The 126,493-nt window shown below is 40.6% G+C and overlaps 3 protein-coding genes and 1 non-coding gene across 4 annotated transcripts; 1 reads left to right on the top strand and 3 right to left on the bottom strand.

The window, feature by feature from the left end:
- Positions 1 to 1,387: 1,387 nt before the first annotated feature.
- On the bottom strand, positions 1,388 to 13,035 carry TMEM35A (transmembrane protein 35A). Its single transcript, XM_026483561.4, has 2 exons — positions 12,810 to 13,035; positions 1,388 to 3,052 (listed from the first exon to the last, which is right to left on the bottom strand). Exons 1-2 carry the CDS (start codon positions 12,927 to 12,929, stop codon positions 2,645 to 2,647), a joined length of 528 nt encoding a protein of 175 aa, XP_026339346.1. The 5' UTR covers positions 12,930 to 13,035; the 3' UTR covers positions 1,388 to 2,644.
- Positions 13,036 to 28,276: 15,241 nt separating this feature from the next.
- Positions 28,277 to 91,759, top strand: TRMT2B (tRNA methyltransferase 2 homolog B). The gene is made up of 13 exons (XM_057313099.1): positions 28,277 to 28,512; positions 33,748 to 34,017; positions 34,719 to 34,773; positions 37,249 to 37,383; positions 38,224 to 38,323; positions 39,332 to 39,402; positions 57,831 to 57,977; positions 60,382 to 60,476; positions 60,968 to 61,182; positions 61,327 to 61,428; positions 62,228 to 62,347; positions 62,779 to 62,878; positions 91,563 to 91,759. The coding sequence occupies exons 2-11, from the start codon at positions 33,797 to 33,799 to the stop codon at positions 62,305 to 62,307; spliced, it is 1,221 nt and encodes a 406-aa protein (XP_057169082.1). The 5' UTR covers positions 28,277 to 28,512; positions 33,748 to 33,796; the 3' UTR covers positions 62,308 to 62,347; positions 62,779 to 62,878; positions 91,563 to 91,759.
- LOC113244350 (U6 spliceosomal RNA) lies at positions 52,529 to 52,632 on the bottom strand. Its single transcript, XR_003312365.1, has one exon. It is a non-coding gene; the product is annotated as a U6 spliceosomal RNA (small nuclear RNA).
- Positions 91,760 to 92,125: 366 nt separating the features above from the next.
- On the bottom strand, positions 92,126 to 101,096 carry ARL13A (ADP ribosylation factor like GTPase 13A). The gene is made up of 8 exons (XM_026483614.2): positions 101,038 to 101,096; positions 100,586 to 100,656; positions 96,067 to 96,316; positions 95,085 to 95,190; positions 94,362 to 94,549; positions 93,644 to 93,734; positions 93,369 to 93,549; positions 92,126 to 92,217 (listed from the first exon to the last, which is right to left on the bottom strand). Exons 1-8 carry the CDS (start codon positions 101,094 to 101,096, stop codon positions 92,126 to 92,128), a joined length of 1,038 nt encoding a protein of 345 aa, XP_026339399.1.
- Between the last annotated feature and the right edge of the window lie 25,397 nt (positions 101,097 to 126,493).

Below are 126,493 nucleotides of genomic sequence, written 5' to 3'. Positions count from 1 at the left end.
CTCGACAATTAGTGTCCTGATTGCTGAATTTAACAGGAGTAATTATAGTGATAATTTTGCCCAGACCCGCAAGTCTCGGGACTTTGAATATACAGGAAGCTGCAAACTTCGCAATAAAGGCTGCTTATCCCTTGCTGGACTTAGGTTATTGAGTCTATGACTTAGGAAGCTGTCGCTTTTCCCAGCCGAAGCTCTGGGGTGGGAGGAAAGGACGGCTGGATCCGTCCTCCTTTTACCGAGGGTGGGCATTCATATCTTCCAGGGTTTGCCAAAAACCTGTGTCCTGTGCTAGATGTGGCACCTTGCACGTAACTCGCCAGGCAACACGTAAAGAGTTCTAACTTTGAGGAATCGGTGAGTCTCAAAGAAACTGGCTGAAACAGCAACAAGGGTTTAGTTTGAGACCAGAGCCTAGTCCCTAGTTTAATCTCTTACTAGAGTAGGAATTAAAGAGGAAAGGTAAATTAAATGGCTCTCACTGATTTTTTTGAGGCCAAAACATACCCATAAACTGGGCAAAACTGTAGGAGAAAACTGCAATCTTAGGGAGAAATGAAGAATCAGAGATTAAATCGATATATTTGGGAAAGACTACGCCAGAAATTACTATTTACCACATCTTATATGATTTTCAGAGTACTTTCACGAACTCTTGTTTAATCATGCATGAGAACTCGATGTTTGATATTTTATCTAGTACATAAACTGCTCTTGTCTAGGAAAACTGAAAATTTCTCAAGAGTCATTTTTCATACTCTTAATGATTTCATAGACTCAACTGTGAATTGGAAGGGATTTTAAAGCTTCAATTTCCTTCTCTTTTGTAGATGATGAAACTGGGGCTCCGAGTGGTGAAATAACTTGCCTAACATGACAAGTCTGTGGCACTGGAACTTGTGCCACTTTGTGGATACACACAGTGAGAGAGCATTGGTTCCCTTTTTTCCATAGATCTGCAATTTTCTCTGAACTCATTCTTCCACCTTCCCATGGCATCACCTAGTGAAGCAAAACTCCCCAAATCTGAAAATTGTGTTGATCCTAATTCTATGGTTTCTGTCTTATGTGCTGACTTTACCGAAGTGTGAGGGAACTTAAATGAGACTGGAAAGTTGGTAACCTCGTTAGTATACTAAGTGATTATACTGTTCCTTCCCTTTCTTCTCCCTCATCGGAATCAAAAATAAAAGAGCCTGAATTGCTTCATATGACCCTTTCTTCCCAGATTTTCATTATCTGTCCAGACAGTTTCCTCCAAATTTCAAAAATTTTTATTTTGAAAGAATGAGAGAAATAAGACAGCAGTATCAATTAACAAGAACAATGACACTGAAGAAAATACAATAATTTGTACTCCCCCACACACACAATGCCCCCACCCCTCTCCCCATCCCTGGCACAATAATATTAAAACCATCAAAGCACATCTAACAAGGAGAAACAGCAGTATGGAATGAAGAAAGCAAAGTTTCATACCGCTCGATCCAACCAACCCATATCAAATGTCCTTCCCCCTGCTAAACTCCAGCCACCGTAATGATAAAGAGGTGTAGACGAGACAACCACAGGAGACAAACTTGCATCTCTGCTTACACTAGCAAAGTTCAGTGAAGATTCAGTAGGAGTAATGAATCTGTTTGGCAGGGAAACACTGGATACAGCTCTTCTGTCAAGTTGCAGATGATTTAAGAGAACAGCTAGAGTTTGAGATTCACAGACCTCTAACGGGACTAATCCCTGCTCCCTCAACCGCAACAGTGGAGCAGCTGCCAAATCCTGGTTAGCTGCTGAGAATAGTAGGAAGTGAGGCAGCTTTTGGCTTAAGAAAATCCAGAAAAAGATGTCTGGTAACAAGTTCACTGCTTCAATTTCAAACTGTGAGCAAAGGAGCTTAGTAGGATGGGTTGGGGCAAAGGCAAGGTGAAACTTCCAATTTTACTTGAAGAATTAGATTATGTGTTGACTGTATATATCCCTTATTTTAATTAAACTTAATATGGAGTATTTAAAATTTCAACAACTGTTACGGTGGAGGCTAACCAGTATAACTCAGTGTCTCAAATTGAAGAAACTTTCTCCTAAAGTGGTAAATTTAAGTTTTCAGCTAAATTTCCCTCATCACACAGGAATACATCACTTGATTTATACCAGAAGTAAGTAGGATTCTCTTTAGAGGAGGTTTATTTTGTCCTGCCCTCACTAGAATCAGTCTATAAAGGGAAGGATACCTGTGCAGGATTAGTTCAAGATCAGAGCCTTCTCCTCGCATCTGCGTGCGTGCACACACACACACACACACACAAACACACACAGACAGTAAATACATTTTCCCACACATAATCTTATAGTCACATGCTTGCTGGAGTACATCTCACAAATACACTTCAACAGTTAGCCATATACATGTACATGCAGCAAGATGTGAGAGTTGCCCCAAAGTGATTAAAGGTGGTGCACATACGTCTATGTGGGGAGGTCATTTTAGGGTATAGGTGTACACAAGCCAATAGGACCATTAACTTGCAGATTATATTTTTCCCTTTCCCTCAAGATAAATAGATCAAATGAAAAACACACACTGACATCATCCTGGGTGTCACGGAGGCAACTGCCTGGCAGGTCCACTTTTTGCACTTCTGATTTCCTATGACAACTTCATTTTGCCCTGAGGGGCCTTCTCATATAAGGAGGGCTGCTCCTCCGTATTCCCGGCATTCCCAGCTTGCCCTGGCGGTGGCAAGGGCTTCTTCGCAGAAGACCGGTCTTCAGGCTTGCGCGCAATCAGCAGGCGGCACGTGAGCAGGATTCCAAACACCAGAGCGTGGGCGTAGCGTTTGAGAGGATCACCGACTAGCTGATGGAAGAAGAGCACAGCCAACACCAGCAAGAGTAGGAAAAAGTTGGCCACATCTTTGGGACGCCCAGGCACAAGGGTCATGACAATGCCGCAGGCCACCTCAAGAGCACCAATGCTTTTGCGGAGGAGAATGGAATTGATCCCCATTTTCTTCAGCAGAGGGAGGGCTCGGACATAGCTCTTGTAAGCACGTTTCTAGAGTGAAATACCACAAGGAATGCCACATTAACCATGATTTTAACATTAGAATGAAGAACACACAAGCAAGGGCCTCCTTCCCCACCATTCCCTTTCTATGTCCCCACCAGGTCCCTTTATTTTATTTTATTTTTTTTTTACTGTGGCCCCTAAATAAAAACCTTGTAATTAAGATAAGAAAAAAACAAGCAATCTTCGGAGATCCCTGTGATTTAAACCTTAGTAACAGCAGGGCGCCTGGGTGGCTCAGTTGGTTGAGGGTTTGACACTTGATTTCAGCTCAGGTCGTGACCTCAGGGCCTCTGGGCTGGGCTCTGCGCTCAGCATGGAGTCTGCTTGCCCCTCTCCCTCTGCTCCTCCCCCCACTTGCGCTCTCTTTCTCTCTCTAAGATAAATAGATAAAATCTTTAAAAATAAATAAATAAAACTTAGTAACAGCACCAAAGAGAATTTAGCTTTATAGTTAAAAATTATTTACTGATTATAAATCATGAACAACACTAAAAGCATTTATAAGAGAATTTATTGGGCCTATAAAATCTGATACAGATTAGCCACATCCACATTTTCTAGTGCCTGCCTCATCCAAACCCAGATGCATAGGAATACCAACAAAAATGAAACAAGACAAGGCACCGTATGATAAAGCCTCACTAATTTGGACTTCCCTAATTTGGAATCTGTGATAATTCAGAAAAAAGCTGAGCAGGAGTTTATATTTGTGGAATCTGTTAAAATTAAAAAGTGAGTACTAAGTAAATAGAAAAATAGAAAAACGTGTCCAAATGTTAGCCCCTTATATATCTTTAGAATACAGTAAGATAAAAATCATTCTCATGGTCAGTGAGATAAATCCCCAGGACTTTACAAGACCCTACTTTGATTCGCCTGATGCAAGGTCATTAATTTTAATCCAACAAGTATGTATTGAACACCTACTATAGATTATGCAATGAAGATAAAAAGGTAAATAAGACAGGGTCAAGAAGTTCTTGGTCTAGTGGGGGGAAACAGATGCACAAAACACCAGTATAAAGCAGCGTGGTTAGTGACACATAATAGACATCTGTACAAGGTCTAATTATAGCCCAAAGGGAGACATCACAGAACAGAGGAGGGAGTCACTGGATATATTACAAAGTAATAAGATTATATTGACCTTAGGGTAATAGATAATCATATTTTTCACTGTATTCAGATGGGCCTGATCCTCATTTTGTAGTAAATCGATGAGATTTTATCAAGTGTATTATTAGGTTGGCCCACTCCTTTGTTTTCAGTAAGTATCCATTAATTCATTCAGTATTTATTAAGTGCTTCCTTGCGCTAGGCACTGTACTAGGTACTTTGGATACAGATATCAGTCATTCAAAGGCCCTGCCTTCCTGAAACTTGAGTTTATATGAAGAAAAGTTATGGGTGCTGAACAAAATTATGCAGTAGATACAGTGGAGGCACACCAGAGTGGTCAAGTCTCCCTAGATGAAAACGGAGAAAAGCTAGAGTGGAATATTTAAAAGAAGAGCAGATGTTTGCAAGATCAATAAGGTAAGCATTGCAGGCAGAGGAAACTGGATGAGCAAAGACCCCGAAGCACAGAACAGACTTGTGTGTTTCAAACACTGTCCCAGTTCAGCACAGGTTGGGAGAGGGAGGGGTGAGACTGAAACATGTGATGGGGAAATAGATATGAATCATGGATCATGAGAACTATATATGTCCTCTTATATATGTCTATATATGTGTCACCATGAGATCATGGAGAACTATATATGTTGTGTTGTGGAGGTGGATTTTATCCTATAAGCCAGGGGGAGCAACATAATTTGCTTTTGAGGAAGGTCCCTCTGGAAATAGTGTGGAGGATGGATTGGGAGAGGAATGCCTGGAAGCAAGGAGACCAAGTAAGAGACCTAGAGTAATGACAGTAGGGATAGAGGGAAGGGGACAGAGTCAAGGATACTTTTAATGCAAAATCAACAGAATTTAGTGTTATATTGGATGTGGACACTGAGGGAAGTCAAGAAAGATTCTCTGGTCTTGAGCTTGGGTACCTGCATAGAGAAGGGTGTTACCATTCTCCAAGTTTAGGCATGCATCTGAAAGAACAGGTTGGGGGTGGGGCAAGGGGTAGGAAGGAGTAAGGGACTCAATTTGGGTTTTTTAGTTGAAGTATCTCTAAGACATCTAAGTGGAGATGTCTGGTAGGCAGCTCAGTAAGAGAGGTCTGGAGTAAAGATACAGAATGGATAGTCATCAGTATCCCAGGTAGAATGTACATATACAGTGGGAAAAATTATGTGACAGACATTTAAGAAATGGAAAGAGGAAGATAGTCCACAAAGTAGACAGAAGACAGTGTGGTCAGAAAAGCAGGGGGAAAACCAAGAGAGACAGGGTCACGGGGGCCAAGGTTTTCAAGAAGAGAATAGTCAAAAGTTCCGAATGAGAGGCAAGTATCATAAGAATCAGGCAGAAAGCCAACTTGACCTCTTAGAAGCATCTGGCACTTAGAATAGTGTTCACACACTCTAGGTTTGGAACAAATGTTAAGTTATTTCTCTCACTTCTGGATAAGTGAATGCACCTTATTTCATGGATTAATTATCATGAGTGGCACAAGATAATCCTCTATGAGGACTGTTAAAAGACCAATGGTTTAGTGAAAAAGAAAACAAGGGTTTTGATTCAAACAGACTTGGCTTTAAATCCCATCTCTGTCACTTTCTAGTTGGGTGTCTGTAGGCAAATTATTTGACCTCTCTCTAAGCCTCATTTTCCTGAGCAAGGTTAAGACTAAAGTGAAATGAGCCAGGCTATTGGCCTTGAATGCAAAATTTAAGAGGGCACCAAAAACATTCCTTGATTAAGGTAAATAATATCATTAATGAGCAAGATATCAAAACTTTATGTAAAGGCAGGATCCAGCTCTGTACTTACACAACCCCGCCTTATCTCTTCCCAATCCTGGCCCTGTCAGATCCTGTCTTTAAAATTCCACCTCACCCTAGTCCCTATCCTGTTCCTGATCATGTAAAGAAACAGAGTGTTAGTCATTCTTCCTCCCTCTTCCCATTTTAGGTTAAATCAGGGACTTTCAGAGAAATTAGGAGAGAGGTTGACTAGTTGGCAGAGTAAAACCCTGGGCTGAACTAAGCCAGACACACATGGAGAAGAGCAGAGATGAGGGTTAGGGCACCTGGTGGTGGGGAGAAGTGTACCCGTTTCTTCTCACTTTTAAACTAGATGCCACCTGCCCACTCTCTCTCCCTCTGTACTCTGGTGACAGTAGCAAGGCAACATTAGGGAAAGAAATCTAGACACAAGAGGCTTCCTTAACACTTTTAAGTGAGGACCATTTCTAATTAACAACACAAAGCTTCCCAAGAGGCAGTTCCTAAGTCCTAAATGTAAGCTTCTGACATGATGAACGCGGGAGGCATGATGAGTTTCTTACAGTCAGTTCAGAGCCAAGACTTGCAGATGCTGGCTGAGTGGCTTCTGGAAACGCTCCTTTTTTGGCTAAGGCTAACCACCCATCATTCAAGAATAGATTCTTAACTATACTATAGTGGAATCCGTAGCCTGGGGCCAAATTCCAGGTCTTTAAATCAAGTTCCTATGACTTCAGTGATCTTTTTTTCTTTACATTTGGTGTAACTCCATATTACTTTTTCAGTTGTTTATCTAACTCCTTAAACTACAGCTGTGGATCTTTTGTGCAGCTGTTGCCTCTTATTCCCCCTTCTTTTCTCCAGAGGAAACTGCACATGGATAAGCCATTTCATCAAATCTTTAGTTCAAAGCTGAGTAGGTACAGATAGCATCTATTTCCAGGACTCCAGACAGGGAATGTTTAATTTGTTAGAAATGGGACCAAGCTTGGATGGAATCTTGATATTATAGGAAGCCCTTTATTCTTTCTCCTGTGGAGTAGGGTGGAGACATCAAAAGAATCCTACTATTGCCAGCGCCATCAATGTTTGGTCTGGGCCACCTCAGTTCTAACAATAGAAGGGTCACGTATCTTGAATCTATAGTGACTAGAGCTCTAAAGACTTTAATTGTTCTGATAGTAAGAATAAAGAGAGTTGACTCAGTCACTCTCCCAAAGGCTCTCACAATTCACTTTGTTAGGTGTGTTTCCCTTCCATTGCAATAACCCAGTAACCATAGTTTCCTTATAGGCCAAGGAAGCAGGGAAGAGGAGTATTTAGTCAAATGTTTCAAATCCCTTTAATCGAAAGCAATCATCCAACAGTATCTTTGGGCTGAGATTCTTAAGATAAGCTAAATTTCAATTTTAGTTTTGCCCCTAAGTTGCTTGGAGAAAATTACTAAGCATTTTATTATCTGGGTTTCCCCTTTTGTAACTTAAATGAACATTTTGGAGATTAAGTAAAAAAAAAAAAAAGTCATAGCATCATGGCATCAAACAAGGGCCACACACACACATTTCATTTTAAATGAACCATACAATGAGAAGTCCATGCGTTTGCAAGCAAGCCATGGTGATTATTTTAATGATAATAGCGGTGAATCAAACAGGTCCATTCTTATGATATGAGAAGATATGATTCAGATATGAGTCAAAAGCATATGGAGCTTTTCTTTAGTCATACTGTTTTTCTTTTTGTTATTTACTCTTCACAATACCCCAGGGTCCATGATCTCATATTAATGACATTTATTTGAAGAGCTCAAAGCTGTCTAATTACATTTATCTTCCTTTGCAATTAATGACTGATCCAAGTCAGCTAACAGGACAAAATGGGTGGTCTGGTCCACTTCAGTACACTTATGCCAGTTAGGTAAAAGAAAAAAAATGGCTAATCTACTGTGAATTCCAGCTATATAAAGTTCAAAAACAGGTAAAACTAACTTATATTGTTAAAAGTAGAAAATAATTATCCTTGGGGGGGTAGTAACTGGAAGGGGCCACGAGGGGGGTTTCTGGGGAGCTGCTGTTCTGTGTTCTTGATATGGGTGCTGGTTACACAGGAGTATTCTGAAAATTCCTTGAGCTGTATATTTATGTTAGATGCACATTTCAGAATGTATGTTACACTTCACTAAAATTTACAGAGAAAAAAAACTATGAAGCCAAAGAGGGCACCGACAAAAATACATTTGGCTAAAATTTTCAGCCTCGTTGCTATCTTAGACCATAAAGGCTACATAACCGCTGCAAAATTTACTGACTCGAGTATGACTTCCCTGCATCTTTGTAGGGGGAAGAAGCCATACGTGAAGTATCGATTATTTCTTAGATGCAGTAAAAGGCCATCACGTGTTTAATTGCCAAATATCCATGTGAACGATAAACATATTTTAAGCAATTCTACTTTCCACTGTCATATAGTACCTACCTACAGAGGAAGCTGGCACACCTGGTCCTACTAACCAAAGTGGATCCTTCCCAGGTTGCATTTTAGGGCAGAAGAGTCTGGCGTCAACTGTTAAGTCAAAGTTAGCTCTGAAACAAGCATAGCTGTTGGCCATTGAGAGGCTACAGGTTCCCTGGCATCAGCTCTAATGGAGATTAGCTTGGGCTGGCTGTATGAACTAAGCAAAGTCACTTCACATCTCAGGGTCAGCTTCCTCTCTGAGGGAATAAACGTACTGTACCACCTCAGAGAGCAGTATAAGCATCAGTGAAATACTATCTTATTACCTAGCTGGAAAGCAATTAATGGCAGTGATCAGAAGCATAAAAGATTACCTAAGGACTTTAAATAAACTGCCCAAACGTATCTGGAGTGTTTCCCCAGGGTAATACAAACGGGAGGGCATTTAACTATAGGTAAGCAAATCAACCAAATCAACAAACCTTCCTTATGAGGGGATGCGAAGAAGCAGAGACTTGCCCTGTTTTCCTTCGGGGCCAAAATCCCTTGGCTTCATTGTGACCAGATTTTGGCATTTTCTCACCATTCTACATGTGGCTCCTTTTGATTACAGAATGGAGGAATCACTGCTGCAAAGAGCTGAATACCAAATTTAGAGCAAGTCAACCATTTGTTTGTTCCCCACCACTGCACAGGAAACTTGTTTAGCAACATTTGTAAGTGCTGTCTCCCAATTTCAAGTGAATTAATGAAGGAATTTAGTCAAGGGAGTGATCGGTCATGTTGAATCCATGTGGGCTCTAGAGTACTCTATAATGACTCTTGCTAAATCTGGAGGAGGTATGGGGCGACACACACCAAATGGGCAATTCAGAGAGACATCTGGAAGTTCTGCATGGGATCCACTGTACATTAACCGGCAGCAAGTGTGGAGTTTTCAAAATTAGCTAATCACATAAAGGTCTGTTCACCAGAGCACATGAAAAAAGCTTCTTGCTCTTCTAAATGCCTGATTTCAATCCCTTAAACTGACCATTCGAATTAGTCAGGAAGCCACTGCATAATGTAGAATCAGTTATCACCATCACTTCACCCAGAGCATTTCTTGAACAACTGCTATATGTAAACACTGTACCAGATGCTTCCATATACAATCTCAATTAATATTTACAACAACCTTCTAAGGGAAGAATTATTGTCCTTATTTTACCAATGAGGAAACTGAGGCACTAGGAATGTCAGGACTCAAGCACAAACCTATACGACTGAAAGCCTGTGCTCTCTCCATTAACCATTCCTGGCTTCTGCAGTATACAGGAAAGAAGTTAATAGTCATTTGTCTGCTTGGATTTTAGCAATGATTCTTCGTGGAGGGGACAACACCTAAGCATAATACTAATAGTTTTAGAACAAGGAAAAAATATATAGTGGCAGAAAAGAAAAAGACCAAAAATCTAAATTTGGAAATGGTTTCAAAGTAAAAGTATGGATTGGTGTAGTTGAAGTGTTACGAAAAAGAAGCAGGAATGTGCCAGATATTTTCGAGAATCAGTTGCAAGTTCTGACATCCAAAAAGGCAGTTGTAATCATTAATGACTCCCCTACTGAGAATATTGAGTCATGGACTTGGTTTCCAATCTCTGCTCCCACAACAGCTTACCCTATGATATTGGATCAGTTTGATCCATCAGTAAAATGAGAATAACTGATAAAATGAATTTACTTCAGTGATATGTTTTTTAAAGAACATACAATCTTTAAACAACAACACTTGGAGATCTTGTAAGAAAAGCTACTGCAGGCAATGCATGACTGTCAATGCAGAGGAATCACTCCTAAATGGAAAACAGAAAATCCCAGATAATCAGCCTAGCTGATCTAGAGTTGGGGTCCTAAGGAGCCATACCCCCTTCTAAGAGCAAGAAATGACTCCTGAACTGCATAATCAAGATCCAGCCAGAGAACTCTGAAGGGTGGTGACCAGCCAAGACAATGCTCCAATGACTCATTCATTCAGGCATCCATTCAACAAATATAAATTGAGCCCCTTCTTTGCACTAGAACTGAATTTTTCCCATTTCCTATGGACTTAAGAATAAAGCTGGGCCAGCCCAGGATTGGTGCCATGGGTCCTGTGCTGGACAGCCATCCCCAGCCTGGGGCCAATGTTCAATGCAGGAGGGGACCCTGGAAAAGGCAATCTGAAAATCCTCCTCAACCTTCATACTACTGTGAAGTCTACCTCCCAGCTAGATATAGTTCTTCCATTCCCTCCAGATGCCCCTGAACACATAAGCACAGAATTGTGTGTGCACACACACACGCGCGCACACACACGCACACACATGCATGCACTATGGTTCTATACTGTTGTATTAGCTTATACCTATTTAAATATGGTCCTTTGTATGATATGAAATCTTGATATTGGTTTCTTCTGCCTTTCAGTAGACTGTAATAGACAGCTCCACTCCCTAGGAAGAAACCTACTGTAAACCCATTTGTGGCTGGTCCTCCTTGTGAGCTCCTGCCAAGCTGGTAGGAAGCTTCCCGGTGACTCCATCTTAGTTGGATTGTCTGCAGAGCCTAACATTGTACTGAGGGTTCAGTTTGGGGGGGTGCTCTAAAACAGCTGAGGAGGGCTTGGGGGCCAGGGAGTATACTGAAGAAGGATACTATGTCCTAAGGAAAAGGAAAACTCAAAAATACCTAAGGTACACACACAAACATATTAATACATGTATACATGAAAAGTAAAGAAAAGCAATAACATATTCATTTACTTGTAATCTAACACTAAACTACTACCACCACGACAAAAATATAGTGGCATTTCACCTCCACCCTGTCCCTCTGCCTTTGGTGGCTCTGCTACCCCACCTCCCCTCCCCTCCGCTCCCCAGTGCAGGCTGCCTTGGATACTCATTTTGACCTGATTTCAATTCCATCTGGTCAAACATGCTGGGAGGAGGGGAAGGGAGAAGGAGAAATACATTAGTATTTGCCACTGGGGCTCGACCCAGGCCCTTGAATCCCAGCCACCCTCCCCCACCCCAGGGTGATCCCGTGGTGAGAGAGACATAGAAAGCACCAGCTCAAACCCTGAGGCAGAAGCCAGAGCTGCCTGCAAACATTTTCTGAGCATCTACAATTTGCCAGTCTCCATCTATTTGCAGCTCACGTTGAGGGGCTCTGGAAGGCTCCGCAGTGGGCTCCAGGAGAGCGCTATTTATTCCTGTCAATGTGTGGAGCTATTCCTCCTCGCCTCGGCCCTAACGGGGAGACCCTTTTGCCTCTTTTCTCTCCCCCGTCCTGTTCCTCCCCTAAGCTCCTTTCCTTCTTGACCTTGAGAGCCCAGTAATGGGTTCCCTCCCATTACTGGCAGTCAGGCAAAGGCAGTGAAAAGCTGGTTCTCTTCAGCTGGGGCGGGGAAATGAAGAGGCAAAGTGACAGGGGGAGAGATGCGAGACCGAAAGTGCTGGAAACATCCCCTGCCATCTCCTCACACTCTATAGCGTAGGAACAAGTCCTCTTCACGCCCAACTGGGGAGAGCAGCCCAGCCCCCAGGTTGCAGAGGAAATGTTTTGGCCAGTCACCTTCGGTGATTCCAACTCTGCAGAGCGGAAAACCTGCAAAGGACCTGACCCGGGCATCCGTAGGAGGCAAGGTGGGGATTAATTTTGCAGGAGAGAAGAGGCGGACTTTGCAGATTTTGCAGATTAGCCCACAAACAAAACAAAACAGAACAAAACAAAACAAAACAAAACACCCAGGTCTCCCTTGAGAGAAGGGGAAGAAGCTGGCGCTCAGTGACCTTTATTTGGGCCAAGACTGCTTTGTCTCAAGGATACAGACACACACGCCCAGGCGACCAGGTGATCAGCCGTCCGCCAGGGATGAGGAATACCTTTCCCGCCCCTAAGAACTGCTTGTTTTAGTAGCCCACTCTCCCCCAGCTCTTTCCCTCCTTCCCCTTTGTTCTTCCCTAAGATAAATAAACTCTCCAGCTTGCTAAACTCTTAGCTCCAAGGGAAGGAATCAGACTTGCAGACTGGTTGCCCGGACTTCGGGTGTGCTAGAAAGACGGAAGGATTCCTGCCAATGACAGGTGTTACGCAGGTCTCAGCCTTCAGGTTTACTTGGAGATGGGGGTGTACTCGCTGGGCAACCCCTCCCCCAACTGGCATCCAGTGGCTCCAAAACAGGTGCTCTCAGCATAGCCCACAAATGAAATCGCTCTTGTCCAGCTGCTCCTTTGGAGCTGCAAAGTTGTTGGGGAGAAGGTATGGTCCAGGGTGGGGGTAGGGGTTAAGGGGATGGGACCATGGACTGGGAAGGAAAGAAGGGGAGAGGTACTCGCAATCCCTTGGGGGTGCGTCCCTCGTCACCCGTTTGCTTCACTTACCATCTCAGTGTAGGCATCCTTACTGAGCCTGGGGGTCAACTTGATAGTTCCCATGAAAACAAAGAAGAGTCCCAGGGCCACTGAGAGGGCCACGACAGTTACGGTTCTGGGGGATGCCATGGGGTCACCAAGGCAGGTCCCAACTAGTCCTTCCGCTTTGCGCACCCCGTCTGTCTAAGGCGCAGGCAGTTAGCACAGAGAGAGCTAGAGGGACGCTGCGGAGGCAGCAGGCAGCTAGAATGACAAAGGGAGAGGAGGGAGCTCGAGAGAAAAATTGAGAGATCGAGATTCAACCTCTCTCACTACAACAATCTCTGGGTCCTAATGCCCTACGCTTACTCCTGGCCAAAAGCACAGTCTGGAAGTTAAAGAAGACCAAAACTGAGGTGGAAACTTCGTCTTAAAACGGGGGGAAAGTAGGTTATGCTTCGAATTCAGTCCCTGGGCGCTCTCTGGAATGAGGAATCAGGGAAGACCTCCTTCCCACCACTTCCCACCAGGCGCACTCTTCATCTCTACGGTCCTCCAGTTATTCATTCCCTTTTGGCAACCTCCCTCCTTCTCTCCCCTTTTCCTTTCCCTCAGTCGAAACAGTAGTCCTCAGTTTGCTTGTTTCTGCAGTGGGTAACACTCAAGAATAAAACTGTGAAGTTGTCAGGCTCCATTGCTACTGAAGAAAGCTTTATCTTTCTCTTCCTGGAAAACCTTTCATGGCTCCCATAGCCCAGTGGTTAACTCCAGCGGTTTAAAATTGGCATTTTGACCTCTGCCTCTCTGGAAGTTTATCTTCCAATAGCTCCCATGCCACCCCTCCTCCTATTTACTCAGGGCCCCATGCAACCTGAGCTTTCCCACCTCCCCTACATTCCCTTTTCCTACACCATCACTTTTCCTTAACATTCAACCTTTTCTTCAATGTCATCCCCTCCATAAAGCCTTTCCTTATCCATTCCCAGCTGGATATGGTTTCTCCCTCCTCTGATTCCCTGAAATAATAACCAGTATCTGTTTACTAAGTTTACTAAGTGCTAGACAACCACCCTTTACTTGTATTAACTCATTCAATCTTTACAGCAACACTGTGAGCTAGGTATGAGCTCCCACTTTATGGATGGACCATTGAGGCACAGGAAAATAAGTAACTTGCCCAAGAGTATATGCTAGTAAGTGGAGAGCCAGAATTCAAACCTAGGCAGCCTTAACCTGGGTTAAAAGCCCAGGTTCTTAATCATTGCTCTACTGCCTCTCCATATACTTCATACTTTGCATAGTAAGTATGGCAGTGACCTGATTCTGCTTTGCACTGTAATTACACACACACACACACACACACACACACACACACACAAACACCTTTTTGATGAGGCAGTGTTCATTAAGAGAGATAATAGTCTGGAGTCAGGTCCAGACAGTCCAGGGTTTAAATGCCAGCTCTGCCACTAACTCTATGAACTTGTCACTTAACCTCTCAGTGCCTCTGTTTCCACATTTATAAAATGTCTATGAAAATTCTGCCTCAAACGTTTCTTGTAAGAATTCGATATAAGTAAATTGCCTAGCACAGTGTCTAACATACAATGATGTAGTTCCCTTTTTGCTTCTTTTGCCTTCCTAATCTACTCCACAGTTAGTTTAGCTTATAAGCATTTCAAAGGTAGGAACAACTTCTATATATCCCCCATAGTACCTAAAACTTTAGCCTTTTGTGCACCAGATCCCAATAAATTTTCCTTGATGGGTGTGTGGGGGAGGGGGGGGACCTGATGAATTTAAATGCACATATTATCCCTGGGAGAGGTAACACTTTAAGGTTTAGCAATCATTTACATCTTATTGTGGAAGAATTTCAGTCTTTCATGATTACAATCACTGAGTTCTACAATGCGCATACAAGTGAATTAGGCACTATAGGAATTATATACCATTTTGCTTTCAAATTACATGATAATGGGAATAATAATGTTCATTATAAAACGTACACAATACTGAATAATAATAATACTAATAAGGAATATAAGGAAAAAATAACTCATGATCCCAACATGCAGAGATGAACATTGTTATTCTGATTGGTCAATATTCTAATTAACCTTTTTCTTAAATATTTTTCTATGGACGAAATATATATAAATTAGTTTTTCAAAATTTGATCCTACTATAGAGTCAGTTTTATACCCTGCTTTTTTTTCACTTGTTAGCATTTTTCCGTATCATTAAACTGTCATCAAAAACACAATCTTTCTGGGTGCCTAGGTGGCTCAGTGGGTTAAGTGTCTGTCTTCAGCTCAGGTCATGATCCCAGGGTCCTGGGATCCAGTCCCAGATCAGGCTCCCTCCCTACTCAGTGGGGGAGTCTGCTTCTCCCTCTGCCCTGCCCCTCCACTTGCTCAGCTCTGGCTCCCACTCCTTCTCTCTCTCTCTCTCTCTCTCAAAAATAAATAAATAAAATCTTTAAAGAAAGCAAGCTTTCCAAAATGATTGTATAATGCTTCAACATCATTTGAATGTACTATATGTAAGTCGTTTCACTATTCTCCTATTGCTAGGTATTGTTGTTTTCATGGTTTTTGCTTTTGCAAATCAGGGTGCAATGAACACCCTTGTATATCAATCTTTCTCTAAATTCCTGAACTTTCCCTTAGGGTAAATTTCTAGAAGCTGGATGGGTCAAAATTATGAACTTTTCATTTTTATATGTATATATTTAATAATAGCTAACATTTACTTATCACCTAGAGGATGCCAGACACTATGCTAAGTGATTTTCCTGTATTGAGAGAGATTAGTACTATTAATTCCCTTCATTTTACTTTATTTTATTTATTTTTAATTTTTTTAAAGGTTTCATTTATTTATTTGACAGAGAGACAGTGAGAGAGGGAACACAGCAGGGGGAGTGGGAGAGGGAGAAGCAGGCTTCCCGCCGAGCAGGGAGCCCCATGCGGGGCTGGACTGGGGGGAGGGGGCTGGACGCGGGGCTCGATGCGGGGCTCGATCCCGGGCTCGATCCCAGGACCCTGGGATCATGACCTGAGCCGAAGGCAGACCCCTGACGACTGAGCCACTCAGGCACCCCTTCCCTTCATTTTATGAATGAGAAAACAGAGCAAGGAGTGAAGCAGCTCCCCAAGTCCAGAGCAGGGCCGCCACCTATTGGGGTATTCAACTTAAATTCCTCCATTTGCTGTTGCTGCTCCTTTAAATCATTTAAAGATATGAATGTTTAAAAGACTCTTTATACATATTACTAATGGGCTTTCCAAAAAGGAAATTTACCTTCCCATCAGCAGTACAGAAGTCTGTATGCATCACCTCATCTGATCTGCATTGAGGATTTCAGTGTTTTTCATCTTCACCAATTTCATTTATAAAAATTTGTATTTTGTGGATTATTAGTGTTAGAACATTTTCTCATATATTTGGTGGTCATATGTACACCTTCTGTTTATGTCCTTTTCCATTTTTATTTTGAGTGTTGGTGTTTTTTGATCGATTCATAAGAGCTCTTTATACCATACTTACATCAATTATGTTTTAAATATCTTTCCCAGGAGTTCCTGGGTGGTTCAGTTGTTAAGCATCTGCCTTAGGCTCAGGTCATGATCCCAGAGTCCTGGGATTCAGCCCCTTCAGGCTTCCTGCAGGGAGCCTGCTTCTCCCTTTCCCATTCCCCCTCCTTGTGTTCCCTCTCTCACTGTCTCTCTGTGTCAAATAAATAAATACATAAATAAATAAATACATAACTTCCCCAGTTTGTGTTTGCCAGTAAATTTAGCGGAGTCAAGTCTAGCAATACTTTTATGACTTTGCCATTGCTTTTTTGCTTAGAAAATTCTTCCCAATCTCAAAATTTAACATTTGCTTATACTTTTTAAAGCTGTTTTATGCTTTCTTCTTTTTTTTTTTTTTTAGATTTCATATGTTGATGAATTCTGTCCTTGTTGGTTTGTGATGCTTCCTTTATTGTATATTGGGTTCTTACCTTTTTATTAGGTCAGTCTCAAGGCTTCTAGCCCATTGATTTGTTTGTTGATTCTTGTGACAATACTATAATGTTTTAAATATTATAACTTACATATACATTTTAATATCTTATAAGCCAAATACCCATCATTATTATTCTTTTTTTGAAAATTTCTTTGCTATTCTCCCTATTTCTTTAGGTGAACTTAGAATCATTTTATCATTGTAAATAACTTTGAATCTTGACTGGATTGAATTAAACATATAATTAATTTTTAAAAGCTATCATCTTACAAAATTTAGCTTTCCCATTCAGAAATATGGCATCAATTTCCATTTATTCAAATCCTAGTTGCTGAGAGATATACAAATATCCTTGCTTACTTTGCGTCCAGCATATGCCTTTTAAAAAAATGATTTCTAGGGGTGCCTGGGTAGCTCAGGGCTGGGCATCTGCCTTCAACTCAGGTCATGATCCCAGTGTCCTGGAATCGAGCCCCATGTTGGGCTCTCTGCTCAGCAGGAGCCTGCTTCTCCCTCTCCCTGCTGCTCCCCCTGCTTGTACTCTCTCTCTCTGCCAAATAAATAAATAAAATCTTTAAAAAAGTTATTTCTGGGGATTCTGTGCTATTTTTTGTCGTCATCACAAATGGATTTTTTTTTCTCCATTATATCTCCATTATATCTTCTAACTGGTTATTGCTGGTTTACAGGAAAACTATTTTTTTTAAAGATTTTATTTATTTATTCAACAGAGATAGAGACAGCCAGCAAGAGAGGGAACACAAGCAGGGGGAGTGGGAGAGGAAGAAGCAGGCTTCCAGCGGAGGAGCCTGATGTGGGGCTTGATCCCATAACGCCGGGATCACGCCCTGAGCCAAAGGCAGACGCTTAACCGCTGTGCCACCCAGGCGCCCCTACAGGAAAACTATTGATTGTTATTCAGCCACTTTGTCAAACTCTTTCCTGAACTCTCTTTTCTGAGTTAAATCTGAGTGTTTCAATTGATTCCCTTGGGTGTTCTCTGGAGCGACAATCGAATCAGCTACAAATAATGATGATTTTTGTTTCCTTTCCAATAGTTATACCTCATTCCTTTTTCACATCTTACTGTGTTAGCTACAGGCCAGCTTCTAACATTTGCCTGGCCTGGGGCAAGAGTACAAATGGAGACCCACTTACCACATGTCAAGGAACCATGAATTGGAACACAAAGAGAAGCCAGAAAGCCAATGCTTGTTACTACTGGGAAACAATCATTGTTATGGAAGAATCTATTGCTATTGAGAGAGGAAGGACTTGACAAGTTGATTTATCTTTTCTCTTACTAAGCACTTCTGCTGCTCAAGTTCTCCCTGAACACTAAAGCAGTGTCTGATATCAGCAGCAGCATAACTCCCAAACCTTCATGGCATTCGAATGTGTTTGCCTTTTGTTTCAAGTACACAGGGCAAGCAATATGAAGCATTCCCCTTGCATTTGAATGATGTTAGTTATGAGAGCAGAGGGTTAGGGTTATGTGTTATGCCACACTGAGCACTGGATCCTGAGTGACACAGATGCCTCTGTCTTCTTTAATAAATTTATTTTTATGTATTTGTAATACGAGGGATCCTCTAAACTGTGGGTGTCAGAGCGGAAGCCCCTCTTGCCCAGGTCTAAGAATAGTACTGGTTACTCAGAACATTTCTAAGTACTTTTAAATGGCAGCAGCCTAGCTTTGTCTTCAATCTTAGTAAGAATGCTTTTAGAAATAGGGAGTTATCATTTACTGAGGGGTTACTATGTGTCAAATGCCATCATAAGTGCTTTACATACATTATCTCATTCATTCCTTACGACAACGCCCCAAAATAGGAACTATCATTACTGGGCTTTGTTTGGCTAAGTAACTTACTCAAAGTCACATGTCTGTATGTTTACTGAGCTGGGATTTGAAACCTAGGTATGACTGAAAAAAGTCCATTTTATTAATGGCTACATTATGCTGAGTTCTATTTAATCATTTGTCATAATGTTAGCTGTTGGTTTGAGATGATTCTTTATCTTTACTTGGCTCTAGAAGCAAAATAGAATACTGGATTTTTAAACTTGAACTTGAAATTGAACTGAGATCCAGTGCCTGGTTCCTACAAAGAGGTGGCCCTCCTTGCTGTCTATTAGGGCATGAGAAATCCTATTCTTTTTTAAAGATTTATTTATTTATTTTTAGAGAGAGAGAGGAGGGGCAGAGGGAGAGGGAGAGAGTGAATCTCCAGCAGACTCCCTGCTGAGCATGGAGCCCAATATGGGTCTCGATCCCAGGGTCCTGAGATCATGACCTGAGCTGAAACCAAGAGTCAGATGTTCAACTGACTGAGCCACCCAGGTGCCCCGAGAAATTCTATTCTTGATCCGTACCAGTCCTTACATCTTATCATTTGCATATTTGTAGGGTTTTGCTCCACCTGTAGAGGTCTCTGGGCAGTGACTACACCAGGGGTCATGAACTCACATGCTTATGGAGGGTGAAGAGTTCATGTAGATATGTAAATCCCATGAGACATTAGGCAACAGATACTCAGTTTTTTTATATGGTGATCCCTGAATGCTCTGAAAATTCTGGGGTAACTGCAAATGAGGCCATTAGTTATGTACACTACAGATCATCCTGCATTCTTTTGGTGATTTTCAGTGTGGTCTGATATCCTCAAGTGGTCTATTATTTCCTGGAAGTACTCTGTGGGCTTGTCTCTTAGAGTATCAATGTTACCTTGTTTCTGGCTTGCTTTTACTTGGTATCTTATCCAAAGAAGCATCATTTCCCTCATGTGTTATGGGAGAGGTTTGCTGTGACATGTACAGGGTAGATGTTCTGCAGACGTATCATTTGCCTTGTCATAGTGGTCCCAAATAAAAGACTGTGAGATCCTCAATAGAGTGGGTACAACCACCCACATCTTTCATAGGGTCTCAACCTCAGGAGTTGCTCTGTAGGTTTTGGTAAGATACCTTAATTTTATCACTAGCTATCACATATGGAGCAATCACTCTGTGCTAGGCATTGTATAATTACAGTGCATTACGTATATCAGTCATTCAATCCTCAAGACAGCCCTGTGAAACAAATCCAATGAGTTCTATTCTCAGGCCAATTTGTACAGATGGGGAAACTGAGGCTCAAAGAGGTTACGCCATTTGCCCAAGATCATCTTCTCATGGGTGGCAGAGCTAGAAATAGAGTATGCCTAACAGCAGAGCCTATTTTTTGGACCATTACTGGTTTTTAACCTTGACTGGCCTTAGAATCACCTGGAAATTTCTTTTTAAGGCACATAAGCAGGGCCCATCTGCAGAGATTCCGATTTAATTGGTCCGGGGTGGGGTCCCCAGCACTGGTATTTTTAAAAAGCTTTCCAACTGATTCTAATGTGCGACCACACTAATGAACACTGGAATCTGTTGCCTCGAAACTCAGCGACCTCAGCAGTATCTCAGGGAAACACAAGGCACATGGTGGGAAAAGGGTGAAAAGTGAGAAGAGAAACAAGGTTATGGTGGGGTGAGTGTCTCTGCCTACTGTAGGCAACATATGTTCTTTATAAGGTAGGTGTGAACAACAAGCTCTGAGGACAGTTTGCACAGTAATGGATCTTTCCTCAGCTTCACAAGTAGTGCTAATCGAGACCCTCTACAGCATTGGACTGAATGTGTCAGTTATATCAAAACCCCAACTGACAGGTGGCTATACTCGGCAAATACTGCTCTTCGATTTTAACTCTTTGAGTTACTTCCACAAGAGAACCAGCTGTCAGGACCAAGTTAGAAACTGAGCCTAACCCAGGATGTGTCCATTTCCAGCAATATGTGTGTTCTGTGAGCACTGCCCCTGCGCTGTGCTCTCCCCAAGGGTGGAATCTCTTGTCTGGTCTTGCTGGAGAGGCAGAGGCAGTGACTGGAACCTGTAGTTCAGAACATTCCCAGGGTCCCTGCACATTGAGGTATGAGGAGAGGGCAAGCTTTCTGCATGTCCTTACAGCCAGAGGCTCTCCTGCCCTTGATGGAAGGCAATAGAGTACAGAGTACTGGTCCTCCGCTCCAGCAACAACAGCATCACTGGGGAACTTGTTAGAAATGCAAATTTTCTGGCCCTACCCTATTCCCACTGAATCAGAAACTCTGGAAAGGGGCCCCAGCAATCTGTTCTATCAAGTCCTCCAGGGAATTCTGATGCACATTAAAATTTGAGAACCACCGATGAAAAGCTAAAAGATTAAAAGTGGAGATGCAGGCATCAGACGGCTGAATTCAAGTTCTGGTTCCACCACTTATTGTGTGACCTTCGGCAAGTTCTTGATCCCTCACTAAATGTCAGTTACCTCATCTGTAAAATACAGCTAATTGTCTTATCTGTAAAATAGGTACCTACATGGGATAATGCACAAAGAACACCAAGCACAGAGTGAGGCACAGGATAAAGATTCATGTTGAATACTTATTAATAAGTATTAATAAGACACATGTTGAATACTTCTTATTCTTATTCTTCCTGTTATTATTAGGGCTGTTCTGGATAATAATTTTTATTTCCAACATAACTGGATTCCTTTGGAAAAGATCTTAATTACAAGATCAGAAACCAAACAAAGTATCTTAAACAACTCAGTGGGGATGGGGCAGAAAGTGTTTCATTTAAGTTTCTTCACAGAATCATGGAACATAAAAGCATAAGGGGGCATCTTAAAAACAATCTAGTCCTACCATTCCATTCAACTTGATAATGACTCTTAAAAGAAATCCAAGTGTATAGCATCAGGAAAAGAAAGTAGAAATGAATGTCATTATTATTGAAGATTTGCTGGGGATGGTGATTTGGAGAGGATGGAAATTGCAGCCTCTAAGTTGTTGTAGAATTTGTGCGCTTGGGCTGAGTCCCAGGCATGAAGCCAAGGTTCATGTACTGATGGCATTCCTATGTGGAGCAGAACATGGGAGAAGAAGCTCCATGTTATTTCTCTACATCTAGCTCTGAGGGAAGAGATGCCAGTATTGGAATGCTATTAATACTGAATTACAAATTGCAACACTATAAAAAGCAAAGGGTTGGGACCTTATTAAGTGAGAAATGAACATCAACACCAGCCATGTAAATGCAAGGTAGTAAATACCTGTGTTACCTTAGAAACCAGAACATAAAGGTAGGTAGGTAGTTTGGTGACAGTTTCCAGGATAATTCCTCCCGCGTACAACATGAGAGCTTTCCTATTATGTTAACTCTTTCTCTACAAGGCCACTGGACCCTCACTCAATGTTCCACTATCATCTGTCTCTCTCTCTCAAAAAACTCCCTTTCTGACTTCCCTATTTTTGTAAGTGCCAATGCCATTCTCCTAAGTACTCTCTTCAAAAACCCTTGATGTTTATCAGGGAACTGAAGGGCCCCAAAAGTAATATGTATCTCCAAACCTAAGAGATACGGTTTAGAAAAAAAATTAGAAACATAAATCAAGAAATGATAGACTCTTCAATTGAAAAAAAATTTTTTAAAAAAGCTCACAGTGAATGAAACTAGCCATCTGTGACTCTTCCCTGAAGCAACTTCTTGTAAATATAATTTGTAGATATACTGCAGATGAGATTAAGATGCTTCCAATATCTCACCTGGGAGCAACCAACCCCGAATGTAATTCATGTAAAATGAGCTGTTACCTTGGCAACTGTGACATGAGGATAGGAGGCAGGTAATATTGTAATGACAGAAAATTCTGGTAAGTAGTTAGAGGTGATGGAAAAAAGAACAGTTGGAGAGTCGGTGTTTATCCAACACTCTTCAAGTAACAGGAACGCTGGTCTGGAAATCATGTTACAATTAACCCAAAGACCTCTCTCAAAACCATTCATCTCTGCCTGTTTAAATTGCAAGTGACCTTCTGATTGCTAGTTTGGTTTCTCCAGTACATAGATAGCTGGTAGGTATAACCCTAGATAGAAGATAAGAATATTTCAGGCACTAGAAACTGGCTTGTAAGCCAGTATCCTATAAATCTGCTTCATGTAAGTTAGTCCCTCAGAGTCTAAATCATTTTCACAGGAACTGATAAAATCTGGCTCTCAGGTTCACAGTCTGGACTATGGGGGCTTTACGAAGATGTGTCAATTCACTTTTTTTTCTCTGATATTTTACTATTTTTCCTTATTATCAATGTAATGCCTGTCCATTGTAAAAAAAAAGTTTGAAAATACCGAAATCAAAAAGAAGCTGACATGATTCATTTCTAAGCCTGCTATCTAGAGGCAACAACTGTAAAGAGTTGGTGTATTGCCTTCAATTCATTTTTTGCTTTATACATACCGGATCATACTGAATGCGTAATTCTTTATCCTGCCTTTTTCATTTAAAGTTGCATTCTACACGCATTTCCATGTCATTACAAACTTTTCAAAGACACAATTTTAAGTTAAAATTTTCCTAAAGTATAACATAATACAGAAAAGTGCCCATATCAAGACTACAGATTGATCTATTTTTGCAAAGTGAACACACCTCTATAACCAGCACCCAGATAAAGAAATAGAATATTATCAGCACCTCAGAAGCCCCCTCATTCCCCCTGCCAGCCCCTCCCCACACCCTAAAGGTAGCGTAATGCTATTCTGACTTCTAACACCATACCATGAGTGTCATTTTTAGTGTCTCTGCAATAGTCTGTGGATAGACCATATTTTATGTAATCATTCCCTATTTTTCTAATATTGGACCTTAAAGATGCTTATTTATTTATATTTTATTTTATTTTATTTTATTTTATTTTATTTTATCTTATTTTATTTTATTTGAGAGAGAGAGAGAGAGAGACAGAGATAGCAAGAGAGAACACAAGCGGAGAGGAGAGGGAGAGCAGGCTGGAAGCCCCACATGGGGCTTGATCTCAGGACCCTAGGATCATGACCTGAGCCAAAGGCAGATGCTTAACCAACTGAGCCACCCAGGTGCCTGATGCTTTTTTATTTTTAACTGTAAGACCCTTTGGGCATATATCTTCATTCACATGTCTATCTTCTCAGAATAGATTCCCAGAGGTGGAATTTCGGGGGCAAATGGTGTGATATTTTAAAATATTCTTGATTCTAATTGCTTTCCAGGAACTTTATATCAATTTACAATCCCACTGGCAACGTGCAAGAGCATCTGATTCACTGTCCATGGTCTACTTTGAGGAATAACAGATCTTTTTAAATCTTTGCCGATCTAAATATTTTGCATGTTCTGTCATTACTAGTGAGGTAGAACAAAGCACTATTTGACCAATTATATTTCTTTTCCTGTAAATTATCTTTTCAAACCTTTGCCAAGGTCTCTATTAGGGTCACTGTGTTTTTCTTATCTGTTTATATAAGTTCTCTATACAATAAAGATAATGACCCTTTGCCATACTTGTATATCTTTCTCTGTTGTGTATTATTTAATTTGTTAATTATATCTTTGTCATATAGAAATTCTTAAGGTTTATGTAGTAAACTCACCTATTTGGTGTTTTTTTTCCTACTGGTATTCAGTTTAGAAAGTCCTTTTACGTCTACATTTCAGATGCGTAATTATCATATTCTATTTTAGGGCTTTTTTTATTTGATTTTTTTGAATTTTCAACTAATCATCTAGTATTTCAGTTGATGCATGGTGGTATGTCTCAAATTTTAATGGGCGTCACTATCAGTGCTTGTTAAAAACCCAAATATTTCTGAGCTCTATTCCTCTGAGATTTTGATTCTGTAGGTATGGGGTGGGGCTCACAAACCCGCATTTGTTACAATCACCCCAGCTGATTACATTGCAGGTGGACCCTGGTTCACATTTTGAGAAACTCTTTTTTTTTTTTTAAGACTTTATTTAGGGGTGCCTGGTTGGCTCAGTTGGTTGGGTGTCTGCCTTAGGCTCGGGTTGTGATCCTGGGTCCTGGGATGGAGCCCCGAGTGGGGCTCCCTGCTCGGTGGGGAGCCTGCTTCTCCTTCTCCCTCTCCCTCTGCCGCTCTCTGTGCTTGTGCTGTCTCTCTCAAATAAATAAATGAATAAAATCTTTTAAAAAATATTTTATTTATTTGTTTGAGAGAGAGTGTACGTGCAAGCAGGAGTGGGAGGGAGGGGCAGAAGGAAAGGGAGAAGCAGACTCCCCGCTAAGCAGGGAGCCCAAAGCAGGGCTTGGTCCCAGGACCCGGGGATCATGACCTGAGCAGAAGACAGATGCTTAACCGACTGAGCCACCCATGCAACCCGCACATTTTGAGAAATTCTTACAGAATGCAATGTAACCTGCCTTAGTACAGAGACTTAGTGCCTCCCATCTGGATGACTGCAGTAGTCTCCCTCAGCTTCCAGGCCACTATACCCTGAAATCTATCTTACACACAGCATCTAGAGTTCTGTTCCAGAAACAACTGATGAAAAACTCTTCATTAGCTGCCTACTATTAGGGAAACTAGATCAAACCCCTCATCCAGCACTCCAGAACCTTCGTTATCTTTCCTGACCTAGTGACCTAGCCGGAAGGCTAATGACTTCAGCACAACCCTCGCATCTAGCCTGGCCTGCCTCCTCCTGGGCCTTAGACACAAATTGCTCATTCTCGTTTTCCTGCTGCAGCTTTTACCTCTTCTCAGGTTATTCAAATCCTAGCATTCAACTCAATTCTCGCATTGTTTTCCTTCCCTCACTATCCGGATGATCCACTGCTTTGCTAAAATTACCAAAGCCCATTGTTGTGTATTCTTTCCCTGTGAGTCTCCCCAGCCGGTAGCGCAATTTAGAGGGCGTGGTCTGTGCGTCTATTCCTCTCAGCCTCTAACACAGTCACACCTGAAGAATGTGGTTAATGGAAGTGACTCTAATACATGTTACTTCTGAAAGCTAATGCGGTAGCCTCTCAGAAGTCTCCTTGGGACCAAAGTGAGAATGACAAATTTCTAGAAACTTCACGTTGTTGTGATTTGGTTTGCTGATAACCGAGTTAAGCAAAGGTTATCTTGGCTTCAGCTCTTATTTAATTTAACAATATTGCTTGTCACCTACGACATATCCATTTATTGACTTTTCCAGTTGAAGAGTCTAACCTTTTCTATAATGTGGGCTATTTCTTTCCCCTCTTACAAATGTGATGATTTCTCTTTTATGGAAGAACATGCTTTATCAGATTAAATAGATATTAAAGGGTTAATGGCTAAACAATTACATTATAGCTTCCTTAATTTCTTTTTTCTCTTTACCCCTCAGGGTTCTGCCTTCTCAAATGACAGACTTGCTTTAAAGGAGTTCACTTGGATGCTCAGAACAGGTGGGGGTGGGGGTGAGGGTGAGTGAAAATATGCCCTTTTCCTTTCAAGCAGACAAGGGGAGGATTCAATTCAATTCATCAAATATTCATTGAGCTCCTATTAGGACACCCTGCTCTGTGCTAGGCACAACAATGAATGCCAAGATGAGAAATGATAATGGAGCAGAAGGGCACTGGACGGAGAAGAAAAGGAAGAAGAGGTGAAGAAAGGAATAGAGCTGGCTATCTGCATAAAAGGGGACTGAAAGAAGAGAAAGGGAGAAGAGAACCAAAGGCACATTCTCCAGCCTGGTCTCAATTGATAGCAGTGTGTAAGTCTAGAAACCTGGAGCAATGGTTTGAGTTCAAATAGTGCTTAAGTACCATTAGAGGGGCGCCTGGGGGCCCAGTCATTAAGCGTCTGCCTTCGGCTCAGGTCATGATCCCGGGGTCCTGGATGGAGCCCCATGTCAGGCTCCCTGCTCAGCGGGGAGTCTGCTTCTCCCTCTGCTCCTCACCCTGCTTGTGCGCGCTCTCTCTCTAATAAATAAAATCTTTTTTAAAAAAACTATTACAGTGGTTAGGGAAGGCCATAGATTGAGTCAAGCCTTTATCGGCTCAAGCCTTTGGAACGGGGAGTAAAAGATCTCTCTCTTTTTTTAACGGGTATATATGCATGTGTGTGCATGTATGTATACATATACGGTACTTAAATTATTTTTGGATGATAATAGCTAACACTTAACGAGTGTGTACTTACTCTGTTCTAAGTACTTTACATATAGTAACTTATTTACTCCTTATCACAACCCTGTGAGGTAGGTGCAATTATTATGGACATTTTTTCAGATGAGGAAAGTGAGGCACTAAGCAATTAAGTAACTTGCCCAAGTTCACACAGCTTATAACTGATAGGTCTGGGCTTTGAACTTTGGTCTAGCTGACTTTATTTTTGCTGTTATTTGAGGTACTTGGCCATGTTTAACTCACTGCTGTACTCACTAGGGCTAATGCATTGCCTTGCGCGTAACAGGCATGTTATGCTTTGAATAAATAAATAACTGAAATGTTGGCTATAAAGTGCTTTCCACTAAAGCCCAATTACTATTAAATTTAAAAATCAAGTGTCATTAAATGTAGATTTACTTTGCTGTACATTTTAATTTTATTAAAAACTTTTTTTTTTTAACAACACACACATGTATGCATACTTCAACGTTCTCTTACTCATTTGGCTGGACTCCTGACCTCTCTAAAAATTTGAGGAATCACTGAATCGTAGTCCAAGAGCTGGTAAGTGAGTTAGTGGTATCTGATGTATTTTTGGAGTAGTGTTGGTGTGTTGTGGGTTCCCAAGTTGATGGCCAAGATTCTTGAGACATCTTCAGTGCAAAAGGTGGTTTTAGCAGAGCACAGGGACAGGACCCGTGGGCAGAAAGAGCTGCTGATGTCTCAGGACTGTGAGGAGAAACTGATTACATACTTTGGGGTTGGGGGAAGTAAAGATAAGGGAAGTTCCACAAGGATTTTCATTTGCTAAAGAAGACTACTGGAGGCCTCGCTATTGCCAAACTAAGGCCGTTCTTCCCTCTAGCGAGGCATTAACATTAAGACACTTGGGAGCTTCCTGGAGAAGGGTTATACTCCGCCTGCCTCAAGTATTTGTCAACGGACTGCAGGTTATAGGACATTTAATTTTATCTACATTTCCTTCTGTCTTTGTTTCCCACATCAGTATCTAGCCTCCTTCTGTCTTTTGAAGTTGAAAAATAATTCTTGCCCTGAGGATTTAGTAGCCCTGCGTGGGATCCACTTAAGAAACCAGGTTTACCTTGTCATAAGAATGTAACACTTTTCTGAAGCAATATAACATAAAGGGAGAACGAATGCCTGAAAAACCCTAGGGTCCCAGATAAGGCCGACTTTTACAAAAAGTTGCCATTTGAAGAAACCACCCTACCCTTCATCTCCCAATCTTCCAACCAACCCATCATGGATCTGAGCCTATAATTTTCGTTGAGTTAAATCGCAAGCACCCCTGCAAAGGGCAGCACTATTCACACTGTAGTTCAAATTTGTCTCTGATTTTTGAGGCTTTTCCAGATCCACCAATGGGACGGGGAGAGCAGGCGGTGGGCGGGGTCGCCAGGAGGGGAGGAGAGGGGACCTTGGGGAGAAACCGTGGTGGGGGGAAGGGGGGCAATAGGGCGTTGAGTGATTTTGAGGAAGGTCTCTAGAGAAGCGCCCCGTTAAGGTAGGTCGGCCGGCTCCCCGAAACGGGCTTCCCGGGGCAGGGCCGGCTGACCTGCGCCTGGGAGGAGCCCCGCGTCCCGTCGCGCCTGCCTCTGGCTGGCTGCGTGTGCGTCGGGAGTCGAGCCGCCGTGCGCACCAGGAAGTGACTCTCCCCAGCCGCAGCGATCCAGGCGGTCCTCTGGCTTTTTCGTTTGCCGCCTCAGGTTTGTAAGAGGATTTATTGGTTGCAAAGGTATGGGGGGTACGTGGAGAGCTCGGACAGCCCGATTGAACCCTTACTGTGGAGAGAACTGCTCAGCGGGCCAATCTGCCCGTGGGGCGGGGAATTGAGGAGGCCGCGGAGGTGGGGACGCGGACTGGACCTATGCCGGCGGTCCCAGGTTGCGGCCAGCCCCGCGGCCGCCTGTGCTGTGACCTCAGCCCTCCCTTGGCCCAAATTCAGTGATGGTCTTTCCTACACACACGGTGGGTAGAACTTGCCCGAAGAAGAGGGGAATGGAGGGGCTGGTGAAGGGGTCTGGTGGGGGAAGGACCTATTCGAGCGTGCACTGCAGTGAGGACTCAGCAACACACCCTGACATCCATCTCTTTCAGCCGAGAACCGTGTCGGGGGTCAGGCCAGCTGAAGGAAGGATAAACAGAGAGTGTCAGCCAGACCCTTGTCTGTGGGTAAACATTTTGCTCCAAGAAGCTCCTTGGCCCCACACGGATCAGACATACCACATAGTCTCAGATTGGAACCTCTCTGAGCATTTCAGCCCTGGAGACTTTAGTCTACCTTCCTATCTGGCAGCTCTGGACCTTGAGTCTCTTTCCAATTAATTCTTGTAGGAGAAACTGAGCAGATGTCACACACTTTTTTTTTAAACCCAAGCATTTATTTAAAACCGAAAAAACTCTGAAAAGAAACTAGTCTTTTCTGTGGGCAGATGCCCCTCCGACATCAAGAAACAAACATAATTCACTTTGGTATTATTATGCTGCCTTGAAAAATATATTTCACTACAGAAAATACTAAAATTCGCTAAAAAAAAAAGTGACGAAAGGGTCTTTACCAGGAGAGGTGAATGGTTGGCAGTAGTCGGGGCCTATTTTAGACCATATCTGGTGATTTGGAGGAAGAAACCTAGATGCACAAGATACAGGGCAAGTGGAGCTCAGTGGTCCAGGCATTCACCAGTGAGAGGACCCACGCACTCCAAGTCTGAATGTTGTGGGGTACAGATAGCTGTCTTCAGTCCTCAGCTCCCCTGTTCCTCCTCTGCCAACCCCTAAATGGGCCTGCAGCACACCCTCCCTCTGCAGTCTGCCCCCACTCTGCCCATTCCTTACTTTTTGTCTCTTACCTCTTCACTCATTTCCTGTCTCTGGCTTTTGCTTTTCTTCATATCAAATACATACTTTTGTCTCACTTTAGAAAAATGTTTATCACAGATCACACACTTTTGATAGTATTAATAGATAGTATTAATAGAGCCGGCCCTAAGCTCACCACACTCCAGCAGGCACTAATGCAGAATGTTATGAAAATTCTTTTGTTTGTGTTTTGTTTTATAAGTTTCCTACATAATTTTACTTATCCTAATGACACTCACATGTTTTATTACATCTTGCCAGTTTTTCAGGTCAGCCACGCTGAGGCATAAAAAAGTTAAGTGATGCACTTTGAAGAATCAGAGCCTAAGGAGGGGGGACAGTGACACATGTCGAATGCCTGCTGTTTTAGGTGCAGTCCTGAGCACTTTGTATATATGAGCTCCTTTATTTCTTTTTTTTAAAGATTTTTATTTATTTATCAGAGAGAGCACACAAGCACAAGCAGGGGGAGCAGCAGGCAGAGGGAGAAGCCTCCCCTCTGAGCAAGGAGCCCAATGTGGGACTCGATCCCAGGACCCTGGGATCATGACCTAAGCCGAAGGCAGACACTTAACCAACTGAGCCACTCAGGCATCCAAGCTGGTTTAATTCTTAGCACAACCCTGAAAGGCAGGTGGTACTAGTCCTATTTTTATAGATGATGACACTGACATTCATAGTGCTTGAGTAACTTGCCCAAAGTCACGTAGCTAGTGAGGAGCAGAGCTGAGATTAGAATACGGCTCCAAAGCCCGTGTTCTTAATAACTTGCCTTTTCCTGGAAGTTGTGTAGAGGGTGCTATCTATTAACACCTCAGCTTGGAGACAGCTTAAATCTGTTTTGTTAGAAATTTGTGACGTTCAACCCCAAATTCTTCCATGTTGTGACAGTTACTTTCTTTAGTATTTTCTAAACACACAAAATGGTATATGGGCTAAATATCATAGCACCCATGTCGGCATCCTTTAAGTTACCTACTGCTCATATCATACTAATTTCGTGGTCATAAGAGGAAGCCACGGAGGAATCTTTGTTAATAAATCTGTTACATACATTGAAGATACGTGTGTGTGTGTGTCTGTGTGTGTGTGTTCGTTCTGAATTAAGGTATGATTTAACATTGGGATGTAATCCAAGGTAGAGGATAAGGGCAAAAAGGTAATTTCACAGCCCATCATTAAGGTCTCCATCCAAGTTCATTCACATGTCCTTGACTCAAACAAGTTACACAGCAATGATCAGGCACCATAAAGTAAATAGGCCACAACACTGAGTCCTGTGCTGGAGGCAAAGGGATTCCTTCCTCCTTCCAAAGTGAGGCCCTCACCTGTTCTAACTCTTGCAGCTTTTGCTTTATAGTTACTTCTGCTTGTCCTTCCCCCTGCTCCCCTTTGTCAGTATTGCCACCCCCACCCAGTCCTGTACTGTCTTTGAGTATCATGACAGTTAACTGAGGTTTTGCCAGGTACTGGGTGCTGTGCTCAGAGCTTTACAAACATCATCTCTATTTTATCTTCTTAGTACTTTTTATTAATTATCTTTTTATTTAACTCTTATAACCACTATATGAGGTAGGTACTATTATTATCTCCATTTTACAGATGAAAAAAAAGGAAAGTCATGGGGAATGATTGACTTGCCAAAGGCCATTTAACTAGTAAGTTGTGGAGTCAGGGGACCACTCAGGTCTACCTGACTCTAGGGTCTATATGCCTAAGATCTCAAACCTTCATTTGTCCCTCCTGTCTGCCACTTACTACTACCTTATTTCCCTTCTTTCTTTGGCCTCAGACTTACTGGATATGTCAGTGCCTTACCTAGGGGCATCTTCCTTGGCCTCTAAGCTCCATGTTCTCCTAGAGCATCTTTTCTTGTTCTCTAGAAATTTCCTTTCCCCCAGGTGTAGTCATTGGTCTTTTGCTCTTCTCTTTACTGAAAGCTCTTTTTTTTTTAATCTTATAGCTTGTACTTATAGACACTCCACCAAATCTCTAACCCTGACTTCTCTCATGACTCGTAGTACTGCTTCTCTACTTGTTGAATGTTTCCATTTGGTTATTTTCCTTACCATTGCAAACACATGCCTCAAACATGAATTTGCTTTTTTAAAATGATTTATTTATTTATTTGAGAGAGAGAGATAGTGAGCGAGAGCATGTATGAGCAGGGGGAGAAGCAGAGGGACAAAATCTTCAAGCAGTTTCCCCACAGAGTGCAGAGCCCAACGCAGGGCCTGATCCCATGACCCATGAGATCATGACCTGAGCCAAAACCAAGAGTCAGATGCCCAACACAGTGAGCCACCCAGGCACCCCTGAACTTGCTTTTTTTCCTCTTTTTTATTTTTATTTTTTAATTAAATTCTTGATTTAGAATTGGTTTAGAATTAGATTAGAATAATAGAATTTTATTAAATTCTTGATTTAAATTCTTTATATGTTCAATTTAATTAACATATACTGTATTATTAGTTTTAGGGGTAGAATTTAGTGATTCATCAGTTGCATATCACACCCAGTGCTCATTACTTCAAGTGCCCTCCTTAATGCCCATCACCCAATTACCTGTTCCCACCACCCACCTTCCCTCCAGCAACTCTCTATTTGTTTCCTAGAATTAAGCATCTATTAAGGTTTGCCTCACTCTCTATTTTCATCTTATTTTATTTTTCCTTCCCTTCCCCTGTGTTCATCTGTTTTGTTTCTTAAATTCCACATACGAGTGAAATCATATGGAATTTGTCTTTCTCTGATTGAGTTATTTTGCTTAGCATAATACCCTCTAGTTCCATCTATGTCATTGCAAATGTTAAGATTTCATTCTTTTTGATGGCTGAGTAATACTCCGTTGTGTGTGTGTGTGTGTGTGTGTGTGTGTGTGTGTATGTATACCACATCTTCTTTATCCATTCATCTCTTGATGGACATCTGGGCTCTTTCCATAGTTTGGCTATTGTGGAACATTGCTGCTATAAACACTGGGGTGTGTGTACCCCTTCGGATCACTATGTTTGTATTCTTTGGATAAATACCTAGTAATACAATTGCTGGGTCATAGGGTAGCTCTATTTTAAACTTTTTGAGAAAACTGCATACTGTTTTCCAAAGTGGCTGCACCAGCTTGCCTTCCCACCAACAGTGTAAGAGGGTCCCCTTTCTCTGCATCCTTGCCAACATCTGTTGTTTCCTGACTTGTTAATTGTAACCATTCTGGCTGGTGTGAGGTTTTATCTTACTGTGGTTTTGATTTGTATTTTCCTTATGTGGAGTGATGTGGAGCATTTTTTCATGTGTCCATTGGCCATTTGTATGTCTTCTTTGGAGAAATGTCTGTTAGTGTCCTCTGCCCATTTCTTGACTGTATTTTTTGGGTTGTTTGGGTGTTGAGTTTGATAAGTGCTTTATAGATTATGGATACTAGCCCTTTATCTGATAAGAAATTTGCGAATATCTTTTCCCATTCTGAAGGTTGCCTTTTAGTTTTGTTTACTGTTTCCTTAGCTGTGCGAAAGCTTTTTATCTTGGTCAAGTCCCAATAGTTCATTTTCAATTTTGTTTCTCTTGCCTTTGGAGACATGTCTAGCAAGAAGTCGCTGTGGCCAAAGTCAAAGAGGTTGCTGCCTGTGTTCTCTAGGATTTTGATGGATTCTTGTCTTGCATTTAGGTCTTTCACCCACTTTAAGTCTGTTTTTGTGTATGGTGTAAGAGAGTGGTCCAGTTTCATTCTTTTGCATGTGGCTGTGCAATTTTCCCAACATCACTTGCTGAAGAGAACTGTCTTTCTTATTTTATTTTATTTTATTTATTTATGGAGAGGGACTAGCCATGGAAGTGTGTTCAGAGTTGAACTCTTCCCTAGAGGACAAAGAGTACATTTTCCTCATCTTTTTATTTTGGAAACCTAAGCAGTACCTGACACGCAGTAATTCAGTTCCATTCAGCAGGCCTGCTTTTACCAAGTGTTGACTCTGTGCCCGGCACGGTGCTGGGTGCTGACCTTCCATAAGGGTTTATAAATGCATGAAGGGGGTTGGGAGTTGTGTTTCTGCTTCCCAACTTCTGTTTGTTCACCTTCCATTCAGGGGAACTTCAGTGTTTCTGTGGTTGGCAAGGATTAAGAGAAGAGTCCCAATGCATAGCCCGAGGTGTTTCCTCTCTAGGGTGGGGCTCACCTCCAAACCAGGATTGCTCCCCTGGTGTGCCACAAAACCTCCAGGTTGGTCACAGCTCTTTTTGGGCTCAGCATGTGAGGGAAACTTCACTGGCATGATAGCCAAGAAGCGTCAAAGAGGACAGAAAAGTCAGAAGAAACCAAGCCATGTTGGACCACTTGATGGTTCCTGGCAGGAAAGGTAAGGCCCAGGCGGATATCCTTTCCCATTAGCAAGTCTGAATCTCTGGGCCTACTAAAATCTGTATTCCTGATGTAACTAACATGGCATTGCAAGGGTTCAAGGGGGCGCCTAAGGTAGGATACCCAGGGCTAATTTGAAGACACCTGAAGAATGTTGGTGGAAATGCTTTGTGATGGCAGAAAATATTCTCCTTGCCTTTAAGTATGTTTTTCACAGAAATGAGATATTAAACTGGTACCTTGTCTGTATAAACGTCCAGGACGGGTACACCGAAGATTAGGAATCCAGAGAGGGATCAGATGGCTTACAAATGAATAGTCCCGTTGCAGCCATGCAAACACAAATATACCTCATTTTATGCAACAAATGTATTTTCTAAATCAAATTATATTTTAAAAGCATTAGGGAGGTGAGCTATTTAAAGGAACCCAACAGTGAAGCCTTTTGTAATATGATTAATTACCTCCTGATAAATCTGGATTTTTCTTATATTAAGTTTGCCCATCTGTTCTGTGTTGTTAAGTAGACAGCACCAAAATGGGCTCTTCTCCCAGACTGTATCTCCCCAGGGGCATGAGAGTTAGGTTTTCTGAACAAGTAAAACGCCAGAGAAAATGGTGGCAGGAAGTACTTATGCATAGTAGGTGCTTAGTACATATTTATAGAATGAATGAAGTGCCTGAATTATTTTTTTTCAGGCTGGCTGATGTTGTGACACCACTCTGGAGGCTAAGCTATGAGGACCAGCTCAAGGTTGGTACCTAGCTTATGTTTTCACTCCCCAGTTCCATCAGAGTGAATGGTGCCAGACTTGTAGGAAGTTTGAGTGGACAGCTTTATCCGGATGACCCAACAGGTGCTTAAAATCAATATTCTAATGAATCTGAAAAGTTTTTTTCAAATGTATTTCTTTCTTTATATTAGCATACACTGTATTAGTAGTTTTAATGGTAGAATTTAGCGATTCATCTGTTGCGAACAACACCCAGTGCTCATTACTTCAAGTGCCCTCCTTAATGCCCATCACCCAGTTACCCCATCCCCCCACCCACCTCCCCTCCAGCAATCTTCAGTTTATTTCTGATAGTTAAGAGTCTCTTATGGTTTGCCTCCCTCTGTTTTCATCTTATTTTATTTTTCCTTCCCTTCCCCTCTGTTCATCTGTTTTGTTTCTTAAATTCCACATGTGAGTGAAGTCATATGGTATTTGTCTTTCTCTGACTGACTTATTTTGCTTAGCATAATACCCTCTAGTTCCATCCACATCATTGCAAATGGCAAAATTTCGTTCTTTTTGGTGGCTAAGTAATATGAATCTGAAATTTTAACTTTGCACCTATTACGTCTTCCAAACTCGGGAGCCATATTGGGAAATGCCTGTGTCCTTTTTTTTTTTTTAAAGATTTTATTTTATTTATTTGACAGAGACAGCCAGCGAGAGAGGGAACACAAGCAGGGGGAGTGGGAGAGGAAGAAGCAGGCTTATAGCAGAGGAGCCTGATGTGGGGCTCGATCCCAGAACGCTGGGATCACGCCCTGAGCCAAAGGCAGATGCTTAACGACTGCGCCACCCAGGCGCCCCTGTGTCCTTTCTCCCTTGCTTTTTTGTTATTCTCTGTATGTGTGAGTAGCAAGTACTTTTGCTGCTTTATACATAGCTGCACTTTCCAACCCAGTAGCCACTAGCTACATGTGGCTGTTTGATTTTAAACACAGTCAATTCTGCAGTAATGCTTGTTTTAAAAACATAAATTTGTTCCAAGAGATTGATAGATTAAGGCACAACTTGAACATAATGCAAATTTCGCATTGGTTTAGGAGTGATGGTTTTTTTTGTCCTCGAGAAACACCAGATGAAAGAAGCAAACTGTACCCAGCAGAACTGAGCTGCATAAGAATACATAAAATGAACACGCACACATGCCTCAAACATGTACGGATTCCCGCAGTTTACTTAATGTGGTATGAGCCACACTCATCCACGTCTGCTGCTAGATCTTTGTGTGACACATAACCCTCCTTTCACCACTTCATGAAAATTCACAAGTGGACAGCCACTTTGTCAGGGAAAAGTGCCTTCCTTATTGTGGTATGTATCCGTTTCTTAATGATTTATTTTTTTTAAGATTTTATGTATTTATTTGTCAGAGAGAGAGAGAACACACACAAGCAGGGGGAACAGCAGGCAGAGGGAGAAGCAGGCTCCCCGCTGAGCCAGGAGCCTCATGTGGGACTTGATCCCAGGACCATGGGATCATGACCTGAGCCAAAGGCAGCCGCTTAACCACAACTGAGCTGCTCAGGCGTCCCTATTTTTTAATTTTTATTATTTTTAAGATTTTATTTATTTATTCGAGAGAGAGTGTACAAGCAGGGGAGGGGCGGAGGGAGAAGCAGACTCCCCACTGGTCAGGGAGCCTGATACAGGGCCCGATCCCAGGACCCTGAGATCATGACCTGAGCCAAAGGCAGACGCTTAACCAACTAAACCATCCAGGTGCCCCATTTCTTAACCATTTAACGTGGAAAACTGTATTACCCTTTTTGTTAGGTTGCTATCCTTTTTATGTGCGTTACTGATAAAGTTTTGGAATGTGTGTGCCTAACCCCATTTTTCCCATGAGCCCTGTGATTTCTTTTTTTTTAATTTTAATTAATACTAATACATACAGTATTAGTTTTCAGTGTACAGTATAGTGATTCAGCAATTCTATACATTCATGCTCATCAAGATAAGTGTACTCTTAATGCCCTGTGATTTTTTGTGTGTGATTTTGCATAGCATAGTGTAGAAATGCTTATGTCCTGTTATAGCAGAGGTGACTGACTGTATACCTTAACTAAAATTAAATGAGATTAAAAACTCAGTTCCTCAGTCACATGAGCCTCATTTCAGGTGCTCATTAGCCACATGTGGCTAGTGGTTACCATATTATATAGCACATAATACCAACATAAAACATTTCCATTATCACAGCACTGACCTATAGCTTGAGTGTTCATTCTGAAAGGTTGGTTAAAATGAAGAGCTTACACAAAAGCTCACTCTTGACCTTTCTCCCAGTACCGTCCTTGGTCTGTTTGCTGTCCCATCATTGTGGGTTCCTTATCTGCTAAGACCATGACCCAGGAATCTGTGGGATAGCTTTCTCTTTTCTTCTTTGTTTTCCATTCTTTGAGGTTATACTGCATAAGTCTTTTTGTTTCACTTCATACATTCTTTTGCAGGTGAAATTTGAAGCTCAGAAAAAAATTTTACGGAGACTGGAGTCTTACCTCCAAAAGCTCAATGGAGTCAATGTGACAACATCTGCACCCAGAGCTGAGGGGCTCGCTTGTCTTCTCCATCCTATTATACCCTCTGTAAGCCACCACTTCCCTATCCTTTATCTACTAAGTCCCCTTAATAGCTAATAATATCAGCCAGTACTTACTGGGCACTTTCTGGGAACCAGGCCCTGTGCTAAGTGATTAGGCTGCATCATTGTCTAGCACATTGTCTGTACTACGTGATTAGCATGCATCATCAGTGACTGTTATAGTCACCCTGAGGGGTAGGCAGTATCGTTTTATAGATGAAGATGTTGAGGTTCAGAGAGATTAAGTAATTTGCCCAAGGACACACATCTAGAAAGTGTCAGAGCTGAGGTTTACACTCAGGTCTATTTGATGCAAAGCTCACTTTCTCCAACCACTACAGTATTACCTCTGTAGAAAGATTTCAGACTTTGAAAACTTAATGAGGCCTCAGAGAGACAGAACTTAATTTAAGGCAGAGGTTGGCAAACTATGGCCCTTAGGCCATATCTGTCCCCCACCCTTGCTTTATTTTGTAAAGCTTTATTGGAACACAGCGGAGCTTGCTTGTTTATGGATTGTTCCTGGCTGCTCTTGCACTGCATGGCAGAGTTAAGTAGTTGTGACAAGGACCATATGACTTGCAAAGCCTAAAATAACTTGTTATCTGGCCCTGCACTGAGAAAGTTTGCTGACCCCTGCTTCACGGCAAGATTGAAACTGCTTTCCGCTATGGAGTGTCTGTGGAGTGTCCTGACCTCAGCTATGGACTTTCACATACGCCATACCTTCCAAGCAAGCACCATTTATTTGTCCTCATCCAGAGAACATTCTTACATTCCTTTTATTGTTGTTCTCTTTGATTTCATTTGTCCTATTGTTCTTCTCGTGCCCTGCCTTCTCCAGCCTGTCATCAATGGCTACCGAAATAAGTCTACCTTCTCTGTGAACCGAGGTCCAGATGGCAATCCAAAGACTGTGGGTTACTACCTGGGAACTTGGAGAGGTCAGTTGAAGGCCATAACTAGTACAAATAGCAAACCAAGGGCTGAGAGGAGAGGGAAGGTGCAGGAACGGTGTCAGTGGGGGTGGAGAGGAGTGGAAAATATGGCAGCCTTGAAGGAGAAGGATGAAGTCTTTGATGCAGAACATGATCACAAAGTTATTTTTGGATGCTTTTTGGTGGGTAGTCATTGTCACTTAGTACTAGGAATCACCACCTTTACCCTTTCTTCCTCTAAAAGTCATATGCCTGAGCCCCAGTTATCACTTAGTAAATGTTAATGTTGTTGCCACTGCCCACTCACCATTGTCATCATCATCATTTTATGCTCCTTTTCCAAACTGGGAGCAGTCTCCTCTTTATTAGAGAGTCACCTTTTCTATTTCATATCTCCATATCCCTGAAAGCTGGAGCCTTCTGTGATAAATCTGCCTTAAAGTAACTGGTAGAGGGGGTGAGTAGTGGTGGGGGAGATCACAGTGGCATATTTCTGAGACTTAATTCCAGTACCCATTCCCGGATTCCATTCCTGAACTTTCCATTTGCCCATTTTCAATAAATCCACTTGAAACACCATCATTTTATATTAGTCACACTGTTTAATACCCATATGCCTTAAACTAGAGTTCATTAGGGCAGGCACTTGGCTTTCCCCCCGCTTGTGTGCTGAATAAAATGACTATATGACATCAGTGTTCTATTATTCGGTAACAAAAACAAAACCCATTACATTTTATTTCCCTCTTGAAATCTGAACAGAAAACAGACCTTGTCATATTGGTGCATTTGTGGCATGAGAGAAAATATTGCAGACTAGCTCTATTAAGCATCAACTTCATAATGGCTAGACCAGGAAACAGGTTATCTCTGTAAAATGGCCTTGAGCTTGAATTAGGTACTTCTTCAGATCTGCGTATGCCTCTCTGAGGGAGGGGATTTGAATGGCCAGACATTTCTAAATAATCTTTCATCAAGGAAACCATGTAAATCAAATTCGTTTTCTTTCTTTAGACAGAAGCATCGTCTGTGTACGGTCTAACCATCTGAAAAACATCCCTGAGAAACACAATCAAGTGGCACAGGTAATGAGAAACAAGGGCTGGTTGAAGATAACCCTAGGCATTGCAGTCTGTGACTGTAGTGTCCCTGACATTTTAATAATAGAGCGGCCTCTGGTGCGACAGGGAAGGAGGTGCTCTGTTCTGAGAGCATACCTTGTAACACGGAGAGAACAGAGCTAGTGTTTCATTTCAGGGAGGGTGGAGAGCAGGAGAGAGAACTTTATCCATTATTGCACATGTCAGGCATCCGAAGAATTTAATAGGAAGGAAGTATTAGGAAAAAGAGGTACCAGTGAGGGCAGTCTCACAGGTGACAAGTGTCTGAAATATTTGGAAGGCTAGTGTTTTCGGCAGAACAGAACTGAGAAATACCATGGGAAATGTAAGTGGTAAGGTATCTACATCGTGAGGTTGGCCTCTAAGACATTTTTATATCCTTCTCTTTTTATGCACCTGCTGTTTATTGAGTGCCTACTATGCGTTGGGCACTGTGCCAGGTGCTGGGGATCCAGTGATGACTCAAATAGGCATGGTACCTGCCCTCGTGGAACTTAAAAAAACAAGTCAAAAGCCTTCCTCATGAGGACTGAACAGGACTCCCAACTGACACTCTTATTCCCTGTTGGTTCTTACCAGCACCCACCCTCCTAACGACTTAAGTTCCTGACACTTGCGTGGTGCCTTCTAATAGGACACATCTTGACCTCCAAGATTTCGCTGCTAGGATGCAGCTTTGTTTGTAGAATTGTTCTCCAGAAATCTTCCTATATGGGCCTTATCAGTTTCTTCTCCCATTCTCTTCAGCACCTTCTCTAAACCCTTACGTCTCTTCAGTTCCCTGCCCCATCACTTTTACCCTTGCCCTTAGTAGATGATTGTGCCTCATTCTTCCCTAAAAAATTAAGGGCATCACATGAGAACTCTCTTAGCTTCTTCTCCTAACATCTACCAATTTCACTGAAATCTTATCCCTCCTTTCCTCCTATTTCAGTGAAAGAGGTGGTTGGTCTTCCCCCTGTCTAAGGCTATCCTTCCTTGAAACACCATGTTGGACTCATCTCTTCCCTCTTCTAGATCCTCGCTCCTTTATTACATACCCTCTTTTTCCTATTTCTGTACCTCCTTCCCTATGACTTCTGTTGACTCTTTTCTTTTGGTTCATAAACATATTAAATATCTCCCATTTTAAAAAAAATCTCATGGTTCTTCTGCCCTTAACACTCCATAGAAATTGGTCTTGTCAAAGTCATCAGTGACCTCTATTTTGCCAAATCCAATGGAAACTTTCCCTAACTTACTCAACTTTTCTCTGCCTTTGACACCACTTATTTTTCTTATTTCCCTTCTTGAAACATTTTCTTTGTTTGATTTATGTGATTCCTTTCTGTGATGGTTTATCCTCCTGTCTTGCTGTCTACTTCCTAGTCTTTCCCATGGGATCTTTTTCTCCTCTCCTTTCTTACTGTAAGTATTGGTATCCCCCAGGACTCTGTCCTTGGCCTTCTTTTCAAGTTCATTAATGGGAGATCGCACCCAGGTAGAGTTGTAGGTGAAATGACCACCTACAGATTGATAACTCCTAAACTCATATTTGCATTCTGGTTCCCTCTTGAGCTTTAGGAGGTGCATTTCTAAAAGGCTACTGAACTTCCTCACTTAGCTGGCCTGCAGAGGTCTTCAGATCAGCGTTGCCCTAGATCAAGATTTCTCAGCTTCTGCACTACTGACGTTTTGGGTTGGATCACTTTTTGTTGTGTGGACCTGTTAGGTGCATTATAGGACGTTAGCAGCATCCCTGGTCTCTACTCACTAGATGCCATTAGTCGATTAGTCGTGACAACCAAAAATGTCTCCAGATGTCTCTTGGGGGGCACAGTTGCCTCCAGTTGAGAAAACTGCCCTAAACCAAATTTATCCTCTTCCCTTTCAGAATATGCTTCTTTTTTCTCACCTTAGTAAATGGTAGCACAGTGTACTAGAAACATGTCATCCTAGACTCCTCTGTCTTGATCCCCACTTTCCTCCTCAGCCATATCTAATCAGTCTCCAAGTCCTGTCAGTTTTCCTTTCTAAAAATACCTTGACTCCACCCTCTTCTATTTCCACCACCATTACCACCACCATCACCAACACTCAATTCCAAGCTACCATCTTCCCTTGCCTAAACTACGATAACTTCCAAACTGGTCTCACTAGTTCCAGCCCCTTACTTTGGTTTATTCTCTATACTGCAGCCAAAGGCGTCCTTAAAATGCAAATAAGATCATACCACACTCTTGCTTAAAATTCTTCAGCATTACCCAATAGTTTTTAGAATAAAGCTTCAATTTGTTATCTTTGCACTGCCAGATCTTTACCAGAAGGTCCCTAGCCTCATCTTCTGCCACATCCTCACCTGCTTTGCTCTTTCCATTCGTAAGGAACTCAAGTTATCCTGTCAAGCTATCTCACTCCTGCCTGAGGCTGTCCTTTCTCCACAGTGCCCTCAGTCTTCTCCCCTTAGCTTCTACTTACGCTCGAAGATTCATTTCAGGCATTAGATCCAGTAGAAAACCTTATCTGACTCCTCAGTCTGATTAGGGATTCCCCTTTTCTGTACTCTAATCTCCCATTGCTTACCTCCTATTGTTGCGCTCGTTACACCGTATTGCATTGTTGTGCATTGGTGTTTCCCACAGGAGACTGCGGAGGTAGCAGCTGTGGATTATTTAATCTTGTAGCCCAGCACTTAGCATAGATTCATACATATGGCGGGTGCTCATCAAATGTTTGGTGAACCCAGGTTTCTAGCCCTTCCAGCTTCTGTTGGGCAAATTGTTTACCCTCCACATCTATCCAGAGGAATTCTTTCTCCCTGCAAAATTTGTCCTGGGACCTAAAATCCAATCCAATAGGTACTCAAATACAGGCCAGATGCAAATAAAAATAATACCTTCTGTGTAGCCCTAGGTTGCTCTCACTTTTTTAATACCTTCATCTCTCTTTCCCTGTTCCTGGTCGTGACATTCCATTCCATTACGATGATAAGATACCCTAGTTTGCCCTGATTTGAGGTTTTTTAATATCTACTCTTGATTCTTGAGTCAAAATATGAATTTTATAGGAGCTGACAGCTAGAGCACCAAGACCTAAGAATCAGTCTATAAATAAAATACTATCAAAGAAATACAGGTACACAGTTTTAAAAGTCAAATAGTAGTAATAGGTTAGTAAGGAAAAATGATGCTCCTCTGTCCCGCCCTTCTTTGCTCTTGAGTCCTGCTTTCCAGAAACCACAGCATTTATTTTAGCTATTTCTTCTGGTGTTCTGTATTTCTAAATAGTACATTATTCTGATGTATTTTGCTTTATCCAAGTTAGATATTATTTGTTGACTTCCAGTTATGGCATATAAGAATTTCTCTCCCTGGGCACCTGGGTGGCTCAGATGGTTAAGCATCTGCCTTTGGCTAGGGTCATGATCCCAGGGTCCTGGGATTGAGCCCCACATCGGGCTCCCTGCTGAGCAGGGAGTCTGCTTCTTTCTCTCTCTCCCTCTATTGTCCCCCCTGCTTGTGCGCTCTTGCTCTCTCTGTCAAATAAATAAATAAATAAATAAATAAATAAATAAATAAATAAAATCTTTAAAAAATATTTAAAAAAAATTTCTCTCCTTTACTTTGTTTCTCTTCCCAAACTACCCTTCTTCTTCTATTTTTATTGCACAATTCTTGGTTAAATTAATATTTAGTGTTTCTATTGTTATGACTATGTAGATATTCATTCCTGAGCCAAGTACATATACTAAGATTTTGTTTTCCTTTATTGTACAAATTTTCCTTTCATTTTATATTGTGAAAAATTGCAAACATATAAAACTAGAGAATGGTGTAACGAACCCCATATACCCATTCCCCAGGTTCAAAAACTATCAGTATTTGTCCAATCTTACTTTATCTATACTCTCACCCATCCCACATTTCGCCAACCCATTTGGATTAGTTTGAGGCAAATTCCAGACATTATATCATATAAAAGGTGAATATTTCAGTGTGAGTTCTAAAAGAACTTAATTTTTTAAACATAGCTTCATGCCGTTATTACATCCAGAAATAAACATTTGTCCCATAATATCATCAAATATCCAGTAAATGTTCAGGTTTGACACCTATGTATCACACAAATGGTTCGAGTTTTATGGGTGGTTTGTTCAAATCAGGATTCAAACAAGGTATACACATTGCATTTGATTGACATGTCTCTTCATTCTCTTTTAGTTTGTAAGTACCCTTCCCTCTTAATTTTTTTGTCCTTGCAATTTATTTTTTGAAGTTGGTTTTCCTGTGGAAATTCTTGTTCTGGATTTTGCTGATTGAATTCTCATGATGTTATTTAATGTTCTTCCTCTGTCCCCTGTATTTCCTATAAACTGGTAGATCAAGATGATTAGATTCAGATTTAACTTGAGGTGTGAATATTTTTAACGTGTATATGTCTGATGGGCTCTCTTTCAATGATGTTAAGACTGAACTGTGGATTCAGTGTCATCAGCCTGATCCACTCATTAAAAAACTTCCCGTCAGGTTTTCACCTAATGGTTTTCGTAGTCATTGGTGATCATTGCCTAGTCTATCATGTCTTCGTTTATTAGTTAGGATTCTTCTAAAAATTACTTTTCCTTATAGCTATTTGGTTACCCCATGTACTGATACAGTCAAGACAGGGTAAATTGTTGGTTCACCTTCTTGAAAAGATGATCAGTTAAATTTGTTTGTTTCAGTATCATTATGAAATCATGGATTTTTAAGAAAGATTTTATTTGAGAGAGAGAGTACAAGCTGGGGGGAGGAGCAGAAAGAGAGGGAGAAGCAGACTCCCCATTGAGCAGGGAGCCTGACATGGGGCTCGATCCCAGGACCCTGGGATCATGACCTGATCCAAAAGCAGACACTTAACTGACTGAGCCACCTACATGCCCCAAAATCATGGATTTTTAACATACTTGATATGTTTTAGTCCACTGAATTTACTATTATTTTTTGGTACTCAAATTGTTCCGTTTTTAGCCAGTGGGAACTGCTTTAAGTTGTCTCAGCCCTAGGATGGCCCTAGTAGTTCTGGAATGATAAGGTATTTCTAGTACATCTAGTCTTTTCTTCCTGAGACTGGGAACCAGCCATTTCTTCAAGGAATCCTTGTCTCTTAGTGGGAAATGGTATTTGGAGGCACAGTATGGGTGCTAGAGGTGCTTACTTATACTGGGTTGGTAATACTTCAAGGCCTTTCTTTTTTTTAATTTTTTTTAAAGATTTTATTTATTCATTTGACAGAGATAGAGACAGCCAACGAGAGAGGGAACACAGGCAGGGGGAGTGGGAGAGGAAGAAGCAGGCTCCCAGCGGAGGAGCCTGATGTGGGGCTTGATCCTAGACTCTGGGATCACGACCTGAGCCCAAGGCAGACGCTTAATGAGTGAGCCACCCAGGCACCCCTCAAGGCCTTTCTAGTAGACAGAGCCAAGGAACATTTTTTTAAAGAGAAAATATTAGTTCATAGCGATATATTAAAGTAAAATTTGGAATGACAGAACTTTGAAATCCATTGATTTTTATATTTTATCTTTTGTCTTACGATGAAAATTTGAGTCCTGACATTAACATAATTATTTATTCTATTCTATATATCCTTATATATATATGCTACTATATATATATATAGTAATTTCAGAACATGAGTACCAATATTACTACCAACAAGTGATAACTTAGCTCAAGATTTATATCCAGTTCTTTTTGTCACATTATTGTGCCTCTTGAAATACTGCCTCTCTTTGTAGTTAAGCCACTAATTTGGGGTGCCTGGGTTAAATATCCAGCTCTTGATTTCGGCTCAGGTCATGATCTCACAGTCCTGGGATCAAGCCCCGTGTTGGGCTCTGCCCTCAGTGCAGAGTCTTCTTGAGATTCTCTCCCTCTCCCTCTGTTCCCCCCCCCCCCCCCGTACTTGTACTCTCTCTCTTTCTCTCTCTAAATGAATAAAATTGTTTTAAAAAAGCCACAGACTTGATACTTGATATACAAGTTCTTTTTTACTTTTTTCATTTTGCTCACTTTCAAATTTTTGGGATTTTTTTTCATTTTGATTACATTTTGTTTTACAAATTTGTTAAATATTTACATGGGTCCAAGGTCAAATCTACAAAATAAAGGTACCTTTAGAGTGTTCTAGCTTTCATCTCTTTCCCTTCTACCCAATTCCCTCCCTCTTTCTATAGGTAACCAGTTTTGGTTTTGCTTATTTTTTTTTAAAGTAAGCTTTTCTTAGCTAAAAGGTAGCTTAATATGTACCCTATTTTGCACCTGGTTTTTCTCCTAATGATTTTTTAAAGATTTTATTGTTAAGTAATCTCTACACCCCATGTGGGGCTCGAACCCACAATCATGAGATCAAGAGTCGTGCAGTCTATTGACTGAGCCAGCCAGACGCCCCTGCACCTTTTTTTTTTCACATAATATTGCACTTCATTCTTTTTAAAGATTTTATTTTTTTTGTTTGAGAGAGTGAGAGAGAGAGAGAGCATGCCCAAGAGGGGGGAGGGGCAGAGGGAGAGGAGAAGCAGACTCTCTGTTGCTCAGCAGGGAGCCCAATGTGGGGCTCAATCCAGGGACTCTGGGATCATTACCTGAACCAAAGGCAGATGCTTAACCTGAGCTTAACCAGGTGCCCCTGCACTTCATTTTTTTTTATAGCTGCATAGTCCTATTTGGTGTGATGGATTTTTATAACTTTTTATTGGCATGGATAACTACCTCATTTTTCCATTGGTTTAGTTTCCTATGAACCTATTGCTAATTTTTTCCCCAAGTACTCTTAGAGCTCCGTCAAACATTCATCTGCATTCTCCATATGCTCAACAACTTGAGTTCAGTTTTTTCCCTGAAGACCTTTTTCTTGGAATCTTCCATCCTAGACTCCCAAGACCTTCTGCATGGCTATTATCCCAGGACTCCTTTTGCTGCTCTCCTGTCTTCCTTTTTCTGTTTTACACCCCCACTTGGCTGGAGTACAGCCTCCATTAGCTTCCTGAGGCAGGGTGCCTTAGGAGGTAAAGTTTTACAGTCTTTTCATGTCTATAAATGTCTTTTCTTCCCTGACATATGACTGAAACTTTTTCTAGATTTCTAGATTTGGGTTTGAATAATTTGCCTTTATAAATTTGAAGATACTGTTTTATTGTCATCTGACTGCCAGTGTTGTGTGAGTCTAAATGCTACTTTAAGTCCTGATCCTTTGTAGGTAATTTCGCTCCTCTTTTTCTCTAGACGCTTTTAGGGAATTTCTTTATCTCTGAAACTTCATGACCCAGTGGGCCTTTTTTTTTTTCATTCATTGTGGTGGATACAAATCAGGACTTGTCAATCTGGAAGCGAATACTTGCAGATGTGGGAAACTTTCCTGTATTATTTCTTACCTCCTTTCCCTCATTTTCTATATTTTCTTTATATCTCCAGTTATTTGAATTTAGGACCTCATGGATTGAATCTATAATCTGCTACTCATTCCTTTCCTATTTTCCATCTCTGCCTTTTTGTTTTCCTTTCTGTGAAATTCTCTTGATATAAAAGCTAACATCTTTATTGAAATTTTTTCTACTATCCTTTTTTTTAAAGATTTTATTTATTTATTTGACAGAGAGAGAGACAGCCAGTGAGAGAGGGAACATAAGCAGGGGGAGTGGGAGAGGAAGAAGCAGGCTCCTATTGGAGGAGCCTGATGTGGGGCTCGATCCCAGAACTCCGGGATCACGCCCTGAGCCGAAGGCAAACACTTAATGACTGCACCACCCAGGCGCCCCTTTTTCTACTATCCTACCTTTAATTTTCAAAAGATTTTTCTTGTTCTCTGATCCTTTTGTATAATATCTTGTTCTTTTTTTAGTAATAAAGTAATGTAGTGTGTGTGTGTGTGTGTGTGTGTGTGTGTGTGTATGCATTTTCTCTGTTCTTTGAATTGTCTCTTCCTTCAGGAGTTTTTTTCCTGTTCTGTCATTGTCTTTCACAATGGAAACTTTAACTAAATAGCTGGTGATACTTGACTATTCATATTTAAGAGTGAGGCAGTTCAGCTTGAGTGGGTTTGTTGATTCTTGGCTTTACCGCTGGTGATTACCTCAGGGTGTCCCCCATATGTTTGTCTCAGGAGATCTTGACTTTGGAGTTATTCAGTTTCTTGAGAGAATTATCTCCAAGTTTCTTGCCTGGCTGCTCGCCCTTTAGAATTGAGGCGTGGAAAAGGGGTGGGATTCCCACCATTTAAAATGCAGATTTACATGGAATCTTCCTGTTTCCACCCCTCTGTCGCTATAACAGCGCCTGGTATCTCCAAATTCAGAGCCTTTACGGGTTCATTTCCTCCTGAGAAAAAGGTCTGCAGTCTCTTGCTACAGGAAGATGGATGTTCTTGGTAGGATGAGGATGTTTACCAGTTTGGTGTCTAGACTTTCAGTCACACCCTGTTTTTTTTTTTTTTTTAGATTTTATTTATTTATTTGAGAGACAGAGCACAAGCAGAGGGAGGAGCAGAGGGAGAGGGACAAGCAGACTCCATGCTGAACACGAAGTCCCATATAGGGCTCCATCTCAGGACCCTGAGATCATAACCTGAGCCGAAATCAAGAGCCTGAGGCTCGACCCACTGAGCCACCCAGGCGCCCCTCATACCCTCTTTTAAGCCTCGTGCCTTACTTGCACCTTCAGGTTTGAGCCTTCCTATGGATGTATGGAGCAGATAAGCCTCATTTCTCATCAGGTCCCCCTTTGTAGGCAATCCGGATATAGTTTCCTTCATCTTGCTTCAGTTGTCACTTCAGTCTGCTTTCCATCTTCTAAGACTTTAATTTGCTCTTGTCTACTCTATCATTATTTTTGTTCTTCCTTTCATTTATTAATTCAACAAGTACTATTGAGTACCTACAAGTACCGGGCACTACTGTTCTTGGTGCTTAGGATATAATAATGAAGAAAATGTCCCTTCCCTTGTAAAACTTACATTTTAGTCAGGGAGATAAATTTTTAAAATACATAACAAAGTAAATTGTGTGGTATGTTTGAAGGTGATAAGTGTGGCTATGGTCTGAATGTGTCACCCCACATTTCATATGTTGAAATCCTAACACCCAAGGTGATAGTATTAGGAGGTGGAGCCTTTAGGGGGTGATTAGTTCATGAGGGCAGAGCCCTTATGATTAGGATTAGTGCTCTTATGAAAGAGACCCCAGAAGGCTAGCTCGTCCTTTCTTCCATGTGAGGTTACAGTGAAAAGATGGTTGCCAGGGAGGAAACAGATTTTTTTTTATTTTTTTAATTTAAATTCAATTAACTTACAGTGTAATATTAGTTTCAGGTAGAGTTCAGTGATGCAAGAGTCTTACATAACACCCAGTGCTCATTACATCATGTGCTCTCCTTAATGCCCATCACCCAGTTACCCCATCCCCCACCCACCTCCCCTCCAACAACCCTCAGTTTGATTCCTGTGATTAAGAGTCTCTTATGATTTGCCTTCCTTTCTGATTTCATCCTGTTTTATTTTCCCTCCCTTCCCCTATGTTCATCTGTTTTGTTTCTTAAATTCCACATATGAGTGAGATCATATGGTAATTGTCTTTCTCTGACTTATTTCGCTTAGCATAATACCCTCTAGTTCCATCCATGTTGTTTCAGATGGCAAGATTTCAGTTTCTGATGGCTGAATAGTATTCCATTGTATATATACACCACATCTTTATCCATTCATCTGTCAATGGACATCGGCGCTCTTTCCATAGTTTCACTATTGTGGAACACTGCTGCTATAAACATTGAGGCGCAGGTGCCCCTTCAGATCACTACATTTGTATCTTTGAGGTAAATACCCAGTACTGCAATTGCTGGGTCACAGAGTAGCTCTATTTTCAACTTTCTGAGGACCCTCCATTCTGTTTTCCAGAGTAGCTGCACCAGCTTACGTTCCCACCAACGGTGTAAGAGGGTCCCCTTTCTCTGGATCCTCGCCAACATCTGTTGTTTCCTGACTTGTTAATTGTAGCCATTCTGACTGGTGTGAGGTGGTATCTCATTGTGGTTTTGATTTGTATTTCCCTGATGCCAAGTGATGTGGAGTAGTTTTTCATGTGTCTGTTGGCCATTTGTATGTCTTCTCTGGAGAGATGTCTTTTCACGTTTTCTGTCCATTTCTTGATTGGATTCTTTGTTCTTTGGGTGTTGAGTTTAATAAGTTCTTTATAGATTTTGGATACTAGCCCTTTATCTGATAAGACATTTGCAAATATCTTCTCCCGTTCTGTCAGTTGTCTTCTGGTTTTGTTGACTGTTTCCCTTGCTAGGCAAAAGCTTTTTATCTTGGTGATTCCCAGTAGTTCATTTTTGCCTTTGTTTCCCTTGCCTTTGAAGACATGTCTAGCAAGAAGTTGCTGTGGCCGAGGTCAAAGAGGTTGTTGCTGCCTGTGTTCTCCTCTAGGATTTTGATGGATTCCTGTCTCACATTTAGGTCTTTTATTCATTTTGAGTCTATTTTTGTGTATGGTGTAAAGAAATGGTCCAGTTTCATCTGCATGTGTCTTTCCAGTTTTCCCAGCACCATTTGTTGAAGAGACTGTCTTTTTTCCATTGGATATTTTTTCCTTCTTTGTGGAAGATTAGTTGACCATAGAGTTGAGGGTCCATTTCTGGGTTCTCTATTCTGTTCCATTGATCTATGTGTCTGTTTTTGTGCCAGTACCATACTGTCTTGATGATTACAGCTTTCTAATGCAGCTTGAAGTCCAGAATTGTGATGCCTCCAGCTTTGGTTTTCTTTTTCAACATTCCTTTGGCTATTCAGGGTCTTTTCTGGTTCCATACAAATTTTGGGGTTATTTATTCCAGCTCTGTGAAAAAAGTTGATGATATTTTGATAGGGATTGCATTGAATGTATAGATTGCTCTAGGTAGCATAGACATTTAAAAATATTTGTTCTTCCAATCTATGAACATGGAATGTTTTTCCGTTTCTTTGTGTCTTCCTCAGTTTCTTTCATGAGTGTTCTATAGTTTTCTGAGTACAGATCCTTTACCTCTTTGGTTAGGTTTATTCCTAGGTATCATGGTTTTTGGTGCAATTGTAAATGGGATTCATTCCTTAATTTCTCTTTCTTCTGTCTCATTGTTAGTGTATAGAAATGCAACTGATTTCTGTGCATTATTATTATTATTATTATTAATATCCTGCCACATTTGTGAATTCCTGTATGAGTTCTAGCAATTTTGGGGTGGAGTCTTTTGGGTTTTCCACATAAAGTATCATGTCATCTGCCAAGGGTGAGAGTTTGACTTCTTCTTTGATGATTTGGATGCCTTTTATTTCTTTTGTTGTCTGAGGCTAGGACTTCTAGTACTATGTTGAACAACAGTGGTAAGAGTGGACATCCCTGTCATTTTTCTGACCTTAGGGGAAAAGCTCTCAGTTTTTCCCCATTAAGGATGATATTTGCTGTAGGCTTTTTGTATATGGCTTTTATGATATTGAGGTATGTCCCTCTATCTCTACATTGTGGAGAGTTTTAATCAAGAAAGGTTGCTGTATTTTGTCATCCCTCTATCTCTTTATTGTGGAGAGTTTTAATCAAGAAAGGATGCTGTATTTTGTCAAATGCCTTTTCTGCAACAATTGAGAAGATCATACGGTTCTTGTCCTTTCTTTTATTAATGTGATGTATCACGTTGATTGATTTGCAGATGTTGAACCACCTTGTAGCCCAGGAATAAATCCCACTTGGTCGTGTTGAATAATGTTTTTAATGTACTGTTGGATCCTGTTGACTAGTGTCTTGTTGAGTATTTTAGCATCGATGTTCATCAGGGATGTTGGTCTGTAGTTCTCCTTTTTGATGGGGTCTTTTTCTAGTTTTGGGATCAGGGTAATACTGGCCTCACAGAACGGGTTTGGAAGTTTTCCTTCCATTTCTATTTTCTGAAACACCTTCAGAAGAATAGGTATTAATTCTTCTTTGAATGTTTGGTAGAATTCCCCTTGGAAGCCATCTGGCCCTGGGCTCTTGTTTGTTGGGAGATGTTTGATTACTGCTTCAATTTCCTTGCTGGTTATGGGGCTTTTCAGGTTTTCTGTTTCTTCCTGTTTCAGTTTTGATAGTTTATACATTTCTAGGAATGCATCCATTTCTTCCAGATTGCTTAATTTGTTGGCATATAGTTGCTCATGATATATGTTCTTAAGATTGTTTATATTTCTTCAGTGTTGCTTGTGATCTCTCTTCTCTCATTCATGATTTTATTGATTTGGGTCCTTTCTCTTTTCTTTTTGATAGGTCTGGTCAGGGGTTTATCGATCTTATTAATTCTTTCAAAGAACTAGCTTCTAGTTTTGTTGATCTGTTCTACTGTTCTTTTGGTTTCTATTTCATTGATTTCTGCTCTAATCTTTATTAATTCTCTTTTCCTGGGTTTAGGCTTTATTTGCTGTTCTTTTTCTAGCTTCTTTAGGTTTAAGGTTAGGTTGTGTGTTTGAGACCTTTCTTGTTTCTTGAAAAAGACTTGTATTGCTATGTACATCCCTCTTAGGACTGCCTTTGCTGACTCCTTAAAGTTTTGAACAGTTGTGCTTTCATTTTCATTTGTTTCCATGAATTTTTAAAGTTCTTTAATTTCCTGGTTGATCCATTCATTCTTTAGCAGGATGCTCTTTAACCTCCATGCATTTGAGTTCTTTCCAAATTTACTCTTGTGATTGAGTTCCGGTTTCAAAGCATTGTGGTTTGGAAATATGCAGGGAATGAGAGGAAACAAATTCTTGTAAGTCACTGAATATGCCAGTGTCTTGATCTTGGACTTCCCAGCCTCCAGAACTGTGAGACATAAATTTCTGTTTATAAGCCACCCAGTTTGCAGTATTTTTGTTATAGGGGCCCAACCAGATTAAGACAAATGCCATGGGAAAAGTACAGCAGAATCAGGAGGATAAGAAATTCTAGGATTGGGGGAAGCATGGGTTGTAATTTTGTTGTTGTTGTTCTAGAACTTAAAAATATTAAGTTTATTTAGAGAAGAGGTAGGGAGTTAAATCATGATTCTACAAGTAACAAATTTTGTCAGTGTTTATCCTTTGAGGTGATAAAAATATGGAATGTTTCATGAATTTGTATGTCCTTCTTGCCCAGGGGCCACGCTAATCTCAGTATCATTCCAATCTTGGTATGTGTGCTCCCGAAGTGAGCATGGGTTGTAATTTTAAATGGGGTTAAGGTAAGGTTAATGAAGAAGATAGTATTTGAATAAAGCACTGACTCTCAGCTGGGGGGAAGTTTTGCCTTGCTTCGGACATTTGGCAACGTCTGGAGACATTTTTGGTTGTTATCAGTGGGGGATCATTGGGCAGTGCTAGTGGGGTCTAGTGGATAGAGGCCAGAGATGCTGTTAAACATCCTCCAGCACATGGGGCAGGTCCCCACAACAACGAATTAGATAGCCCAAAACATCAGTAGTGCTGCGGTTGAGAAACCTTGCATTTATTTATTTATTTATTTATTTATTTATTTATTTATTTATTTTAAGATTTTATTTATTTATTCGACAGAGATAGAGACAGCCAGCGAGAGAGGGAACACAAGCAGGGGGAGTGGGAGAGGAAGAAGCAGGCTCATAGCGGAGGAGCCCGATGTGGGGCTCGATCTCATAACACCGGGATCGTGCCCGGAGCCGAAGGCAGACGCTTAACCGCTGTGCCACCCAGGTGCCCCTGAGAAACCTTGCATTTAAAACTTAGAGGCAGTGAGGGTGTCGGCTATGTAGAGGTCTGAGGGAGGAGCTTTCTAGGAAAAGAGAAAACCCATCCGAAGATGGGAATGTGGTAGGCTTTTTAGAGGAACTGAAAGTAGGCCCAGAAGTGTAGGACATGGGGTAAGATGGTGAATGGGGGCAAGGTTATGTAGTGCCTTGGAGGTCATTGTAGGGACTTTGGCTTTTATTCTGAGCCACTGGAGGTTTTGATGGGGGGAGTGTCATGATATGATTTGGGTTTCACAGAATCACTCCGGCTGTTGTATTGTGTATGGATTGTTGGAGGGAAGGATAGAAGCAAGGAGAGACCAGTGGGGAGGCTGTTGCAGTAATCCAAGCGAGAGATGATATAGAGCAGTGATAGTAGCGGTGGAGATGGATATATGTTGAATAGCATAACAAGGAGGTCATCGGTGACCTTAACGTGTACCATTTTGGTGGAGTGGTGGGGACCTGATTCTAGCGGGCGAATAGAAGGAGAGGAGTGGGAGGCAGTGAATATATACAGTTCTTTTGAGTTTTTCTACAAAGAGGAACGACGAAATGTAACAGTGGCTGGTAGAGAAAGTGGGGTCAGGAAGTTCCCTTTCTTTCTTAAAGGTAGGAGAGTAAGAGCATGCTTATATGTTTATGGGAATGTTCCATTAGCAAGGCAGGAAAATGTTGGTGCAGGAGAAAGAGAAGGGAGAATTGGTGGAGTAATGAGCTTAAATAAGTTTGTGTCTTTTTTTCCCTTTATTTCATTTTAGGAGGATTTCTTTCAGAGAGAGAGAGAGAGAACGCGAGAGCACATGTGTGCATGCAGGGGCAGGGAGGGGCCGAGGGAGAGGGAGAGAGAGAATCTTAAGCAGGCTCCATGCCCAACGCAGAGCCCAATGAGTGTCTCAATCACACGACCCTGAGATCATGACCTGAGCCAAAATCAAAAGTTGGATGCTTAACTGACTGGGCCATGCAGGCACCCCCATTTTAGTAGGATTTTTATGATGAATATTCTGTTATTTTAACCAGAAGGTCCTTTCACTCTTCATACTTAGGCATTGCCATATGGGAATAGGTGTTTCAGCCTCCATTTTATAATTGAAGAAACCAAGTCTCAGTTCATACAGTGGAGGAGCTGTATTTCATATCTATTTACCATTATCTTTCAGGTCAGAATCAGTTTTTCAATTTCCCATCCTTGCAGGACCCCAGTGACCTTTGAATCTTGCTTCCAGAAAACATTGCTTTCCAACCAGCCAGTAGCCAACAATTGAACCGGTCTTTTTAAAAATCACCAACCTCAAAATTTGAAAAATATGTCCAGTGTAGTTAAGCATATCTTATATTGCATGTATGTGACAGTATAGCAAAAGTGATTAAGTGCAGCCTTAGTTGATTTTACCCTCTCAGGCAGCACTGTTTTTTGGTATAACTTCCCCTTCCATGCATAATTCGGGGTTTGTTTGAAAATACAGTGGAACTAGAACACATGTATTATAAAAATGAAAAGACCTAGTAAATCAACAGTGTGTCCTGTTGTGGTAGCCACTGGCTTATGTTTGAAAAGTTTAGCTTTAAGGATTTTTGCTATCCCAACAACTAAATCAGGATTGCATCTGACTTGTACTTACAGGGAGGAAATGAAGCATTCAGCTAAGCCATGGTGTAGTTGGTACCTGGCTATATGAAGAAATATAGAAATGATGGGTTTATATCAGGAAGTTATAAATAAGAGTGGAATCATAGCAACCTAGTGCTATGTTAGGAATTGCTTCCAGGAGGAATTCACAGAAATAGACGATTATTGAATTTCATACTGTGTATTGTACTTCATACTGTGTATAGAATAAATTGAGACTCTACATAGAAACACCTTTCCTGTTCAGTCATTCATACTTTCTTTCAATAATAATTATTGAGCACCTATTATGTGCCAGACTAAGGATACAACTGTAAGCCTTCATGGAGCTCAGTGTTTGAAATACAATGGATAATATTCCTCTGTGAGGTTGCAGGTCAGGCTTCATGTTTCTTTTATCACTGCGTTAGTTTGCAAGAGCTGCCATAACAAAATGCCAGAGACTGGGCAGCTTAAACAACAGAAATTTATTTCCTCAAAGTCTGGAGGCTAGAAGTCTAAGATTAGGGTGTCAGCAGGTTTGGTTTCTTCTGGGCTTCTCACCTTGCCTTGCAGATGGCCACTTTCTTACTATGTCTTTACATAGCCTTTTCTCTGTACACACCTGCATCCCTGGTGTCTTTCTGTGTGTCCAAATTTCCTCTTCATGTAAGGACAACAGATTAGATTAGGGTCCATTCTAACTACCTCATTTTAACTTAATCACCTCTTTATTTTTTTAAAAGATTTTATTTATTTGTTTACTTGAGAGAGAGTGAGAGAGCACATGCAGGGGGAGCAGCAGGCAAGGGGAGAAGGAGAAGCAGACTCCCCGCTGAGCAGAAAGCCTGATGTGGGGTTCCATCCCAGGACCCTGGGATCATGACTTGAGCCAAAAGCAGACGCTTCAACGACTGAGCCACCCAGGCGCCCCTTAATCACCTCTTTAAAGGCCCTGTTTCCAAATATAGTCGCATCGTGAGGTGTTCGAGGTTAGGACTTCAACATGTGAATTTTAGGGGGGACACATTTCAGCCATAACCCTCTACTCTTTGGACCCCCAAAATTCATGTTCTTCTTTCATGCAAAATACATTCACCCCTTCCTAGCAGCCCCCAATTTTTTAAACTCTATACCCATCATGGGGCTTGAACTCATGACCCCAAGATCAAGAGTCATATGCGAGCCAGGCTCCCCTAGCAGCCCCAAATTTTTAACCCATTCCAACATCAACCCTAAATCCCAGGCCTTATCTGAATATCATCTAAATCAAGTGTGGATGAGACTCAAGGTATAATTCATCTTAAGGCAAAAATCTTCAGGGGTGCCTGGGTGGCTCAGTCAGTTAAGTGTCTGCCTTTGGCTCAGGTCATGATCTCAGGGTCCTGGGATCGAGCCCCTCGTTGGGCTGCCTGCTCAGTGGGGAGCCGGCTTCTCCTCCTCCCTCTGCCCCCTCCACCCCTGCTCATGCTCTTTCTCTCTCTGAAATAAAATCTTTAAAAAATCTTCAGCTGTGAACCTGTGAAACCATACAAGTTATCTGCTTCCAAAGTATGTGGGACAGAAAATAGTGTGGACATTCCCTTCCAAAAGGGAGAAATTGGAAAGAAGAGAGCAAGTTTGAAACCTAGCAGGGCAAATTCCATTCGATTTTAAGGCTCAGGAATTACCGTCTTTGGCTTGATGCTCTGTCCTTTGGCCCACTGGTGTGGCAGGCTCATGCTTCAGACCCTGGACATGGGCAGTTTGGCCCACTGAAACTGAGGCTACAGCCTTGCCTTCCTGGGGCCTGTCTCCTCTGGGCCTATAGTGGCAGCTGCAGCCCTGATTGCCTTGGGGTCATTCTTCTCTTTTTGTTAATCTGTTGGCAGTCAGATAAGTCTATTGTCCTGTCCTGTGGAATCCCAGAAGTCTGATAGCCTGCGTTCATTATATCTTGTCTCTGTTCCCTTTAGTCAAAGCTGGCAGTGTTTCTGTTGATAAAACTTCATCTCTATTCCTGGCTTCTGCTGAGATGCCTGATTGATCGGTGAGACACACCTGTCACCTCTTTATCAAAGGATTGTCCAGCCATAACCTTGGTTTGCCTCCTGAACATGCTTTCATATTACATGGATAAGCTGAGATTTTTCTAAATCTTCAAGTTCTGGCTCCTTGTTGCTTAACAATTCCTTCTTCAATGGATCTTTCTCCTCTCCATACATTTTACAATGAGCAGCAAGCAGAAACCAGGCCACACCTTCAACACTGCTCAGAAATCTCCTTAGCTAAATATCCAGGTTCAGCACTTAGAATTTTTACCTTCCACTGAACACTAGGATACCATTCATCCTAGTTCTGTTTTACTTTATAAAAATCAACTTTTGACCGATTTCCAATAGCATGCTCCTCATTTCTTTCTGAGATCTCACCAGAATCATCTCTAATACCCATATTCCTACCTTGTCTCTTCAAGGCAATCTAGGCTTTTTCTAGCATGCACCTCAAAACGCTTCCAGTCTTTGCCCATTCCCAGTTTTAAAGCCACTTCCGTATTTTTAGGTATTTGTTATAGCAGCATGCCACTTTTTGGTACCAAAATCTGTTTCAGTCTGCTAGGTACATAAGAAAGTACCACAGACTGTGTGGCTTAAATGACAGAAATGTATTTTCTTACAGTTCTGAAGGCTAGAAGTCCTAGATAGATGTTGGCAAGTTTGCTTTCTTCCGAGACCTGCCTCCTTGGCTTGTAGGTGGCCATCCTCTGTGTCTTCACGTGATCTTTCCTCTGTATGGGCATCCCCGATGTCTCTGTGTGTGTCCCAATTTTCTCTTTCTTATAAGAACAGCAGTCAGTTTTACAAGGGCCTCGTTTTAGTTTAATCACCTCTTTAAAGACTTTATCTCCAAATATGGTCACATTCTGAGGTACTTGAGGGTAGGGCTTCAACATATGCATGGGGCTGGATGCAGTTTAGCCCATAATAATCACTCGGCATGAATAATCAGCTGCGGAACTTGTTAGATTTATTTGCATAACAATATTGCTTTCTTCCTAGTACTATGAAGTATTCCTTCGACAGTCGCCAATGGAGCCCTGCCTTCTGTTTCATGAAGGTGGGTACTGGCGTGAGCTCATAGTCCGCACCAATAGCCGAGGGCACACAATGGCCATCATCACTTTCCATCCCCAGGAATTAAGACAGGTGAGACTCACAGAATGATAAGGGGCAGCTTCTGTAGCAGCCCTTATTTTCAGTATCCTGCAGTTGATTTTGGAAGTTTCAGGGAGATAGCAGAAACTACGCATCCACGGAATATTTGTGTGGGTGGGGAAGAGGGGCCAGGGGTGAGGAGGAGGCGATAGTGAGGATACTCTAACCACGCTGCTGGCATAATCCAACCACAGAGACTGAGGTGAGCTTACCAAGTTAATTATCATGTGAGGACTCCCAAGTATTTTCACAAGAACTTTGCCCATGGAAGTTGGTAGGTAACTCTACTGACTCTAAAAGCCAATTCAGTAGAGAGGAGAATGTAGTCAGAATTTCATAACTCAAATAATACTTTACATTTATAATTCACTTAGGGCTTTGAAACATGTTAAAATATTCCTATACTTAATGTGATTGTCTCAACCCACCTGTAAAGTAGGTGAGAGAAAGGAAAGAATTGTCATCCTCATTTCAGATGAGCAAATGGAGACATAGAAGTACCCCAGGTTGAAGAGCCAGTAAATAGCCAAGCTAGGTCTTGAACCCATGTCATTGATTCCTGACCTTTTTTTGGTAATTAAAAAAATTGAGTATAGTTGACACACAATTCCTGTGGCCTTTTATTTTTATGTATGTATGTATGTATTTAAAGAGATAAAACTATTAATACCAAAGCAGATTCTAAGGCAGCAGGTATTACTGGAGATAAAAAAAGAAGACTTAATAAAGGTAGAAGGTTCACTTTAAAAGGAAAATACAACAAGTTAAAACTACATACACCTAATAACTGATAGAACTACAGGAAAATACACAATGCTACTTTAGTGGGAGATGCAATAAATAATGGTGAGCCTAGACAATGATAACATACATTAGTAAGTTTAATCTACATATGGCAAAAAAACCTTTTATTCATTCATTCATTTATTCATTCATTCATTTTAATTCCAGTGTAGTTAACATACAGTGTTATATTAAGCTCAGGTGTACAATATAGTGATTCAGCAATTCCATACATCACCCAGTGCTCATCACGACAAGTGCACTCCTTAATCCCCATCACCTATTTCACCCATCCCCCCACCCACCTCCTGTCTGGTAACCATCGGATTGTTCTCTATAGTTAAGAGTGTTTTCTTGGTTTGTGTCTCTCTCTCCCTCTTTTTTCCCTTTGCTTATTTGTTTTTTTTTCTTAAATGCCACATATGAGTCAAATCGTATGGTATTTGTCTTTCTCCGACTGATTTATTTCACTTAGCATTTATACTGTCTAGCTCCATCCATGTTGTTGCATGGCAAGATTTCATTCTTTTCTTATGGCTGAATAGTATGCCATTGTATATATATACACAACTTCTTCTTTATCCATTCATCTATTGATGGACACTTGGGCTGCTTCCATAATTTGGCTATTGTAAATAATGCTGCTGTAAACATCAGGGTGCACATATCCCTTTGAATTAGTGTTCTTGAATTAAAAAATGGGCGGAAGACATGAACAGATATATCTCCAAAGAAGACATACAGATGGCTAGCAAACACATGAAAAAATGCTCAACATTACTCATCATCAGGGAAATGCAAGTGAAAACCACTAGGAGATATCACCTCATACCTTCCAGAATGGCTAAAATCAAAAATATAAGAAACAACAAGTGTTGGCAAGAATGTGGAGAAAAGGTAACGCTTCTGCACTGTTGGTAGGAATGCAAACTGGTATGGCCAGTGTGGAAAACAGTATGGCGGTTCCTCAAAAAGTTAAAAATAGAACTGCCCTATGATCCAGTAATCGCACTACTGGGTATTTATCCCCAAAATACAATTCTTGGCCTTTTAACTCTAGAGCTCCAGCATAGTTTATTCTGATATAACCTGTGTCAAGCTAATGTTTAGGCTCTCTGCAGTGATGTGAGAATTTTAAAATGTTCTGATCATTCCCTTCCATGCCCTCTTTCTTTTCTTTGAGGACACGTCGTTGAGGTGGTGTTTGGGTGGGTGGTTGGGATATTTGAAGTGGAGAAGTATAAAGGGAATTGAAAAGTTATTGCTTCTTCATAATGAGGCAAAAGCTTAGTTTAGCTCCTTGTTTACAATAGGAATAACTTTCACACTTTCTTTAGAAAACTATTATGGAGGCTCAAACTAGAGAAAGCACCATGTCTATTGTATAGGATTTGCCAAAAGCTGATAAGCAAAGCAGTACTTCTACTGAGATGTGAAAATAGTGTATTTTTTGTCATATAGAATATTGCTTTATGTTCAGTATTATTTATAATAGGATTTGAGAAATGTGCCTTCTTGTCTGACTACCGCAGGGCTGATTATTGTAGAGCTTGGAGAGAAAATTTGTCAGAGATGAGTCTTCGCTTGACTTCTGATTTTGTGATCTGGGCAGGAGGAGCTCAGTGTTCAGAAGGAGGCTGTAAAGAAGTTTTTCACCAGTGGGCCAGGAGCAGTCTGTGACTTGACATCACTTTACTTCCAGGAGAGGTAAACCTGGGGTAGCCGGACAGCGAGGAGGAGGCTGATGGCTTGCCATATTCTGAGTTGTGGCTTGCTGAGGCCGGGCCGCTGGCTACGGAGGAACTGGGCTAAGTGATACCAGCCCTTGTACACCAGCCAGGTCTGGGAACCCAGGCCGGATTTAGAGGGTGTCTGCATATACCTCCATCCCCTGAGACGGAGGGCCATGCCATGGAGGCTGTGTCTCCTAGCTGAGATGCTGCCCACCCCCCAAACCACTAGAGATAGAGTGGTCTGCTATTACAAAATGCTTTTTTAAAAATTCTTTTCCAGGGGCGCCTGGGTGGCTCAGTCGGTTAAGCGTCTGCCTTCGGCTCATGATCCCAGGGTCCTGGGATCCAGCCACACATCCAGTTCTCTGCTCAGTGGGGAGTCTTCTTGTCCCTCTCCCTCTGCCCCCTGCTTGTGCTGTCTCTCTCAAATGAATAAATAACATCTTTAAAAAAGTTCTTTTCCAGCACTATGGTGCGTTGCAGCCACCAGCAGTCCCCCTATCAGCTCCTATTTGGGGAACCCCACCTCTATGAAGATCTCCTGGGCTTGAAGATCCGCATCTCTCCAGATGCCTTTTTCCAGATTAACACTGCTGGTGCAGAGGTGCTGTACCGGACAGTGGGGGAGCTGAGCGGAGTGAACTCTAACACCATCCTCCTTGATATCTGCTGTGGAACTGGCAAGTGGCAGCCCAGGGCAGACTCTGCATGCTGCTTGGCTTCCATCTACCCAGCAGCCAGGGCCCGGGTGGGGAGGCGATGGTGGTGGTGCGGGCATACCATCATTGGTTGAAAATCCTCCTCTTGTCCTGTTACTTCCTCAGGTGTGATTGGTCTGTCTCTGGCTCAGTATGCCTCCCAGGTCCTTGGGATTGAGTTGGTGGAGCAGGCAGTGCAGGACGCCAGGTGGACTGCAGCCTTCAATGGTAACTGCTCACATTCTGGAGACAGAATGCAGAGCTGCAGTTGTTTCTGTGCTGTGAAAAGGGTTGTGTGGGAAGGGCCATCGACCATATCCATGATCCATGGAGAGGGGGGGAGGGTGTCTCGGAGTGACTAGAGTTGGGTCCTGATGGTTTTCTGAAAGGGGTCCCAATAGCTAATCTCCCCCTCGCCTTTTTTTTTTTTTTTTAATCCGGGAGAAGAGCCTGAGGCAATGAACAGGCCTAGATGATAGGAAGAGAACTTGGCAAAACTTTGGATAATATAGACATTGGACTCATGAGGCATTCTAACATAATACAGTAGATTTCAAACAATTGTTAACAACAGAACCTTTTCTTTGAACAAAATTGTTCACCAAACGATGGTACAGAACAGATCTCCTTGTTCCCTCTACCCTACCTCTAGAAGACTCTTGAGGCTCTGAAAATCTCTAATATAGCAGAAAGAGCACTCGAGTAAAAGTCAAGGTTTTCTTCCTGGTATAGGTACTTTATGTGCTATGTGTCACTAAGTTTTAAAATAATATGTTCTAGTATCTCAAGCTGAAAGGCCTACTGAGATATTGCAAAGGAAAGTGTGTTGGCACCAATGAGGCTGCTCCAAAAGCATTCCTTTCCTTGTTACTCAGAGGTATGCCAGATCCACAGGAAGGATGGCAGAGCCCCGGCTCCTGTACGTTTCTGTAAAGTTGAAGGTCTCCGCCACCCCCCAGCACCCCCACCCTTCCCTCACTACTGGGCTTGAGTTTTGAATTCTGTCCTGTGGGCCTCTCTTCTGCAGGCATCACCAACTGTGAATTCCACAGTGGTCGAGCAGAGAAGATATTATCACAGCTGCTAAAGTCAAAGGAAGATGGATAGTTCATTGTTGCTGTGGTGAACCCAGCCCGGGCGGGATTGCGTAAGAATGGACAGCTTTTCTGTTAACAGAGCTAGTTGGATGTTCTGATGTCCACCATCTTTAGTTCCTTACTCCCATACAGTGCTAAGGGGGCTCCCAGTGGGCTGGCTCTGAACCTACTTCTTTATTCCTAACCAATCCTGCGTGCTAGCCAGTTGGTAGTGTCTGATAACCCAGACCATGACAATTTAATTATATTAATAGCGGGGTGCCTGGGTGACTCAAGCAGTTAAGCGTCTGCCTTCAGCTCAGGTCATGATCCCAGGGTCCTGGGATGGAGCCCCACATAGGGCTCCCTGTTCAGCAGGGAACCTGCTTCTCCCTCTGCCCCTCCCCCCCACTCATGTGCTCTCTCTTTCTCAAATAAATAAAATCTTTAAAGCAAAAAAACAAAAATAATATTATTAATAGCAATGTGTTTCTTCCTACAGACTATCAGGTGGTTCAAGCCATTCGAAACTGCAGGGCTATCCGCACACTGATTTTTGTTTCCTGCAAGCCCCATGGTGAAACCACAAGGAACATCATTGAGTGAGTCTTGACTTCTTTTTTTTATGTATTTTTTATTGTTTTTAAAGATTTTGTTTATTGAGAGAGAGAGAGAGAAAGCATGAGAAGGGGGGACAGACAGAGAAGAGGGAGAAGCAGACACCCCACTGAGCAGGGACTCTTACATGGGGCTCAATCCCAGGACCCTGGGATCACAACCTGAGCCAAAGGCAGCCGCTTAACCAACTGAGCCACCCAGGTGCCCCGACTGACTTCTTTTTAAAATTATTTTTCTTCATTATCAAAGGAATCCTTACTGTATAAATTTAGAAAACAGAGTAATACAAAGAGACAGAAAAAAGTCATTATACTACATCAACAGTTAGTTATAGGGCCAGGTCTCGAGTAAGGCAAGTAAAACAACTCAATTTGGGTGCAAAATTTAGTAAGAGAGTGCAGAAAATCTCAGTAATTAAGATACATTATTCTGCATCATTTTCAAAAATCAAAATTAGTCCCAAGAAATCCATGATGAAAAACACTTTAAGATCTTTTTTAAAAAAGCAAGATCCACTCCTGTGCTTGCTAAACCCTGTCTCACTCACCTTACTATAATTCTGGTCCTGATTCCAATAAAACTTTATTTCAAAAAGCAGGGAACCAGTCTGCAGGTTATTTCCAATTTGATTTTCCAAAATATTACATTAAAATATTATTTGTCTTGATTACTGAGTTTTTTTTGTCAACCTCTTAAATTTTGTACCCAAGGTGAATGCCTCTTTCTTCACTCCAGTTCTGGTCCTGATCAATTCTTCTGAATTTTGAAAAGTTTTCTTCCTTCTCTCTGTCTCTCTCTTCCTCCCTCCCTCTCCCTTTTATATAAGCAATACAATTTGTAATATTTGAACAACATAAGTGGGTATGAAGTACAGGTGATATACCTGGATGAAATAAGTGAGAATTAAAAGTAAATGAATTGAGCTCTCAAGTCAGTGATCTAGAAAAAAATACTAAGCCTAAAGGAAACTGAAGGGAAAAATTAGTAGTGTTAGACAAAATCCAGAAATGAATGAACTGCCAACAAAAAACCCCTGTAGACTTGACAAATAAGCTAGAAGATGTTATTAGGAGAAAATAAAATAGATAAATCTAATCAAGAATATAAAGGAGGGGCGCCTGGGTGGCACAGCGGTTAAGCGTCTGCCTTCGGCTCAGGGCGTGATCCCGGCATTATGGGATCGAGCCCCACATCAGGCTCCTCTGCTATGAGCCTGCTTCTTCCTCTCCCACTACCCCTGCTCGTGTTCCCTCTCTCGCTGGCTGTCTCTATCTCTGTCAAATCAATAAATAAAAGCTTTAAAAAAAAAAGAATATAAAGGAATAAAACATAAAAATATAAAGTCCTAAATAAGAAAAAGCATAACTACAACTATGAGGAAATTTTTAAAAATTATAAGAAAGTACTTCGTACAACTCCCTCACAATACATTTGAAAACCTAGATGGGCAATTTTGTGGGGAAATGAAAATGGATAATATTAATTGCAGAGGAGGTAGGTAAACCTACACAGACCAGTAACCATGGAAAACAATTGAGAAAGTTGTCAAAGAGCTTCTACCCAAAATAAAAGCATGAAGCCCATGTGTTTTCACAGTCTTATTTCCTTGTCTATGCTTGCACATTTACCTTTTCCAGTTGTCCTTTAAGTTTTGTTATACTGTTTAAAAATGTTTTTGAGTATATGATAAAGGTGGCACCTCACACCAATAGGAAGAAGATGGAGTATTCAATAAATGGTGATGGACAACTGGGTAGCCACGGTGAAAAAAAACGTTGGATCTGTATCTCACACTGTATATACCAGGAGAAATTACAAAGGAGTCAGATTGAAATGTAAAAAGGGGAAACCATAAATGTACCCCACAAAATCACTCAATTTCTTTATAATCCTTGAGTGCAGAAGCCCTTTCTAACTATGACAATTCAATAGCCATATACTAAAAGGTAGTTAAGTTTGCTGACATAAAAAATAACTTCTCCCTTTGTTACACCATACACAGACATGAATTCAAAATGATTATAGAACTAAATGTAAGATTTGAAACATAGGAATAAATTTTTGTAACCCTGAGTTAGGCAAAGCTTTCTTAGATATGACATCAAAAACCCAAGCAACAACAATAACAACAAAAAATATAGGTATCAAATATGTGTGTGTGTATAATTGGACATCATCAAAGTTAAAAAAAACTTTCGTTTTTTTTTAAACTTTGTTTTTTTGTTAAAAAAATGTTCTTTTTTTGTTAAATAACTTTATCAAGAAAGTGAAAAGACAACTCATAGAATGGGAGAAAATATTTGCAAATCATTTATCTAATAAGGGACAGGTATCCAAAAGCCAGACACAAAGGGCCACATCTTCTATGATTCCATTTGTAGGAAATGTCCAGACTAGGCAGATCTCAAGAGACAGAAAGTAGTTTTATGGTTGCCTAAGGCTGAGGGTTGGAGGGTTGCAGAGAAATGGGGAGTGAGGGCTAAGGAGTGTGTGATACCTTCTTGGGTTAATGAAAATATTCCAAAATTGATTGCTCTGATAGACACACAACTCTTTGAGTATACTGAAAACCACTGAACAGTATAAATGAGTGAGCTGTATGGTATGTGAATTATATCTCAATGAAACCATTAAAAAATCAGTAACTTACATGATAAAAAGCACCAAAATCAAAGATGGGAGACAATATACAAACTGGAAAAATATTTGTAGTTTAAATCATAAAGATTTTTTTCCTTAATTTATAACAAACTCCTAGAGATTGATTTAAAAAAAAAGTGACATCTGACAAAGGGTTAGTATCTGAAATGTATAAAGAACTTATCTGGGATGCCTGGGTGGCTCAGTCAGTTGGGCGGCTGCCTTCGGCTCAGGTCATGATCCTGGGGTCCTGGGATAGAGTCCGATGTCGGGCTCCTTGCTCAGTGGGGAGCCTGCTTCTCCCATTTTGTCTGCTGCTCCCCGCCTGCCTCTGCTCTGTCTCTCTCTCTGTCTGTCTCTCTCTCTCTGAGAAATGGATAAATAAAATCTTTTAAAAAAAAGAACTTATCAAACTCCCAAAAAACAAATAATCCAGTTAAGAAATGAGCAGAAGACATGAATAGACATTTTTCCAAAGAAGACATGCAGATGGCCAACAGACACATGGAAAGATGCTTAACATCACTCCTCAGCAGGGAAATGCAAATCAAAACTGCAATGAGATATTACCTCAGTCCTGTCAGAATGGCTAAAATTAACAACACAGGAAAGGGCAGGTGTTGGTAAAGATATGGAGAAAGGGGAACCCTCTTACACTGTTGGTGGGAATACAAACAGAGGTGAAGCCACTGTGGAAAACAGTATGGAGGTTTCTCAGAAAGTTAAAAATAGAACTATCCTGTGATCCAGGAATTGCACTACTAGGTATTTACCCAAAGGATACAAAAGTAGCGATTTGAAGGGACACATGCACCCTGATGTTTATTTCAGCATTATCACTAATAGCCAAATTATGGAAAGAGCCCAAATGTCCATTGACTGATGAATGGATAAAGAAGTTGTGAAGCGTATATGTATATGTGTATATGTGTGTGTGTGTGTGTGTGTGTGTGTGTGTGTGTGTGTATATATACATATGTATATATATATACATGCATAGATGTATATACACACACACGCAGACATACACACACGGGAATATTATTCAGCCATCAAAAAGAATGAAATCTTGCCATTTGCAATGACATGGATGGAGCTAGAGTGTATTATGCTAAGTGAAATAAGTCAGTTAGAAAAAGACAAATACCATATGATTTCACTCATATGTGGAATTTAAGAAATGAAACAGATGAGCATGGGGGAAAAAGAGAGAGGCAAACCATAAAAGAGACTCTTAACTATGGAGAACAAACGGAGCGTTGCTGGAGGGGAGGTGGGCAGGGAGATGGGTTAAATGAATGATGGGGATTAAGGAGGGCACTTGTGATGAGCACTGAGTGTTGAATGTAAGTGATGCATCACTAAATTGTACTCCTAAAATTAATATTACACTGTAAGTTAGCTAACTGGAATTTAAATAAAAGCTTGAAATAAAAGAAAAAGGAAAAAGGAACAGAAGAAAGAAAATATAAGTGTGTTTATGAACCATGAAAGGATGCTCAGTCTCTTCCATTATAATGGAAATGCAAATTAAATGTACACCGAGATACCACTTTTTACATCTCAGATGGGCAGAAAGAAGTTCAAAAGTTTGATAATACACTGTTGGCAATACTAAGAGGAAACATGAATTCTAAAAATTACTAGTCAGAGTGTAAATTGGTACCATTCCTATGGAGGGAAATTTAGCAATATAGATTATAAATGTATATATACCCCTTAAATCAGTAATTCCATTCCTGAGGCTTTATCTTACGTGACACACGTAAAATGACCTAGATACAAAGTTCTTTATTATAATATTATAACAGCAAGCAATGAAATATCTTAAAAGTCCATCAGTGGGGAACTGGTTAAACCATCAATGCTCTGTCCATACAATGGAATACTGTGCTGCTATAAAGAGGAATGCAGATGGTCTCTGTACAGATCTAGAAAGATCTCTAAGGTGTGTTATTTTTGAACAGCAGCGTTATTGAGATATAATTCATATATAAAATTCGTCTCTTTAAAAGTGCATAATTCTGTGTTTTTTAGTATGTTCTCAGACTTGTGTGGCCATCACCACTATTTCCAGAACATTTTCATCACTTCAAAAAGAAACCCTGCACCTCTTACCTGTTACTCCCCATTTTTCCCTAATCCCCTGGCTTTAGGCAACCACTGATATACTTTCCTGTCTTTATGGATTTGCTTATTCTGCACTCTTCATACAAATGAAGTCATACAATATGTAGTTCTTTGCATCTGGCTTCTTTCACTTATGCAAGGTTCATCCTTGCATGGTGGTAGCATGTATCAGTGTTTCATTCCTTTACGGCTGAATAATACTTCACTTCATGGATATATCACATTTTCTTTTTATTTTTTTAAAGATTTTTTAATTTATTTGAGAGAGAGAAAGCGAGAGAGCACGAGCGGGGGCGGGGGGCAGAGGAGAGGGAGAAGCAGGCTCCTCACTGAGCAGGAAGCCCGATGCGGGACTCGATCCCAAGACCCTGGGATCATGACCCGAGCCGAAGGCAGCCACTTAACCAACTGAGCCACCCAGGTGCCCCAATATATCACATTTTATATATTCATGTGTCAGCTGATAGACATTTGGGTTGTTTCCACTTTTTGCCTCTTGTGAATAATGCTGCTATGAACATGTGCAAATTTTTGTGTGGACACAGGCTTTCATTTCTCTTGGGTAGATACCTAGGAGTGGAATTGCCGGGTCATGTAGTAACTCTGTGTTAACCTTTTGAGGAACTGCCAGCCTGTTTTCCAAAGAGCTGTTCCATTTTACATTTCCACCAGCAGCCTGTGAGGGTTCCAATTTGCCGACATCCTCACCAACTCTTGTTACTGTCTGTTTTATTATATTCATTTGAATGGGTGAAAAGTGGTATGTTCTTGTGGTTTTGATTTCTATTTCCTCAGTGGCTAATGATGATGGCATTTTTTCATGTGCTTATTGTCCATTTGTATATCTTCTTTGGAGAAATGTCTATTCAGATCCTTTGCCCATTTTTTAATTGGATTGTCTTTTTATTATTGTTTTAAGATTTCTTAATATATTCTAGATACAAGTCCCTTATCGGATACATGATTTGCCAAAATTGTCTCCTGTGGGTTCTCTGTTCACTTTCTCGATGGTGTCCTTTGAAGCATAAGAGTATTAATTTTCTTTTTTTTTAAAGATTTTATTTATTTGAGAGAGAGAGGGAGAGTGCGCACAGAGGGAGAGGAAGAGGGAGATGCAGAGTCCCAGCTGAGCAGGGAGATCCCAGGACCCTGAGACCATGACCTGAGCTGAAGGCAGATGCTTTACTGACTAATCCACCCAGGCGCCCCAGGAGTATTAGTTTTCAATTTGTCCAGACTGTTTTCTTTCCTTCTTTCTTTTTTTTTTTTTAAGATTTTATTTATTTATTTGACAGAGAGAGAAACAGTGAGAGAGGGAACACAAGCAGGGGAAGCAGGAGAGGGAGAAGCAGGCTCCCCACCAAGCAGGGAGCCCGATGTGGGGCTTGATCCCAGGACCCTGGGACCCTGACCCAAGCTGAAGGCAGACACTTAATGACTGAGTCATCCAGGCGCCCCTGTCCAGACTATTTCCTTTTGTGGCTTGTGATTTTGGTTCTAAGGTCTGTTACTAAGTGGAAATAGTAAGGTGTGCAGAATTGTTTATATAATAGTAAACTGTCTTTGTAAAAAAGGACAAAAGATTAGGAGAATATGGATTTATATTTGTGCAGGCATCGAGAAACTGGTAATTTATATAAGAAACTGATAATAGTAGCTATCTATGGTCGGGAAGAACTGTGGAGGTGGGTGTCCTAGCCGGGAAGGAGACTTCACCAAATAGCTTTTTATATTATCTCACTTTTGAATATAATGAAAATATTTATTATGCAAGTCAATAAATTTAAAAATACAATGATTAAGAGTAAACCTAGGATTCTGCTAACACAGTGAGTAAAACAATAAATAGGGCCTTAAAAAGGTAAGGAAAATTTATTTTGAAAAGACGGTACGTGCATATGGTAGAAAAACTCAAACAATACAAAAGAGTATGCAGTGAATAAAATGAGTCTATTTCTTACTCCTGGCCCCTAATCCTTCAGATGTCACCACTCTTACCAGCTTCTTGTGTAGCCTATCAGAGATATTCTGTGACTATACAAGTTCGTGTGTGTGCATGTGTGTACACATGCATGTATGTATACATACCATCCCTCTCTCTCTCTCTCTTTTTTTTTAACAAATAGAACTAAAACACTGTTCTGCCCCATGCTTTTCACTTAACATTAGATTTTGGAGATTGTTCTACGATGATGTAGAATCTGCATCAGTACTTACAGGTCTACTTAATTTTTTAAATAGGCTATGTAGTTTTAACTTACATAAATATGTCATTTAACTAGTCCCTTGCTCATGAATTTTAAGGTTGTTTCTACTCTGTTGGGATGACAGTGTTGCAATGAATATCCTTGCACATATACCTTTGTACATATGTGCAGTGTATAGGTATATGTGATGAATAAGTGTATGTGATAGTATATATAGTAGATAAATTCCTGTTGTGGAGTTGCTGAGTTAAAGGATATATACTTTTAACATTTTCAGCTATTTTCTAACAAAGCTCTAGAATTAACTTATCAAAAATATCCTTTTGGGATTGTGATTAGAAGTACATTGAACTTACTAATTTAGGGAGAATTGAAATCTTTACAATATTTTTTCTGTCCAAGTATGTGGTATGTCTCTTTAGTTACTCTAGTCTTATATAATTCTCTAAAGCCATATATATATATATGTAATATATATATATATAATTTTTTCCAATATAGGTCTTTCTTCATAAGGTTAATATAAGATATTGTAAATAGCAATATTTTATTGCTATTATGAACGGGACCTTTTTCATTACTTTTTCTAAGTGGTTATTGCCAACCTTGTGTCCAGCTTCCTCATTCTTTTATTAGTTTTATTTGTTTTCTAGTTGCTTCTCTTGCTTGGTAGCTGGCCATTTTCTTGGTAGCTGGCCTTGCGACCACCATATCAAAACCAGTTTTGTCTCTCTCCTTCCAATACTTTTTCTTTCTTATTACATTGGATAAGGAAATGTTCCATTTTAGGGGCGCCTGGATGGCTCAGTCAGTTAAGCATCTGCCTTTGGCTCAGATTATGATCTCAGGGTCCTGGGATCAAGCCCCACATCAGGTTCTTCTACTCAGCAGGGAGTCTGCTTCTCCCTCTCCCTCTCCCTCTGTGTATACTCTCTCTTTCTTCCTCTGTCTCTGTCTCTCTGTCTCTCTCTCTCTCAAAGAAATAAATAAAATCTTCAAAAAATTTTTAGAAAATGTTCCATTGTAGAAGCACTAGTGAATATCTTGTCTTGTTCTGATTTCAGTGGGACAGTGCTATTTAAACTGTTGAGAGTCAGCCAGGGAAACAACTCTTTTGCTTTGTTGGTTTGAGAGTAAATTGGCACAATCTTTTTCAGAACAGTTTAGTGGTATATATCTTAGGGCCTTACAAACATATAGGCCCTTCAACTCAGCAGTTCTACTAAACAACTAAAAATGTGTGCAAAGATATAACTATTAAGGATATTCGTGGAGGACTTTTTCAAATAGCAAAGTGTTAGGAACAGCTTAAATTTCCAATAGTAAGGGATTAGATAAATATGGTATGCACATTTAATGAAATACCATATAGTCAATAAATGTGAGGTAGCCTGGCATGTAGTGGAGAGATGGATGTGCTCTGTGATGAACTGAAGAAACTGGTTGTAAAGCAGTATGTACGATATGTACAGTGGGACTCCATTTTAAGAAACCAATTTAAATATACATATTTAGAAAGGTATATCCTGGAAAGTCAGCAGTGGTTCTCCTTGGTGAGTTTATAGGGGAATTTTTGTGCTTACTTTTGCTTGACTGCCTTTGAAATAAGGAAAAAGAGTAATCTACTTTGAAAAATTTCAATAGAATAATTCAGTAATATTTATTAATTTTCATGTGCAAATCATACAGAAAATATATGACTTAGGCCGCTTGCTCTATGCACTATTGAACTCTGTATCACAAACTGGGAACACAGAGATGAATAATAAGTAGTTTTAGCTTCATTTCCACCCTTGAAAAGATTATACTTCACTGTGAAAGATGGTTAAAAAAAAAACCCAGGTAGTTAAATTAACTAATGTTGTTACAGAGAGTGACATATGGGGCTGTCGGAACACAGGGAAGGGCTTAATTTTTAAGACGGGGTGATCCTATAGGTTCTCCTTGGTTTCGAGGAACTGATACTATGATCTGTGTCTACAGGCTGTGCTGTCCTCCAGACTCTGCTAAGAAGCTTCTTGGTGAGCCTTTTGTCCTGAGAAAAGCCGTGCCTGTGGATCTGTTCCCCCATACCCTGCACTGTGAGCTGGTGCTCCTCCTCACCCGATAAGCAGCCTCCTACGGGACTGCAGGCTGTTTATTAAGGCTGGAGTTTTAGTACCTTCCAGGTTTGGCATCTTGCTCCATTGCAGATCCTGAGAGCGTTATTGGAGAAACCAGTATTTGGATCACGATCAGGAAGAATATATAGGTGACCCTTGAACAACGTGGGTTAGGGCTGCTGACCCCCTACACAGTCGACAATCTACCTATACCTTTTGACTCCTCAAAAAGTTAACTACTCTTAGCCTGCTGTTGATTGGAAGCCTTACTGATAACAGAACCAGTGAATTAACACATATTTTGTACGTTCTATGTATTATATGTTGTATTCTTACAATAAAGTAAGCTAGAGGAAATAAAATGTTATTGAGAAAATACACTTACTGTATGGTATTTATTGAAAAAAAAAATCCATTATTAAGTCCATCTGCATAGTTCAAATGTGTGTTGTTAAAGGGTCAGCTACAGCAGGCCTTCTATCTGATGCATATTTATAACCTTAGTTTTTAGGTTCCTTTGCTTTCACGAATGTTGGCCTGGTTGTGGCCACTCCTTGGCGCTGGATCTAGACTGTTCTTTCCTTTTGCTGTCAGCCTGTCATGCCTCCCTTGGTCCTAGTTCAGTCTTATCTCCTCTCTCTGACTCTGTGGTGTGGAGAGAACATAACTGAGCTTTTCTCTGCAGCTGGTCATAACAACACATTGACTTGGGTCTCTGTATTTGCTGATTTGGGTAGCTATGTTCTGCATTCATTAAGTGGCCAAGGATTAGAAATAGAAGCAAATCTAGTTTTTTTTAAAAAGCAGAGTAAGCTATAATGTGATTGCAGGGTGACTGAGTGATCTCAGAGCTTTATTCCTTTGAGTTTTCTAGGCTTTGAAGTTCTAGAATACCCTTTAAAAATGGTAGGAACAGGGGGCACCTGGGTGGCGCAGCGGTTGGGCGTCTGCCTTCGGCTCAGGGCGTGATCCCGGCGTTGTGGGATCGAGCCCCACATCAGGCTCCTCCGCTATGAGCCTGCTTCTTCCTCTCACACTCCCCCTGCTTGTGTTCCCTCTCTTGCTGGCTGTCTCTATCTCTGTCAAATAAATAAATAAAATCTTTTAAAAAAAATGGTAGGAACAATAGCACCAATCAGTTCTCACCTAAGGGAGGAGAATTGGCTATAGTAGAAACACTGTGGCAAAGAAGATCTTCAAAGAAGAGACTGAATACCTATAATTGTGCTATGTAGTATGGACGCAGAAAGCTCCAGAATCCCCTAATGATCCAGTATATACTATAATAAACTGGATATGGAAACTGACACCCTCTAGTCCATGATTTCTTCAACTCTGGAGTTGTCCTTGGTTACTTGTGCAACAATTTAGATTGTGTTTTGAATCTTTTAACAGCCTAAGGACATGAACAAAAATCTGATTTACAAAATGATATTGGGTCAACTAGTATTTTTCTCAATCCTAAATACTTCTGGAGAAGCCTCCTTCTCAGAAAAATGTGGCTGTTAAAGCTACCATATACATATCCATTTAAAAAAATGCTAGAAGGAAATAATGTAAAGTGATAAAAAAAAGTGTTGACTTATGGCAGTTTTCATTTCCCTATTTTTTGTTTTATGTAATAGGGAAGCGACTTTTTATCTTCTCCTCTTTTGTTCCCCATATCTGTAAATGGCAAAACTATCTATTAGTTACCTAAGCCAGAAACCAGAGTTAGCTCTCTCAGTCTCATACCCAACTGCCTACAAAGGGGGTTCCATCTAGATATCTTCTAGGTGCTCCAAACTCAACATATCTAATGTTGCATGCTTCACATCTGCCCCCCAAACTTGTTCTTGCTCCTGTATTCCCAGTCTTGATGAATATACTAATCTACTCGGTCACTCAAGCCAAAAGCTTGGGAATTATATCTGAGTCCTTCTCTCCTCTCTGTCCTTCCCCCATCCAACACATCGCCAAGTCTCCATCCCTATAGGTTACCATCGTTTCTTACCACATCATTGCTCAAAAGGCCATCTTCTTTTTTTTTAAGATTTTATTTATTATTTATTTGCGAGAGAGAGAGAGAGAGAGAGAGAGAGAGCACAAGCAGGGGGTGTGGCAGGCAGAGGGAGAGGGAGAAGCAGACTCCCCGATGAGCAGGGAGCCCGACATGGGGCTCCATCCCAGGACTCTGGAATATGACCTGAGCCAAAGGCAAACGCTTAACCAACTGAGCCACCCAGGCGCCCCTCAAAAGGCTATCTTCTTCTTCTTCTTCTTTTTTTTTTTTAGGATTTTATTTATTTGTTTGAGAGAGAGCACAATCAAGGCGAATGGCAGAGGGAGAAGTAGACTCCCCGCTGAGCAGGGAGTCTGATGCAGGACTCAATCCCTGGGCTCCGGCATCATGACCTGAGCTGAAGGCAGATGCTTAACCCATTGAGCCACCCAGGTGCCTCTCAAAAGGCCGTCTTCTTAACTGATGCTGCTGTATCCACTCTCGCCCCCATCCATTCCATTCTCTATAGCCATAGTGAGTTTTCTAAAATGTCAATGTCATTGTGTTTCTCCAGTGCTTAAAATCTGTCATTGGCTTCTTACTGCTTTTAAAAAGTCCAAAATTCTTTTTAAAAAAGGTTTAATTTATTTATTTGAGAGAGAGTGAGAGAGAGCATGAGTGAGGGGTAAGGGCAGAGGGGGAGGGAGAAGCAGACTCCCTGCTGAGCAGGGAGCCTGACACAGGGCTTGATCCCAGGACCCCAAGACCACGACTTGAGCCAAATGCAGACACCCAACCAACTGAACCACTCAGGTGCCCTAAAAAGTCCAAAATTCTCGATGTACCCTCAACGCCCCTTCATAATCTGGACAGCCTAATTTTTCTCTATGCATTAAATGCCTTTCCCTGGAAAAGATAAATTTCTTCCATTCTGGTCCTTTTCATACTCTGTTCCTCAGCTTGGAGTGCACTTTCCATTACCTCTTCTGGCTAATTTTACTTATCTTTCTGTTTTTAATTTAGATATTCCCCAAGGAATGTAGAATTGGCTGTGGATAATCAGCTTCCTGCTAATTTTGTGAGTGTTATTATAAGATGAATTTAGAATCATGCTTCTGTCATCTTTATTATGAAAACTTCCAAATATCAAGAAAGTTGAATAGTGCAATGAATACCAATATATTCACCAAGATTCAACAAATGTTAACATTTTGCCATATTTGCTTTATCTGTGTATCTGTTCTTTGGCAAACTATTGGAAAGTAAGTTGTAGATATGACATTTCACCTTTAATTCCTCCGCATACATCTTCTGAGCAGGACCTTTTTCCGTGTAACTCTGTGGTACATCATACCATAAGCACAGCAAGAATTAACAGTACCTCACAGATCTTCACAAATATTGTCTACTATCTAACCCACTGCTTCTTGAAATGTGATTTGCAGGCTGCTCGATGGTTCACAGGGAGATAAGGAGCTTGTACCGTAGTCTATCAGTGCACTACATACTTCACTGAGAAAGTTTTGTCACAAAAAAATCAGCTGAATAAAACAGTGTACTTCGTGACATAGTTCATTTACATCTATGGGCTGGATGAGTAGACAGCTCTGTATTCACATTTCCCCAGCTGTCTCCTAAATGCCTTTTTTTAAAAAAAGATTATTTATTTGAGAGAGAGAGAGCACAAGCAGAGGGAGCAGTAGAGGGAGAGGGAGGAGCAGACTCCCCACTGAGCAGGGAGCCGGACACGGGGCTTGATCCTAGGACCCTGAGACTGTGACCTGAGCTGAAGGCAGATGTTTAACTGACTGAGCCACCCAGGCCCCTCCTAAATGTCTTTTTTTTTTTAAGATTTTATTTATTTATTTGACACAGAGAGCGCACTCACAGCAGGGGGAGCAGCAGGCAGAGAAAGAGGGAGAAGCAGTCTCCCCACAGAGAGGGAGCCTGATGCAGGGCTCCATCCCAGGAGCCTGGGATCGTGACCTGAACCGAAGGCAGATGCTTAACCAACTGAACCACCCAGGTGCCCTCCTAAATGTCTTGTATAGCCAGTTCATACGTTGCATTTGGATGTGGTGTTTCTTTTAATTTAGAACAGTCTCTCCACTTTTTTTTTTTAGATGGCACTGACTTTTAGACACCGGCTCTGCCCCACATTAGGAATCTGTCAGATTGTAGTGTCACCAGCCATCCTGGTTTGCTGTAACTGTCCTTTAAGCACTGATCCTGTATCCCAGGATAGGATGCTTTGTTTCCTTATGGTGGTGTTTAGCTCTTTCTTCCAGCCCCTGAATTTCCTGTAAATGAGAAGTGCTTGGGATTAGAGGCTTGATTTGATTTGATTAAACCATTTTTTTGACAAGAATGCTTCATAAGCAATGCCGTGTGCTTGATGTCACATCTTATCAGGAGGCATGTAACGTCAGCTGTCCACTCTTAGTAAGGGTGATGACTTAGGTGGTGGCCCTTAGAACTCTCCGTGTGATTTTCTCTTTATAATTAACAAGGAATCTGTGGGGTGTTACTTTGGTACCATGTGATTGTCCTGTTCCCCAGTAACATCTCACCTAAAGATTTTAGCATCCTTTGATGATTGTTTCCTGACTCAGTGATTTGGTTTTCTGATTTTTAAACTGTATTCCCTGACTTGGTGATTTAATTGGAGTTGGCGAATGTTAATTTCCTGACTCTGTCATCCAGTCTATATTTCTTAGCCGGCATGCTTGTGTTTTGATGAGCTTTTCCTCATCTGTGGACTATGAATCAGAAAGGTGAAGTAAAAGCTGCTTTCTTTCCCCTTGAACATCAATTTTCAGAGCAAGAAGTTGATATAATAGTTACTTTCAATAGTAGCAGTTTCATTGATTTATTTTTATATCACTTGACTCTGTTTTTATTTAAATTCAGTATTTTACACTCAGTTCAGACATTTTCTTTGTAATATTAGCTCAAATTTTCACATTTGGACAGTGACAGTCTCTTCAGGCTGGCTTCCATGTCCTTTTTTTGTACATTTTAAAAGTTTAATTTATTTAAATTCTAGTTACTTAACATATAGTATAATATTAGTTTCAGGTATACGATTTAGTGATTCAACACTTCCTTACAACACCCGGCACGCATCATAATAAATGCACTCCTTAATCACCTATACAACCCATCCCCCCCCACCCCTGTAATGATCAGTTTGTTCTTTGTAGTTAAAAGCCTGTTTCTTGGTTTGCTCTCTCTTTTTCCCTCTGCTCATTTGTTTTGTTTCTTAAATTCCACATATGAGTGAAGTCTTTCTCTGACTGACCTATTTTGCTTAGCATAATACTCTCTAGCTCCATCCATGTCTTTGCAGATGGCAGGATTTCATTCCTTTTATGGCTGAATAATATTCCATTGTGTGTGTGTGTATATATATATATATATATATATATATACCATATCTTCTTTATCCATTCATCAGCCAGTGGATACTTGGGCTGTTTGGCTAGTGTGAACAACGCTGCTATAAACATTAGGGTGCGTGTATCCTTTTGAATTAGTATTTTTGTATTCTTTGGGTAAATGCCTAGTAGTGCAATTGCTGGATCATAGGATAGTTGTATTTTTAACTTTTTTAAAAAAATTATTTATTTATCTGCAAAAGAGAGTGAGCACACCAGCAGGGGGATTGGCAGGCAGAGGGAGAAGCAGGCTCCCCACTGAGTGGGGAGCCCGATGTAGGACTCGATCCCAGGACCCTGGGATCATGACCTGAGCCAAAGGCAGATGCTTAACCAATTGAGCCACCTAGGTGTCCCTATTTTTTAACTTTTTGAGGAAACTCCATACTGTTTTCCACAGTGTGTGCACCAGTTTGCCTTCCCACCAACAGTGCAAGAGGGTTCCCCTTTCTCCACATCCTCACCAACACCTGTTCTTTCTTGTGTTGTTGATTGTAGCCACCCATGAAATGAATAATCCAATTAAAATATGGGCAGGAAACATGAATAGACATTTTTCTAAAGAACACCTACAGATGGCCAACAGACATATGAAAAGATGCTCAACACCACTCATCATCAGGGAGATGCAAGTCAAAACTACAATATCCTTCACTCCTGTCAGAATGGCTAAACTCCCATGTCCTTTTGACATTCCTCTATGAGTCTTCGAGCACTTCCTTAGATTCTGGTACAAGATTCCTAGGCTCACCATACATTTCCCTGCCCCAGTCCTAGAAACAGCCATTTCCAAGGAATCCTGATTCCTTTCAATGAGGAATCATATTTAGAAACCAAGATCTGGGTGCTGAATGTTAGAAGCAGTCTAATAGTACTGTATGTCTGTCTGTGAGCTATAAAACATTAGTACAGTGACCAGCTGTCCTGATTTACTCTGAACCTGGGCCTTTTGGTGTTAAAATCAGGAGCATCCAATGCAAACCGGTAGAACAAGTTGGTGACCCAAAATTAGTCACATTGTTAATAGTAATGATTAAGAAAGAACAGTGGAAATTGGGGTTGCGATATGTATACCAGTAGTAGCTAAAGTAGCTGTAAATTACCAGGAGATTTAAGGCTTTGTACTAAATCTCTTCCAACTGTAAAATATCTAGGTCTAGAGCAGTGGATCACAAACTTCACTGCACATTAGTATCGCCTGGAGAGCAGTTTAAGGTACTGAGCCCTGGGCCTGGGACATTCCAATTTAATTGGTTTAGGAAGGATCTCAGGCATCAGTATTTAAAAAACGCCCCCCCCCCCGCCACGATTCTCATGTGCTGCCAGAGTTGAGAACCAGTGGTCTGGGTGGGGCTTTGCCTTTCAAAGTGTGCCCTTGGACCAGCAGCATTGGCATCATCACTTAGCTTGTTAGAAATGCAAACTTTCAGACTTCACCCCAACTGGATGAGAAACTGGGGATGGAGCCCACTAATCTGTGTTGTAACATACTCCCCAGGTGATTCTGATGCTCACTCAAGTTTGAGAAACACTTGTTCAGAGACGACTGTTCCTCAGCCTTGGTTGCACATTAGAGTCACCTGGGGACCTTTCAAAAAAAAGGTTCCTCAGTGTCACGCCCTCAGAGAGTCAGATTTCATTCATTTTGGGTGTGGCCCTAGCATCGTTATTTTAAAAACTCCCTAGATGACTCTAATGTGCAAGTAAGGCTGAAAACCATAGTCTGGGGTTTTTGTCCCCAAGCCCAGTGTTTAACTTGAGTGAAAGTGCACACCAAATTGCAAATAAAAAAACTAACTAGGTGTGTAATGCATAGGCCATATTTGGCTTGCTTTTTCGCTTCCTCCTTGTCTAGACCCACACAGGGCCTCTAAGCACTGGTTTGCACTCCTTTGAAAAGATTTTCATCCCTTGAAAGCATTCTTTTTCCCATTCTTCCAGCAGTTATTTTGGTGGGTATGGTAGAGAGTGGGACTTGAGATACTATCAGTTAGTTGCTAGTAATTCTAGCCAAACCTTAAAGTAACCCTCATCCATGGCAAGAGAAAAGTGAGCTCATTTTTTAAAAGATTTTATTTATTTGACAGAGATGGAGAGAGAGCACAAGCAGGGGGAGCAGGAGAGGGAGAAGCAGGCTCCCCACTGAGCAGGGAGCCCAAGGTGGGGCTTGATCCCAGCACTCCAGGACCCCAGGACCCCCGATCATGACCTGAGCTGAAGGCAGACGTTTGACCACTGAGCCACCCAGGTGGCCCGAAAAGTGAACTCATTTTAACATTAATGTAGGACAGTTGTTTTAAGGATTTTTCCTCAGCCTGCTTCCTACCTGTCTTCCAGAACTAGTTTCCCCTCATTAGGCTCAACATAGAGTTGCTGAACCTGAGTGCAATTTTGCCATTTCCCTGAGTGCAGGTTTGGAGTTTGACCTATGGCAGTGGTTCCTAGTCTTAGCTGCACGACGGACTCATCTGGGAGCTTTTAAAAAAAAGTTCCTGGTTCCTGGGGTTTGGTCCCTAACCCCAGATATTCTGATTTAATTGATCCTGAGATGTGGCTCAAGGATCTGGGGTTTTTAAGAGATCCCCCAAGGTGACGGTAATGTGCAGTCGGTGTTATGATCCTCTGATTAGGGCTGTGGTTCCCAAACTTGTCTGCATAATAAAATTCCCCAGGAATCTTTTTAAAGCTTCCAAAACCCAGGCCACCCCCCCACACACCAATTAAATAATCACAGCCTCTGGTGTGGGACATAGGCGTTGGTAATTTTGAAGTTTCCCCAGTGATTCCAATGTGCAGCCAAGTGTTGAGAACCACGAGGTTAAGGTATTTGATTGTGTGGGGTTTGGAAGGGAGAAGAGAATGATTGTCATTTCCTGAGATGTAAGTCTTCCAGCCCTTCACCTTCAAAATCACATTGCCAATTTATAATTTACAGGGGCATCATTGTCATTTTTCTAAGAGGTATATTTCAAAATGGCATGGCCATAAAATGCAGTCATGAACCAATTGAAGCTCCCACAGAGCTTACCGATTAATTCAAGTGCAAAAGGACAACTGAAATGGAATATAATTATGTCCCAGACTTAAAAATTTTCCATCAGCTGATTTGGTTCTATCATTACATGTATTTGCACATTATATTTCCCATTGTTTCTTCTCAAAGATTAAGTGGGATGGCAATGCTGACATCTAGCCCAGATTCATATAGTGGAGGAACATGTCAATATCAAGTCCATTCCTAACTGTTAGGGATCCTCAGAGTACATGGAGGGGGAGAGGTCTTTGCTCTGAGGACCTGAAAAAGGAATCTAAATATTTAAAAGGAGCTGGCATTTACTGCTTGCATTTTACTGATCCTCTTTATTTGTAACCAATCCAAGGAATACCTGAGAAGAAGAGAGGGTCTTATTACATATACTTAACTGTTTCATAGTTTTCCTCCTCCAATTAGACTGTAGGGTTTGAAGGCATAAGGGCTATCTCCTATTCACTGTTCTATCTCTGTTTAGCACCCAGTCTAGTGTCTGAGATGTGCAAGTGCTCAGAGAGGCAGTATAGCATACTGGTCAAGAGGACCAGCTTTGGAATTAGTCTGACCTGGCCTTGAATCCTGGCTCCATCACTTATGTGCTGTGTGACCTTGGGTGAGTTACTTAACCTCTCCGACCCTCTCTTCCCTGCCCCTCTCCCTGTAAAAGAAGGGTAATAATAGTACGTAGCTCATGGGATTGTTATGACCCATTCAGCAAGACATTATTTGTAAAGCACCTTGCAGATTGCCTGGCACATAGTTTGTGTGCATTAAGTTGGGAGTTATTCTTAATAATCCGATTACTTGTTAAAGGAATAAATGGATGTCATAGCCTGCTTTCCTCTCTTGAGGTTAACAAGCCAAAACAACCTAATCAATTTGATTTCTGTAAGATTTCAGTACTTAATTTCAGGCAAATAAAACCAACCACACATTGGAAAGAGTCTCTTCCCTGTTGGTGTTGGTGTTTCTCAGTATTTATATTATAGTAAATTTTGCAACTTCTAGTAAAAAGTTTAAATAGAGTTTAGAGGAAAAAAATGAAGCATAGAAAACAGATAAGGCCATCCCTCTCATTTTGTCGCCCTCAAAATATTGGTTACTAAAATAACCCACTTGTCAAATCCCTTTGTACTGCTGTGAGAAATGCTAATGTTATTTTCTGAAAATAACCGTGATGAGGTGTCATGAATTAAGGGCTTTGGTACAGAAGTGATAAAGTTCCCTTCTGGGTAGAATAGCTCAGGATCATAAATTACGGAGAACCTGTATTGGCTTACCCTTTCTACCTCCTAAAAGGAAACTAGTTTCTAGGGATGGGTTTTTTTTTAACTACACATGCTATAAATGCTGCATAGGATCCTAGGTTGGATCTTAAACAGAAAAAGAACATTAGTGGAAAAACCAGTGAAATCGGAATAAAGTCTGTAGTTTAGTAAATAGTATTGTACTATATTGTTAGTGTCATAGTTTTGATCAACATACCAGTTATGTGAGGTGTTAATGTTAGGGTAAGCTGGGTGAAGTGTATACAGGAACTCTGTACTATGTTTACATATCTGCACATTTTAAATTATCTCAAAAAATTAAAAAAAAACCCCTAAACATAGACTTTTAAAAACTAAACATACTGATTGAAAGCTAATTCTAGTAAAACCAAGTGTGGGTGGGTGTTCAGGTGAGGGCTCCAGGGATAAAATAGTGCTCACCCAGATACCCAGTTATGTGAATAAGCATTACCTGTGACAAGCTGACAAGGGGCAGGAGTAGCATGTAGCAATTATTTTACAATAAGTAATTTCTGGCAGCCTATCAAAAAATAGTTCCTTTTTTCCCCCCCATGTAAGTTAGCCTGGTTTAGAACACAGAGGCATGACCTAAAAGAAGGCCAAATATAAATACTCCAATCAAAAGACATAGGGTATCAAAATAGATAAAAAAAAACAAGACCCATCTACATGCTGCCTACAAGAGATTCATTTTACACCTAAAAATACCACACAATTGAAAATGAGGGGATGGAGAAATATTTATCACGCAAATGGGTGTCAAAAGAAAGCTGGAGTAGCAATACTTATATTGGACAAACTAGATTCTTTTTGAAGATTTATTTATTTGAGAGAGAGAGAGTGCACAAGCGTGAGTGCGTGAGTGGGAGGAGGAGCAGGGGGAAAGAATCTCAAGCGGACTCTCTGCTGAGTGTGGAGCCCAACACGGGGCTCAATCTCACAATCCTGAGATCACAACCTGAGCCAAAACCAGCAGTTGGACACTCAACCAACTGAGCCACCCAGGTGTCCCTGGACAAACTAGATTTTAAAACAAAGACTGTAACAAGAGGTAAAGGAGGACACTGTGTCATAATAAAGGGGACAATCCAACAAGAAGATATAACAATTGTAAGTAGTTATGCACCCAACATGAGAGCACCCATACATGAAGCAATTATTAACAGACTTAAAGGAACAAATTGATTATAATACAATAATAGTAGGGGACTTTAACACCCCACTTATATCAGTAGACAGATCATCTCACCAGAAAATCAAGGCAACAATGGCTTTGAATGAGACACTGGGCCAGATGGACTTAACAGATATAGTCCGAACATCCTATCCTAAAGTAGCAGAATACTCATTCTTTTCAAGTGCACATGGAACATTCCCAGAACACGTCACGTATTAGGTCACAAATCAGGCCTCAACAAATACAAAAAGATCGAAGTCATACCACGCCTCTTTTCTGTCCGCAATGCTATGAAGCTAGAAGTCGGCCACAAGAAAACATTTTGAAAGACCACAAATACATGGAGGTTAAACAACATGCTACTAAACAATGAATGGATGAACCAAGAAATCAAAGAAGAAATGAAAAAAATACATGGAAACAAAAGACAATGCAAACACAATGATCCAAAACTTTTGGGATGTAGCAAAAGCAGACCTAAGAGGGAAGGATATAGCAATATAGGCCTACCTCAAGAAACAAGAAAAATCTCAAATAAACAACCTAACCTTACACTTAAAGGAACTAGAAAAAGAACAACAAATGAAGCCTAAAGCTAGCAGAAGGAAGCAAATAATAAAGATTAGAGCAGAAATAAATGATATAAAACTAAAAAATCCTAATTAAACAGATCAATGAAACCAGGAGCTGCTTCTTGAAACAATTAATAAAATTGATAAACCCCTAGCCAGACTTAACAAAAAGAAAAGGGAAAGGACCCAAATAAACAAAATCACAAATGAGAGAGAAATAACAACCAACACCATAGAAATACAAGTATAAGAGAATATTATGAAAAACTATATGACAACAAATTAGACAACCTGGGAAAAATGGATAAATTCCTACCATAACATAAACTACCATAAAGATAAACTACCAAAACTGAAACAGGAAGAAATAGAAAACTTGAACAGACTGATAACCTGCAAAGAAATTGAATCAGTAATAAAAAATCTCCCAACAAACAAAAGTCCAGGGCCAAACGGCTTCACAGGTGAATTCTACCAGACATTTAAAAAAGAGTTAATACCCATTCCTCTCAAACTATTACAAAAAGTAGAAAAGGAAGGAAAACTTCCAAATTCATTCTATGAGTACAGCATCACCCTGATACCAAAACCAGATAAAGACTCCACTGAAAAAAGAGAACTACAGGCCAATATCCCTGAGGAACATGGATGCAGAAATTCTCAATAAATAGCAGCAAACTGAATCCACCAATACATTAAAAGAATCATTCACCATGATCAAGTGGGATTTATTCCTGGGTTGCAAGGGAGGTTTAGTATTTGCAAATCAATCAACGTGATATACCACATTAAGAAAAGAAAGGATAAGAACCGTGTGATCATTTTAATAGATGCAGAAAAAGCATTTGACAAAGTACAGCTTCCATTCATTGATAAAAACCCTCAACAAAGTAACTTTAGAGGGAATATACCTCAACAGAATAAAGGTCATATATGAAAAACCCACAGCTACTATCCTCCTCAATGGGGAAAAACTGAGAGGTTTTCCTCTACAGTCAGGAACAAGACAGGATGTCCACTCTCGTTATTTAACGCAGTACTGGAAGTCCTTGCCACAGCAATCAGACAACAAAAAGAAGTAAAAGGCATCCAAAATCATTGAGGAAGTAGTAAAACTTTCACTATTTGCAGATGACATGATACTCTATATAGAAAACCCAAAAGACTCAAAAAATTGCGAGAACTGATACATGCATTCAGTAAAGTTGCAGGATACAAAGTCAACATACAGAAATCTGCTGCATTTCTTTCTTTTTTTCTTAAAGTAGGCTCCATTCCCAATGCAGGTCTTGAACTCACAACCCTGAGATCAAGACCTGAGATCAAGAGTCAGACATTCTACTGACTGAGCCGCCCAGGCACTCCTGTTGCATTTCTATATACCAATAATGAAGCAGCAGAAAGAGGAATCAAGGAATCAATCCCATTTACAATTGTATAAAAAACAATAAGATATCTAGAAATAAGACTAATAACTAAAGAGGTGAAATACCTGTACTCTGAAAACTATAAAACACTGATGCGGGGCACCTGGGTGGCTCAGTCGTTAAGCGTCTGCCTTTGGCTCAGGGCGTGATCCCAGCGTTCTGGGATCGAGCCCCACGTCAGGCTCCTCTGCTGGGAGCCTGCTTCTTCCTCTCCCACCCCCCCTGCTTGTGTTCCCTCTCTCGCTGGCTGTCTCTCTCTCTGTCAAATAAATAAATAAAATCTTTAAAAAAAACACTGATGAAAGAAACTCAAGATGACACAAAGAAGTGGGAAAACATTCCATGCTCATGGCTCAGAAGAACAAATATTGCTAAAATGTCTATACTACCCAAAGCAATCTACACATTTAATGCAATCCCTATCAAAATACCAACAGCATTTTTCACAGAGCTAGAACAAACACTCCTAAAATGTGTATGGAACCACAGAAGACCCTGAATAGCCAGAGCAATCTTGAAAAAGAAAAGCAAAGGAGGAGGCATCACAATTATGGGCTTCAAGTTATATTTCAAAGCTGTAGTGATCAAAACAGTATAAAATAGCCTCATAGAGCAATGGGAAAAAAATAGAAAACACAGAAGTAAACCCACAACTATATGGTTAATTAATCTTTGGCAAAGCAGGAAAAATAGCCAATGGGAAAAAGAGTATTTTCAACACATGGTGTTGGGAGACCGGACAGCTACATGCAAAACAATGAAACTGGACCACTTCCTTACACCATACACAAAAATAAATTCAAAATGGATGAAAGACCTAAATGTAAGTCAGGAAACCATCAAAATCCTAGAGGAGAATGCAGGCAGTAACCTCTTTGACCTTGGCCATAGTAACTTCTTTCTACGTATGTCTCCTGAGGCAAGGGAAACAAAAGCAGAGATAAACTGTTGGGACTTCAAAATGAAAAGCTTCTGCATAATGAAGGAAACAACAAAACTAAAGGTAACCTATGGAATGGGAGAAGATATTTGCAAAGGACATATCTAATAATGGTCTAGTACCCAAAATATTTATAAAAGGCAACACCTAAAAGGAAAAATAATCTAATTAAAAACTGGTAGAAAACATGAATAGCATTTTTCCAAAGAAGACCTACAGGTGGCCAACAGATAGATGAAAAGATGCTCAACATCACTTACCAGGGAAATACAAATCAAAATTACAGTGAGATATCACCTCACACCTGTCAGAATGGCTAAAATTAACAACAGAAAAAACAACTGGTGTTGGCGAGGATGCAGAGAAAGGGGAACCCTTTTGTACTATTGGTGGGAATGCAAACTGGTGCACCCCCTCTGGAAAACAGTATGGGGTTTCCTCAAAAAATTGAAAATAGAACTACCCTACAATCCTGCAGTTGCACTACTAGGGATTCACCCAAAGAATATAAAAATACTAATTCAAAAGGATCCACACACCCCAATGTTTGTAGCAGTATTGTCTACAATAGCCAAACTACGGAAACAGCCAGTGTCCATCAACTGATGAATGGATAAATAAGAGGTGGTGTATATATATATATATATATATATATATATATATATATATACATAATGGACTATTACTCAGCCCAAAAAAGAATAAAATCTTGCCATTTGCAATGACAAATAGAGTATTAGAGAGTATTATGCTAACCAAAGTAAGTCAGAGAAAGACAAATACCATGTAATTTCACTCATATGCGGAATTTAAGAAACAAAACAAATGAGCAAAGGGAACGAAGAGAGGCAAACCAAGAAACAGACTCTTTTTTCAAAAAGATTTTATTTATTTGAGGGAGAATGAGAGAGCACAGGTGAGGGGGAGGGGCAGAAGGAGAGGGAGAGGAAGAAGCAAACTCCCCACTGAGCAGGGAGCCTGACACAGGGCTTGATCCCAGGACCAGGAGATCATGATCTGAGCTGAAGGCAGATGCTTAACCGACTGAGCCACCCAGGCGCCCCAAGAAACAGACTCTGAACTATAGAGAACAAATTGATGGATGGTTTCCAGAGGGGAGGTGGGTGTGGGGGGGGAATGGGTGAAATAGGTGATAGGTATTAAGGAGTGCACTTGTGATGAGCACAGGGTGATGTGTGGAAGTGTTAAATTATTATATTGTGCACCTGAAGCTAACACTGTATGTTTGCTGGAATGAAAATAAAAACTGAATAAATAAATAAATAAATAAATAAATAAATAAATAAATAAAAACTGAAGACAAAAAGAGGTCCAAATATATATGTTGTCTTAAACTCTCATCTTAGAGTTTGGTCAGCTAGGTGTTTGGAAGGAATTTCTCACTGTAGAGCTAAGCCTGAAATGGTAATTGTGCCCTGAACATGAGAAGAGTGGGAAGAGTAAGGATCCAGCCCATTTTAAAGCACCAGCCTCCTTAGCACTCAGTTCCTTCTCTCTTCCCTGGATCCAAGAACTGTGGCGGTAACTCCTATTATCAGCTAAAAGGCAGGTGTTTCTGTAACCTACTGTGACCAGATGACAATTTAAAAAGGTGTTGGCGGAGGGGGAGTGGAATCTAAAAGGACTGTGGCACTCTTTGTTCTCTTAGGTTCTTTAGAGATTAACCCTTCTATGTATGTTTTTCATAGTTGTGATCAGCATGTGTACGTGCTGTTTTCTGTTTTGCTGTTTTCATTTAACATTATTTTACATTCTGATTCCCACTTACGCAGTGTACATAATTGTCATCTTTAATGGCTGGGTAACATTCCATTGTATTGAATAGCATGATACTTCTTAGGACTGGGCTCATTTCTCTAAGCAGTTATAAAAGGCTTGCTGTTTCTTAGCACCAGAGGTCTATTTTAGTTCCTGGAAGTGGAGACTAGCATGAGCGTGGGATTGCGTGGGATTCTTGAGTCATCCTCACACGGCACAGTTTGAGTGCTTTGTTAACATCACTCTGCCCACCACCTGACAGCAGAGCCTCCTGGGCTCCCTGGACGTGAGCCGTGTACTTCATAGGCAGAGGGATGGAAGTACAAGCCCCCTGACTCCCACAACCCCCCAGCTGATACTCTCTCTGTGCCAACAGCAAGAAGTTCTTGCTGCTTTCTTGCTCACCTGGGATAACTCCACCTGCATTTCCCATAGAGATACGAGAGAAAAGGCAAGGAAAGTGGGAGGTTGGATTATTATAGCCAAAAAAAGTGAAGTACAGGTCAGGGGTGCCATGGTTAAAGTTCTTCTTCGAGGCACACCTGTGAAAATGAAGTAGGATGTGGCGATGATTTCCAGGCCTGGAAAGCTGGGAAATAGCTCTCACTCTGTATACCCATTCCTGTCAGAAATGCCAGTTTTGGACATCCAATAAAGGGTTAAAAGGGATTAGCGACAAAGCAGTGAGTCCAGGCTGACCTCTACCCACTCCATGGCCAATGGCATTTTACAGTCCAGAATGCCAGTTAGCAGGATTCTCCTGAGAAGAGTGTTACATTCAGTGCCTTTGGTTAAGTCTCACTGGTAGCAACTGCCTTGAAAATGAGTGATTCTAATTGGTTACTGGGAAGGAAGAGTGATATTCAAAACACAACTGGTATGGCCCAAGCATCACTCAAATAGTCAGGGATTTATAGCTGTGTTAGCTACTACCATGCTCTAATCCTAATTGATCACTATTCTTTCTTTGCTCTTACTCTGTGCTCATTATATGACCTGTGTTCTGCAGATCACACTGGATACCAGTACTGCAGACAGGGTACTCCTGGCAGGTAGAAACAGCATATAAATGAAGAGTGGTGAGAATGTGCCAGGAGTTGAAAACCATTCCGAACAGAGGGACTCCCCCCACCTCTGCATATTGAATTTTCTAGTCAGAAAAGCCAGGGCTGTCCTGTAAGACAAAATGGACAAGTACTCAGTGCCATATGGGGCTTGTTGAATGATGGACTGGGGTCTTTTGGTCACTAAGTGCCTCTGACAAGGAGCTAAGCTTTAAAAGTCCTGGAGGAGGGAGGCCAAGACCTTGACAATGAAAGGAGAGAAACTCTCAAGGCAAGCACTTGCCTGAAAAGAAAATTTGCCCCCAAGGGTCAAGAAACTATCCTTAATCTAGGTCTTGGGCTGCCATGTGGAGACATGGATTTGTAAGACGTCTTTGGCAGATTTAGGATTTTCAAAGACGAGGATATGGGAGGCAGTGGTTAGCAGTGGTTATATAGTTACCTCAAATTCTCCATGCTCTTGTAACATTAGAATCCAAGGCATCTCTCTTTGGGTTGTCCTTTACAGAAAAAAGAATCCCTTTCCGAGAAGGGAGGGTGTAGCTAATGATCTAAGCTTCTCCTCTAATCATAATAATAGTAGCTAACATTTAATGAACTACTTAATATGTGTCAGGAACTGTGCTAAGCATTTTTATATGGATTTTCCCCTTTGATCCTGACAACAACTCTGTGAGGTAGGTACTCTTATTTCTGTCTTCACTGGGGGAAATTGCCAGGGTTACCCAGCTTGATACGGGATTTGGAAAGTACAGTAACAGCCTGCAGCAACAAAATTAAGATTCACTCAAAAAATAAATAGAGGTATGCAGGCTGTATTTGCAGAATATTCTTTAAATAACTTTGTGATTGATGGATTCTATGTAGGAAAAATTTGGTTGACGCTCAGGAACACATACATTGTACAAAGGGAAACGTGCCAATATACTGAAATGCGGTTTTATCAGGTTGTTTCGACTTAAATTTCCCAACTTGCCCACATTGATAGGTAGCACTCCCACCCCCTTTTAACCACACTTCCCTCTTGGCTGAGAAAGTATGCCTGCCTCATAAACATACATGCCATAAAGACAAATGTGGATAATCCAGTTTTCTTAAGAACCCGAGTTTGTTGAATTACATTTCCTGTTTGATAAAACTCTTCTTCAGTAGAGATATTTGCTGAATCCCTGGGTGAGAATGATTGTCAACAGAATTCTCCAGTGACCTTTATTAGGCAAATTGGAGGAAAGTAGGTGGGTCAAGAGTGGTCAGAGAAGACCCAAGGAGGAAGCAGTATTTTTGGACAAGAAAGATACAGTACTGGCTTGGGCACACAAGAGATGTGGATTTTAAGAGCAGCTCTGTCAGTGATCAGCTGTGCAATTTTGGGCAAGTCACTTAACCTCTCTGTGCCCCAAACTTCTCATCTATTTAACAACTGAGGTTGGACTAGAGGCTCTATAAGGTTACTTCCAGATCCATGACTAATAGGCTAAGCCTCAGTCAGAATCCTATCAAACATCCTTAAGTGGGGGACACCTGGGTGGCTCAGTCAGTTGGATGTCTGCCTTCCACTCAGGTCATGATCTCGGGGTCCTGGGATCGAGCCCTGTGTTAGGTTCCCTGCTCAGCGGGGAGTCTGCTTGTCCCTCTCCCTCTGACCCCCCCCACCCCCACTCATGCTCTCTCTCAAATAAATAAATAAAATCTTTAAAAAAAAAAGATCCAGAAGGCTCTTTGGATGGTTCTTTTGGAGATAAGACCATGTGTAATGCATAATAGCAAATGATGTAGCCTTAGACATTGTCAGACCCTCTAGATAATGGGGCTGTAAGACTAATCATTCCATGCAAGTTTTCTATCCTTGAGAAACAATTAGGGGCTGGGTGGCTTTTGTTGCTTGGTGAGGCAGTATAAGGTAGGAATTAAGAGCATGAGTTCTGGAGTTGGACCTTAGTTTGAAAACCAGTTCTGCCACTTCCTCACGGTTGCCATGATTTGACCTCTCTGAATGTCAGTTTCTGCTTCTGTAAGTTGACGATAGTACCAACTTCATAGGCTGGTGAAGATGAAAGGCAATAGGATGTAAAGCACTTAGCCCAGCGCCTGGCAAGACAGAAGTACTCAGGCATCCATCCGTGTGTGCTGCAACTATTGGTGTGCTTATCCCTGTCAGTGTAATTCTCCTGACTTGGGCATGGCTACGCTTCAGCACTTTTCCTGGGTGTAGCTTTCTCTCTCTGCGTGGAGTTTGAGAAAAGCATCAGCAGATCTTTCTGGCCTACTGTCAGCTCTAGAATCAGATCTGGATTCAAATCCCTGCTTTGCTTCTTAACAGGGTGTGGGACCTTGGGCAAGTTGTTTAACTTGTCTGCTCCTTAGCTCCCTCATTTGGGAAAATGCAGGCAGGTATACTGCCCACCCTTAAGGGTTGTTGTGAATAAGATAATAAGCGTGAAGAACTTAGGCCTGTGCCTAAGGCCTGACATCCAGAAGGTGCTCGATAAATGTGGTGAAAGTAATAGTTGTAGTAATAGTAAATGCTACCACTACGCTCCATGGGATGAAGTGTTGACCGGGTTCAAGCTCATACAGTTTTTGCATACCTAACCAAAGTGTCGGGAGTGGCAGCAATTGCTGTTTCTTGGAGCGGTACCAAGGGAATTGTTGCCAGGCTTCACAAACCATGGCTGGGAATTTAAAACCAAGTTGTTGGTTTTTTTTTTTTCTTCGGAGGCATGACTGAAAATGATTCAGCAGGGCACAGTTCTCAGCAGCCAAGTTCTATTTATTTCTGCCAGTCCCCTTATACCCAAGAACCTCTGCGGGGTGTGGGAAATGTAATTCCAAACTGACCCCTTACTTCTAAGGCTCGATTTCAGTTGGTCACCCATGCCATGTTGTTCACAGGCTTCATGAGGAACACCCGGATGCAGAGACGTGACGTCTCTATTCTTCTTTGCCAAAGGTCATCTTCATTCTCAAATGGATGCCATCACACTTTTCTTGAGCCTCTCGGGGCAGGTATAAGCTTCATTTGACGTCTAAAATGTGGTATGTATAGGAACAATGGGAATCCTCAGGGATGTGATGTTAGAGTAGGTGGACTTATAGGTAGGGGAGAATTTAGAGGTATTAGCAAATAGAAATGAAAAAACTGAGCAGTTCTGATGGTTCTAGAGATGAGCACATTTACTGAGGGAATGATAGGAGATGGTTTTTTTGGACTTCCCTCCATTTTTCTCTTTAGTACTCTGTTAAAAGTCTAATAAGAGAAAGAAAACAGCCAGTCACTGCAAGTGAAGCTAAGCACCAGGTTTCCTGTCCTTCCCAGATCACTCCCAGTTGGGAGGGTGTTGGCCCATACACCTAAGGGGGTGTAGACTGCACCCCTCCAGACACCTGCCCTCTGCCCTGGCCTCATACTTTCAATCAGTCTTGCTCTTTTCCCTCTCCCCTTCATATAAGGAATACTAACCACAGGATCCAAAGGCTTCTTCACAGGGATTTTCCAGTAACATCTCTTCTGTGTCCCATTTCTCCAGTTTTTTCTTTGCCCTGGGTTCTGAAGTTATAGAAATGAAAAATGGATTTCAGTTTTGAACAGAGATTTAGGGGTAGTTCCTGACATCTAGAAAAACACTTCTTCTGCTCTTCTACCAGATTTCTTCCACTCAGCTCTCATCCTCACCCCTTGTCCCCAGAGCACTACCTCTCTTCTCCTCAGTGGCCCTGGCCCAGGCTAGGCCCCTCTGTATAGGTATAACAACCCAAGGCTCTGGGGTGGCCTGAAGGGCTAGATCCCTTGGAGAGTGGAGGTGACATATTATTGACAGTTGGCCATCATAGACAACAGGGTCCCAAGGAGCATTGAGAAGGAGTGGCCATTAACAACAGGGGGCCTTCAAGGTCTCATAGCTTTTTTAAAAAATGCCTTTGTTGTATTGGGAGAGATTGTATATGCTTTTTATAAAAACTAGAATTTCCCAAAACCAAACATCCAAAGAAAGTCACCTAGGCCTTTTACTTCTCAAAATCACCTAGTGTCTCACCCCTAGAGAAAACCACTGCTGTTTGGATGATTTCCCTTCAGATATTCTGCACATGTATACACATCTTGCTGAACATGCTAGACCCTGATTTACCATTTTTCTCTAACAAAATGTCAGGCTGTGGAAAACTTTCCATGTAGTAAATATAAGTCAACATTATCCCTTTTAATGTCTGCATAGTATTCCATTGTATGAATGCACCATTATTTATTTAGCCACTCCCCATTATTAGTCCTTTAGCTTGTTTCCAACTTTTAGCTGTTTTACACAATATTGGGTTTCCACATTTTTAAAGTGGAATGTGTGTGTGTGTGTGTGTGTGTGTGTGTAATTTATTCATAATGAGAGAAGAGAGACAGCTAAACTTCTCACCATAAAGATTGTACCAATTTGTACTTCCACCACTGGAAATCATAACCTTTAAGATAGCCTGATAGCTGTGCAAACAAAGATCTTGTGTCAGCCAGTGCTGGAGTGCTGGGGCATCATACTGGGCTAACCAGAGGGTAGTCCCCAAGCACTCTCCCTGTACTTCACCTGCTTCTTCTAACCACCAGCCACAGTATGAGAAAAGAGTTTCAGACTCAAAACAGGAATACTCTTTTATAAATTGTGAGAGAAGGCCTGTATATCTTTTCTGACTAAACCACTGGTCCAGCATTACCTTCAAAAAGATCATCATCGACAAGTGGAGCTGGGGGTTGCAAGTTATCACTTTGATTGTAGCAAAGCTCAGTAGTGTTCCGAGTTCTATTTCTGCCAGAACATTCACCTTCCTCCATGGGTTCATCTAAAGCAAATGTTACTGATATGTTCTTTTTAGGCCTTAATCTTAAACCTTCTTTCTGTACAGCAAGAAGATGGAGGAAAAAAGTCAGTTGGTGCTCTGACAGTTCAGGGATTGGTCCCTGGGGCAGTAACACTTAGAGAGCCACTTACCTGTAGAATTGGCTTTAGGGGCCTAGCTTCCACTGAGCGTTGTCCTAGATGCTGTCTTTTTTCTTTGGACATTCCCATCCTGGTAGCAAAGCTGGGAGAGAGAGGAAAGACAAAGCAATACTGAAAACAGACACACTTCAGGCTCCTTAATTGAATGTAGCTATTACCCCATCCCTGCCATATGCCTTTGGACATTGAAAGGGATGACAGAGCAAGAGGACATTTAGGTTTTTTATTCCTCAAAACCTTAATCAACTCCTGTTTTCTTCTCCTTTTTCTCCTTCTTTTCCATATTTCCTGTTTTTTTCTCATCTTTCCTAATTATTGGGAGGAACAGAGAACTGAAAGCAGAGAATGTAGGGTAGCTTTAAGACTTTTCGCCATAGAATGTTTCCAATCAGCTTCTTAAGGGGTTCATGTTCCTCTTCTCCTCTGTGTGGCACACCAGGCAACAGAAACCCTGTTTCAGAGAAGCTCTAATACCGATAGGTTGGCTTTACCTTTCTACACCTCATCCCACTAACATGAGGGAGAGGGTAGAGCTAACAATGTCGGAATGTTCCTGGTCGTTGCCCTAGCCCCATTTGGGCCAACTGATCTTGAGACACTTGCTCAGCACCGCACAGAATCCAAACACTACCCAGACCTCCCTGCGTATGTTGAAGGTTGACTCCCGCGTCTGTTCTTATTAGTACCCCTAATAGAGGCAGCTCAGTACCTGTCTGATGAGCATCTTTCCCCAGAGCCTCTGGTGCCCTTGGAGGTTGGGATGCTCGAGGTGAGTGGCTGTTGGCGAGTACACAGCTCTTCATATTTATCCCCAATGGCAGCTAATAGCCAGCGTAGACCTTCAATGATGGGCTGATGGTTCCTTCTTTGGAGGTTTTTGATGGCTGAACAGGGTTCCTGTGACAAAAAGAGAAGAGAAGACTCTAACCCAAGGGACTGGAATCCCTGAGGCCCAAAGTCCCAATTATTCTCAGCCAAGAGCAGAGGTACACTTAAGCTCTGCTATGCCTAGAGAGGCTCTTAGACTTCCTAGGAGACACTCAGCACTCACTCCTGAGAAGGTAAATAAGAGACAAAAGTTAAGGTCCTTTAAAAAAAGTAATTGTGGTGTAATGTCCTGGATGTGTGACCTTGGGCAAGTCACTCATAGCCTCTGCACCTTAGCTTTCTTATCCATAGAATGAGGATATTGAAACTTCTTAATTGTACAGAGCTATTTTGAAGGCCTAATGAGAAAACAGATGTGAAAGTGTTATAAGAATGTGTTATTTACTGTCAGCATTGAGTCAGAAATTATCACTGTAGATGTTGCCTGTGGGGGAGAGGCTTTGCCTGATACCCAGCAGATGGGTCTGATTATGGAATGGGCCGAGGGATGCATCAGCTGGGCTCAAGACGGTGAGGGAGGGAAGGAAGGGGGTTTGATACTTACCACTCGGCACAGGGACTTGTTCTCATTCGCTAGCCTTTCTAGGAGTAGATATTCAATAATATCACAAGGTAGGAGTGCGTCCTTCTTGTCTTGTTTGTTTGCCAGGCTAGAGCAGGGCATAGGAGAGAGGAAGGGAAGAGAAGAGGAGGGGTAAAACAGAAATAGAGGCCAAGGGCAAGCAAAGAAGGGAATGAGGAGGAGAACCGATCAATTCTAGTACAACTACTACATATCCAGGAACTAGCTTTAAAAACATAACCAATGGGATGAGGCAGAAATGTTTCTAGCCAACTCTCAGTGGAGGAAAGAAGAGCACAGATAATTTGAGTTCAAGATAATCCCCAGACCTTGTTTCTCACTTACTCTACACTATGCCATCAAACTTGAATTAGAATTGCTAACCAGGATACAAACAGATTTGGAGTTTTTACACACTCTCCCAACCTCTGTTCAGGCTTGAGTTGGGGGTACTAACAAGGAATGAAGAAAGCAAAAAGTGGGGGAAGGGTGAGGATTGATGGGCCATCAGAATTATCACCCTGGAATGAATGCTAATTACATAACTCTTGCGTAGTTGGCAAAAGGAGGAGTCCATTGGCATCACTTATACAAAAAAGGGGTTGTTTTCTGCCACCTTCTCAGGGTCAGAGTCTGAAGCCAGAAAAGAAGCAAATTCGGGAAGGTAGTTTTCGGGAAGAGTTGAGGGAAGGGGGTAGAAGATCCAGATATTACTGTCCATTTCCCTGTGATGCTTGCTTTCAGAATTACCTTTCTACAGCTAGGTAACATGTTCCCCCATGGCAGTATGTGCTAGAAAGTGGCTTTTGAAAACTGCCCCCAGAGGACTGGCCCACTTCCCCTCACTGAGCTGAAGGGAAGAGGAGGTCAAGCTGGGTGTGACAAAGGGACCACCCTTCCTCTGCCTAATTCTCTTCTGAGGGTACATGGGAAGGAAAAATGGGGCACAAAAGCAGAGTCTTACAGTAGGATAGGTTTCCCTGCCACTCTTTTATCAGACAGGAGATGTGTCAAGATGATCTTCACTTCCTGCATGCGTCCTGAGTCACTGGAATCCAGGACAAAAACAAGTCCGTGTGCCTGTGCGTAGTAGTTCGGCCAATTTTCTCGGCCCTTCATGTCTCCATTCAGGTCATAGATGGAAACTTCGTACTCATCCAGCAAGAGTGTAGTCAATTCAGATTTCATACAATTGTCCATCCTAGTGGGAAGTACTATGCATAGGGGAAGAGAGGAGAAGAAACCACAAAGCCGGGGAATAGAGTTAGAATTTGTTAAACAATGATCTGAACCTTGACCAGAGCCTGCCCTGAGGAAGCCAACGGAGGCGTCTTGCCATCCTGCTCACACTCACGGATTCTTCTTCCTCAACCAGCACTTTGTCATGCTACCGTTTCCTGGCTCAGTAACTTTCCTTGAGTGCCCACTGCTCCCAGGATAGAATACTGACTCCTTTGCCTCCCAACCTGCCAGACCTGACTGGTGTCCACAGAGCTCCTGGTACACACCCAGTTTCTTCCTCCCTCTGCTCCTTGGCTCGTGTTCCTCCCATACCACAAGAATGCCATGCTCTGTCTTGCCCTGGGCCTTCACAAGATGCTATTCCCACTGCTTAGAACACTCTTGCACTACTCTCTGTTTGCTTAATGCTTTTTAAAAAAATATATCAATCTAGGGGCGCCTGGGTGGCACAGCGGTTAAGCATCTGCCTTCGGCTCAGGGCGTGATCCTGGCGTTATGGGATCGAGCCCCACATCAGGCTCCTCCGCTGGGAGCCTGCTTCTTCCTCTCCCACTCCCCCTGCTTGTGTTCCCTCTCTCGCTGGCTGTCTCTCTCTCTGTCAAATAAATAAATAAAATCTTTAAAAATATATATATATCAATCTAGATCTTGTTTCCTCTAGGAAGTTTTTCCCAACTCACACGACCATCCCCCAGTCTGGACAAGGTGCCTTTCTTCTGGGCTTACCACTCACAGCACATATTAGTGTTATAAATTCTATGATTTTGTTACCTGAGTTATAAACTTCAACAGGACAGGAACCCTTTCAGTTCTGTTCACCATTGTATTCGTGATGCTGAGCACAGAAGCTGGCACACAGCGGGCATAACGAATATTTGTTGAATGAATTTTGATGAATGAATGAATGAATGAATGAATGAATGAATGAACAAGAGGACCTTTTCTCCCACCCTTTCTTCAAGGCCCAGCTCAAGTACCACTTTTTTTTTAGGAAGCCTCTCTGACCTGTCAAGTTCTCATTTCTCTCTCTCTTGTTGAGCACGTGGTCTAGTGAATTGGTTCTTAACCTCATTCTGTGCGTGTCCTGTCTTCCCAACTAAAATGTAAGCTCTGTCAGGGAGGGGCTCTGCATTACCTTACATATAGCAGGTGTTCAATGAATGTTTATGGTGCCTATTACTGTGGATGGAAGTATGAAGTCCTCTTCCTCATATCTCCTCCAAGAAACCATTCCAAACTCAGATACATTTACCATTTCAAGGCTATGGCTAGAGCATAGAATCCCATAGAGCATTCCATACCTCTTTCGGCTCCCATAGAAATGCAGTTCAAAATGACAGTTTTATACACATTTCAGTCTTTTGAACTGACAGTCCTAGCCTGGCTCTCTCCCCACATTAGTAGTAAAATGATTTTATAGATTCTCTACACTCATACCTGGGAGTTTTAACACCAGAATCAGTAGCTACTTATTTACCTATAGTCTTAGATCTACCTATGACATTTTCCATGGGATTGCCAGAATGAGTCATTCAGCTGAAATGTTAGTAAGATGCTTTCAAATCTTTGGAAATGTGTGATTATACACATATTTACATGTATATGTGTGTATGTGTATTATCATTACATTTTAATGTGATCTTATAACTCCTGTTTTCATGTTAGTCAGTGATCTTTTTAATTATAGTTTTCAGTAACATAGAGTTTTCAGTCACAACTTTGATGTGATATTTGCTATGTTTGTATTAGACTACTTAAAAATAGTGAGTGAATAGGTTGAAACTCCAAAGGTAATTTTTAAATCTTGCTTCCTGCATCCAGGCAAGCTTTATATATTTTTCCCTGTCAGAGCAAAACATTTTCCCTAGTTTTTTTTTTCTTTAATTTGAAACCTTACCAGTCCCTTCAATAATGCAATCTATTGTTGGTGAAACTTAGAAGTCATGAGAAGTTGTTTCCTGATAATTTACATTTCTCTTACTTCTGCTATTAATTTATAGCAGAAATTTATCATTTACCCGGAGGACAGGTACTGAGTCTAATTTATCTCTCCATCCCCAGCAGAGTGTTTCATAAAGCGCAGTCTAGGGACTCTCTGATTCAGAGGTACATAGAGGTGATTGTTTAAGTTCTACTTTATACCAAATGAATCAGAACCTCTATGTTTGGGACCCAAGCAGTCATATGTTTAACAAACTCCTATAAGTAAGGGAGGCAAGCTATTGCATTTTGGGTACAGAGCAACCTACTAAATTGACTCTGGTTGTCTTGCATGGACAAAGATGGCCTGAGACAGTCTTTGGAATGTGACATCAGCGGCACTTTGCTTCTTGACCATTCAAAACTATTCTTTGAATGAAGTCACAACCATACACCTATTGGTTTATGAATCAACCCCAAGTTAGTCACCAAGCACAAGGCAAGTTATGCAGTAACACATTAAATAGACTACAGGTTCCTTTCTCTAGGAATTAGAATGAAAAGCAGGCACTGTTCTCACAGGCAAAATAGCACATGGCTAATTGCAGATGAATGCTTCCCAAAGCTGGCTGGCCATCAGAAACACCTGGGGAGTTTTTAAAAGATAGATTCCCAGGCCCCACCCAGAGTGGATGGGAATCTAGGGGTGGGGCTGAGTTGGGGCTCTAAAAATTATCCCCACTTTCATCAGGAATCTTGTGATTTATCTTGGCTCCTTGATTTTCCTGCTACTCCTTACCTCGTTACCTTTTCTGCCTATCAGAGAACTGGGAGAGGCAGGGAGTCAAGTTTGCTGCCTATAAGGGGAATGGACGGGGGTTGGAGAAGTTGTAAAGAGGCAGTATGTTGCCTGAGGAGAATGGGGGAGAACATTCATTCCACGAATATTTATTGAGTACCTGCCTGAGGGTACTAAAAGTACAGAGACTAAAGATACAGAGCTGGAAAGATCTATTAGTTCTCAAGAGGCTCACAGTCTAGAGGATGGACTTGCTATTGTACAATGATGTTGTGATAAGTGCAAGATAGAGGGAGGCACAGATTAGAGTGGGAGCTGAGGAAGGAGGCGCCGGGGATTAGGGATGGCCCAGGTTGAGCTGGGGTCAAGCTTAGACTTGTGTCTCAGGGTATTTGATTAAGCAGTTAGGTAATGAAGTGGATGAATTGCTAGGTAGTGAGACATCATGTACAGAGTGTGGGCATGTGAACTAGAACGGTATGATCACAGAGGAATGGCAAATAATTTGTTTTGACTTTATCAGGGGACATATTCAGAGAGCATGGGAAAATGAAGCTGGAGGAGAAGTCAAGGACCAAATCATGGAGGACCTTGTGTGCTGCTGAGGAACTTAAATTTTGTTTTGATAATAAAGGGGAGGTTTTGATTTTGAGCAGGGAAGTGCCATGACCAGATTTTTGCATTAGATCCTTCAGGCAACTGTGTGGATTGAATACTGGGGTGTCAACTAGAGATGGCAAGATCAGCCAGCAGGCAGTCACCGTAGTTCGAGGAAATTGATGCAGGCTTCAAGTAAACAAGTGGTGGAGGGGTCAGGTGAACCCTTTCCTGTACTTTGCTGAGGGCCTAGGTTATGTAGAGCTCAGCCATATCATCATACCCCTTCTTTTATTTTATAAACGTCAATGGAGGGCATCCTGCGCTGGGCTCCCTGATTGGCTGGCCAGCAGTTAGATGGGTCTTTGCAACTAGAATAGTAGCTCCCTGAAATTCTGTGTAACTGTTGCTTGAAATGTCAAGGTATTAAACTGGAGATCTGGTATTAAGCTTGCAGGTCTCTGAACTGACAACATTTCTCAGGCTCCAACCTTCTATATTCACTGTCACGAAGAGTTTCATGTTATTAAACTTCTTCATCATCCCACACTTGTCTCTCTTATCTAGACCAAATTCCACTTTAATTGAATTCTGAAACTAGACACTGTTTGAAACATGCTATCCTTTATAATTGACTGCAGTACTTTACATAGTTTGAGCTCATTCATGCTGACACTATGAGAGGACCTTCAATTAGGATGTCTTGTAAAGGGAGAGGTGACAGACATTACATAAACAGGCTGATACCCAAGGAGAGGAGTGTGTGTGTGTGTGTGTGTGTGTGTGTGTGTTGGGAAGTGTTTATCTTCAAAAGAGGGAAACTGAGGGCCATGGAGTAAGGCTAGGAAGAAAGGAATGATTATTTCTTTGGTCCCTGGGGCCCATAGGAGACCTAAACTAATATCTAATACTCTTAATTCCTTACATCTTTGGAAAGCCTCCACAAGAACAGTTTTGCCCGAGTTGTCCAATCCAATGATAATGATGGTCACATTCCTGGAAATAGAAAAGAAAAATGACCCAAAGCCTTAAAAAGCACTGTTAGTTCTTAGGATAAACAATTCTATTCTTCGTTGATGTTTGAGGCTCTGCCTTCAGGGCAGGAGTCCCAATGCATGTACCATAAAAAGCACAGCCAAGGTGGTAGAAAGTGGTATTGGAACCTCTTCCTAAAGCCTCCAAGGAAACATCTCTTCCCTGATTTACTTGCTTTGTAGAACTGGCCATCCTCCCCTAACCTTGCCTCCAATCTTGCAGACGTTGCTTAATCACTTTCCCTCACAATATATATCATGAAGACTTGTCCCTTGAGGGACTTTGGGCAGATACATTGGAGGAAATGGTGGAATATATCTAGAGAAATAATTGCAATATTACCTTCGCGTCTGTTCAGTTGTCTTTAGCCGAGACCAGCAGGAGGTCAGCAGCCGGAACATGATTCAGCTTGGTTCTTTAATATTAAAGGAAACAAATAAATGAAAAATCAGCCCCATTATTAACACTGAACCTTAATCAGCTTAGGACAACACAGGTGCTGATAAACAAAGTCTGAAGTCAGAAATCCATAACTTCATGCTATCCAACCTTGTCTATAAATGCCATAGAGGGAAAAACTAGTTATTCTCAACTCCACTGAAAGGTACCTGCAAAGTGGGGGAATTTCTTATTAAAGCCCCACCGTGGGCATGGTAACATCAGGTGTGGCCTGTTCCTTCAGCCATAGTTCATCCCTGTTGGGAATATCTTCATTCAATCCTGGGTGGGGGTGGGGCGTGCAGCAAAACCTTGGAGAAGAACCAGATTAGATTTTAAGAAGGACCTATTGGGAGACCTAAGTAACAACTATCCACTGGGCTTGGTTCTCTCATTGCTTCTGCTTCAAAAATGTGTGCACTGGTGACCCACTGTCATAGATTTCATACGATTTCTAGAACTGTAAGGGACCTTAGAGATCACTTAGTCTAATAGATTTCAAATATCAGTCCAGGTGCCCCACTCTCAAAGATTCTAGGGAACTGCATAAGCTCCCCAGGGGATTTCAAAATGCAGCCATCTTTGGAAGTGATCACCTAAGTAAAAAGGGCAATTTAGACAATTGCTTCAAGGTTTATCCATGTTGTAGCATGTATTAGTGTTTTGTTCATTTTCTGGTTGAGTAATATTCCATTGTGTGGATATACCACAGTTTGCTTATCCATTCACCAGTTGATGGACATTTGAACTCTTTCTACTTTTTGGCTCATCTGAATAATTGTGCTATAAATATTTGCATACAAGTTTCTGTATGGACATGTGTTTTCAGTTCTTTGGGGCATATACCTAGAAATGTAATTGCTGGGTCATATGATAACTCTATGTTTAACCTTTTGAGGAAGTGCCAGACTGTTTTCCAAAGTGGCTGCAGCATTTTAAACTCCCACCAGCAGTGCAAGAGTGTTCCAATTTCTCCACATCCTCACCAACACTTGTTGTCTTTTTGTTTGTAGCTATCCTAGTGGGTGTGAAGTGGTATCTCATTGTGGTTTTGATTTACATTTTCCTAGTGACTAATTATATTGGAGCCCGGAGCTGGGGAAGTTCCAATTAGGTTAGCAAAGCACTTCAACTGATACTTCAGATGGGCTTTGCCTAGCTACCTCATGAGCACAGTGCATGTCCAGCTTATCAATGGATAATGTAACAAGGTTCTGCAGAGTCATTACCTATTTCGGAGAATTGCCATTCCCAAATAGAGACTCACAGTTCATAGAATTACTTAGAGTATAGTTTATTCCCTAGGAAAATCATTTAGCTCCCTGTAAGGACCTCCTGGAGAATGGCTATGGCGTATCCCCGATGAAAGGGAAACGTTACATATGGCCTGTGATCAAATCCAGCCTTATTCCTGCTTTGCTCCTGAAGCTGATGAGACCTGGAGCCTGAATCACCAGAGCCTAGTTGTCTGGGTTCCACATTCGCCATCTCCGTTTGAGATGAGGCCAGTGGCAGCTTCATGTCTATTTCCTGATAACTGGCAGAGTTTCCTAGCTTGATCTTGGGCTCTCTGTTAGTTCCACCAAGAAAAGTCAAACTGACATCACACAAGTTTTTCCTCAAGAACTCACTCTAAAGAAGGATAAATAGGATAACTGAGGAGGAAAACAATTGGAGTAGGGATTACTGGTCCTTTCTTTTATCTCCAATGTCTCTCCTAGGTATCCTGAGATGAAATCGCCTAAATTAAGCCTTCAGATCTCTTTTCTATAAAATGGAGATAATGATATATTTTGCTTACCTTGAGGTGGTTAATTATTTATCTGATTAGAAGTTGGTTCTTTGTGGATGAAAGACATAAGATGTGTAGAGTGATAGGAAGGTGTATTGAGCTTTCTAGCCTTCTTGCCAGATTGATACAACTCAGTTGCCTGCTTGTGAAGGGTATGGCAATGGCCTAACAATGGCTGTCAAGGTTCTGACATATCTATGGCAACTACTGCCTGGTTCATAGCAACCAAACCCACATCTTCCTACCTTATATGATTACAGCTAATTACTAAATGAACTTGTAGTCATAGTTTTTTTTTTTTTAGTTTACAAAGTATTTATATATATTATACAAAGTATTTTTTATGCAAAGTATATATTTATTTATATAGAATTTAGTATGTGCCAGCACTCATTTAAGCACATTATACATATTAACTCATTTAATCATTATTACAGCATTGACAAAAAGCAGGGGCTTTCATTCCTACTTTTTGGAGATGAGGTTCCCAAAGAGGTTAAGTAATTTCCTAGGGTTCCCCAGCTAGTACATGATAAAGCCAGAATTGAAACCCAGGAGTTCTGGCTTCAGAACCTGTATGTTAGGTTAAGGGTCTCACAGACTGTGTGAATGAGATGATCTCAGGTACCAAAGAAACTGCCTCTGCTCTGGGCCTTTCTATCTCTTCTGGCCAAACTGTGTTTTACTTATTAATTTTTTAGTGAACTTTTAAAAAATAAACTTCATTTTTTAGGATGGCTTTAGATAAACAGAAAGATCACAAAGATACTGCAGAGATTTCCCGTATACCCTGCAACCATTTTCCCCTATTCTTAGCATTTTATGGTAGTATGGTGCATTTTTTTTTTTTTACAATTAGTGAACCACTATTGTTTAATGTCCTTCTGTTCCAAGATCTTGTCTAGAATACCACAGTACATTTAGTTGTCAAGTCTCCTTAGGCTCCTCTGGGCTGTGACAGTTGCTCAGATTTTGTTTTTGATGACCTAGACAGGAGTACTGGTCAGATATTTCGTATAATGCTCTTCACTTGGTGTTTGATATTTTTCTCATGAGTAGATTGGAATTACGTGTTCTTGGGAGGAAAACCACACAGGCAAAGGCCTTTCTCATTACATCATATCATGAGTACATGCTATCAACGTGAAGTACTGCTGGTCATGTTGACTTTGATCACCCAGCTGAGGTGGTGGTTGTCAGGCCTCTCCACTGTAGAGTTCCTCTGTTCTCCACTTTCCATACTGGAGTCTTTGGCAGAAAGTCACTATATGCAGCCCACACTTAAGGAATGGGGAGTTAGGCTCCACCTCCTTAAAAGTGGAGTATCTACATAAATTACTTGGGATTCTTCTGTATGGAAAGTTTTCTTCTATTTTCTCTTTTTCTTTCTTTTTTTTTCTTTCTCCCTCTACCTCTGCCTCTTTCTTTTTTTAATCTTTTTTAATTGATTTTTTTTCTTTTTTTATTTGTCTACATAAATTACTTGGGATTCTTTTGTATGGAAAGTTTTCTTTCTATTTTCTTTTTTTCTTTCTTTTTTCTTTCTCCCTCTGCCTCTTTCTTTTTCTTTCTTAATTTTCTTTCTATTTCTTTCTATTTTCACCCATCTGTTTATTAAATCATTTATTAATACAATATGAACTCTTGGGTATTTATTTTATACTTTGAGTTATAATCCAATGCTACTTTATTTATTTTTGCTCAAGTTGTTCCAACTTTGGCACTGGGAATTCTTTCAGTAGACTCCTGCATCCCCTGACATACCTCCATCGTTGTGTTTTGTTTCTTTTTTTGAGCCCTTCATTACTTTCTGGCACTATCAGACGCTTCAGGCTCATCTTCTGTATTCCCTACCCTAGTCATAGAATCAGCCGTTTCTTCTGCATCCTTTCATTAGAGAATGCTCTTAGAAATCAAGATCTGGGGAGTAGATGTGCTCATTGCTACCGAAGTGTCATTACTTCTAGGCCCTCTCAGATGACAGAGCAAGGAAATGTATGCTTGTATACTAACTTGTGTATATACCTGTAAATGTTTATGTGACAATGTTTATGTATATTGAACTAAACACGAGATCATCCTGATGTTTTCAACTCTCAGCCATCACCACGTGGATCATTCCAGCCTTCTCCCTTGGCTCATCTGTAACGTCCCACTCCAACAATGAGCAACCCAGCTTCCACCATCCATGATCTATTTACTTGATTATTCAATTCCAGTATACATATATAGCAGTATTACAATTGTTAACTCATGCCTGTGGGGAACTTGATCAGGTAGAGTATAGTGCTATGTGCACTTCCTTTTGCTTTTGCTGTGACAGACTCCACTTATTTGCAAAGTTACTTAGGTCAGTACTTATCCTACTGCCTTCAGTGAAGTTGTTTCGTACATTTGTAATACACATACTGTGATAAGTTAATTTTTTAAAAGATTTTATTTGTTTACTCATGAGAGAGAGAGAGGCAGAGGCAGAGGGAGAAGCAGACTACCCACAGAGCAGGGAGCCTGATGCAGGACTTGATCCCAGGATGCTGAGATCATGACCTGAGCCCAAGGCAGCCGCTTAACTGACTGAGCCACCCAGGCACCCTGTGATAAGTTAATTTTATGTATTAACTTGACTGGGCCACGGGATGCCCAGATATTTGGTCAAACATTATGCTGGGTGTTTCCGTAAGAGTGTTTTGGGATGAGATTAACGTTTAAGTGAGTAAAGCAAATTGTGCTCCCTAATATGTAGGCCTCACCCAATCAGTTGAAGGCCTGAATAGAGCAAAAAAGCTAACCCTCCCCCAAGTAAGAGAGGATTCTTTCTATTTGACAGCTTTGGAAATGGGACATTGGCCTTTTACCTGTCTTTAGACTCGAACTGAAACGATGGCTCTTCCTAGATCTTGAGCTTGCTGCCTTCGAAGTGGAGCTATTCCATCGGCTCTTCTGGTTCTCAGGCCTTCAGACTCATGCTGGAGCTAAACTATCAGCTCCCTTGGGTCTCTAGCTGCTGATTCACTCTGAAGATCTTGGGACTTGCTAGATTCCATAATAGCATGAGCCAATTCTAATAAATCTATACAGACACACGTCCACACACACGTCCTATTGCTGGGATATGAACAACTACATATTCTTGCATCAAGGCCTCCTTCTATCCTACCCCTTCTATCCTGCCTCCTATTCTCTGCCTCAAATACTCTCTTCCTACCCTTCACTTTTTTTTGTATTTTTTGGTGTTTTTTTTTAAGACTTTATTCATTTATTTGTCAGAGAGATAGAGGGAGAGCACAAGCAGGGGGAGTGGCAGGCAGAGGGAGAAGCAGGCTCCTCGCTGAGCAGGGAGCCTGATGCAGGACTTGCTCTCAGGACCCTGGGGTCATGACCTGAGCCAAAGGCAGACGCTTAACTGACAGAGCCACCCAGGTGTCCCCCTACCCTTCACTTTAATGATTCCTCCTCATTTCATTGCTCTCATCTTCCTGTCACCTCTTCAAAGATGCCTTCCTTGGCCCAGGTTGTTACCCATTCCCCTCTTCTTTCAATCCCTGTTATTTTTATTTTTAACGACTTTTTAGTTGAAGCACAGATATAGGAAACTACACACAAAAAAACATAGCTTGAAGAGTTATTTTAAAGTGAATACCCTAGTAACCATCACCCAGGTCAAGAAATAGGACACTGTCAGCAGCACCAGAACCTCTCCATGTGCCCCATCTAAATCACAGCCTACTCCCTCCCTGCAAAAGTAACCACTATCTTGACTTTTTTAGGAATCATTTCCTTGTGTTTCTTTATGCTTTTTATCACCTAAGTGTGTATCCCTAGACACTATAGTTGATTTTTTTGAGATTTTTTTTTAGTGGTTGCCATGAACACCCTTAATTCATGACAATCTAGTTTAATAAAGATTTGTTTATTTATTTTTAGAGAGAGTGAGCGAGCAAGCGAGCATGAGTGGGGGGAGGGGCAGAGGGAGAAGGAGAGAATCCACAAGCAGACTCCCTGCTGAGCCAGGAACCCAACATGGGCCAATCCCAGGGCTGAGATCATGACCCGAGCTGAAACCAAGACACTTAACCAACCGAGCCACCGAGGCGCCCCTGACAATCTAGTTTAAATTGACAACCAACTTAGCTTCAACAGCATACAAAAATTCTGCTCCTTTGCAACTCTACCCCAACTTTATTGTCACAACTTATATTTTGGGATATGTGCCCAATAATACAAATTTAAAATTATTTTTACGCATTTATCTTTTAAATCATGTAGTAAATAAAAACGAAGTTACAAACCAAATATGCAATAATACTGGCTTTTATATTTATGTAGTTGCCTTTACTGGTGATCTTTATTTCTTTGTTTGGCTTTGAGTTACTATCTAATATCCTTTTGTTTCAACTTGAAGGATGCCCTTTAGCATTTCCTGTAGGGCAGGTCTACTGGTAACAAACTTCCTCAACTTTGTTTATCTGGGAATGTCTTAATTACTCCATTTTTGAAGGACAGTTATGCCAGTTACAGAATTCTTAGTTAACTTTTTTTCTTTCAGCACTTTATTTATTTTTATTGTTTTTTGTTTTAGAGAGAGAGAGCATGCACGCATGGGGCAGGGAGGGGGGCAGAAGGAGAGTGAGAGAGAGAATCCCAAGCAAGCTCCATGCCATTGAGCCCAACACAGGGCTTGATCTCATGACACTGAGATCATGACCTGAGCTGAAATCAAGAGTCAGTTGCTTAACCAATGGAGCCACTGGGTGCCCCACTTTCAGCACTTTATTTTATTTTTAAAAATATTTTATTTATTTATTTGACAGAGAGAGAGAGTACAAGCAGGGGAGTGGCAGGCAGAGGGAGAGAGAGAAGCAGACTCCCCACTGAGCATGGAGCCCCACGCGAAGACCCTGGGATCATGACCTGAGCTGAAGGCAGATGCTCAACCCACTGAACCACCCAGGTGCCCCACCAGCACTTTAAATATTTCATTTCGCTGACTTCTGGCCTGCAGTGTTTCCAATGAGAAATTAGCTAGTAATCTTATTGAGGATCCTTCGTACGTGTTGTGTCACTTCTTTCTTGCTGCTTTTAAGATTCTCTTTGCCTTTGGTTTTCAACAGTTTGACACATTATGGGACTCATTATGTCCCAGGGTGGATCTCTTTGAGTATCATATTTGGAGCTCATTGGTGTTCTTGAGTATGTAGATTCATGTCTTTTCATCAAATTTGGGAAATTTTTAGCCATTATTTCCTCAAATATTCTTTCTGCACCTTTCTCTCTCTTCTCTTTCTGGGACTTTCATAATGTGTATGTTGGTCCACTTGATGGAGTCACACAGATATCTTAAGCTCTGTTCATCATTCTTCATTCTTTTTTCTTTCTACTCCTCAGACTTCGTAATTTTAATGATCATATTTTCAAGTTCATTGATTCTTTCTTCTGCCTCCTCAAATCTGCTATTGAATTCCTCTAGTAAATTTTTTTATTTTAGCTATTGTAGTTTTCAGCTCTAGAATTTCTACTTGGTTCTATTTAGGATTTGTCTCTTTATTAATATTTTCATTCTGTTCATACTTTGTTTTCCAGGTGTCCTTTAGTTCTTTGTCCATAGTTTCCTTTCTCTCTTCGAGCATATTTAAGGTAGTTAAAATCTTTGTCAAATGAGTCTCATGTCTGGGCTTTCTCAGGGATGGTTTCTATCAGTTTTTTTTTTCCTGTGAATGAACCATACCTTCCTGTTTCTTTGTATATCTTATGGTTTTTTAACTGGTAATTAGGCATTTAAATAAAATGTGATAACTCTGGAAATCAGATTCCCACTTCCCCCAGAGTTCTCTGTTTTTTATTGTTGAGGGCTGTGGTCATTTGTTTGTTTCATGATGTTTCCAAACTACTTTTGCAAAATCTATATTCTGTGTTATATGTTGTCACTGAAGTCTTGTTTGTTTGTTTTTTTTTTGGCTTATATTCAACTAGTTTTGAAGATTTTTCTTTGAACATCAAGAACTAAAACAAACAAAAGAAAAAAACGTCACCTCTTCTAGTTTTTGCAGGTTGGCTCTGTATTGGGGGACTCCAATTCTTACCTGGGCTGTTTACACCTCTTCCTTAGCCTTCATTTCCTGCTTACAGTGACCCTAGAGATCAGCCAGGGGAGCAAGCCTCGGGTCTTCTCAGGTCTTTTCTGAGTGTACATCTTGCCCTGGATATGTGTGTAACTTCCTAAATTTCCCCAGTATTCACAGGCACTTTTGAGTGCTCTAATTTCCCAAAGGAACTTTCTTCCTGGCTTTTCCTCCCAGGATTTAGGTGGTATATTGACGGAACAGCTTAACAATAATCTTCGCCCCAGGCAGCTGCAGAATTCTGTTTGCCTTACAATATTTTTGAGCAACGCTCATCACTTTTCTGCCCTGAATGAATTCTGATTTAAGGGAAACAAAGACTAGAACCTTGTGTCAGTCCTTCAGGTAGCCCCCAGATGGGTTAGAACAGATCCACACAATAATCTGTAAGGTCTGCTCTGCCATCTCTGGAACCAGGGACCAGGGTCCCACACTGGGAATGCAGGGTGCCATCTTCAAGACCACCAATGAGCTGGGGAGGGGTGAGGCAAGGGTGGGTAAAAACACAAAGCTTTCTTGACATTTTTAAGTTTCCTTTTTTTAAAAATTCAGTGTTTACTTGGTTGCTTGTAAACCTTTATTTTTCAGAGTTCTGACAAAATTGGTTCTGACAGTTTTTGCTTGTTTTTCAGTGTTTCTGTGGAGGGATGGGAGTTTGGAGCTGCCTACTCTGCCATTAGCCAATGTCATTCCCTTATACACTGTAGTATTGCCCATTTTAGAAAACTTGATATTTTAACATCTCGTTTAATCTACAGGTTTACTCTTCATTCCTTTCTTTTAGCATTTGTTTTCTTTTAAAAATTGCCATATTTTAAAATAGATTTTTAAAAAACACATCTATCTATACAATTTTAACACACATAGATTCATGTATCCACTGTCATAACCTATGTATAAAATAACTGCATCACCCCAAAAAACTCCCTCTTGCTATTTCTTGATAGTTACCCCTTTCCCTCAACCCCTCTCCCTACACACTCTTAACTTCTGGCAACCAATAATCTATTCTCTATCATTACAATTTTGTCATTTTGAGAATGTTGTGTAAATTAAATCGTAGAGTATATGACCTTTTGTAACTTGTTTTTTAACTTCAGCGTAATGGCTTTGAAATTCATCCAAGTTTTTGTGTGGTATAAAGAGTTGATTCCTTTTTACTGCTGAGTAATATTTCATTGTATGGATGTATTTGAGTGTATTTATTTGATCCTTTGAAGGATGTTTGGATTATTTCCAATTTTTGACAATTATGAATAGAGCTAGAATAAGCATCTGTAATCAGGATTTTTTTTGTTTTTGCCTTTTTAACTTTTTATTTTGAAATAATTATGTTTTACAGAAGATTGTAAAAATAGTACAAGGAAGTCCTATGTACTTTTCACCTGGTGTTCCCTATTATTAATGGTAATACCTTATATAACTATAACACAATATTAGAACCATGAAACTGACATTGATAAAACATAAAAACTGTATTCAGATTTCACTAGTTTTACATGCACTCATTTGTATGTATATAGTTCTATACATTTTTTGAAATAACAGCTTTATTGAGACATAGTGCACAAACCAGACAATTCTCCCATTTAAAATCTGCAGTTCAGTGGTTGTCATGTTCAAAGAGTTATGCATCCACTACTGCAATCAATTTTAGAACATTTTGCTGCATCCTATAAGTTTTGGCATGTTGTATTTCCATTCTTATTTGTCTCAAGGTATCTTTTGATTTCTCCTTTGACCTATTTGTTGTTCAGTAGCATGATGTTTAATCTCCACCTATTTGTGAATTTTCCCATTTTTTTCTAGTAATTGATTTCTAGTTTTATACCATTGTGTTTGGAAAAGATGCTTGATATGATTTCAATTTTCTTAAATTTATTAAGACTTGTTTTGTAGCCTAACATATGATACATCCTGGAGAATGTTCCGTGTGCACTTGAAAAGAATGTGTATTCTGTTGCTTTTGGATGGAATGTTCTGTATGTCTATTGAGTCCATCTGGTCTAATGTGTCTAGATGATCTATCCATTAGTGAAATTGAGATATTAAAGTCCCCTACTGTTATTGTATTGCTATCTATTTCTCTCTTCAGGTCTGTTAATATTTGCTTCTTACATATTTAGATGTTCTTATGTTGGGTGCATAAATGATTTACAAATGTTATATCCTCTTGTTGGATTGATGCCTTTATCGTTATGTAATGACCTTTTTTGTTTCTTATTACAGTCTTTCTCTTAAAGTCTATATTGTGTGATGTAAGTATAGCTACCCCAGGTTCCTTTTGGTTTTCATTTGCACGGAACATCCTGTTCCATCCCTTCACTTTCAGTCTCTGTGTGTCCTCACATCTGAAGTGAGTCTCTTGTAGGCAGCATATAGACTTTTTTTTCCATTCAGCCTATGTTTTTGAGCATTTTGTCTATTTACATTTAAAGAAATTATTGCCATTTTATTCATTGTTTTCTGGCTGGTTTATAGTTCCTCTGTTTCTTTCTTCTCTTGCTCTCTTCCTTTGTGATTTGATGTTTCTCTGTAGTGGTTTGCTTAGATTTCTTTCTCTTTATCTTTTATATATCTTCTATAGGTTTTCACTTTGTGGTTACAATGAAGCTTTCATAAAACAACTTATATTTATAACAGTCTGTTTTAAGTTGATAACAACTTAAATTTGAACACATTCTCAATATGTTTTTGATGTCACAATTTACATCTTTTTATCATGTGTATCCATGTAACAAATTATTGTAGTTATTTTTACTACTTTTGTCTTTTAACCTTCATATTAGCTTTATAAGTGATTAACCTATCACTTTTACAACATTAGATTACCCTAAATTTCACTGTGTATCTACCTTTACCGGTGAGAATTGTACTTTCATATGTTTTACTATTACTAATGAGCACCTTTTTGTTTCAGCTTAAAGAAATCCCTTTAACATTTCTTGTAAGGCTGATCTAGTGGTGATGAATTCCTCTAGCTCTTGCTTGGCTGGAAATCTCTCCTTCAATTCTGAATAATAACTTTGCTGGGTAGGGTATTCTTGGATGAAAGTCACATGCCTTTTCTTTCCACCCCCAGCCTTTGATGGCCACTAATTTACTTTCTGTCTCTATTGATTGCCTATTCTAAACATTTCATATAAGTGGAATCATACAATACATAATCTTTTGTGATAGGCTTTTTTCACTTAGCATAATATTTTAAAGATTCATGCATGTTGCAGCATGTATCAGTACTTCATTTTTTATTGCTAAATAATACTCCAATTTGCTGGATATACCACATTTTGTTTATACTTTCATCAATTGATGGACATTTGGATTGTTTTTATTTTTTAGCTATTAGGAATAATGCTGTGATGGACATTTATGTACAAATTTATGTGGGGACATATTTTTTATTTCTCTTGATCATATGCCTAGGTATGGATTATATGATAACTGGGTCATATGGTAACTCCATGCTCAACTTTTTGAGGAACTGCAAGATTGTTTTTTAAAGCAGCTACACCACTTTACAATCCCACCATCAGTGGATGATGTTTCAAATTTTACCACATCCTTGCCAACACTTTTTTATGTCCTGATTATAGGCATCCTAGTGGGTGTGAAAAGGTATCTCATTGCAGTTTTGATTTGCATTTCTTTGATGTCTAATGATGTTGGGCATCTTTTCATGTGCTTATTGGCCATGTGTGTATCTTCTTTGGAGAATATCTATTTATCTCTTTTGTCCATTAAGAAAATTGGTTATTTGTCTTTTTATTATTGAGTTGTAAGAGTTATTTATATATTCTGGATTCAGGTCCTTTAGTAGATATATAATTTGCAAAATTTCCCCTAACATGTGGGTTGCATTTTCACTTTCTTTTTTTAAATCTTTATTTAAATTCCAGTTAGTTAACATAGAGTGTTGTACTAGTTTCAGGTGTACAACATAGCAACCCAACACTTCCATACATCACCCAGTGCTCACCACCGAAAGTGCACTCCTTAATCCCCATCACCTGTTTCACCTATCCTTCCACCCACCTCCTCTCTAGTAACCACCAGTTTGTTCTCTATAGTTAAGAGTCTGTTTCTTGGTTTGCCTCTCTCTCTTTTTTGCCTCTACTCATTTGTTTTGTTTCTTAAATTCCACATATGAGTGAAATCGTATGATATTTGTCTTTCTGTGAACTGCCTTATTTCACTTAGCATAGTACTCTCTAGCTCCATCCATGTTGTTGCAAATGGCAAGATTTCATTCTTTATTATGGCTGAGTAATAACATTTTTACTTTCCTAATGGTGTCTTTTGTAGCACAAATTTTTAAATTTGATGTAGTCCAATTTATCTGTTTTTCCTTTTGTTGCTTGTACTTTTGGTATCGCATCTAAGATACTACTGCTTAATCCAAGTTCATGAAAATTTATGCTTGTTTTATTCTAAGAGCTTTCAAATTTTATACCTTACACTTAGGTCTTTCATCCATTTTAAATTAATTGTTTTGTTTTGTTTTTATTTAAGTAAACTCTATGCCCAATGTGGGGCTTGAACTCACAACCCCAAGATTAAGAGTTGCATGCTCTACCAACTGAGCCAGCCAAGCCCCCCTAAATTAATTTTTATATATGGTATAAGATAGGGTTTCAACTGTATTTGTTTACAGGTGGTTATACAGCCATCCCAAAATTCTGTGCAATTTTAACACATGCATACATTCATGTAACCACCATCATAATAAAGACCTAGAACTGTTCTGTAACCACAAAGATCCCTGCTAACCCTTATAGTCACAGTCATCTCTCTTCCCATGTCTCTAAATCTTGGCAACTACTTATCTGTTCTCCATCTCTATAATTTTGTCATTTAGAATGTTATATAAATGGAATCATACAGTACGTAACATTTTCAGTATGGCTTTTTCACTCAACATAATTCCCTTTAGATCAATCCAATTTCTTGTGTGTAGTAATAATAGTTTTATTGTGTTTGGATTCCTTGAGGGTTTCTATATAATCATGTCATCTGTAAATAGGGAGAATTTTATCTTTTCCAATCTTTATTTCTTTTATTTCATTTTTCTTGCCTTATTGAGCTGTTTAGAATGTCCAGTACTATGTTGAATAGTAGTGGTGAAAGCAGACATCTTTGCCTTGTTTCTGAAATCATTCAGTCTTTCAAGCTTAAGTATGATATTAGCTCTAGTTTTTTGTGCATGTTCTTTACTAGGTTAATGAAGTTATCTTGTATTCCTAGCTTTCTGAGAGCTTTTACATGAATGGTTGTTGAATTTAGTCACATGCTTTTTTTCTTTCTTTTTTTTTTTTTAAAGATTTTATTTATTTATTTGAGAGAGATAGAGACAGCCAATGAGAAAGGGAACACAAGCAGGGGGAGTGGGAGAGGAAGAAGCAGGCTCATAGCAGAGGAGCCTGATGTGGGGCTCGATCCCATAACGCCAGGATCACGCCCTGAGCCGAAGGCAGACGCTTAACCGCTGTGCCACCCAGGCGCCCCCACATGCTTTTTTTCTTAATCCTTTGATGTGATCATGTGTTTTTTCTTTTTTAGCCTGTTGATAATTGGATGACATTGATTTTTAAATATTGAACCAGCCTTGGATTCCTGGAATAAACCTCACCTAGTTGTGGTATATAATTATTTTTATACATTGCTGGATTATATTTGTTTATATCTTGTTGAGGATTTTTACATCTGTGTTCCTGAGGGATATTAGACTGTAAGTTTTTTCTCTACTGGCTTTGTCTGATTTGGTGTCAAGATAATATTGGCCTCATAACGTAAGGTGGAATTACCTTATCTTTTCTGAAAGAGATTATGTAGAATTTTAGTTAATAATTCTTTAAATGGTTTGGTAGAATTCTCTAGTGAATTCATGTGGGCCTGGAGATTTCTCTTTCAGCAGTTTTTGAGCTATGAGTTTAATTTCCTGAATAGTTATAGAACTATTCAAATTATTTCATTTTTGGAAGAGTTGTGGTAATTTGTGCTTTTTGAAGAATTGTGGTCCATTTCACCTAAGTTGTCTAATCTATCTCTGCAGAGTTATTCATAATATTCTCTTATCCTTTTGATGTATGCAAGTTCTGTGGTGATATCTCCTCTTTCATTCCTGATACTGTTAAATTGTATCTTCTCTCTTTTTTGTCAGTCTTTCTAGAGGTTTATCAGTTTTATTTATTTTTTTTTCAAAGAACCCAGCTTTTTATTTCATTCCTTTTTTTTGTATGGCTTTTCTGTTTTCAACTTCATGGATTTCTACTCTTATCATTATGATTTCTTTCATTCTGTTTGCTTTGAGTATATTTTGCTGTTGTTTTTCTAGTTTCTTAGGATAGGATATGAGCTTAGATTATTTGAGTTTTCTTCTTTTGTAATATAAGTATTTAGTGCCACAAATTTCCCTCTCAGCACTGCTTTTAGCTGCATCCTACAAATTTTGATATATTGTGTTTTCATTTTCATTCAGTTCAATGTATTTTTTAAAAATTTCTGTTGAGACTTCTTTGATTCATGATATATTTATACATGAGTTGTTTAATTTCTAAATGTTTGGAGATTTTCCTGTTGTTTTCTATTATTGATTCCTAGTTTGATTTCATGTGGTTAGAGAACAAACTCTGTATGGTTGTGGTTTTTAAAAATTTGTTCAGATTTATTTTATGGCCCAGGAGATAGTCTGTCTTGGTGGATGTTCCATGGGCTCTTGAAAAGAACGTATGTTCTGCTATTGGTGGTTGGAATGTCTTGCAAATGCTGGTTAACGGTATTGTTCAGTTCCTCTATATCCTTGATGATTTTCTGGTAGTTCTAGCAATTGTTGAGAAAGGGATGTTGAAGTTTCTAAGTATAATTGTGGATTTGCTTGTCTTTTCATTTCTATTAGTTTTAGCTTAATTTATTTTGCAGCTGTATTGTTTGGTGCCTACACATTTAGGTTTGCTCTGTCTTCTTGTGGAATTGACCCTTCCATCATTATGTAATGTCTTCCTCTGTCTCTGGTAAGTTCTTTGTTCTAAAGTCTACCTGATTTTTTTCACTCTTTTTGTATGATAATCTTTTTACATTGTTTTATTTTCAACCTATTTATATCATTATGTTCGAAGTGGATATATATCTTCTAGACAGCATGTTTGGTTCATGTTTTTTTTTAACCTCTCTGTCAATCTCATTTTTTATTTTATTATTTTATTTTTTATTTATTTTTATTTTTTATAATAATTTTTATTATGTTATGTTAGTCACCATACAGTACATCCTTAGTTTTTGATGTAGTATTCCATGAATCATTATTTGCGTATAACACCCAGTGCTCCATTGTTTTATTTTTTAAAAGATTTTATTTATTTATTTGAGAGAGCACACAGGCACGGGGTGGGGGAGGGGCAGAAGGAGAGGGAGAAGCAGACTCCCTACTGAGCAGGAAGTTTGGCACTGGGCTCCATCCCAGAGGCTCATTCCCAGGACCCTGAGATCATGACCCCAGCCAAAGGCAGATGCTTAACCAACTGAGCCCCCCACGCACCCGTCAATCGCATTTTCTAATAGGTTTACTTAAGCCTTTTATATTTCACATAATTGCGGATATCTTAAAACTTAAGTTTGCTGTGTTTTTTGTTGTTTTCTGTTTGTTCTCTCTGTTTCTCTATTCCTCTTCATTTTTCCTGCCTTGCTATGTGTTACTTGAACCTTTTTTAATAATTCCATTTTGGTTAATCTATACAGGTCTTGAGTATATTTTTTGTGTAGTTTTTTTAGTGGTTGCTCTAATTATTACATTATATATAAGTAACTTATCACAGTCCACTAATGTCAACATCTTAGCCTTTGGGAAGCTTTCAGCCATTATCTCTTCAAATACTTTTTCAGCTCCATAGTCTTTCTTCTCTTTTTCTATGACTCCCATAATATGAATGTTCTGACCTTTTTTCATTTTCCCACAAGTCCTCATGCTGGGTTCATTTCTTTCTAGTTACTGCTGAGAGGGGGGTGGGAGTTCAGCTCCTTGCTATGTCCCTTCCACACCAGGTGGAAAAATGGGCAATGGAAGATTGACTCTTACCACCTCGTTGCTGTCAGGTGAGGAAGTCCCTACTGACATTACCCCAGTGAGGAAAATGGAGTGCTAACTAAAACCACCTTGCATTGCCTCATTCCATCTCTTTGCTACCTGCGCAGTGGGGGAGATGTTCAGCTCCCTGTTTGGTCCTACTGACACCACCCCTGTGGAGGAAACAGAGCTAACTCACCCTGCCTAACTGCTGCTGTGTTGGACCAGACGTGGGTGACTCTATCTGATACCACTGACACTACAGGGAAAGGGCAGTTTTTCATTTGATGTTTGGCTAGAGTGGGGTGGGTATTATCAAAAGGGTTTTCTGTTCTGCTAGGTCACCCTTTCCCTGATTATTTAACTAAAGGAAACAAGCTTGTCTTGGGGCCTTTTTTGGTCTGGGTTTATTGGCAGTTTCAGGTTGCAGGCTTCTCCAGGGCCTGCAATATATAGGAGGCAAAAGAGCCCCAGACAGCTTACCACTGTAGTGTTCTTATATCTTAAAGTCCCTAGGAAGTCTACTTTTTCCTTTCTACTTTTCAGGTTCTTCCTATGCCTGATAGTTATTTCATCCAGGGTTGTTTTGTTGTTGTTGTTGTTGTTATTGTTGTTGTAAAAGGGAGGATTGGTGAGAAATGGGCCATTCATTTTGAAAAAAAAATATTTATTCTTTCCTTCTGCCCTCCTTGGGTATATTTAATTGTTATTTATCTGTATTCTTGACTGTTTAGTTCATTTATTGTCAGCTGAAATAGTTCATATTATCAGTTGAAATATATTTGAATATATTGGAATAAATAAATGAATTTAGTGCTACAACTTTCTTCTGAATACCACTTTAGCTACATATCATGGGTTTTGATGGGTGCTGATTTCCTTGTTAGTCATTCCTGAACAGTTGGTAATTTCTGTTTTGATTCTCTATTTAACCCAAGGGTTATTTAGAAGAGTGTTTTTAAAATGCCAAGTGGATAGATGGGAAACAGAGCTGTCCTTTATGCCTGCATATTTCTACACAAGGCCAGGCAAGTCCTCAGAAAGTTAGGCTTTTTCTGAGAAACTCTAATAGAAAAATGAGATTTGAAATTTGGTCCCCTGCTATTCTTTCCCAATTCTTCATTCTTCCAGTGTTTATTGTACACTTATATTCAATAAATCTCAAGTTGCTTGGAATTGACAAACAGGAAAAAAGAAAGTTAAGGCATACTTCCTGTCTTCAAGAAGTATAGTATTTTGTTGGGATGATAGTATGCATACCCAAACCAGTTAAATACAGCACCTGACAATAGTGATTAAATTACTGGTAATGGGGGTTCAGAGAAGAGGAAAATCAGTGTAGGCTAAACTAGTTGGCAGAAGACCTCTCAGAGGAGGGAGTATTTGAGTTAGACCTTAAAGAATAGGTATAATTTAAATATGCAGAGAGGAAATGGAAAAATGTTTCAGGCTGAGAGATTGGCATATCAAAGGCTACCATTCATGGAAATGGGAAAGTTGAGTTGTGGTGGTAGAGGAAGATGAATTTCAGTTTTAGATGTGTTGAGTTTTGGATGATTATAGGACATCCAAGAGGGAAGTAGCCTGGAAGTTATTGATCCTCATTCAGTGATAAACTAATTGAGTTTAGCTTTGTCCAAACAGTAGTCTATTCTCTTGGCTTGGTCAGAGGAATACAGTGTTCTGGTTTGGATAGTATTTTTGGTTGAGTATATGTGTCATAGATGGTATACCAGATATCTTCTGCTTATCCCTCCAGATCCACTCTCCACCTGCTCCCTGCCCCGGGAGACTAACCTACATGGATTATATCAGTGAGTTTCCATCCGTTCTTGGCTTCTGGTAGAGTGTGGCAATGGAGATCCCTGGCCTGACATCAAAGGAAGGAAAGAAACTAAGGTTAGGGTATTTATTCCCGGCTTCTGCCTTGTAGGATTGCTGTAGGCTGACTGCTGTCTCTTACCTAAAGCTCACAGCTTCTCTCAAGGGGATCCCTTCTGTGCCACATTCTCCTTTTTCCTGGTATCTGTTCCCTCTCCTCATCCTTTTGGGCGTATGGGTGGTAACAGCCCGAAGTTACTGTACTCTGTATCCCTCTTGATTTTCCTACACTCTGCCCATACCTTTGTAGATAGTCCTTTTGTTAAAATTTCCACTAATTTTACTAATTTGAGTGTGCCATCTGTTTCCTGCTGGGACTCTGACTGATACAGATGAAGTCTCAATTTTCAAAGACTTAGAATACAATAAAAGAAGCCTAACATAAAATATGACTAAATATGATTCAATCTATCTTTCTCTGATTAATCTAGACTCTTACCGTGCTTCCAGATAATCATTCTGAACCTCAGTCCACAGAGTATCATAGATGTGTAGAAGTGCCAGTTCATGGAATATTAACAATAAGTAGAACTTCTTAATTACTTGTTCTTTCCATGCATTGTGTTAAACATGTTTTCCATGCATTATTTCATTTAACCTCCTCGGTGACCCTATGAAGTGGGTAATGCTTTTTTTTTTTTTGATCTTTTTATCAGATGCTGTAGTCTCTCATGGTTCATTCCTGATATGCTTTCGTAAAGCAGATATTGATGGGGACAAGAAAGGGGTAAGAAGAAGGACATGGGGGTAGTGACTAAGGCATGGGATGGGGAGCAAACACTGTAGAAAGGAGAGCCTAAGGGCATTAAATCAAACTTTCTGAGCAGGTGAGTTTTTCTGAGGACTAGACAAGTATACACAGATTTAGGAGTCTCTTCAGAGCGGCAGCTATGGGTGCTGTAAAGGCGCATGTGAACGTGTATGTAGTACATGTTTGAAGTCCAACCATAAAAAATCCTGGCAGCAACCTATGTCCAAGCTCTCCTTACTGCAACAGCAGCAGTTCCAGCTGCTTCCTGGCATCTCGAACCAGGTTAGGTTCCGGACTGGCTCTCAATGCCTTTGTCTCAAAAATGATGGACTCTGGGAAACAAACTGAGGGCTTCAGAGGGGAGGGGGGGTGGGGGAATGGGATAGGCTGGTGATGGGTACTAAGGAGGGCACGTATTGCATGGTGCACTGGGTGTTATACGCAAGTAATGAATCATGGAACTTTACATCAAAAACTAGGGATGTACTGTATGGTGACTAACATAACATAATAAAAAATACTATTAAATTAAAAAAAAAGAAAGCATATCAGATGATGAACCCATGAAATGTGCTCTATCTCACTAGGTATCAAGGAAATTCAAACTAAAACCACAAGAAGGGGCACCTGGGTGGCTCAGTCAGATAAACATCTGCCTTTAGCTCAGGGCATGATCTCAGGGTCCTGGGATTGAGCCCTGCATCGGGCTCTCTGCTCAGCGGGGAGTCTGCTTCTCCCTCTCCCTCTTTGTGCCCTCTCTCTCTCTCTCTCTCAAGTAAATAAATAAAAATCTTAAAAAAAAACTCCACAAGATATCACTACACACCCATCAGAGTGGCTAAAATGAGAGAAGACTAACAATACCATGTACTAATGAAGATTTAGATTGATTGGAACTTTTGTCCACTATTGGTAGTAATGAAAATTGGTACAACTACTTTGGAAAACTATTTGGTAGTATCTACTAAAGCTGAATTTATGAATGCCCTATGACCAAGTAATTCCACTTATGGATTTTTATTTATTTATTTATGATTTTTTAAATTTCAAATATTTTATTTTAAAAATCTTTACCATCATTTAAAAAATCTAGATACATTTCAAAACATTTTTAATTTTTTTTTATTTTTTAAAGATTTTATTTGTTCATTTGCCAGAGAGAGAGAGCACAAGCAGGGGGAGCAGCAGGCAGAGTGAGAGGGAGAAGCAGGCTCCCCGATGAGCAGGAAGCCCAGGTGTGGGACTCAATCCCAGGACCCTGGGATCATGACCTGAGCCAAAGGCAGCTGCTTAACCAACTGAGCCACCCAGGATCCCTCAAGATATTTTTTTAATTGGAGTAACTAGAGGAAGGATTTTACCATCTTGTCTTAGTACTAATATAGACTGTCCTCAACAAAAGTCCTATGGTCCATTCATGGATTTTTATTTTTTAGAAGATTTTATTTATTTATTTGAGAGAAAGAGGGAGATTGAAAGAATGAGTGGGGGGAAGGGCAGAGGGAGAAGCAAACTCCCCGAGCAGCAGGGAGCCCGACGGAGGACTCAGTCCCAGGACTCCAGAATCATGACCTGAGCCGATGGCAGATGCTTAGCCAACTGAGCCACCCAGGCACCCTCACTCATGGATTTTTAATCAAGAGAAACTCTTCCACATGTGCCCATGCATATACAGATGTGCATTGAAGAATTTTATTTGCGATAGTAAAAAAGAGGAAAACAAACTAAATGACCATCAACAGAATGAATATATAAATTATGGTGTATTCATCTGATGGAATTCCATAAAGCAGTTAAAATTAATTATAACTACATGTAGCAATATAGAACTTGAGCAAAATGTATCAAAAGCATACTGTTGAGGAAAAATTTGCATCAAATTCCCTGTAATCATATTTATGTCAAATATAAGAACACAAAACAATATCTTATAATGTTTATGGTACATGCAATAATAAAAGGAAAGAAGTTCTCACTAAGTATTTGCAAGTACGCCTCCCCCACACACAATTAGTTGTATAGGCAGGACAAGAAGCCAATATTCCTCCTCCTCCTATTCCTCCTCCTCCTCCTCCTCCTCCTCCTCCTCCTCCTCCTCCTATTCCTCCTCCTCCTCCTCCTCCTCCTCCTCCTCCTCTTCCTCCTTCTTCTTCTTAAGACTTTATCTTTTAGAGCAGTTTAAAGTTCACAGTAAAATTGAGGGGAAGGTACAGAGATTTCCCATATTCCTCATTCTTCTTTAACCTAGGTAATGGAGGCCTTCAACTCCAAAGGATCTGCATAGTCATTAACTTAAGCTCCCTGTCTCCAGTAGCTAGCCCTTATGTTGCTGAGACTACATTATGGGAGACTAGAGAATCTGGGAGATGGACAGGGTTGACGGTCTCTCATCCATGAAGGCAAGGGGCAAGGTTGCTATAAGCTTTATCTTCTGCATCCTGACCCTCTCTGTCTACTGGCCAGGAATGCTGAGTTTGACCTGCTTAGGGGTATCAGTAAACAGTGTAATGTGAAACACTAATAAGTAGGTGACTGTTCCAACCTCAAGCTGGATTCCTCCAGCGCTTCACTTGTCTTATTTGACTAGCTCTGGCAGCAGCTACTGGACACAAAGCCCAACCCAACGAACAGAAAAGCTATAAATACTTCCCAGCATAATTAAAATGGACTGTTGGCAGAGTACTTGAATCAAAGTTGTAAGTCCTGAACAACACAGGTTTTAATGTGAAGAGCCTACAGGGTATTTAGGAGAAAACAGAATTCTTGAAAACAAAAGGCTGTACCTGGTCCCTGTTCTCCCTGACCTGCTGTGGTTACTTTTTTTCTCAATTACTTAGTAATGGGCTTTAAATTCCTCAGGCTGTTAAGACCCTGAAAATCATATACCAGAGGGGTATGTGAGAGAGAATAAGAGTTTTAGAAGGGCAGGGAGAAAAGAAAAGAGGAGACTCTTGAGTGGGTTATTTCTGTTCTTTGATGTTGGAATTGATGGTCTGCCCCACCTCTTTTGGGTATTTGATCTAGTAATGACTCTTAAGAAGAGCCTTAAAAGAGGTGTTTGGGTTTTAGTCCCAGCACCACCACTTACTAGCTTTGTGCCCTTGAGCAAAATAATCTTCTTTGAACTTCAGATGCCTCATCTATAAAATGGCAATAATACTACTATTTATTTAATATGGCTGTTGAAGTATGTAAAGTGCTTAGCATGGCACATGGTAAGAACTCCATGAATTAATGATGATCATTTTTGTTGTTACAGCATCATGGAAGCAAAGGAGGAGAGCATTTCTTGTAGGAGAGGGGAATCTGCTCTATATAATGCCAAATGCAGCAGAGAGGTCAAGGAGAATGAGAACTGAAAAAAGCCAAGGATTTTGAGACTTGATTAGAAATGCAGAATATTTACACTTATCTTCTGAGCTCCTTTTACTGAAAATGGGAATCAGTTTAAAAAGAAAATCTATCACTTTTTGTGGTCTGGTTACCTATCTACTTTAACTTTAGAGCAAGCAATGTTTGTAGGGAGAATATGAAAGAAGGCATCTATGACAGCCATAAGCAGTCTTGTCATGCTGTCCATTAGAACTTTCTGCGATGTGGAAATGTTCTCTGTGGCTATTGAACACTTGAAATGGGGCTAGTGTGACTGAAGAACTGAAATCTTAACTTTATTTAATCTTAATTAGTTCAAATTTAAATAGCCACGTGTGGGTACTGGCAACCGTCAGTCTCATTGAGGAAGTAAGGCATATACTCTTGAAAGCAGTTAAATACCAAAAGGATTGGGGTCAGACAGTAGAGAATTATTTGCAAAAAGAATGATACCTTTCTGGGATGGAGAATTTAAGGAGAGTCTTGTAGAGCAGGTGAAACTTGGGCTTGACCTTGAAGGATATATAGTCTTTGGATAGTAGGAAAGAAGGCAGGAGGTCATTCCAGATGGGTTGGAAGGGGTAGGCAGAGATTTAGAGTTAGAAATGCCTCCTACATGAGAAGTTTGAGGACAATGGCAATTCTAGAATAGAGCTTTTATATTAGGAGTTAGGTAGGTTTGGGCCAAGTCATGGACAGCCTTGAATGCTGTAACAAAGTATTTAGGCTTCATCCACATAGGCCACTGTTTTTGCAAAGCTTACTTAAAACACAGACTCCCAGGTCCCACCGTCCTACTAAATCAAACTTTCAGGGTTGCAGCTTAGGAAATCAGTACTTTAAGCAAGCTCCCCAGGTGTAAATGCTGCACATTCAAGTTTGAGATCTATTAGATAGGCAGAAGGGAACCCTTGGAAGCTTTTGGTCAAAGGAGTGACGTGATCATAGAGGTATCACAGGAAGCTTGATAAGGTGAGAAAGTGTAGCAAAAAGAAACTAGGTAAGGAAATCAGTTAGGTGACTGTTAAAATAGTTCAGATATGAATTTCACAAATGCAGATCTTTCTGGTTGGTGTCCTTGGAATTGTGAAATAGATTTCCAATATTTCCTATATTTGAGTTTTCCACACAGTTTACTGTTTGAAATGACTAGGGCCCAGGCACGCACCAGAGCCTGACTTCCTGGGTTCAAATCCCAGCCCTACTACCTAAGCTGTTTTAGCTTTGAGTAGCTATTTAACTTCTTTGTGCTTCAGTGTCCTTATTCATAAGCTGGAGATGATTCTAGTGCCCATCTCATAAGGACATTGTGAATATTGTTTTAAGATTTTATTTATTTATATGACAGACAGAGAGAGAGCACAAGGAGGGGGAGCAGCAGGCAGAGGGAGAAGCAGGCTCCCCGCTGAGCAGAGAGCCCAATGCAGGGCTCGATCCCAGGACCCTGAGATCATGACCTGAGCCAAAGGCAGTCATTTAACTGACTGAGCCACCCAGGGTCCCTGGCATTGTGAGGAGTAAATGAGATCATAAATAGCTTACAACAGCACCTGGCACATAGTAAGCACTCAATGATGGTGTTAATATTATTTAAACTAAAAAGCTCTTTTAGTTTATTCTAATTTGTATAATAGTTAAAGCTAAGCAGATGCATTCCATGAAAAAGTGTTAAATTTGCCCACTTACAATATTAAAACCAAGCCCTACATTTTTTTGCTTATTGAGTTGTATTTCAAAACTTAATTCTTCACTTAATTTAACATGGTTTTCCTTCATAAAATAAATCTAAATAGAGGACAAATTGTTCTTCTCACTGAATGTATTAACCTATGGTTAGTTCCTGGCTATGAATTATACCTTTTTAACTTTTGTACTTTTTACATTGTTATTAGCTTTCAATGAATGCTGTTTATATTTATTTGAGAAAAAGAATGACCTCTATTTTTTCTTCCAGGGAACTTATAGTTAAAATAAAATTCAGGGGGCACCTGAGTGGCTCAGTCTGTTAACCGTCTGCCTTTGGCTCAGGTCATGATCCCAGCCAGGGTTCTGGGATCGAGTCCTGCATCAGGCTCCCAGCTCAGTGGGAATCTGCTTCTCCCTCTCCCTCTACCTGCTGCTCCCCCTGATTGTACGCTCGCTCTCTCTCTTTCTCTCTCTCCCTCTCCCTGTCAAATAAATAAATAAAATCTTTAAAAAAATAAATAAAATTCAGTTTCTCTTCTGGGTATATGGCCTGCTATTAGTGACCCCATGATGTACCATGGCATACAGCAACAGTTTTTCAAGGCATGAGAAACTCCTAGGTGCCTAACTTGGTAGTTTGTGAACTCCTGGCTACTGTGAACTTCTGGCTTCACTTTTCTTCCAGGCCTCACCTGAACAGAAGCTTGTCCTAGCCTCTCCAGTTTCCTTTGACAGTTAGCTGCCTGAAGCCACTCTCAAGATATACCTTCAAGTCTGGAGGGCAGAGAGGGAAGGAAACAGCTAAAGACCCGTGATAGCCACCTAAACACTTCTGACACAGGCTGAGCAAGAAAATTGCCTTAGACTCTTCTGAAAATTGCCTTAGACTCTTCTTTCTTCTTTCAGAAACAGTCACTCCTGACTTTGTTCACGTAAATTCTGTTAGATGGTTGAAAAAGATGGGTCTGTGACATGGTGGGCTACGGTTCCTCTTTTTATGTTTTGAACAGATGAATACATATTTTCCCTGCTATCTCCCTAGTAGTCCATTTCCCTTCCTTTGAGCCAGTCATTGTTACCAGTTTTCTTGTGTATCCTCCTAGAGACACTCTATGTATATTTGTATACATATACCCTTAATTTTTATACAGATCGTACCATACCATAAATACTATTCTGCACCTTGCTTTTTTTTTCACTTAATCTATAGACTACTGTTTCATATCAGTACTTAAAGAGCTTCTTATGGCTGCATGGCTGCATAGTATTCCATACTTACTGTAGAGGTAGCAGAAAGTATTTAAGCAGTCCTTCGTTGGTAGATGTTTACGTTTCACCTATTGTAAACACGCTTATACATATTATATTTCACATGTGAGAGTATATTTCTAGGACTCTAGGAGAAATTGGTCAGAGCACTTTGGTCATTGGCCTGTTCAGTTGCTTGATGGCTATAAAACCACAGTACTATGTGTGAAATCAGAGATTCTAGGAGGCCTGGCCATGCCTAACTACACCAGTGTCACAGGATGTGAAGCTAGAAGGGATCTTAGAGATCCTAGAGAGGGCCAAGATCACACAGAGATTTAGAAGCAGATCCAGAATTAAAACCCACAGTTTTTTTGTTTATTTTTTTATTCCAGTCCATAATGTAACTCTTTTTACTACACACTGCTGTCTGTAAAGAGATTTGGCATGGC

Source organism: Ursus arctos, chromosome X (genome assembly GCF_023065955.2).
Source record: "Ursus arctos isolate Adak ecotype North America chromosome X, UrsArc2.0, whole genome shotgun sequence".
In the NCBI taxonomy this organism is placed as follows: Eukaryota; Metazoa; Chordata; class Mammalia; order Carnivora; family Ursidae; genus Ursus; species Ursus arctos.
Note: the sequence above shows the minus strand (reverse complement) of the source record. Positions and strands in the feature narration are given on the sequence as shown.

Excerpts from the sequence above, each read along its gene's own strand:
- TMEM35A (XM_026483561.4), bottom strand. The coding sequence starts at position 12,929 with ATGGCATCCCCCAGAACCGTAACTGTCGTGGCCCTCTCAGTGGCCCTG. Across the intron at positions 3,053-12,809 it reads AGGATGCCTACACTGAGATG|AAACGTGCTTACAAGAGCTA; the intron begins GTAAGTGAAGCA and ends ATTTCACTCTAG.
- TRMT2B (XM_057313099.1), top strand. The coding sequence starts at position 33,797 with ATGCATAGCCCGAGGTGTTTCCTCTCTAGGGTGGGGCTCACCTCCAAA. Across the intron at positions 34,018-34,718 it reads GATGGTTCCTGGCAGGAAAG|GCTGGCTGATGTTGTGACAC; the intron begins GTAAGGCCCAGG and ends ATTTTTTTTCAG. Across the intron at positions 61,429-62,227 it reads GTGGACTGCAGCCTTCAATG|GCATCACCAACTGTGAATTC; the intron begins GTAACTGCTCAC and ends TCTCTTCTGCAG.
- ARL13A (XM_026483614.2), bottom strand. The coding sequence starts at position 101,096 with ATGTTCCGGCTGCTGACCTCCTGCTGGTCTCGGCTAAAGACAACTGAA. Across the intron at positions 96,317-100,585 it reads TGTGGAGGCTTTCCAAAGAT|TACTTCCCACTAGGATGGAC; the intron begins GTAAGGAATTAA and ends CCCTATGCATAG. Across the intron at positions 92,218-93,368 it reads CGATGATGATCTTTTTGAAG|AACCCAGGGCAAAGAAAAAA; the intron begins GTAATGCTGGAC and ends CTATAACTTCAG.